The sequence below is a fragment of the Antedon mediterranea genome, chromosome 4, assembly GCF_964355755.1.
Source record: "Antedon mediterranea chromosome 4, ecAntMedi1.1, whole genome shotgun sequence".
Lineage (NCBI taxonomy): Eukaryota > Metazoa > Echinodermata > Crinoidea > Comatulida > Antedonidae > Antedon > Antedon mediterranea.
In genome coordinates, this window is record NC_092673.1 from 22713871 (window position 1) to 22858049 (window position 144179).

The following is a 144179-nucleotide window of genomic DNA, read 5'->3' on the forward strand; positions in this document are numbered from 1 at the left end:
TAAACAAAATATCACAATATAGAACGTATTATAAGGAAACTTATAGGAATATGGAAATATTGTTACCTAATCGAATATGAAATTCCTAGCTTGATAGTACACGCTTGTACGGTCGAATGAAGTGTATACATAACCTAGAAAGAATACCTACCCTACCAACCCCTTGTTTCAAAATCTCCGCTACTGTGAACACCCAACCGTGTAAAAACTAACATTATACACAGGCTCTCGGTTTCGCATGCCCATGAGAACAAAGTTGAAATGTCATTGTTTTACATAAGAGAATAAAAAGATGAAACATCCTAATAGTAATAATAATGAAGTTTCTAATCTGATAATGGATTAAGGAATAGTTGAAATTCAACTCAGTTATTTCGTTAGTGTACTGTAGGCCTATAGTTCTGCAATGTAAGTCACTGTTTTTTACATAAAATATGTATGTTGCGTTGGATTTTTAGTTAAGATAACACACGGACTCAAACGGTTCGTCGACGTCGTTGGGTATGTCAATTTTAAATGTGTATTCAATATTAATCGAATGTCTACTTTTGAACGACAAACTATTGGAGCCCTTTTATGTTGTTATTTTTATTTGAAGCAAAGAAAAAATAAAAAAAGGCCTAAATCACAGCCGATTCTTGGTATTGTTTCTATATGTATCTCAGTTACCTATTCCTTAACCTAGGCCTCAAGCTGAGTGCTGAGAGTCGATCTGTCTTATCTCAATTCACCAGGGTATTTCTGCAGGATAGTTTGTCCTATAATCACTAGATTTTCATTATAATATCAATAATTTATAATAGCACATTCATTTGGGGTCAAATATCTTCACGGAGGAAAGACAATCCTTCATTATTATCTCCTTTATAATATAACACTACCATGATCTAACAATGGCGATAATGTTGAAGAAGATCTCGAAAAAGCTTTTAAAATATATACACGTCACAGATAATCTATTCACCACATAAAGGCTAATTTACACAGACGAGCGTTAACGGTAAGCGGGAAACAAAAATATAGAATCTATGTTATGTCTTGATGACACAAAACGCGAAACGGATAGGCGGTTGAGTGGAAACTCGCTCAGGATAGACAGTGTGTAGTGTGGGACAAGTACGCGGTTTTCCGCTTATTGTTACCGTAACGCTCGTCTGTGTATATTGGTGTTTAAAGCGAAAACTCGGACGGATTTTTAATTTCTTCTTGTTCATAAATCAAAAACACATCAACACATGGTATTTCTGTCAACATTTAGCCTGGCGCTTCTAAATTAAGTTGTGTAATTTCCATGTAGACAGTGTTATGATTCAAAGTCTGATTTAATTCTAATATATTCGGTAATGTGTTAAACTAAGGCGATATATTAGATTAACATTGCTGCTAGGATTTTATACAACACATTGCGTTGCTAATAATATTAACCCAATTAGCCAATCATCTGTAACGAACGAATTACGTTTGATTTAGCCTGTATTCGAGAAATATGGAATTGATAATATTGCTATCTATAATGATAGTATTATTTATATGGGTTGGTTACATCGTCAAAGACAATGGAATCGGTGCGTCAACATGCAAACAATTTTATGAAAATTGGTTTCAAAGTTGGTAGGCCTAATATTATGGAGCCAGAATGTTATTCACATTCCCTTATTAAAGTAATGTAAAACTGTTGTTGGTTTCTACTGAATCGGTTGTGGGCTAAATGGTGCTACATTATGCGTATGATGGTAGGTCTACTATAGGATGGTAGACTACAGCATTAAACGTTGTACCTAGGCCCTATTTATATTGTAATCGTAAACAAATATGAATTATTAATGAGTTGAAATAGTGACTTGCTAAATAGAACAGACAGACTTTCAACGAATTAAAATATTTTCACGTTCAACGAATACAAAACATTTGTTTTTTTAACACATACTGTAATGATTTATTCATTTAATTTACTTCAATCTTGAATCAATGTCGGATGCTTCATTCAAAAATATAAAATTGTTTTCATAAAATGTCAATATAAACAAATTATTGAATTGAATTATAGAAATAGATAATTCTTCAAATTCTCCAACTGTGTCAAAATTATGTTTATAATTTTATTCTTTATTTGATTTAATAAAAATATAACCAATACGTTTTAAATATATTTTATGTATTACAATTACTTATACAAATATCAAATCTACAATATATTTATTTACTAAATTGTTAACGGTTAGACCTAGAAATAAATGTAAACACATAAGAGATACACTACACATTTTGGAATCGAATCATTAGTGAGTATACGTATAGCCTAATTAGTAACAAAATACAAACATGTATACTGCAGGTATGACACATGTATGACCACGCCCCTTGTGATGGCTTTATCTAACTTAACCGTCCAATAACGAGTTAATTCGTTGGTACAATCATTTTAATTGGCTGCCGCGTTAGCAACCACCTGTCAAAAGATTTACACTGAGCATGCGTACATTGCGATCGATGACGAAGCTGAAAGAAAAAGTCGCGCTTCACATCTGCTTTCGAAAACGAGGGCGGGGAGAGATACACAGTGCAGGCAAACGGTAACTTAGCTTTTTGAAAGCATTCAAGCTCGTGTTCTTTTGAAAATCAAACTTATACTCATTTGCATAATCTCATCTTGATGTATATAAACGATAAATCTAAGAGTTGGCCTACACAATCTCTTCGGAGTTTACTAGAACAGCTAGAACCTAATTTTTGAAACAATTGTGTTATTATCATTATCATTTCGTGTTTCGAGTATCTTACTGTGCAGAAATGCCTAGATCATTCCTTGTAAAGAAAGTGCCTAGCAAAAAGATTGTTTACGCCGGTAACAGAGATGTAGAAATACAGAGCCGTATTGGAAGTGCATTTACACCAGTCGCTCCAAGAGTAAAAGGTACGTTCAATATAAACAAAATATATTTATTTTAATGTTGTTATATTAATTTTCTCATGTAAAATTTTATTTAAAAAAAATAATGTTTAATATTCTATTTGATCATTCTGTTTTATTTTTAATTTAATTGTTTACGTATAGGGGTTTAAGTACGAGGGACATTTAAACTAAATTAACTATTAAACATGTAATATAATTCAAACAGTTTAATAACATATTGTAATAGAACACCTTACTTAAATACTTAAATAAATAGGTTTTTAAATAAATTATAATCAAACGAATTACTGGAACCTATACTTTTGAAATAATATGCTATATATTTGGTGTATTTTACTTTGTCCTACGAATATTCAGTTATTTACATGACACAAAAAATAGATAAAAATTAAACTAGATATTAATTTGTGCAAACAATCAGCTCAGAGTGTAAATAACTTCATTGGATTATGTTTAAGCATGGAGAAATAAGTTCCTAACTTATTTCTCCATGGTTTAAGCATAGAGATATTACATTGAATATTTACATGATTGCTAAGCCTACAATGTCGCGTGCCTGTGCACGATAAGAATCTGTTGATTGTACAGTATATCTTAGGCCTGGCCTGGAAATAAAACAAACAACAAACTTATCAGTCATATATACATATAAAGAAATATCTATGCAGCTGTTAAAATCTAGGAAACTGATTTTCGCCGATTCGTTATCTGTCTGAATACCGGCAGCTGTCGATACAAAAAAAATTAAACAATATTGTTCAAATTTAGCAAAGAGTATGTTTAACATGCAGAGTTAGGTCTATGCATGTATTATTACAAGTATATTTCATGTATAATCTTAATATCCTTTTACTAAAACAAAAATGTTTCATAAATAAAATATGAAGGGAAAAATAGGAAGATAGGCATATTATGTATGAACAATATAATATAGGACTAATGCTATTTATTTTTCCTGTGGTACTGATTGAACTATACGGTAATAAGCTAAACAAAATAATTTCATTTAGAAGCGGGCCTGGGAAATTAAAAGACGATCGAACGTGTTTAAAATTGTTAGTATTTATTCAGATTACATAATATTACAATATTGAATTAACCGCTATTTTCAAATTGTCTTTCATTTTATTCTACCGTGATTATTATATAAGTCTGGTTTAGTGCGCTGGTTTTGTTTGGGTGTGAAAACCTGAACATAAATGCGTGATTTACGTAGTGTTAGCACCTACACCTATTCAATACAATTCAATGACACGATGGGTATGACCAGGTCTGACTGATCAAAAGACGACCTGATCACCTATTGTTTTATGTCCGGTTTTGAAACAATTTTACGTATCTCTACAAATTAACACACATCTTCAGACAATGTGCTATGATTGTTGCACAAGCTTTGAAATGCCTTTTCGCATTAAATAACTCTAAGGAAATAATTATAGGTTGCGAGGAATAGTATAGTTAGTGTTTAGAAAAAGACGGGGAGGTGTTAACGCTATTGACAAAGGCTGGGAAAGAGTCGATATCCCGCTCAATATGTTGTCTGTCTACTGGTTAAAATCACAGCATATTAAAATCATTGCAGGGCATATTCAACTCGTTATTTTCCCATCGATATTCCATATTTATAGTTTAATATCTGGAAATTCGTTGTAAATATTTACATGCTTCTATTTCCAATAATAAGCTTTTAATATATATCGCAATATGTTAATATAAAACACAAGTCGTCGTCGTTAAAATTCGTTAATATAGTTTTCATGAAATGACTATACAGCTATATTTAGATAATTTAAACGAAATTTTGCAGATAAAGACTTCATAGAGGCCCATCCAAGCGTGATACAGGTGGCCTATTGAGCCATTATACCCGCCTGTTACATTCGATCTTACTGCCGCGATAAAGTCGCGTGTCGTCCCATCTCGTCGTTTAGTACGCTTGATCGTGTACTCATCTGGGCGGAAATTGTTTTTCTTTGATTTACAAAAAAAAAATTGTTTAAACAAATCATACATGATTCTTATAATTATTTAAATAATTATTTTTATTTTACAGATGTACCACGTAATTATGAACCATGGGAACGAGGAACATTTAGACCATTTGAGGAGCCAGCAGTTCCGTCGAAACAACTGAGTCCAACACTAGCCATATCTACTAAACTAGCACAACTTTCGGCAAAGACGTCAGAGCGACAAACGTCGCCATCCTCGGGTCAGAGATGGCCAAGTGAGATTACAGCATACAACATCCCCTCTCCACCCGCAAACGGTACGTCTAATATTCATTGTCAAATAAATTAACCGATGTAAATACTTCGTTGTTAAATTGAATTAAAAATTTATTGACTGTAAGAATACATCAAAACAATGAAAAGATGAAGTTATGAATAAATTATAACCCTTTCAATAAGCACAACTGTTCAAATTCTCACGCTTGTAACACGCATGCGTTAGTTCAATATTATTCGATATGAATACATTACGGTTTATGTTTGCATGCTAATTTTGTGTCGACATTTAAAACAAAATAAAGTTTATTGTGATGATTTGAAACGATAAAAAGCATTCAGTATATTTTATAAATTGTATTTATTCTTTTATTTTAAAGGTGTTATAAGTCGTGAAATGTCGGAGCTCTTAAAGGATGGCACTTTAAGTTATACTGATGTATACCGCGCACGATTTGCTCAACTTGAGGAGATTATAAATTCAGTTTCTCCTGATGAACTAAATTGGTACCGCCATTCTTCACTAAGCATTCCGTCCCCGTACGCTACGGCCATGTTACCCAGAGATATCGATCTTACAGTTCCACCGCAGCGACGGTACTCTGCCGATTTAGACGAAGTTAGTTCACTTTCACACAGGGCTGCTCAAGGTACCTTCAGGTGTTTGGACTGTACCAAAGTTTTCAGCACGCCGCACGGTCTTGAAGTACATGTACGACGTTCGCATAGCGGCAAGCGACCGTATGCTTGCGAGATTTGCAATAAGACATTTGGACATGCCGTCAGCTTAAACCAGCATAAAGCGGTTCATAGTCAAGATAGGACATTCCAATGTAAAGAATGTGGAAAGAGTTTTAAGAGATCATCAACCTTATCAACACATATGCTAATACATTCGGATACCAGACCATATCCATGTGAATATTGCGGAAAGCGATTCCACCAGAAATCAGATATGAAGAAACACACGTATATACATACAGGTAGGCTTAACTTCAAACTTTTAACCTAACGAATAATTTCATACTATGCATAGCTCTAAATATAATAATATTAATGAATTTGAATAATGAGCGATAGTTAAAATGGAACGAATATACCGTGTTTATCAATTATATAATGCAGTGTAAAACTACCATCTTCAAATTTAATCGTTAGAACTACAGAGCAAATTATTATATATCGCGATGCCTATTGGGTAGAGATGTAATTTTCCTTTGTGTAAAATGATTAATTTTACTGGTATTGCATTCTGTTTAAACAAGTTTATAGATCAAAATAAGTGTTTTAATACAGATACAAAACATATAAAAATAATAAAATCTTCATTTTTCCATTGCAAAGACTCGAAAATGATTAATATTACTGGTATAATATTTGGTTTAAACAATTTTATAGATCAAAATGTTTTGTGCAAATGCGGTTAACGTTTTAATAAAACTGTAAAATTAGTTGATCTAATAACACATAGGCATAAATACAATATATAAAATATTCACTGGGCACGTGCATTCAATATTTTTTTGCTTTACTGACTTAATAAGTTTGCTAATTTCTATGAAATATTAGCACATTCCGAGTTTTTAATTCGTGTAATTTGTAACACAAGTCAATTTTAAGATTCTAAAATAACTATTTGCCATCTGTGTGTTGTGCGGGCGTCGGGCGCAACAACGCTATCATTTGCAATTTAATTAATAAGCGCTTTCAACGATTACAACCAGTATTGCCCAATTATTTTTCATTGTATTTAAATTTGTCCACAAGCAATCTGTTAAATTAGAATTATTCAGTATATGTAAACGTTAGTTGTGATTTAATAAATATAATCGGCTTAAACTTCCAATCCGATTACTATATCGAAGTTCAATTGACAGATTGAAAACGAATTTTAATAAGCATGCGCAATGACAGTAATTACTGTGATTGTAACGCCAAGCTGAACTCTGAATAATTTCACCTAATTGGCATTTTTTAACCGATAAAATGTTTTCAAAACATTGTTCGTTGATAAATGACATCGTACGCAAATATTACATGCATTTTAAATTATATGTACAAAACGTGCGACGTTGATGGTTGATTAATAATTTTATTTAATTATATTTTACAGGAGAGAAGCCACATACATGTCTTGTGTGCGGAAAAGCATTCAGCCAGTCATCCAACTTGATCACGCATAGTCGCAAACATACAGGTTACAAGCCGTTTGGCTGCAAAATCTGCGGTAGAGCTTTCCAACGAAAAGTAGACCTCAGACGACATTTTGAGACCCAGCACCCCGATCAGGAACGACCCGTCATAACATCTAGGCCTCCAGCTATCACAACTATTAACGTCCCAGTTATAAACACAGCAGAAATGATCAAAGCATAAGAAAATTTTAACGAATTTTAAACAGAGATACATTCCAATTAAATAACATTGTAATATTTAAGTATAAAATAAATTATATACGCATTTTGACTCTTCACGCGACTTCGAATTTGTTTTCATTCACTAAAAAAAAAAAAAACCTGAACAAACAGTGAATATATATTTTCTTATCTATGCAAAACTAAGAGTTAGGCCCATAAGAATATAAATTAATTTTAACATAGAATAGTCCACAATAAAAGAGTTGATAATTCAATTGTATTAGAGCAGGAGGCTGGTGGATTATTAATAGTACTTTTAAAAAAATTCGATTTTGATACCGAATCATTATTGTAAAATTGCAAATAAGTTTATTGTATATGTCTGAATATTGTATTATTTTTTGTTATAAATAAATTGTATTATACTTTGTGAATAAGATGCAGAAGATTAAAATAATAAAAATGTAAAGAATATTAATTTTGAATTATATACGATTTTATTTGCGGATTGTTTGAATTTGTATCCGAACATAGATAGTTGAGTATTTATGTCTTGAGGACTGATGAATGGTTGTGGAATGAGTTCATATGCCCGCGTCACCGACACAGGACACACAGACGAACTGAAAATCATTGAAACACTATTGATACATAATGTTCGATCGAAATTTTACTAATTTTTCGACTGGTCTGCGCCGACTGAAGCCGAGAAGGCCTATATTATAAAACCTACATAATTAAAGATTTGAAGTTGAGAAACATGACAGAGATGATGTTTGAAGACAATAGGCCTACAACAAAAATGATGATGACGTGTTTACGACCGATTTTTTTCCCGTACACGACACGGAGTGTCGGAGACGGTTCTAATGTAAACGTTTAAACACGTTTTCCAACGTATCGTGTCGTTATCGTGTCGTTATCGTATCTAGTGAAAATGGCGCTTAATACTTCCTACTGTGTTGACGATGATGGGGAGCGCAACATAAACAAAACTAAAGCTCTGTCTAAACTATCAAAACGTGACAAAAAATATATGGACATGATGATGTCATATCACTACCATATTTAAGCATATCACTACCATATTTGGGCACATCATACTTTTTTTGTCAAACTAGTTTTATAGTGCCGACAGAGTTTAGGGGATTCAAATTCTTCAATAGAAAATTAAGAAACAGTTAAAATTGAATAACAATACTCTTTTATAACAGCTACATTCTTATATAATCCAATAGAAACACCAAACAAAAAGCGAAGGACAAAACAGTAAACAATTATTATAGATAATAACATTTAACATCTTCATTCTTTATACCATTTTATAATACAAAATAGATGTTCATATTCTTCATTTTTTAGTATTCCACATAAGAAAATCAGACAACGAAATTATAAATATTTCGCTGTTTATGAATAAAAATCATTTCTTTCGATAGTAAATTGTAATCTTAACAGACCGATTATATCTACACGTTTTCAAAAATCATAAATCATATATAAAAATATGCACAAACGCTGTAGAAGAATTTGAATATTTTCAAAGGGAAATCAAATTGCAACATACTAACAAGAAATCTCATGCGTACTATTTATTTATTTTTTTATTTATTCAGGTTTTTATAGTAAAAAAAATGCAGCCCGAAGGCTGAAATTGTTGATTTACAAAAATATAGGCCTATATATGGAAACACAAATATTTAAAAAATACAAAATTATAAATGATGAGACTATACCTTTCTTCGTATGTTTAACAACAGTTTCATTTAAAATAATCTCAATTGAAGACGGTGATAATAAATTAATTTAATATTAATAGCATTCAAAACATTCTTTAATATTCTTATTTTTGTTTGCATTCTGTTTTTTATCGTTTTTTTTTAAGTAAATTTTAAAAAACATTAGCGTAACGGAGTATTTCGTAGGTGCCAATTTATTACATTTTCATGTACGGTAATTATGTATGTATAGACGGTATGAGTCAATACATTGAATATATATATAAAAAACTCTTTATAATGTATGATATCATGATTTGGAATATTTATTTAACAGTAACAATTTCCAAGGCGGGGAGGACCAAAAAAAAAAGAAGAAAACAAAACCAGATAAACGAATACATTAATAAAAGAAGAAATAGATAGGAAAAAAAAACCATGTTTGCCACAATTAGAGAGGAAAACAACACAGAGGCATAAACAGAACAGACGACCGCAATCTGGCCCGATAAGTATAACATGAAGATATAAATATTTAATTCTATAAATGACTTTTACAAAATAATGTCGTCGAAACAAATTCAAAGATTGTCATGTCTATCTGTAGCAAGAAATCACATTCTTGCTTTCATTTATTTAAAAAGGCAAGCGTCATAAATGATAAAGCAAAGTATATGACTAGCCGGCTGTATCATACATACATTACTACCTACTGACTCTTTTTCAGTATCGTAGGAAGATTCTGTGACATGTTCGTCACATTATTACAGCTGTTAAAAGGAAAGCATAACATAATAAAAGGAGACCTCTCAAACCTATGATCAAAGGTTTAATATCAATAGATAGATACACTTATATTTTGAAATTCATTTTTCTCCATGGTGTAGGCCTGTATTTAGAAATACGCCTTATACCATAGAATAACAATTTTTTTTCAAAAGAAAAAAAAAAGTAGTTTATCTTTATTTTTCCTCAATGCTTTACTAAACTAATTATAAATCAGTCGTTAAGAATCGGCAAAAAAAATCCAAACAAAATATTACAACAACAAAAAACGAGTTAAAAGGATTGTGATGCATAATATAAACATAAAATCGGCTATGTATTTAAAAATATGCTTCTTTCAATTAGTAAAAATATACTGGCTCAGAAACGACTTGGCCTAGCATTCAGGTCTGTCATTATCCGCCTAGTCTTTAACTATAACTAGTTTGAAGTTTGTACGCTGTAACGAGGTGTTAGCCATGTGTGAAATTCCGGTAAACTGTTCATATTTATCGGTCGTTCTAGATTAGATAGTCAGCGATAATTATTATGTCTCTACACTCAAAATGAAACATTTAAATCAGGTATTAACTTCGTAACGAAAAGGTGCCATACCGTCTCTATCAAATTGATCATGGCAACAAAATATGCTATTTCTTGAGTTACTCAAATCAGATATACAGTAGTTAGCGTGAAGACTGTTTTTAAAAGATAATAAATAAAAGTATTTAAATCATGACTTTTTCAATTATATAAAAAATGCTGTATACAAACAATGAAACTTGTATGAGACCTCACTCAAAAATATATTCATATTCCGATATTTTGCCGAAAATTGTAATATAGCAATACTATAATATCCGTTAAAAATCGTTATACTTTTCTTGATATTGATTGATCTAATTTAACGCAACGGAAATTGAAAAATAAAATTACAAAACAGTATTGCAAACAAAATATATATTGATTGCGACGCCAAGTGCAATTCCTCCTTAATTTCAATCAACGTTAACATTTATTTTCTTTCTTTCAATCAATTACAATAAAACAAATGAATAGGTATTTATTGGTATTTATTAGTAATGCTAAAGATAGGCATAGATTGGAAATTTCAGAATGATTTTCTCGGAAAGTTAGCTTTATCGGGTAGAACAAAGTATTGGGAAAAACTCGTCATATTTTGGATCACATTTTGAGGATTCATTTAAATTTCAATAATAATACCGGTACCCTAAACTAGAAACTTATTACTTGGATTACATTAAAAAGACATGCATGTTTGATTCTAGATACACACAACTTGTGTAAATATTATAAACAGGTTTTTGACATTTAATAATACTTTAAACATAATGAAACACCACATGTACAGAACAAATTCTAAACCGCCCGGTGATATACTGAAAATGTATTCATTAATTTGAAAAGATAAGATGAGGAAATCTGTGAGAATGAGAACAAGTCTTTACAACCGAGATTCGAACCCCAAAACTTTTGCTTATTTTTGTATATAAAATAAAAAATCTTTAAAAAATCATATAAAAGAAATTTACTTAATTTTAATAATTACTTGAAAAAAAATGTTGTTTACATTCATAATTATATTTTTAATTTAACTTTACTATCGACATATTTATGCCATGTAAAAGCCTTGAAAGCGCTATGATGTTTAATGAGGATATGTAACAACATTTTAACCAAGGTCAGACGTATTTAACGACCTTTCCATAATATAGACAAACAATTTCAATTTGATTGGTGGAGGGCAATCTGGGGGAATGATTTTGTATGAGGAAGGGGTGTACGAGGTAGTGTTTGGAAGTGGGATGGAGGGGTTGGTGGGGTTGGGTTGGTTAGGATGGGGTTATCGGTAGTAAATGGTAGATCAAATACTTATAGGTAACTGATGTCGTGTACACTGTGGCTCAGTAGAGTTGTTGTATATATAATATTGAATTATCATTTATTTTTTGAATTTTTTTTAATCCAACACATTGTGAGCATGTGACTACAAATCCATAGTTGTATATATATTTTTATGAGGATTAGAAAGTGGTTGTCTTTCTTTGAGAAACATCCTGATCAGAGACAGGACCTGAACCAGGAACAACATTTAAGTATGTTACCACTATACAGTGTCACTGCTTAACTACCACACCCCTACATTTGACAAATGGATTCACATTTAAAACAATAAAAAAAAAACCAATTGCGATATTTTCATGGGGAAACTTTAAACTAGCAGATTCTTGGTGCTATCATTTTCCAGTATCATATGCCAAATTCATACGCCTAACCAAACCTTGATTATACATACAGGCATCTTATGTGAAAGATATTATGACACTGTGTATTACAGAATTTGCTTATGATACTGGACAGATATTGGTTGATTATTATCTGGGTTGCAAAGGGAGAAAAAACATTGGGACTCTCTGTCTTTAAAGGAATTCCCTATGATTATCATTGTCCTCTTATAAGTTTAAAGGATCTTTTTCCACACTTGAATACATCTGTACAAACTCGTCAAGCTTTTCATATTCAATATGAACCTTCTTCAACATGGCCGACAGAAAGTTAACGCCAGAAGAAGATCTCATTGCTGCTGATACAAATTCATTTTTATCAACCAACCTGTAAAAACAATCGAAAAAATCTCGTAAAAAATTTTATCAGATTTTGATCTTTGCAAATTGCAAAAAGAAAAAGACTATAACTATTTATTGAATGCAGTAATCAGCATAGCATGACTGTTTAGGAAAATAAAAACATGAAATATTTCTTTTAAAAAGCAGTAATGATAGTATCATGTGATTTTTTAGAAAGTGTATTCGCTTTACCTAGCCAATTGTTATAAATTGTTTGTTATTAAAAAAGTACATACACACTCATTTCAAGGTATTGTAACATATGCAAACAATTGTCATATAAGATTGTCATATAAAAAAAAATCAATCAATCAACTTAATTGTTTTATAAAAAAAGTACATTGAAAAATTGTTTTTCTTGACAGAACTAGAAAATAGTATCATTTAAAACAAAATAAAACATTCCATTTTACAGTTTAAAAATGGTATTATACAATTTACAAAAAGTGTCATGCATATTTTAATTTTTCTTTATATTATATGAACGGATCAACACTTGATAGCAGCCTTTTGTAACAATACACATAACCCTCAAGATAGCCAATGAGATGTTTCTCTAGCCACAGACTGAATATAAAAGTGCATTGTTGGTGCACAGATTCATTTGTCTGCGACTCTACAATCTTTAAAACATATTTAACATGTATAGTTCCCCAAAACATAAAAAATGAAGATTATAAAATAAAGAACCCACTTTCAAAAATACACAAACCAATAGTGGTGTTTATAGTCTATGAGAGCTGCTTACCTGGATAAACTGACAATAGCCAGTGCTCTCCAGAGGGAGGGTTTATATATGAAAAGTTAAAGTTCCTAGAATACTCCTGAATCATAATGGACTAGTCCACAACTACGCCCTGATGTGGAAATGTACTACTGTCATCATTAGGCACGAAATAGACGAAAAAACTTACAAATGTAAATTTAACCAAAAATGACAATTTTTGAATATTGCTAATAAATTACACCTTTCTTCATGTAAATAATTTGTTTCCTAATGCAATTTTTATTTTAAAGTAAATAAATATTACGCAATATTCAACCAAAGATATTTAACTATTATTTTATCAAGGGGACAATATATCTTCTAGTAACACAACACACAATTTTTTCAAATTTTATATGTATTTTGTATGCTAGCTCCAATGAACAACAACCGTGATCTTGGCCTTTGTGGATAAAATTAAGTTGAATTGAACATGAAAGTTGCTGTTATTCTTACTTTATTGAAAACATCAATTAAAGTAACATTAATGATTATTGTATATCCGTAACAAAATTTAAGTTTCAAATATGATACAGGCCACAATCCACTGGGAATATATAAAGATTGAAAACACATTAGATTGATGATCAAACGCAACAAAATAATTTTCAAAGAGAATGATGCTTATTAATGCTAGAGTACCTCCTCAATCATAAAAAGATTAATTAAGAATGTAAGACTGCATCTTGTTAATTAACTTAGGTTTCTTCATTAATGTCTCAGACCATATCCTTGTAATACTGCATTCTGAATAACCATTTCTTTGAATATAGAAGACAAAAAATCTATATGCTGCTAAATTTGTAAAAGCTGAATTGAATTTAGAGGAAAATAAACAAATTCCCTTATAAACATTTTCAATCCCAAAGAAGACAAATCAACATTTTTTTTCATCAAGCAAATTGCACCACTAATAATGTACAACTGTTGAAAATGATGGTATCTACGGAAGTAGTAACTGTATCAAATGACATAAAAACTGGTATAAAATGCATCATTTTGTGATTTATAAATCTCCAATAACTTTTTATGTTTTATATTTAGCATAATTTCATATTTCTCTCCCAAATATCCTACCAGCCTTCCTTAATCTATCAATCTCTAACATATGTCCACACTAAACAACTGACACCACACATTTAGACACACAAAGGACAAAGTCTATAAAAAATATTGTTATACAATTTAATACTATATAACAAATGATATAGCATAAAAGATATAGAAACGGTTTGGAGAATAGAAGAAAACAGACAGGACTGGAGAAAAGCAATCCGAGATATAAGCAAAGCAGGGAACGATGCGGGAAAGTCATCAGACTATCTGGCGGACCGGGAATAAAAAAAATAAAAAATAACAAATGATAAACAAACACAGTTTGGTCTTTTACAACACTATTTCATTCAACTTTACAGCTAATACTCTTGTAAACAGAAAATAGGCCTAAATCTGTTTGCTAAAAAAGTGATTATCTGAGAAAATGAGCACATTTGTACAGAATGGAACTATACAATTCTTAGATACATGATACATTCTATGCTCTCATCACATCTAGTTCCACATCTTTTCTGCTTAAGTGGTAAATTCTATTTTTACAGTACAGTATTTAAAGCTTGAAACATATAGCATATGGTACATGATACTTTGCAAAGTCACTGCATCACCTCTGTTAAGAAGATAAATTTATATTAGAGTATTTTAAAAGACACTGAATATAGGGCTATGGAACATTTTCAAAGCCTGAAAATCAATTATGGCTCCACATAGCTTTTGATAAGCTAAAAGTTTAGAGTATTTATAATATTGAATACATGGTACATTTTCAAGGCCTAACAATCAAATCGGGTTCCACTTCTTTTCTGCTAAGAAAGCAAATTCTATTTAACAGTATTTTAGGCTTGAACAAAACAAAATTGCCTAAGGTTTGTAGAATTATGATAAACCAATTGTACAGCGGCCAGTAATGAATTGCTTGTCAGTATGATTAATAGCTAAGGCGAAATCATAACCGCAACCTGTACGAAATCCTTCCCAAAGGAATCGAGAAAATTAAGTCTTCGAAATAACGAGTGCGAGACCGCAGTGTTCACCAGTGCGTGACCAATTTTGTAACGAAGTGAGATAAGAGAAGAAAAAGATTGTGTTTAGATTGATCAAATATAACCTCCTAGGACAAGCAAAGAATATTATTGTCATCCCACTCAAATAATGTTGTTTTAATCAGTTTTTGGAGTGTTTAGGAAATCTCGGTGGAAGTTTAAAACAATCCTAATTAAAATATACTTGAATGATATGACAAGATAATAAAAAAGCAAAAGGATCAGTATGATATGAAATTAAAGAGAATTTGATGATCAAAAACATACCTTTATTCTACTTAATTGAGATGTACTGAATATAATAAAATGAAAAGGAGTTTGTTTACATTTGTAAAAATATGGTTTGTTCTAGTACTAAGAATATTATATTAGTATTGAGAAAGAACAAAATGTGAAAACAAATTCAGTCCATTAGTAAACTATTACATTATTATAGTTATTTATTACAGAAAAATCTATTTTATTATTTTATTACAAGTTATGATTACAATAAAAAAAATATTTCTGAAAAATCAATATTAATAGTCTATATAATTAGTGTATACAAATTGTGTTTAAACTATTATGTGATGTAATATTAAACAAATTAAAATAAAAGTTTGTTTAAAAATTATTAATTTATTCATATAAATATCAAATAAAATCAAGTTAATTTAGTAATATTATATTTAGTGTGTTTGAAACTTATGATTTAATATTAAAATAAACTAAAATTAACAAAAGTTTATTTTAAAAATTACTCTTATAATAATTTATTAATCATATTTTTTAAGTCTCAAATCAAAAATGGCATGCTCTGAAAAATCCCAACCAAATCAAATAGGATTAAACAAGATTCAGGTTGATTAATAAATTCATAACGCGACTAAAGAACAGCAATTTGCGAGAAGACAATATCATAAATTGGCTATTGAATGCTATTAAGCATTTATCAGCATACAATATTCAGTGTGTATTTTACGAGCACCATGGCATCCCAAAGTATTTTTCATTTCTTCACAGTTTCAACTTGTGAAAACGGCGAGCTAAATTGACTTGCATTGTTTTTAACGATAGCTTGTTCTGACACCATTTCTGTGATCTTCTTTTTATAGGACATGCTAATTGTCTTCATTAGGTGGTCGTTCTCGTCGGGGTTTAATTTGAATTCTTCTCGGCGATGACTTTATATGAGAATCTAGGTGTCTAGTTGATATGAGATGTGTCAAATATGATTCTGATACGTGTAAATTATTCAGAGGAATTAAATCCGGATCAGAATGACAAACATTGAAAATTAGCGCCAATAAAAAAATGTTTCTAAGCATTCACAGTGTATGTGTTAATACAGGGTGTTTTTTGGAAACTTAGGAATTTATAAACAAGATACAGACAAACAAATAGAACCTAGATTATTTAATAAAAATTCCAATGAGTTTGTTTTTGCTGTGTTGGTTTTCGCAGCAAAGAAGAGGTAATTTCTATGTTATATATTCTAACTACGTCAGCCTAAACATACTGAAGGCTAGCAAAACCAGGAAAGTCAACACTAACATATCCTTATGTATCGGAGGCAGAGACCAGCATACCTAAAGAAGATCTCGCTGGAATAACGGCACACAGAAGTTAATTGTGGCACTGTGGCTTGGTAGTTGACATGCTTGCTCACCAATCCTAGGTTCAAATCCTGTCCCAACTTTCTCATATGAAAACAACAATAACATGAAAATGACAATTAGTGATTATCAGAATAGGGATAACAACAATAACATGAAAATGACAATAGTGATTATCAGAATAGGGATAACAACAATAACATAAAAATGACAATAGTGATTATCAGAATAGGGAAAACAACAATAACATGAAAATGACAATAGTGATTATCAGAATAGGGATAACAACAATAACATGAAAATGACAATAGTGATTATCAGAATAGGGATAACAACAATAACATGAAAATGACAATAGTGATTATCAGAATAGGGATAACAACAACATTTAATTAGGAAGTGATTAGTAAAACTGTAATGATTATCAGCATTATTATGACAATGATGATGATATTTATATAAATGATAATCATTTTTGTTGTTGCAGATTGTAACGGCGTTTATATTTTTTGTAATTATGTACTCAAAAAAGCTTTGATAATTTGTGCACATTTTATGAACTCTGCAACATCCTTTTGTATCCTCAATTAATAGGGATAACAATGCATCACAATGCATATACCATATCTGGATATAATATAATCACAATGCCTGATGTTGATTTCTAAAAACCCTTTCCAATTATAAACAGGGATACTATGGATTTAATCATAATACCTAATCTTATATAGACAATGAGAATAATCACCAACAAAATAAATTAATTAAAAACCTAATTTCTAATGACTTAATGCTGATTTTTCTTTACATTCTAAACCTCTTTTTGGAAAATCATACAAAATAATATTGCAAAATGTGTGCATAAATCATAAATGAAAAATAATAACTAAATGAATAAATAAGGTAAATATCTATTGTTTAAATAATATAATTTGTTTAGGAATTCAATGAAGACCTGGTTACTTTTGGACCTACAGTATATCTATATATACATTATACCTAATTCCAAGATAGGCAAACACAAGTTTGGGAAAAAAACTCATTGATGAAATAATGATAATAAAATGGTTTACAAATTAAATTTTGAATTTTACAAATATTCTTGACATCATTATTAACATTATTGAGTATTACAGAGTATATTCACTGTTTGAACTGTCATTTGTACAAAGTCTTGATTAAGATGTCAAAATAAAAATATTTAATGATATTTCTGTAAGTGATCTAAAATCTCTTTTATCTAACACCTCTAGTGAGGAACCCTTCGAGGTAATTTTGCAAACGGTTTCAGATATTTTTTATAAAAACTTGCTTAGTTTACGATTTCATTATCACTTAAATATGTGTCACATGCATAAGATGGTATTTCCGCGCCGTTGACTACACGACTCCCTGTTCAACCACGCACGTTAAATGAAGTGAGATTACGATTTGATGAGAAGAAGAGCTTTCCAATCTGGCTGACGATGTATATTCAACATTGAGAATCGTGGATCAACGGTGCGAAGCGGAACGCCGGGATGTGATTGATAGTGAACGGAATATGCAAGGCTTGATGATGCGTGATTTTATGTGGTTACTTTGGTTCATCAGTAATGGATTTGATAACAAGTTAATTGACAGTATCACTTCTCTTATATTCTTCAGAATCATTGGCGGTCTCATCAGAGAAACAGACAAATGGTATTTACATTAAAAGCCAAACTGAACTCAAGCTAGCTTAATATTCCCCCCAACATTTTATAAATCGAGGTCAACTAAAATAAGAGTTTTACGAATCACATCGTTATTTTACTGTAATGAATAGCATAGTGTTTTATTACCAAATAAGTGTTATAAATGGTTGACCATCGAATACTTCAGCTCCTAGGGGGCGCTTTTTAAATTGCATTCTTGATATGAGATACAGTACCTAAAATAGGCTAACACTTATTTTGTATATTAATAATTAAATGTACTTTTAAAAAAAAAAAAATCTAACAGGTATACTTGCAAATACAGAACAGGTGCATATTTAATTTGATCATATTTTTTCCGATCGTTCATGCTTGAGTTACTATTAAGACTGGGCTTGTCATACTATATGTATTTACATAGGATTATAACTGGAAATCGGTAGAGATTACTTAAGATTTTATAACAGAATAAGGAGCATTTTGATGAATAAGACCTGCAACTGAAGGAATGATCAGGAAGAGATTAAAATCAACTTGGACTTGCACTCGGATGCAAACAAAATGACATAGGCAAACACAAGTGCTTTGATCAATCACAAGAGATGGACCATCCAAACTGTCGCTTGTGATTGGTCAAATCACCTGCATTGTGCCAATGTCAAGTTCAAGGTGGAACCAAGCTTACCCTATAACTGAAAAATAATAATTATTATTCTAAAAATCATTTTACTACTTGATAAGACTGTGAGCATACAACTGAAAATCATTATTTGTTCTTTTCCCGACTTACGTCTGCTAATAACAGATTAATCCAGTTAACTGTAATTTTACTAAGTGGCCAATGAAGCTGATAGGTAAATGAATTAAATCAAATACTTGTCTAGATATAAGTGTTATTAAGGTATCAACGATAAAGATAACATAATCAACGACAAGACTGCACACTAATTACATTAAGGCTGGTTGCAGTATAAGATACAAATTCAATATGCTTAATAATATATGTAGATATTGATATTCAAGTGGGAGGGAACTTGCACATAACATAGATTAATATTAGGCTAAGCTCATTACTTCATTGGCTGTTTTAAATACTGCAGACCCCCTCTACCCCAATCCCCTCTCCCATTATTCAAAATCAGAAATCTGTAACAACAATAAAAAAAATGATTAAGAGTTAACACTTTTTAAATTTCCTAATATTGTAACTGTTAAATTTATATATTTTATTGCATTATAATGGTTATTCACTGGATTAGTTTTGAGGGTATACTAAATTCATAATAAGAGTTTGATCAATTTCACTGTTACTGTTATGCAATCCGAATATAATCCCACCCTGGGACAATACTCAGTCATGGAATTATGAAGAAAAAAATGAGTGGGAGCAGGAATGCTAAGAGACCAAACCCAGTACCGTTTTTTATTGCGATCATGCGGGAAATTACTTCATGACGTTATATAATACTTTCTGCCTTTATAGAAGGTGCTTATACATCAGTAATGGTAATATTTCAAATTATTCATTTTATTGCAATACATTTAGATGATTTTGGTCTTTGACAAGTGGAAGAATCCTCACTACACAATCAAAATTTAATTTCATTCTGAACAGATTTGAACCAAAAATCACGTAACTAGATGGAATAACCACAAAACGACATCAAAGCTCATCATTTTTAATACATAAGCAATATGTTATGCAAATCTATTTTTTTCAAAGTTTGTTATGTAAATACAATCAAATCTGAAATTAAGTTTAGACCTGGATAGCAACTTAACATGCAATATTTAAAAAAACTAATGAAAGAAAATGGCAACCACTTTCAAAACAAAGGAAGACAATTGTGTTGCGTTCCACATGGATCGCTATACGGCTTAATTAAAAGCCAGTTAATAGCAAAACTATGGTAATTACAAAATCACTGAGTATAAACACGATTGAGAATCACTTGACTATTAGCATTATAAAGTCATTTGAGTGTGATTAATTTTAATAACTAAAGAATTATGAAGAAACAATCCCTGGAGTTCTACATCGATGACGCAGAGTGGGACAGAGTGCTTCCAAAGACATATTATTATACTAAATCAAACTGGATATTAATATTATTATGTTATAATTCAATGTACCGGTATCCATTTAATTAAGTATGTTGAATCAATAATATACATAAGAACAAAAATGACTACAAATTAAGGAAACTATTAAGAAAAATAATTAACTAGGCTAAGTGGAAGAGGTCGTCTTCAAATTGAAAAAAGTATTCAACTATTTTCTATCTAATTTTATTCATCATCTATTCCTTATTTATTATTAGTTTAAATATTTCATTCCATTATTTTTTACATCTATTCCATTCCATTTATATTTTATATATCTTTCAATATTTTATTTCTCAATTCCATTATTTTACCTCTATTCCACTATTTGATTCAATGATTGTATCTCTATTCCATTTTAGCCCCTTTATTATTTCCACCTCTATTCCACTATTCCTTCCGTTAATCATTTTGTTCAATATTTCACTGTACCTATTATGATTCTAATACTGTTTAGTCATGATAACATTCAAAAACAATAATACATGTTTATTTATTTTATTACCAAAATTGTTTGTTTGCTTTAAATCATAATACTAATATTGATTTATGATGACTTTTCTAGACTTCTAAAATGGAAATAATTTGAAAGCATGTTTAATGGATAAAATTCGTTTTCAATAACAACATTTTAAAACAATTAAAAATGTTTTCACCGATTATGCTGCAGTACTATAATAAAGTTATAATATGCTATTTGGTCTAGACATGTCAATTATTTAGATGGCATCATTAGTTTAGTAATATCATTATCTTTAGTAGCTTAAAATTATTTTTGTTTTTTTCAGCAAAATTTAGTTAACTCTAAAATTATTTAAATATGGTTTGTTAGTTAAATCATTATGATATATCATTTTGTTTCAATTTTTAAGTGGTTTGGTCTTGACTCTAAAATGCCATTACAATTGTTCATATTTCAATAGAAGGCAGTGTGTTAACTAGTAATATATGTTTCCACTAAAACAGCCTAATCTTCATTTAATTAACCCTAGCTGATTATATCTTTGTAAGGTGGTAGTTAGCAGTAAGTCCCTTGTTGGCCTACTCTATGAGTTTGTTTTTTACGACACTATATTTGATTGAATGAAGAATTAAAATTAAACTAAAGGCTGAGGATTACCACTCTCTAATTAGTCCTACCCTATTATCCTTTTTTTTGTAAAGTGATGTGAAGAGTAGATGAATAAAAGTGATGTGAAGAGTAGATGAATAAAGAGAGAAGTATCACAATAAACTGAACAAGGTATCAACTCTTATTATCATGTTGGCTGCACAAGATTACTAATTATTACCGCTTTTCATTCAAAATGAGAAGGTAGGCAATTAATGAGGTGATCTCATTGGCTAGTTCAGTATAATATAACCCCCATTTTAATACTCCCAAATTTAACCGCCTTTTTTCATTGATTGGAGAGATTCCTTTCTCTAACTTAGCTTTTAATCACCATCTTCTAAGTCGACTCTAACTATGTTTTTTCCCAGGATTTGTAGGTTGTTTTGGTTGGTGAGGCAGAAATCAATAGTAAGTGTATATCTAAGAAGATTAAAAAGACACTTAAAGCGATTGTTTTAGAATCCATGGCAAAAGGAGTATGGAAGCATAAACAGTGTACTACCTACCTATTGTATGTCTATGCTTAGAGGGCAAAAGAAGCTTAACTTTTAGGATAAGTCTTGTAAACAACTTTATATTCTAAAATTGTGATCATTAAAATAATAATAAATACATACTATTTAATAAAGTATCATGAAATTTAAATTAATAAAAAAAAACCGAGAAACTCAATTCTGATCATTAATAGTAACACTTGTTATTTTCTCTAAACGGAAGAGTAAATTTTACTCTTCCCTGGTCTCGGTAAGTTTATTGAGAGCCAAGTAAAACTATTAACAGAGTTGGAATAAATCAACTACGGGATGGCATAAATCATCCAAACTTTCGTGGGAAATAACCATTTGTGAGGAGGCATCATTTAAAATCAAAATCCTGCAAATTTTGGACCTTAAACTTCTTGTTTAACCGACAACTGTTGGAATTTCAGCTTAGTTAAACAAAGCTATTCTTTCTGAGTAAAATGTAATTGTTAACACTAATTGTACAACTGGTTGCAGGTTGACTTTAAAGAGGAAGATACATTCAAAAAATGTTTTTTTTTTCCCTTCCACATTTACTAGTGTGACTGGAATAAGTCTAGTATGAATAAGGCTTTTAAAGGTCAGGTACAGGCATGAATTTTAAATATAATATTTGGTTAATTGTACATTAATGAAATATTTTTAACAGAAATCGAGATGAAAAAACATGAATTTCCCTTAATATGGTCAAATACAAAATTTGGCAAAATTCTTCCATAAAAACCAGGAAGACTTTTTTTCAGTAGTTAGGTAGTTAACTTAATGTAATAACATGTCTGGTGATTCCCTAGACGGTGAAAAAAGATGGTGGATATACGGTGGATAATTTTTGCTATAGCATGAAAATAAAAATCTGAAGTTGAATAAAAATATCAGAAATGTAATATTCAAGTTATATTACCTATATTTGGTCATCTGATAACATTTTGTATCAAACCATTTATTTTTCATAGCTTTTTAAAATGCCTCTCTATTTACAAAATTTGTGTACAAAAGAATAGAGATTTTACTGTGTAATTTGAACTATCCCCCACTGATATGAAAGTGCTTTAATATTTTCAACAAGCTCGTGTAACACCAATAAAATCCCAAAAATTATGAAACATAGGGGAAAATATAGATCGAAAATTATTGGAATGTATGATCAATAGAAATTTTTTGCCCGCACCTGGCCTTTAACTCAATACAAACTTGGAATATCTTGGTACATAATTTTCTTGTTTCTCTAGTATGTTATTATTATTTTAACGATCACAATTCTAGAATATAAAGTTGTTTACAAGACTTATATGTATTCTAGAAGTTAGTTCTTTTGGCCTCTAAGCATAGGCTTACAATAGGTAGGTAATCACAGGGATACAATATTTTAAAAGCAACATATATAAAAAAAATACTATAAACATTACTTTATACTGGTTCCAATAATTAGTTAAAATATGCCAAAAAACTGGCTAAAAAATATATATAATAAAAAATAATAATAGGAACAAATTCGGGACCCAACCAAGTTTCATTCAATATGGATGCCCCTGAAGTGGGTCATAATGTTACAATAATATTTCTTCTCATTCATTTTATTAGGGCTCATCCCCTGAATGAAGTGTCCCAAGGAGTGCTACTGTAAAACAAGTTTCACTTGGACCAGCTAATTAAAATCAATCAGTACGAAAGCATTTTAAGATTTAAAGATCTTTTTAATTAAAAAATCTTACACAGACTAAGGTGCCTCTATGAGACCGCAATGATTAGCAAGTATATTCAGTATTCTTTTGACTGTGAGTCTAATTAGACAAAGCTGATAAAGAGGACAGTTTAATCCCTAATTAAAGGGAGAGGTACATGTTAATCTTTGTTGTTTAAAGTAGAACATAGCCAATTTTTACATATAAAGAAGCTGTTCTAAAGTCATGTAATGTCTGGCCCCAAAATATTAATAAAAATAGAACATCTTGAGGAATTAGGGATAAAGTGCATTGAAAATAAAAGGCTTTTTAATATTTGCAAGTTTTGTTTTTTAAATAATTTTATTAATTTCATCCAAAAAGAAAGTTTGAAGAATAGGATATATATTGTTTGTGTAGGGCAAGTGCATTGAAAATATAGGACATCTAATTATTTGTCCATATAATAATTAATTGTATACACATCTAACAATAAGCTTAAAGATATATTGTCACCCAGAAAAAAACATTTGTTTTATTAATGTTTTTGTTGAATATGCCATTTTAATGTCACATAATAGTTATGCACAATTGGATCCAAAAAAAATTATTTACCTGAAAAAACTGTAATTTAAAGGAACAAATAGTTAAATTGACTGGCAGTAAATGTTTTTTGTTGTTAAATTTCACGGTTTATTTTGTCTTTTTCTATGGAAATGATTAACTTTATTAAAACTACAAAAGCGCCTATTTAACTATTTTTTTTTATATTAATCTTCATTGTTCATGTTAAGTCATCTACATCTACAAGTCTGACGCTATAAAAAAAGGTGCATTGAAAATAATATTTATTTTTTACATTTCATACACATCCAAATCATCAATTACAGGATGGATAAACTATATTGTGCTTATAAACTAATTTTCATTTAAGATTAGAAAACTAAAAAACATTCACTCAAAAACTATGTAAATAGAAGGCCTAAAGGTGATGTTAGGTTGACACAAAACTAAAGCCAATTGGTTAGACAACATAGAGCAACTGAATGCAACTGATCCCAACTGACCAGTATCCGCTCAAAATATACCTTCGCCATAGCAATTAAATCGCTTCTTCACGCTTCAGTAACCACAAATGCTAATGAATATCTCTTTTAAAAACTCCATACGGCCTGTCAGTTTTAGCTGAATAAAAATAAACCGAATAGTAAAAAGACAACATTAATCAAAAATTGTTCTTGATTGGTTCTTTCTACTAATTAAAATCATTAATCAGTTTCTTCACATATCAATTACATTGCCATTGGTATGAATCTTTTATTTATGAGTACTTAACAAAGTTTTAAGCATCATAATCTACAGAGAATTGGCCTATGTAAATTGAGAACGCAAGGAATATTTGAAAAATTTAAGATATATCATAATTAGTGATGATGTATCAAAGGTCGCATCAGCTTTCTTCTAAAACAAGGCCAACAGCCATTAAGTCGCGTGCTACAATGCATAGTGATACCGGACCGACAGACAGACCGACAGACCGACAGACCGACAGAGAGACCGACCGACCGACATAGTGAACTATACTGACCGAAATTACTGAACATGTTTAAAAATGTTGAAATGTTTAAAAACATTTATTTTTTTAAATTTACACGTGCGTAGCCTTTCACTTTCGACGTGCTCATATAACGTAATTTCGAGTTGAAAAGTAAGTCAAGAAAACAGAAATCGGGCAAAAAGAGTGCGCAATAACATTTAACGCGCAGTGCGCGCGCAAAAATATGCGCACTCATGGCAATTTTGTAAACGCTTAAAATTGCCTGAAATGTACTCTTATTTCATCGAAAATAAATTTTGAAAATGTTAAGCGCGCGTACGCATGCGTTACATGCGCTACGCACGTAATTGTATTGCCATATGATGATTTATGCCCTGAAATTTATGAGTACCAAATTTTATTTAATTGTGATTCATGGTTGTGAAGATATGATTACAAACGTGATTTCGTTAAATCGTGCGTAGACCGCGTACTTTTTTATTGCGCACCGTGAAAACATAACCACATTGATTCCTGGCCATAAGGAATATACTGTGAAAAATTGACCTAGCTAGATTAAACTGCATGATATCAAGATAAGGTCAGAAAGCGATAAAACGCATAGTGATACCGGACCGACAGACAGACAGACCGACAGACAGACAGACCGACCGACCGACATAGTGAACTATAGAGTCGCTTCCACGCGACTAAAAAAACAGTCAAAAAGGAAAGATCTCAAGACAACACAAAATATTTTAACAACTGAAATTAGAATTATAACCAAAAATATGAATTTTACAAAATCCATTTGTATCAACTTAAATGTCATGATATATGTGTATGTTCTTATATTTTGTTATAATTTAACATAGTCAAATGCTTTTACTTGGCCAATTAAACTATTAAAAAAAAAAATTGTAGATCTCATCAAATAGCATTATTAATTTGTCCATATTTAGTTCTACACAAAGCAAAAAGTAGAGAAAAATAACAAGTATTATTGATTGTACTGTATTCATCCTGAAAGTTGTGTGAATCAACTTACATTGTATTTTAATCTAAACTAATTTGTTTTTAACATTTGTACCTTCTTCTTTTTGTGGAAATATCTAATAAACACATAAGGGGCAAACAGTTTAAAATACCAACCCACAATTTTATCACTTAAATAACAACCTACTAATTGGTTATATTTTCACTCTAAGTCTAATCCTATATTGCCGTTTGAAAAGTTGTTTTCGATAGATAAAACGTGTTTAGTAAAACTTAGTGTGCAAATTATTTCACATTATTGTATTCTTTAAACCATTCCTGGTGAGCTCATTCTGTGGTATTTGTGTACCTGGAACGGCTTAACCAACAGGGGGAGAAAAACATAAACTTTGTGGATACAACTACCACAGCATGGAAACAATAAAAGAATGGGAACATGTAGGGAGTTTAGTTTGGTGTGATATATAACATTCAACACATAAATAAATACCCTAATTATGGAAAGCTGAAGATGTTGTTGAAGAGAATTAAAGTTTTTATGAAACTGTTTAGCACCCTTCCAAATTAGTTTACTTTTTTAAACCATTCCTGGTGAGTTCATTCTGTGGTATTTGTGTACCTGGAACGGCTTAACCAACATGGGGAGAAAAACATAAACTTTGTGGATACAACTACCACAGCATGAGAAAAGAATAAGAATGCAGAACATGTAGGGAGTTTAGTTTGGTGTGATATATAACATTCAAATCATAAATAAATACCCTGTATAATAAGCTGAAGATGTTGTTGAAGAGAATTAAAGTTTTTATGAAACTGTTTAGCACCCTTCCAAATTAGTTTACTTTTTTAAACCATTCCTGGTGAGTTCATTCTGTGGTATTTGTGTACCTGGAACGGCTTAACCAACATGGGGAGAAAAACATAAACTTTGTGGATACAACTACCACAGCATGGGAACAATAAAAGAATGGGAACATGTAGGGAGTTTAGTTTGGTGTGATATATAACATTCAACACATAAATAAATACCCTAATTATGGAAAGCTGAAGATGTTGTTGAAGAGAATTAAAGTTTTTATGAAACTGTTTAGCACCCTTCCAAATTAGTTTACTTTTTTAAACCATTCCTGGTGAGTTCATTCTGTGGTATTTGTGTACCTGGAACGGCTTAACCAACATGGGGAGAAAAACATAAACTTTGTGGATACAACTACCACAGCATGTGAACAATACAAGAATGGGAACATGTAGGGAGTTTAGTTTGGTGTGATATATAACATTCAACACATAAATAAATATCCTAATTATGGAAAGCTGAAGATGTTGTTGAAGAGAATTAAAGTTTTTATGAAACTGTTTAGCACCCTTCCAAATTAGTTTACTTTTTTAAACCATTCCTGGTGAGTTCATTCTGTGGTAATTGTGTACCTGGAACGGCTTAACCAATAGGGGGAGAAAAACATAAACTTTGTGGATACAACTACCACAGCATGTGAACAATACAAGAATGGGAACATGTAGGGAGTTTAGTTTGGTGTGATATATAACATTCAACACATAAATAAATACCCTAATTATGGTAAGCTGAAGATGTTGTTGAAAAGAATTAAAGTTTTTATTAAACTGTTTAGCATTCTTCCAAATTACTTTACTTCTTTAAACCATTCCTGGTGAGTTCATTCTGTGGTATTTGTGTACCTGGAATGGCTTAACCAACAACATAAACTTTGTGGATACAACTATCACAGCATGAGAAAAGAATAAGAATGCAGAACATGTAGGGAGTTTAGTTTGGTGTGAAAACATAAAATGCTCTAAAACAAACATTGAATACCCTTGTTTGAGAAGAAAAACAGGTAATGCATAATAGAAGTTCTGCAAAACAGCTTAAAAAACAGGGAAGAAAAAGTTAACACAAGAACCACACAGCAGGGAAAAAAATAACATATTTGTGTACGAAAAAAATAAAAGGCTACAAACATCAGAAAGATCTTATTGGGATAGAAAGAAAATATGTATTGTATGTATGTACTGCATTATGGGTTGTCTGTGGTTCAGAAGAAAAAAGAACAATTTTAAAATCAAAAAATTTCCTAACTTTGCAGAAGTGAAAGGATGACTGAAAGAACATTTTGAAGAACCAAGATAAAAAATATTTAGAAATCTATATATTAGGTATATTTTAGTCTCATCATTATATGTATATTTTATTAATTTTTTTTAATTTATAATTATTTATTTATTTTTTAAATTTTATTTGATTTTCTTATCCTTTTTATATTCTCTTAATTAACATCTATATTTATACTATACTATTCTATACCAATCTCTATAAAATAGTATAATAAAGCAGTTTTAAAAATCAGAGTTTACAAAAATAAATCTGTAGTTTTATTTTGTAAAGTAAACTTTTGCAAAGTGTTTGTATATTAATTTAATGTCATTTTTGTAAATAGTATGAATTAATGAATTGAATATATGTATAATAATATTTACAAGCTGGTTATTACATATTTTTAATTATCAGAACATCAATAATGTTGATTAATGTAATTTTTTTAAATAAATTTCTAACTATTTTGTGCTTTTTTGCATACTGTAAAGTAAATTTATATATTTATTGTCAGTTTTTAAAAAATATAAAGAAATGGTTTTGCAGATTATCCCCTAATGAAATAAAATTATTCATCTTCTGTATTATTATTATATTATTATTATTATTACATATGTTGGTAAAACAAATAAGAAATGTTGACTTTTGATTCAAGGACATGTTGATATCTGTTGTTGAAAAAAGGAGGGAAAATATCTACAAAATGCTACTTATGTATAATTAGTAGAACTCAAAACTTGCCAATCGGATAAACTTTTGAAAAGAAATTTGAAACAAACAAGTCATGTTTTTGCTACTCCATAACTTGTTATCAAAAAAAGTTACACACTAAGTAGAAAATCTCCTTTATTCTATGCTAAGTCTACAGTTCTTTCAGAAAAACAAGTTACAAGAAACCTTTCTTAAAGCAAAACATGTAGAGACATGATTGGACTTAAGATTAACAACAAAAGATGGCCCAAGACCTAATCAATAGAAGCCCACACTGTTACACAACAAACTATCGAAAGCAGATAGGTAAAATCTCAGTTGTATCCACGTTGTATTCGATCGATTAAAGGAGTAACGATTTCTGCTGGCTAATACTCTGCCTATTTCCATTCAGTGGTCTCTGAACAATAGAATCTATTCACTTTGAATGGGATTTTACCTTTATAATATGTGGCTAAATTCCATCATAGCCCATTGTTCTGTAACATATTGTGATAATCAAGGGGTCGGGGATCAGAAAATGGTTAAAATCCATTGTTTACTACCATGGTGGAGATTAAATGTACCTCATGGCCGGGAGCAATGCATATAACATAAAATCAACTAGTAGTTACCTATTCAGAAAAGTCAAAGAAACAATAGGCTTAGAGGGCACTCAGAATATTCTTGTACAGACCCTTATTCTTAGGCTTAGCAGATTGTGTTCTAGTTGTAAAACAACTTGGATTATAAAAGCCTAGTAATAAACATAGGTAGGTGTCTAATTGGTGTATTATACAACATCTTAAAATACCAAATAGAAACACTCTATTCAAGGTGGATATACTATGTTAAGATTATTAACAAGAAGCATCAACAACCTAAACAATTAACAACAGGGTCTTGATCCTAATGTAACTGCCCACTAAATATGGACTTTAATAATGAAAGGATAGTTACAACAATCAACAGTCAGCCTATTTAACAACAGTACAACAAATAAGCTCAATTAAAAGCAGGAAAACTAAAGAATACCAATACTAAACACAGGATTTAAATTTTACCTTTAGAATAGATACTATATTCTATCTAATCTTAATCTTAGAAAAGAATAAAATGTAGGCCTACCAGATTAAATTAATTATTTATAGGTATTGATCTCAAAATTGATTTTGGATTTTGTTAAATCCTGAGTAGAGAAATAAATCCTGCCACTATTCAAATTCGACAAGTTGTCAATAATTTTTTGTTTTTGTTGGCTGATTTGTTAGAATTGAAAATCAAGCAAGAGGATTTAACATTTACAAAATTCAACTTGGATTAGCAGAGAGAGAAAAAAATAAATGGTTTTACTTAATATCTTGACCTGATATTGATTATTGGAGATGGATAAGCTACTCAGCTTAGATGAAAAAGTCAAACAAAAAGCAAACAGAGATCAGAGAAAAGGATGCAAAAACACAAAAGATAGTAGAAAAATAAAAAGATTATGAGTTGTGGACAAAGATACTGTAACTTACAAAACAAAATCTGTTGGGGAAAACAGATTTTAACAACTGATAATCTAATATTTGATATACTGTACAGTATATCCTTTTTATCTTTCTTTTACTGGTGTTTATCATTGTGCACATGTATTGAAAGAAATGATGATGCCAGTTTGTTCATACTTGATGAGGGAAGGGAAGGGAATGGGGAAGAGAAGGGAATGGAGAAGAGAAGGGAATGGGAAGGGTGTGTACTACAGGATACTGATAGGAGAAGTTGAATGAATGTTGTATTGGTTTCCATAAGCTAGACATGAAATAAACTATATATCTTGAAAAGCCTTTTTTGTTAATTGTCTCGTTTAAATATGCTGAAATTCATACCAGCTAAAGTGCAAATGTCAGCTTCAATTTTTTATATCTAATTTTTATCTGTGTTTAGGAAACTTTCTATGAATTTGTATCTTTTGTAATCTCATGAATATTCATTAGTCATAGTGAGTATGAGCTGCTAATGGGTAAGTGAAAACTATACATATTTGTATAGGATCTAATTGAAATTGCCAATTTATGCAGGTGCGAAGTGGTCTCCTAGGAATGCAGCTATCTGGTGGCCCATGATGCTCCCGAGTATGCTTGTCACTCCGAGCCCATTTCGTACTCTATATCGTGCGTTTTTAATTACCTGTTCTGCGTATACATGACCCACAAAGCAAAGTCGTTTTAACAGATCGTTGTTCGTAAGATGGTTAAAATAAGATAATTGATAGAGAATAGCTATAAGAAACTCAGTAGTGTTAAAGAATCTATAACATATAAGTCTGGATGGTTTGACAGGGCGTCCCAGAGACGAGACATTGATATTACGTTCCGTAAATTTACATTGTTTGTTGATTCTTTGTTTGATTAAAATATAGCATTACAATAAGAAACCATTAATTTATTAGTTTATAAACTAATAAATTATTGGTTTCTTATTGTAATGAAACATCATTTGAATCATAGTAATTTAAACTATTATTTAGGGTATACATTTTCATTGGGATACCTGATACCAGAGTTCAAATCCAAGTTTTTGGTCTTTAACATGATTTTTTGTTATTGTACAAACAATATATTACATAATTTTGTATAGAATACTTTTAATTATTTTTATGTCCTACGGTCTTGAAGTACTGAACCATTGCTTACATGGTTAAAGTTTTATTATTATACTGTTATTTCTTGAATTTATAAAAATTGTGTTTTTTCCAACACATGGTTCAGTTCGGTAACAAAATATTCTGGATCTTAGATTATCAATTGTCTCAGTTTTATCGTCAATACTAATTGGTTTTAGAGACACAGCCAAAAACAGAATCATAAAATCAACTATTGAGGGCGATGTGACTAGGTGACAGAATACAGTATCCCCAAATGGGTTTCAAACAAAGGTCAAAGGTAATTTTTTTAGATGAATACAAAAACAGTTTTCGAAAATTGTATTTGAAACTCTCACAAATCTGTATGACATAAACGAAATGAAATATATTTATGATGAAGGAATAAAAAAAAACCCAGCTTGTACAATAATCAATAATGAATGATAACTTATCCAGTATAGTTATGACTGAATTGGTTATGGGGAAATAATATAGAATCATGATCGCTCAACCATAAAGCTTCATAGCTTAAATGCGCAATCAAGTACCGATCAATATTCAAACGCAAATTTTGCCAACAGAATTTTATCAGATTTTGTATAATCAATACAGTCGTTGCCTATAAATATTTGATATTTTCAAACTCACAGGTGTTATGAGAGCTAACAATTCTCAAGCATCTTTCAGTAGCAAACAATCGAAATAAGTAAATCTGTCCTGAAACTAAATCATACGTTTGTTGGGTTTGTGACTACTCATTAACAAAGCAATGAAATACGTCGCAAATCTTAGGTAAACATTTTATGATAAATTCCGGAGTCCAAAGCCAGATGGCATGCTGGTACACGGTTCCCACTCTAGGATAAGATAGGATTGGTAATGAGTCAATTTGGTGTCTACACGCAATCTAATGGTTTATAAAATAAACATGTTCTACTTAACTTTAACTAGCCACCGTCGGACAATTAAAAGAACTGAACGGTATTTGTGTGAATCAATGCGCAGTAAAAGCCGGCTTAGATATCAATATGCCTCATCAATTATTTATCTTTTTGTAAGTTAAGAAATTAAGAGAAATATACTTGTGATTTTCGTTTCATAAGAATTTTAGAACCATTTTGCGGAACATAATATAATGTGTGTATTCTAATACGGTAATTCCCTAATGAAGCAATTTATATTAAACAAAAATATATATTATACTATTAAATCTCATTATTTTTCTAAACCTTTATCAATATTAACTAAAATAAAATTATAACCAATAAAATAATACAAATTTAAGGGTATGCTATATTAACATATTTTGTGTTTGAGAGCAACAATTAAAATTTTATATTTTTATTTATTCACACTTGTTTCTGTTTTAAATTTCTCTTGTAAACGTGAAAAATTAACTTTGATCAATCAACTCAAATTTACAGATATTTCAATGATTCTATATTACATTCCTGAATCATTTGAAAAGCTGTAATTCATTTAATTAATTAATAGTCAAAATTGGTAATTTGATTATCATACCTGTAATGTTTAATGGATATCGGATTAAATTAAAATCCTATTAAAAAATAACCTTATTATTTGTAATGGTATAAAAATAAAAAAAATGTATTACAAAAAGAAGGATTACAACTCTATACAAACCTTTTTTCAATAATTCTAAAGCTGAAAACTGTATCATATTTATGGACATAGTTGTAATAAAATGTAAAAAATATTGGATAAAATAAGAATTATATATTCAAAGAGTTACAAAAATAAATTATTTGCAAAATATCATTATTATTCATAACATGTCTGGCTATTATAGTTTGTTTTATATTGTTACAAATAAAGGTATAAAAGCAATAACGATATGTCAAACACAAAACATCTTGTTTATGCATTAAATGACAAAGTCAACGCCATCCAATGCATACATTTAGTAAAGTAAAAGTCATGTTTTATGACTGATATAAAAAAAAACGCTGATAAAAATTAGCAATTTATTGTAGACACTTGAGTCAAACGAAAGCAAATAAGAACATAAGATCACCCTTCACTTATGAATATTCGATTAGTCTCGAAGCTAGGTACGAGAACTTAACAGCCGGATCTCGGCACTGATTGGCTAATAACCAGACTCTGTTATTACATTTGCATCATATTTTTCGCTCCCATAGGGTTTAAATTATTAAATTCTAATACGATTCTATAGCGCATCAAGGCACAGGAGCATAACAGTTGATCAATTCACTCAGATTTGATACCCTTAAATTAGATGACAAAAATGAAATGACACCAAGAACAGTTTATAATGAATTATGCTCGTCGAGGGAATCGAAGAAACCTGATTTTGATACAACGACCAATCTCGATTGATGATAGTCACGGGAGAGTATTACGAGATGGCTACATGCGGAGAAGAAGAACCATCAAATCTACAAATTGAAGAGCAATTAATTACGGATGAACTACCAAGTTTTTATAGCAATTCGTTCAATGAAATTACAAACATTGGTTCAATTTTTCTATTACTCTTGCTAATGATATCAATTAATAACACCTTGTTAACAGCTTTTTTATATTGCGTTACAGAATTGTGAATCGCAAGATTAAGATGTTAAAAAAATGCTGTTTTAAACTACAGTTGAATTTACATTTACATTACACGTCTTTACAGTAATATTGCAATTTATTTCATTTATGCTCAATGAATACATTACATTATCAATATTATAGATGATTTTTATTTTTATTTATGACATGATGGTACAACTGTGCCTAGTCCCAATAAAGATGTATTGTTTCACAAAAACATGAAAAATGAAGATTAATAAAATCACTTTGAATAGGCCATTTTGTAGCTTTAACAAACTTAATAATTTCCATAGAAAAAAAAAATGTTTACTTATAAAATGACAAAATAAACATTAATTCAACCAAAACCCATTGGCTGGCAGCCAATTTGACTATTTTTTGCTCTAAATTACAGTTTTTTTAGGTAAATACATTTTTTGTCAATCCAATTTTGGTCAAAGTGGATTTACTATTAGGTGACATTAAATGGCATATTAAAAAAAAATGTTTAAGAATTATTTTTCCAGAGGGACAATACATCTTTATGAGATATGTTTTTTTTTTCATGACAATAAATGGGAGTATGAATACATAACAAATAAAAAAAACATATCCATGACACATCAGATGGTATCTAGTCCTCATTGTCATAACTAGAGATATGTAAATTTATGTAGAAAATGAGAGTAGAATATATCTTAAATATTGAAAACAAATTTATTTACTAATTCAATTTTATCTATTGTTTAACAATTATAAATGATTAAACATTTGTTTTGACAAAAGATCAAAACCTATCTTTCCATACCAAACATGTTACTACACTCGGTCCACCACCACCACCACCACAAAATCTAAACCAACAATCCTTCCACCAAAACCCATCTCACAAACACCACCACCATACCAAAACCTCCTTCCACCGCAACAACCAAATAAATCAACTTATATCTTAAATTAAATTATTTATCATTTTTCATTCAACAAAATAAATGTAATCTTGAATCTTATTAAACAGTGTTTTATTATGGTTACACAAGAGTACGGAATCAACAAGCAATTAAACGACTCAAGTGTACTAATCTACTTGACATAATGATGGTCTTACTCGAATACACTCAAGTACACACTTCAAAAACTCACGACAACCACAAAAAAAAAAGGAAATGAAACGTGTGCGGGTATTGAAAAGCCAGTACTGAACTGTAACTACGAAAATTGAAGTCAAAAGCAGAGAGGATAAACATCTTTGAGTTTGTCACTCCAGATTGTTAAGCCTCTAGATTCAATCAAACTTCATACAATCAGATAAAATCAAACAGGCAAAGAGACGAGTCTTAATTGGCTGAATTCTTTTACTTGGAGAATTTTGCTTCTGGCGTATTAATCAGTAGATTAATTGCGTAAGAATAATGATACGTGCTCGTAATAAGCCATAACAACTCCAAAAATATGATTCATATCATATTTCATCTTAATTTGAGATCTAGTCTTTGCCTAGATAATCACATTGACAAAAGTGTCACCATGATTGCTTACCTTATTCTACCTAATAAATTAATATGCTAATGATTTTTTTTGTACAAAGAATGTCACAGTTTTAATGCAAATAAATTAATCACATAGAATAACTAATGGATGTAATTTAAAATAAAAAAACTTTGGTCTATAAATATCGAAAATCTTAAACTATATTAAATTTACTGATATAAATTTTGCGGTACACCACGTATATTATTATTTATGAAAAGAATTGTTGAGTTTCTCGACGTTTTGAACAATATGCTTTGATCGTCCTCATGAGTGAGAACTTAAAATTGATTATTAAATTTGATATACAGTATATATAATTATTATTAATTTGGATTTTTTTTGTATAGATGTAAAAAAAGTTTCAATTCAAGCTTTTCTATCATTTTGCATATTTTATAAGCATTTAGTGTTTCTGTCTCTGTTCTCAAACTTTGTTTTTTTGGGGGGGATTTTTAAGACAATAGAATTAAATAAATTGATTTTAAATTACAGCAAAAATATAATACAACAGTTTAGGCTTAAATTTAAGAATACATTTTTCAGAAGAAAATTAAGACAAATACAATATAAAAAGGCGAGTTTTCAGAATGCTTTAAAATTAGAAATGAAAGTTTCCTGACAGATATAAGTAGGCAAAGAATTCAAATGAAGAAAAGAACAATTATTTAAATGAAATGAAAAAATAGATGATTTAATCAAATCATATCTCAACAAAACTGAAGCACAACTAAAAAGACAGACGAGTACACTATTGCCCTATATGCCAGAAGAAATGTATTTATTTATTAATTCAGGCAAAAGATACATTGTACAAAATATAAACCAATCAACAAATTAAACAAAGATGATGCAAGGAGAAAATAAAACTTATAGTCATAGTAAAAGCAGCCTAAGCCACTGTCACCAAATTGGTATGTATTAGCCACTCGAAAAAACACTAGCAAGCAGACATCATACTCTATCTAAGAATAAAGAGGGAGAATGGAGGGATAGCATAGAAAGAGAGAGAGAGAAGGATATAGCTGTGAGCATTATAAATATAAGTTTTTAATCTTGTGGAAAGTAATCATTTTAAATACTGCCCTCTCTCTAACATAATAATGATAACTTATCCACTGTACACACTACAGGAAAAGTTGTACACAATTTCAGTTCCCTAAGATTTTATTGTCGTATAAAAATGTTTAAAAACCTTGAAAAAAATCTTTGAACAATAACAAATGGCTATTATGTGCTAAATTTCAAAGAATTGTCCATAAAATATCAAGATAATTATACCATGCACATTCAAAAGCATCTTGCATCACACATTGGCCTGTTGCTGGTACAGCACATTTTAATCAAAGATTTCTGGGGAAAAGTTAAAATTTTTAGTTAGCAAAAGAGATTGTTTACACCTGGTTACAATTTGTAAAATGTTATTATTTTATAAGTGATATTGTGTATTAGAAATTAAGTTAATTAATTATAAACATTTGTTGACTCTGGTTGCAAAATAGGGTATTTGGGACGTTCAGTTTTTTTTAAATAATAATTTGAGACCATAGTAAAGTTTGGTTCACACTTGGACGCAACACAAGAAAAAAAGGCCATTCAGTAAATAACCGATGCAATGAATAAACATTTACCATTGTACAAGGTTTCAATTATACCTAAATTATACCTAAAATTAAGCTAGTGTCCTGGTAAATCTGTAGTCAAATAAGAAAAGCATGATGTGGCTTTTCAACATTAATATGAAAAAAGGAAGAGTAGTCATAATACTAAATAAAAAGTACATTATGCTTTTTTTTCATTTCATCCAAATTAAACTGAAAGCTATTAAAGAATAATAAAAAGAATTTTAAGTTCATTGCTAATAATGATCTTATTTTTAAAACTACAATGTCTGCATTTCATTTATTATATAATGCAATATTACAACAGGATTATAACAAAGAATTGAAATTGCTAAACACAATCTGAAAAAGAAAACCTTACAGAAAAAGTAATCTAATCTAAATGAAATAACGATGTACAGTAGTAATATGGTTGTACGATTATTGTATAAAAAAGGTCTAAAAACCTTACAGAAAAAGTAATCTAATCTACATGAAGTGAAGATGTACAGAAGTAATATGGTTGTACGATTATTGTATAAAAAAGGTCTAAAAACCTCACAGAAAAAGTAATCTAATCTAAATGAAGTGAAGATTTACAGAAGTAATTTGGTTGTACGATTATTGTATAAACAAGCACGAATGTGCGATACTCGGGGTACAGCAAAAGAAGCTGTAATGACGGGATGTGACGTCACATACACATCAATAACCTCGCTACCAAATACGGCTATACGGTACCATCTTCGAGACGTCATATGGCTGCATCCGGTTTGAAATTAAAAAATCCGGCTCTATAGCTTTGAGGACATGTCCCTGTAGTATATTCATGCTAAATCCCAGCTCAATACTACAACGAATAAGGGAGGAGTAGTACTTTATAAATCGCACTTTTTACTCAATCGTGTCGGATGGAGGAGAAGATGAGAGGGTCCTAGACTCGGGTACCCCGAGTAAAAAGGTCTAATACTGAAAGGGCCATGATTGGAAACTGCTAATTTCAAATAATTATTACTAATTATTACAGCGATTGCAGAACAAGGCGGCGCGGCTGGTCTTTGCATGTGGACGGGATCAGCCCTCGGATGGTTTATTGAAAGATCATTGGCTTCATATAAAAAAAAGAATTTTGTACAAAGTTATTGTTTTTGTTTATTTAAATGTATTTATTCTGTTGATGACACTGAAAAATGACAACAGTAACATTCAATGAACATGCTTATTAAATCATAAATAAACTTAACCTTGGGACCAGCCTTCTTTGTTGAGACGCACAACATTTGGCCAACATCTGCATGTAAAAAGACTTTATATCTTACAGTATAATCCCCATTTCTTAAGACTTACAAATCCTAAAACATGCAAGGATGTTGTTATTACTTAAATACGATCATTTGATAACTTTATGGACATTATAAAATGTATTGCGTATATTAAGCGGGCCAATGAAAGTTTAACAATTCTTTAATAAAAAGTTAGATTACATAGAATTTTCTCTGATGAATTAAATTATTTTCCATAAAATAAATGATAAAGAACATGCCATACATTAGGACCAGGCAATATTTTAAGCCGTTAAAATATTTTAAAAATTAGTGTTGTGCCACCCCTTTAACACGCCAGCAAAAATGCGGATTTATGTAACCCGAGTCGTACCAGGGACATGCACAGAAATGCGAAAATGTAGGCCGGTGTACAGCGTAAAAAGTTACCCGGGTCGCTGAACCACCCGGGTAAGTGATGATTTCAGGTTCGAATCTCTGTTCGGGCAGTTTTCTCACTTTGACAAATTGATAGGTTGACTTCGTATAAACATGACATGCATTGTTTTTCTTTGTATCAGATTTCTCTTACACATTTTTAATTGATGTATAATTAACCAAATATTATATCTAAAATTCATGCCTGTAGTGAACTGGAATTATAGAACCATACACCAGGGAGGTTTTATACCTCCCTAAATACAGTAGTTTTCTCTGTTAAAAAAAAAAAGGATGTATAATCTGAACAGAAGACATAAAATATGAAGCTAGATTCAAATTCACAATTGCTTGCGAATTGTTGTAGAGTAATTAATTGGATTGTGCGATTGTCAGTTTTTAGACACTAAAGTGAGATATTGTATTTATTGCTTGCCGATCAAATACCTTCACTAAATTAGCAATCAACCCAAGATATAAAATATAGTAATGACTTTTATCTTGCTCAAAACCAATCAATTGAAGTGGACGAAGAATTGACTAGGATTTTTTTTTAAGATTAAAAAGTAGATTGTAGGTTTTGTCTAATTAGCCATCCGGGAGATGTAATAATTCTAACAATAAAAAATAGTCATTAAGAAGATAGCTTTGAATAGTGTTAAGTTCCCTCATATTGCTCTTTGAAAATCAAATCTATCATATTAAAGAGACTTTGCTTCGAGGCTATGTTAATAATGGTGTTTGTTACCCAAACCAGCCTCAATTAATCAAGCAAAAAACATTGCAAATTACTTCAATCCAAAACCAATGTTTATACTGATGGAAATGTATATGATAAAAGAGAACAATAGACAGAATAATAAAAAGGATTTACAATACACTATTCATGTTTATCACATCTTAAAGTACAGGCTCGTCATTTGATTGGTTGTGTTCCATGCATTATTTTCCCCCATTTTAATGATTGGAAATACTATTGTATGTTGAATAGTGAGGAGTAGTGAGGTATTTTTCCTGAATGCTCGTAAAATAAAAACGGTACTGGGTATGATGCCGAAAGGGAAGAGAAGGCAGGTTTTGAAGAAAACAGGGCACAGCATGTTTACAAACTCAACCAACCTCAAAATATGCATCCTCCATATGCATATGTGGTATATGTAGAAATAAATGCCCTGTTCAAATCATCCACTGTCACCTCCGCCAAGGAGGAATATGTAATCGATCGCGTGTGTTTGTTTGTTAGCAGAATTACTCAAAAAGTAATTACAAGATCTTTACCAAAATGAATATACCGATAGATATGTGGTCAAGGACCATTCCATTTGGGACCATGGTCCCAATCCTGGACCACTTTTTAATATACTTTTCAGACCTGCTAGTGTTAAAAGATAGAACAGAAGTTTTCAAAAGCTGGCGAGCAGTCTTAATTTAAAGTAACAAGTAAACTGAAATTGCATTTTCTCGAGAACTACTTGTCCAAAAAACTTCATTTTTGTACAAGAGGAAAGAGTTGTAATTTGAGATTTGTAATTTTAAAACATAATTGATTTTCGCGTTGCTGTTCTATTGTTAGTCAACTGAAGCTATAATTGAAAGACTTGTTATTACATAACCATTACACCAAACTCGCATACACATGCTTGTAGTGAAATTAGCCTAAATCATAAACAGCATTAAGACGCACACAAATATATATACATATATTTTCCCAGAGAAATCTTATGTAGGAGAATTTTTTAGTAGGCGGAGGTATGCACTCTCGGAGTGGCTTTCTTGTTAAGTCTCAAGTTATATAAAACCTGTTATCAGAGCTAAAAACACTTTTAACCAATGGAATGCTTTCTTACAGTGGCTAAAGAAACATTTCTCTTTAAAACAAGTTTTCTGTAAATTTATAGATATAAATTCCCATTTTTCTCCTAAATGATGATTACTGCCTCTCCGCAGAAAAGTCTGCCGACATTTCCGCTTGGGCTGCTCCGTATATCTCTTTTACCAGTTTCTTCCAATCGGATCTTTCATTGGCTAGTTGTTTAAGTTGTTTGATGTCTTTCTTGGTTTTCAATTGTCCGGGATACTTGATGTTTGTGTTCTGCTTACATAAAGGGTGAGTAGGCCGTTGCTGAGGGTTATTGGTAGGGTGGTTCTCGGTCTTCCTCAAAATTTCATATTGGTAGTATTGCTGAAATAATAGCTTATTGCTTTGTTAGCTGGTGTACATGGGTCTTGTCTGAGTATATGACCCAATAGTCTCCATCTTGCGTCGACTATTTCTAACGAAATTGGTCCTTCTGTTTAAATTTATGTTCAATATCCTGTCTGAGAACCTGATACCTATAATTTTGCGAAGTTGCTGTCTGTGAAATGTGTCAACTTTATGTGCTTCTTCTTTTGCGAGTCCCTGTGTTTAAGAGTTGAAGAGTAATATACTTTTAACTAGTGGGTTGTACAGCTTGATGCATATTTTTAATTTGATTTTATCTTTTCGAAGCCACATCGAGTTTTGTTTGGTCATTGCTACACACGCTAGTTGTTTTCTTCTTATTATGTCTTGTCTGTCCTCAAGGAGCGATTTTGTGTTTCTCCATTGTTCTTGTATGTCCTCTTTTTCTCGTCTTACGATAGTGTGTTCTGTTATTTATTTATTTACATTTAAGTTGAAAGTTGATAGATGGCGTTCTAATTCGTTTATGTTATGCTTGCTGTTTAGACTCAAAAAATCTACATCATCAGCATATGATATCTCTTGAGGTATTTCTGTTTTTTTTTTATAATTTTTTTTTTTTGGTTATTTTTTCCCCTAAAGTTTTTTTAAATTAAATTTTATTATCTTTAATCAAAATTAACTCTGTACAAATTGAGCCTGTGACAATTGTACAAATTGTGACTGACACAATCGTCATTTGTAAAAATGAAGCTAATTGTGAGTATCTTATTTGATTGCTACTCCTATCTAACCTTCAGAATAATTAGCATCAGTTATTTTTAATCAAATACGGTAATATTGGATGTATCTTTCTAAGATTAAAGGATACAGAATATCGAATGAAATTTAAATTACAGGCATTCTAAAATATTGCTTAAATAACTGCTTTTTGATCAATAAAACTTGATCTTGAAATTGTTGGTATAGTGAAAAAAAGTATAGTTTGTGTCAATGTTTCTGCTGCAAGGATGATCACTTTGACTAAAAAGCGGCACAGTATTACACCGGTTTTGAAAGAGCTTCACTGGCTGCCAGTGTGTAAGAGAATAACGTTTAAAATCTCGCTGATCACTTACAAAGCGTTACATGGGCTTGCCCCTGATTATATTCGCGAGCTCATTTCTGAATACATCCCGTCGCGCTCTTTAAGGTGATCAATTTCTTCTAACATTACCAAAATCATCCACTGCTTATGGTAGAAGGTCTTTTGCAGCAATAGCACCTTCATTATGGAACAAACTTCCACTCTTTGTGAGACTTGCTCCTTCAGTCAGTATTTTTAAATCACGACTGAAAGCCCATCTGTTCTCATCCGGTATTAATTAAATTATTCATTCATTCATTTATTCCTTCCCCGAAACCTTGACTCAGAAATACCGGGATGGTGTCCGGCGGGGGATAGTTTAACCCTAGCTTAAGTTGTGCATGCTTCATTTACTCTCTATTCTTAATTCTGGCCCCGAAACCTTGACTCAGAAATACCGGGATGGTGTCCGGCGGGGGATAGTTTTACCTTAGTTAAGCATAGTGAAGCTTTGTTACATTTTTTTTTTTCACATTATTGATTGTCTCCATCCCCGAAACCTCGACTAAGAAATACCAGAATGGTGTCCGGCGGGGGATAGTTTATTACCATTAGTTAAGGTCCTATGTAAAGCACCTAGAGGGGTCAGTGATCCATTAGGCGCTATATAAATACTGTTTATTATTATTATTATTAATACAATAGACCAACCACAGCATTGCACTGTCATGATTAATGTAAATGAGTTGGAATGACCTGTGTCTCACCGCATGGGCTGAATTGCGCACAAGTGTGTTCGATGTACTAAACAATATTTAATACAAATAATAAAAAAACATTTTTAAATGATAAAATGGACAAATTTTAATGGGGATATATTTCAATTGTTAGTGTTTTCCTCCAAATTGGGGACCTTGAAGGTAAATGCATATCGGCTATACTGTAGATTAAGTCTTCCCCTATCATATCACTCTTTATTCTCTATTCCATTAGTTAATGTAAGAACCAATTCATTTACATTCTTCTTTAGTGTCTTCAATTTTTCAAAGACTAAAAACATTAGGCTTCAATCAAATCGAGACCTCTTTTAAAAATGCATTAAAATGCAATATAGAAAGTCTATAATGATCTATAGAATAGTTATTGGGTTTTGCTGTATATTATTACTAATTATACAAAAATGCATTTTCATTCAGTGGTCCTGAAAAGTGCTTTTGATATAAATACGATTGGTTTAGGTTAATACACTGTATTGTCAAAGTTAAAAAAATATTTGATAGAGCCTGGTTTCCATTAAAATTGCTACAGCGTTTCCATTAAAATCGCTACACGCGCAGATGTCGCCGACACAACCGGGAAGGCTCCACGATTCATCGCAGTCAAATCGGCAAAGTTCAACCATGTTCAACTTTGCCGATTGTGTCGGCGATGAATCGTATACGCGTACTAAAGCGCTCGCATACTAGATCTCCAATAAATTCTAGCGTTTCCATAGAATCGCCATACTCTGTCGTGTAGCGATTTTATGGAAACCAGGCTTAGGCAATATTCAAGATTGTATGAAAAATTAAACACAATATTTAGTTTCTTTGTTTATTATGTTACAATAATTATAAATAACTTATAATAATGATTGGTTTAGGTTAATACACGGTATTGTCAAAGTTAAGAAAATAATGGATAAGCAAATATTTAAGATTGTATGAAAAATTACATAATATTTAACATATGATGTTTAGTCTCTTTGTTTATTGTATTCTTTTTTACAATGTTACAATCATTAAATAACTTGATAGTGAAAAAGTGCTAAAAATGTGTAGCAAAAAAGAAATAAAACTCCATGACAAGAACTTATTGGAAATTGTAATCCAGAATAGGAAAAGTTTTGGGAAAAGTTAAAATGATAAACTATTCACTTTACATAATTTAGTATAAATTCAGAATGTTGTTAATTGAACAATCAAAGTGCAAATTGTACTAGAGTGAGTGTGTGTTTAATTTTTGTATGATTTGAATTTTGGTATTTATGGCCTGTTTTTTTTATACTATTCTTTTCAAATATAGTAGAAATTAGGTATGTATGAAATATGAAATGTTTGAAGATTAGAATAATTTGTTATGAACCTTTATTTAATTTATAAGGAGATGGATATCTATGTTGTTTTTGTTTGCTTTTAATTTTAATTTGATTTTGTTTTTCATTTGTAATGTAATATTTGATGAAATAAAAAAAAAGAAAAAAAGAAAAGAAATAGGTACCCCTTCCCCACCCCACGTTTTTGTGGAGTATTTTTTATCATAATTTTACTGAATTTGCGATGTAGGCAAAGTATAAATGAAATTACTATAAGATCGTTCATACGTGTCAGGATTCTGTATATATACCTCCGGAGTATAATTCCAACACATACAATGCGTTGCCCCAAGCCGTTCAACCCACAACTAACTAGCTAATGTAGTCATCATTAATACCAATACCCCCACCACTTTCCAAAATTAACGCATTGTGAACAGTAAAAACTGTTTGTAAATTGCATTGTTACATCAATTGAAGTGGAAAATTAAATACAGTGGTTTAAGTGCAAGATATTTAATGACTTTGCCAATCATTTTATACCTCTCTATAAAATCTATCTATGCATAAATGCAATAATGCAGATAGATATTTACAAGTGTATTTGTGTTTTATTGCGATTGAATTGTTTTGTTAACAAAACGAAGCCCCCATCAAGGTCAAATTACCATTAGGGAGGGAGTTGGTTGGAAGCATAAAGTTTTCTTTTTTACTATCAACAGAATTAATCATAAAAGCGCATGTTCTATAATTATAAATTAGCTTGATTAACAAAAGAAACTTTGTACCAGGATGATGTTATAAAAATATGAAGCTGTCTTTTAAAAGCATTTTACTTGTTTTAGTGATAGTAACATCATATAACTTAAAAAATAACAAAATTAGAAAGGATAGATAATGTCATCATAAACTCTATCAAAAATAAATAATGACCTCTGATAAAGTGAATAATTCCATTAAAAAAGGTAGCTATTCATTAGGGATGTAATGTGATTATGAGAAGTCTTATTTATAAGGCCTTTCAACCACAGCCAAATATCAGAATCTACTAGGAACTATAAATAAAATGCAATAAAAAAAAAGGCTAACCGATTTTAAAAATTATGATGTAAACATGTTTACATACAGAAAAACAGATAGGAAATGAGAGAATTTTGATTCTGAAATTTGAAAAAAAAAATAAGAACATCTGAAACTGCGAAGAAAATATACTGGTTCTGTATTAATGGTGAGCCTTCATTTTAAACCTGACCTTGACCTACATTAAAAATTAGTGATTTTTGTGTTACAATCAAATGGATATTATTGTTATTCCGGGAGATACAACAACAAAATATACAAAATTTGATTAAAAAAAGAAACTTGGGTGGTAGAGAAATGTGGTTAAGATCTATACTGCTCGTAAAATAAAATAAATATGGCTCATTTAAAAAGATTAGAGAAATTCTTAACTTCCAATACGGAGTGAACAATATAAACTTATATAATATAAACATATATAATATAAACATACCAGCCATTTTAAAACACTTTAGGCAGTATCTTTATATGCTGAAAATTGCAACAAAAAAAGCAATGTGTATAGGATTAGTGTCAAGAAGGCAGGTATTAGTTTTAATCTTTTCTAGAAAAGCTAAAAATGGGTAATATTACATCTACTCCTTGTTTAGGCACCGATGAGGAGGCGGGTGAAAGAGGAGCTACCACTTTTTAGAAAAATGTCTGGGTATATTCAATCCAAAAGTCCCAATAATGCAAAATTTATTGTTGTAAGATATAAGAAGAAACTCTAGAGGGATTGAGTGAATTGCTGACACAAAGTTTTATCAAAATCAAACAGAAGAGGGGGCTATTACTATTATAGTGTCAGAGCCATATATAGAGAGAGTTTCGACATTGAATGGATTAGAAGCCATGTTTGTGTCCAACTATTCCTATGTAGCGTATGGAGTTGAGTCTTTTGTTTTGAAAATGTAAAACGTTCAAAAGGCTTATCGAATTTAATATCAAAACAATCAATTTGTGTAAAGGTTTTTGTTAAAATAATAAAAAAATTATAAAGTTACTGCGAACATGATTTAAACAACAAAAATAGCAATTTCGGAACGGCTCTAGTTGTGCGCGTTTAGTTTGTACAGCGATTCTCTATAGTAATGCATTGTTTTTACATTTTGTTGTTTAAAATCATGTTCGCAGTAACTTTATGATTTCGTTATTATCTTAACAAAAACCTTTAAACTAATTGATTGTTTTGATATTAAATTCGATATTTAAAGCCTTGTGAATGTTACACATTTTTTTAGTAAATGACTCGACTCCATACGCTATATAAGCATAGTTGGACACAAAGATGGCCGGTGTGCACACCATGTGACTTGTGAACGCAATGTCGAAACTCTCTCTATATATGGCTCTGTATAGTGTCAGAGCCATACATATATATATGGCTCTGTATAGCGTTTAAGACCAATATAATTCAATTTAATTTAGTAATATAATTTATTATTCAGGAAAATAATAAATTCGCCTTCAAATATTAAATATTTAGTGCATTATATCAGTTTACAGTTTCTTTATGCACTGTAAATTTATATTATTTTTACAGGCATAGAAAACCTCTAAATCGCCCAGCAAGTCTCAAAATTTACCCTAGCAAATTTTTCATAAAAAATGCTAGTTGAAATTTTTAAACTAGTTAATTTATTTGCTTGTTGTATTTTTCTGCCAATTTTTCTTCATCGTTTTGTAGAAATCAACTTGCCAAATTGCTCACTTGCTAGTTGGTTTAACAGTAAAGGTTTGCTAGTGGGAAAAAAAATCGAGCTCAACCCAGTGAATAATATAATACAATTATCTTTTAAAATGTTGTTAATGAAGGAAGTGAGTCATGAAAGTATACTTTAGACTGTAAAAAAATTTGTAAAAATCAGTTTTGTAAGATAAAATAAATTGCTATTTGGGAAAGGAAATATTTATGAGTTTTGCATCAATCTATTCTTTCTTAATTAAGAAAATAAAGATTAGGTTGTCTACAAATCCACACAGTGTTTGTTTGTAATATTTATTGCTATCCACAATACGATACATTGTTGGGACAACTTAAATTTGTTAGTGCGAGGAATTTGTTTGTGGAAAACAATACTCCATCATTTTATGAATATTTGAGGATTTCGACTTACCGATTTCTTACAAGAATAATGAAAAGCGAAAACAGAATGTTAATTTGTATATATAAATATTTGTTGATGGATTCAAACATGTACTACAAATGGAGAGAGGCATTATATACCAATAGATAAAGGTTTTGGTCCTCTCTCCTTCATCTTTTTTTTTTGTGTAATGTATTATTATACCATATGGACAATTGTCTGAAATAAAAGTTGAATTGAATTGAATTGAATTATGATTTGAAATTACTAAAATCATACAGAACCTAAATAATTAAACTGTTATGGAAGATCAGAGGATAACCCTTTAAGCTGGGATGCTTGTTTCAGAAAGGGTCCTCAACAATTATAAAATGAACATCAAAACATTTGATTAACAACATTAACAAAAACATTTTTAAAAATGCAGTGCCGTGCCAACCATGAACTCTGGGGATAATGGACCATTGCACTGGAGCAACCTACTAATCACCAAAAAGATATGCACTGGATTCTTTAAAGTGCACACAGGCCAGACGTGTAAAATGGACTTCCAATTTGAATTTTTCTCCGAGAACAATGGTCAGAGACTTGAACCTATGGCAAATGTATGGCTATGGTCTGTGCCCCAAGCCACTCAACTAAACTTAAAGAGAAATGCTGTAGTTATACACAGAATAATCAAACAAGCAACATAAAACATAAAACCCAATTTCACACACCACTTTGACAATATTAACCTAACTACAGTATATGAAAATCAACTCTATTAGGATTAGCTACAGCATTCAGATTTTATATGATGATAAAAACATCTCAAAATAATATCATTTAAATCCAATTCATATTTAGTTAAAATCATGAAAGTGAAATTTTAGATCAATGTTTGCAGTTTGACACAAAGTAATCAAAGTTGGATTGTATTGAGTAAAATAAATTTTGTAGAGATGATTAAAATCAAATGAACAGAGATTAAATCGCAATCAGATTTTGACTTGCTGATCGATTCTGCTAATCTCTTGTTTTGTTCAGGCGTCAGATGAGTTTTATTGTCAATTGAGGAATATGTATTAAATAGAAAAACCATGTGGGATTTATGTACTGAGATTATACAACTACAAATCTTGATTGTTTTTACAGTCAGAGATTATTCCAACAACAAAGTTCAAACTTGTCATTGTTAATATACCTTTTATTACAGTAATTATTGCATTATAACTAGCCTAAAAAACAATTGTACATACCCACAAAAAACAAAATTATAGTTGGCTTTTTTTTAATATTAACAAAAATATTTAAGTAAAAATAAAATACTGGGTATCCCATGCCCATGATTCCATTTTATGCTGAAATTCCTCTTATTATTTGAAATTTCATAATGTTATAAAAAGATTTAAAAATGCAGAAATTAAGTACAAAATGCTATTAAACAGTATTTTTTAGATCTGCTTTTAGAAAGCACACTTAAAAAGTTTTGTAAGCTTTTTAAATAAATATGCTGGTATAATTAATGGATTTTGAACATAAAAATCTTTTCTTTAAGGATGCGTTTTATTCTAGTAAATAGATAGAAGTGAATGGATCAAAAGATACTTACATATGTTGTTCTTTGTTGAAGAACAATAGAGAAGTATGAAAACAATATTGAGTACAAGTTGTATTTGGTAGCAATCGTTTATAAAACTTACAACAGTACAGTCAACTCTCCTGTTACCGGAAAATATTGGGCTGGCCTTCCCTAGTTTTCAAGCTATTCTCGTGAATGTGTTTTTAATGGTAAAAAAGAATTTAGGACAAACAAGGTGACAGAGAAGTGATACCAACAAGGCTTGGAATCATTAAAAACACATTTTTGCGCACGCGATTTTTAAAAAGCAAAAAAAATAAAATTTATTTATGTATACATCACATTCTACTCACAATCCTTTGTACATTCTCCGACTTTGAGTCCATTCTGACTTAAAATAACGGTATACGAGCACGTTAAAAATGACAAAATGCACACATTAATTGCACAAAAGTACTAAAAATGGTAATGGCCTTTTTAAAATGAATATAACTTTTCAGAATGGAAGGTGACCCCCAATTTTTTTAACTTAATATGGAAGCCAATAAGTTGTAGATATAAATGTATATACTGTACACATTAAACGTACAAAATGATATGACATCATCAAATGGCCACTTGAATTTAAAAAATTAGGAATTTTTTTTCATTTTGTGTAGGTTACACATTCAATAGAGCGCAACTCCGCTATTTGAGCCCAATTTTCGCACAAATTTCAGTATGTGCTTGCTTAATTATTTATCTTTCTCATGAGTTGTCAGCGTTTTCATTTTGACGACGTTATCACGTGTAAAAACTTGAATGTGAGTCGTGTAATTTCACCTACACCATACAGTTTAATATCTTACAGCTCATCAGAATTAAAGGTGACCTTGAAAATTTTAACTTATTAAGAAAGCTGATGAAATGAATGAAAATTAAGCCGATCGGATGTTGTGATGGTATTATATGGCCAGTTGAAGTTAAAAAGTAGTTTTTAAATTTCTTTAGTCCAAGTTATACAAATTTCAAAGAGCGCGCATTGCGCTTCTACGTGTTCAATTCTCTTCCAATTCTTATATTTATTTGCTAAACTCATTATCTTTCGAAATGATTATCTTTAGAGTTTATTTTGATAATCCATCATACCAAAAAATCAGAACATGATGTGTATCCCGTAATTTCACCAATGCTACACTGTATATAGATATACAGTATACACTGTATATATTGTATATGGCATATAGGCACAACTCAACACTATAAGCATATAATAGGATGGAATATATCATTATTTTCCGATCGTATGATACCGTACGTGCATGTTTAAAAAAAAATATTTCCAGTAATTACTTAATTAATGTCAATAAAATGATAAAAATGATCACCTATAATTCGTCAAAGTGACTAATTAAATTCTAGTTTTAACTTTTGTTTTTACTTTAGTTGTTTTAATTTAGAGTTTTTGTTTGCACCACAGTTTTTTATTGCCATCAACCAAAGATTAAAGTGAATAAAACGAGAAAGTACAAAATATGAACAACTGATAATAATAATTAACGATAATTTTAAACGATTATTAATATTAAAAAATTATTTTTATTTTGTTGTTTCAAGTAGTTTGATGTTTTATTGATTTTTGTAAGGTGATCTAATATATTTTTAGAAACAGAACCAAAAGATATTATATAATATTAATTATATTAAGAAAACTTGTACTAGCACAATTCCTTCCTTTGAGTGAATCACAGAAAAAGAGTAAGGTTTAAGACAAAAGAAAAGTGTTTGCGTAGAGAATTAAAGTGACGCAAATTTGACTATTATGCTTTTTTTTTTCATTTTCCTCTTTTTATTCAGACCCCATAATGGAAACTTTTTTTAGGATTAATTGGGTTGTCCTGAATTAATCATCAAATGTTTCTCCTTTGTTTTTGTCTATTTTTATGTATGATATATATGATGTATGAATTAATTTTTTTTTTAAACCTAAAAAACCCCTATCTATGTTATTTCTGAATATAATCAAATTCTACTAATTTTAGATGGCACATACATTTAAACCCTTAACAAAGCCTTTTGTATTGCATCTGTTAATGTAAAGTTCCTTACATTTCAGCTTTCAGAATATTGCTGGTATAGTTGTCATCTTTTAAAGTTATGTAAGAAAATTGCCGATAAATTTTTATTATCACTGTAAATACTGTACACATGTATCAAATAAGAAATATAATTTAACTATTTTTTTCAATAAAATACATGTATAATATTGTAAATACACATTCATATTTTATTGATTCCCTTACTTTATCTCTTCCTTTTATTCATCACCTATTGAGTATATATAAGTCATTATTTCAATATATTATATTTAATAAAATATAACATTATTGATTTTTTTTTTATTTTACTGTATTTTTAATAAGAAACTTAATTTGTGAGAAAACATGGTATTGTATGCATTCACATTGCAAACTATTTTTACAGTAAGTTAAAATGGACCTGACACATATGTCATTTGAATATATCCAAATTAACACAAGCACATACAAATAAAACAAAATTATTGTTTTTTTAGAAAAAAGATTTGTTAAGATACATTTGCAAATTAGCAGAAAATACTTCCACCTAAGTTACACTATTCTACGGCCGTCGAAGCATCTATATTCATAACACAAGACTGGAGTGTAGCAGGCCAACTAATAACTGCCCAATATAGTCAGGTGGCTTAACAACAAATTTTGAGGAAATCATTACACGGTGGACAAAAGCGCCAAATTTGGTATGGAGCTTTGTTGGGACCTACCAATTGATTTTGACCTAGGAGCCACTCTGAAAAAAATACAGGAACGGAAAAATATGGATAGGCAATGTGATCCAAAAAAGAAACAAAATATAGTAATAAGAATGTCTTGAAAGTAATTTTTATTGCAATATTAATTAACATCTAGATGATAAGACCACATATGATGTACACAATGATTATAATTGTGTAGTGAATATAAAATGTACAGTATTTCAGCAGAAGCTAAGTCAAACGTCTACCAACTTTGTAAAAATTGATCCATATAGTGTATAAACATAGATACCAAATTTAGTTGAATAAGAAAGACACTTACTAATGGACAACGTGATAACGCATACTGTGGAGTATCAAAACTGTAGAAAGGAACTCCAGCGTTTGTTCAAAAAGATGAGAATGCTTCAGACATGAAGCAGTGCAAAGGGGCAAAAAAACTTGGCTTATCTGCTCTGTAGTAAACAATGTAGAAATCGAAAACGACAACACCTTAGTCTACAAAAGAATTAACAATGTACTCACATTTTAAGCAAGACAACGGCTAACAGTGTCCAACCGATTGGCTTAAATGACATGTTTTTGCTACCAAGATGAAATGTATGGACCAGAGCATTCAAATCAGAAGAAAACTCACGTATTGAAAGACGCAAAGGTCCAAGGAATTCTGAAAAACTGAAAAGAACAAATGAAGACTTGCGTATTAGATTCAGTCTTTCGTGAAGTAAAGAAATAAAATTTAATAGGAGATTGAAATAAGTTGCTTTCATCAAAATTCAAAAGTTGTTGTTCTGTTTGGTATGCAGATTTATAACAGTGTATTTATGCAATGTATCCTGTTTCATTGGTTGATTTTGCCACTCAATAACATATGTAAAAGTGACTACTGTTGCAGCAAATATGGTGGTGATATGCCCAAATATGGCAGTGATATGACATTATCATGTCAATATATGGGCACTCACATATAAAGTTTGATAGTGTAGACAGAGCTTTAATCTGAACCAGGTAGGCTTGATGCAAAGCAGAGCAGATTAGTAACAAATAACCAAATATGCTAGTTATCTTTTTTTGTGCCAAGAATGCAATCGGGGCAAACATTGCTTAACCTCAGTGATCTGACAAAAAGTATATATTGAAACTACTTACACTTTATTCAATCGATCCAAAATAATCTTTCGTCGAATGGCCATTTGAGATTGAGAATCAACGTAAGGCATTGCAATGGTCTTTTCATCAGATACATTCTACATTAAAATAATATGGATATGAAGTTTAAAGTATAATATAAAAAAAACACTTAAAAAACATAATTGATCATTGAGTTATAGCATTAGAATATTGTATCTGAAGACAATGACAATATTAACATACTGCACAAGATCCTTTATTTAACTGCAATCTTTCTGGTGTACTGAATCTGTAAACTAAATCTTTTTTTCAAGCAAAATATTTGTGAATAATTCATGAATGCCACAGCGGTAACTGTAGTTTGTGTAGGAAAACCATGTTATCAATGGAAAGTTAATGAATTACTGTACCTCTTTGATATCCTTTTTGTTTTTTCTTTTAACCTGAGTTTGTGTCTTTCCATAGTAAAGGCTCTCCACCTGAATCCTATAAGCTTCTTCTTCCATTGCCCGCATCTTCCGCTCGGAAAGAGATCCCACGGTTTTGTCACCACCTTCTTCCTCCGACTTGTTCTCATTATCCATTGCTGTTACAGGCTTGTTTAGAGATTCTTCACATATGATTGGCTTACTATCTGCAGCAGCGTTTGCTGACAAGTTGCCAGAATTATTTGCATCTTGATCGTCGTGGCAATTTTTGCTAAGGTATTCAATTGTTCCTTTTGTCCTCCATTGCCACAAAGAGTCAGTTACTAGTTTTAAAATATCTAAAGTTAATTTAGGCTTCCTTTTAATATCTAAATCTTTCTTATGTTTTGTAGAGCTTCGTTCAATATTTTTTATTTTAGGTGTTTTAGATTCCACTGCTGCAACCTCTATTATAGGTTCATCATCAACGTCTTCAGCGACCAGTGGCTCTAAATCTTTGTTTTCATCTTGAAAAAATTTGATTGACATTATATCATCTGTCAGTTGATCGACAGCTTTGTCACTTGATTTGCTCTCATTCTCATCAGATAAATTATCATAGTTTGGTGAAACTTGCTTCTTAAGTATCACTTCATCTCCAGAACCACTTTGCTTCAGCATGCTCGTCATTACTGAATCATTTGGTTTCAGCAACCGTATAGGAACTGGTCTGTAGACAGAAAAATGTATCTTGTTTTAATCTGAAATAGGTGACCAATAACTTTTCTGTATACAGACAGTTATCAAATAAATTTCTTTAAAAAAATGGTGGATTTATTATTTTCAATAAAAAAAAATATTCAGGTAGAAAGATTGTACATGTGTGTTTTCCTGTAAGTATAATGTACTGTATTTGCTTCCTATTGACTACAAATGCTTTACTTTAGATAAAATATTGAAATTGTCCTAAATACATGGATCATTTCCTAATGGGCTTTAGTCTATGACTGATATTATACATATTTATATAAGTTGTAAAGCTTTGTCTTCACTATCAAACTAGCTTGACAAAAAAATGTGCCCAAATATGGTAGCGATATGCCCAAATATGGTCGTGATATGACATCATCATGTCCATATATGGGCACATAACATTTTTTTGTCACAACAAAGTTTGATAGCGTAGACATAGCTTTAGTCTGAACCAGGTTATGTAGGCTCGATGCAAAGCAGAGCAGAATAGAAATAGTCAAAGATACTAGTTATAACTTTTAATGCACTACATACATGCTTACAAGAGTACCTCAATCTGAATTTTACATGAAAACAAAGGGTGCATAGAAGGCATTAATTACATATTTATATGTGCAAATTACAAATGAAAAAAGCTAAGCATACTTACTCATCTTTGTCTCTCATCCATAATGGAACAGTAGATATCTGAGAGGCATAATATTGTGATGCCTTGTAACAGTCATTGCTGCAAAAACACTAAAGTTGAACTGAGCTATTATAGCATACATCACTACTGTTTAAAAGCTGCAGCTTCCACGACATGCATTATTTTTTCATTCTCATGTTTAAAACTTCTCTAAGTTTATGCTTTTGTCATAAACATATTTGCGATGTTTAACATAATACACCTCACTTGGTTTTTTTTTATTTATAAACTTTGATTTTTTTTATATTTTATTTTATTTCATCAAAACCAACAGCACCGAAAGTTGCCACTTAGAGGTTACAACATACACTGTACTAAGTTTTTTGTATTCGTTTACAATGTACCATTTTCTAAGCTAGTACGCCAGTAGTTATAATTCATGACAGAATCTAATTCAAACCGGTTCAACTTTGCTTATTTGACTGTAGCGAATCATGGTGCCTTTGCGATTGAGTTTAGTGATGCCTACACGACGTAGCAATTATAATGAAACCATTGTATTTAAGTCATTTGATGCTTGAGACCTATTTTGTGCAATACTAATAAAGAGGTGGTTTATATTTTCAACTAAGAATAGTGTAAATATAAAACAATTCATTCAAATTGTACATACTATTGCATATTTACAATAAAAATTGAAAATTCAACGGCAAATTAGTGAAAAATTGATAATGTTGTGGCTGAATTAATAGCTATTTACTTTACTAAACAAACTGTAATGAGTTAAATGCACAATGTATATGGGCATAAGCTACACTTGAGTAACATTTACAAAAGTTATTTACAATTTATATTAAAGAACAAAATTTGGTACAAAAAAAGTGTCCTACAATTGTTTTCAAGTCCTACCTTTCTGTCCGTGATGTCATATACTTTGTTAGTTTTCATTGATATGTGATACTGTTTCTTGGGTGTTTGTCCAAGTACATTGTCACACATTGGGTAGCCACACTGCTTGGTTATGGCACGCTCTTCAACAACATCTTTATAGTGATCAGGCAGAATGAATTTAGCCTGGAAAATAAATTTTGTAGAACTTAATTTTAAAAAGTATGTTTCCTTGTATAACTAATAATCTGTGTGTTTGACTTGACGCAAGGCATAAAAATAGGGGTCGATTCAAAAGCATGCTTGGAAAAACTTGACATACAGTAGTGGTGTACTGTATCATGAAAGAGTCCCCGATTGCCATGAATTTGCTTGTTGTGTTTTTACACGTTTATGGTCAGGGAAAACCAAGAAGCAGTGATTTGTTGCTTTGAAAATATTTTCTTTTTTATTTTCTTAAATATTTTTTATTTATTTAATTTCGACCGAATCATAATACTGAAAAATTATTTTAATAATTTTTTTAAGTTTAGAAATATTTCCGTAGTAAAAGTATTTATCCCTATTTCCATTCACCGTAATTGGGCCGAAGTTCCATTTTTTAAATATTTTTTTTATTTATTCAATCGAAACCAACAGCGATAATTACCGCCACTAACAGGTTTGATAGAAACAAAGCCAGGACCTGTTTAAAGCACCTTGATTGGTCCTAACATTGATCAAGGGCTTCTCTCGTCCAGTGCCCACCTTGACCAGAAGTCTGAGGCAGATACTAGATACAGGGGCTGCCATAAGAGTCAGCAGTGCTGATTTCAAATGCCTAACGGGACCCAGCTCCATATACAGCATCCGTTATTCCCAGATGGTCTCCCATCCAAGCTCTAACCAGGCCCAACGTCGCTTAACTTCGGTGATCTCACGAGAACCGGTGTTTCAACGTGGTAAAGCCGTATTCATGGGAACCACCACCACTTAGCTTGTACCTGATGGATTTGTGTTTTATTCATTTTTTCTATTCATTTGTATAGTATAGTAATGTATGTACAGTTTCTTAAGCTCTGTCTGCACTATCAAACTAGTTCGACGAAGAAAGTGTAATGTGCCCAAATATGGTAGTGATATGACATCATTATGTCCATATATGGGCACATCACATTTTTTTTTGTCACATAAAGTTTGATAGTGTATACAGAGCTTAATATTAATGGTGTTCAACAGCTTGATACCATGATTCTTTAACAACAAAACAATATAATCAAACTTGTTCTTTCACAAAAAGATTGATAGTGTAGACAGAGCTTTATTGTGATTCCTTCATTGAAAAATGAATAAATAACCTAATAAACACTTACACAATTGATTAAAAACTCTTCTTCAATCTGACATTCTAAAAGCCTCTCAACAATCGTATGGGATTTTTCTTCAAGTTCTAATTTTTGTTCGAGTTCTTCCCTTATAGCTTTTCTTCTGTAAAGAAAAAAAAGAAAAAGAAAAAGAAAAAAAAAATTAAAAAATTAAAAAAAAAAAAAAAAAAAAAAAAAGAAAAGAAATTATATTACACAAATATTGCCTGCTTAGAGGTTAAATATAACATTTTATATTCCCAAGGGAATTATACTTTCGCAAAGGACTATTTCAAAACAGTCAGGATTTTCCTGGATTTAGTATGTCAAATGATCGGGAAACTCTCTAGTAAAGTGATGGCATTTCAACCAATCATGTTCACCTAGGGGAAATACTAGGGACTTTACAAAACACGACGGTTAGGGAAGAACGACAAATATCCTTTGTTTGCTATAGTGTAAAATTGTATACAGCCAACATAGCTGTTTTATTAGTTGCGAACCCTTCGCAAAGATGACGACCGGCAGTATCTCTCTCCCTCCCATGTCTGATTGATTGAAATATATATTTAATTATTATTTAATACACCGGGGTAACCCCCTACTCGTCTCGAAAGATGTACTAGGTTCTTTTAAAGTGCACACGAGCAAGTTGTGTACACTGGACCTACGGTTTATAGTCCTTATCCGAGAAGACTCGTTCTACCACCAGAACCATGGAGTGAGTGAGCCTCGAACCCCTGCCGATGTTATGGCTACGTGATTACGGTTCAACTGTCTTAACCGCTCGGCCACTCACCCACGGCGCGGGCCCTTCTAAATTGCTTGGCTCTGGTGACAGCATAGGCCTAGCCTTCCTAGCTATGGACTCTTATTCACGCCGCTTTTAACACAGCCATTTTAACCCAATAAAAATGTTATTTTATTAAACAATTAAATTAGAAGTTCAAGTTTTATTTAGAGTTTTGAAAAGTCCCCGTTTGAACTGTATATTTAAGGTTATACTGTATATACATTATTTCTAGTTGTTCTCCGTAAACGGGAAAATCGCAACTTTATCAGTCTCAAAAAGTTAAAGACGACGGAGTTTCAAGCTAAGCTCCGCCAACTTTGTTAAAGCTCATGCATATATTATTCATGAGCACCGTCCTATGGCTTCCCGTCGTGTTTCGTAAAGTCCCTAATATTAAGGGGACAGTTTTTTGGGACCCTCAGCTGTCCTCTTAGGGATTCTATTGTATGCAAATGTTTGAGCATTATATTTTCACGCTGCTGCTCTAGCCAGCTACGTCCCATGAGGACTAGTCATTCATAAGCTAAAGCAAGCAGCAGTTATAGTATCTAAGGCTGACAGTTTTGACTATAATTTATAGATCCCAGCTGCTGGACCCAAAAAACGTCTGGGAAAAGGGAGTCTATGAGGGTTCACGGTTGAACGATTTTGGATTCTCGCCCTTTGATTGGTTGACGCGAATCAACAGACTGGGAAGAATTTTTGTGAAGTCACGTTGTCTCTAGAGGGTATTCAGTTGCATGCCAACAGGTTGAGGTCACACACACACAGCACATTAAAGTTCAAAATTGACCATTTTTAAATGGGCATGTGAATCTTAATTAAAGAACTATCTTTGATTTGTACGTATTTTTGCGATTAAAGGACATCTTTTTAATAATTAATCATGAATATATCTGAAGAAATAACAATGATTAATTTTAAAATGTGGAGAAACGTTTTTTGTAAGAAATATTTCTTGTTTAGTTTATTATTTTTGTATCTAATATCATAAACAAAATGTAGAATATGAAATAGCCTAGAAAAAAAATGAGAGCATAACCCATAAAATGTTATGAGATTCAAGTCACAATGAAATATACAATCAAAAAGTGTAAATCAACATATGAAAGACTTCAAATTTAAGCAATAAATCAAAAACAGATAATAAACCTAAAAACACTGCCATACCAACTTATATAACCAACGACGAACTAGTTAAAATTTAACTGATCAATCTATACAAAACAAAAAGGCGGCAAAGTACATGCAGTACAATGTATAACATCGTAATAAAACAACCCATATTGATAAATATATAAAAGTATTGTTTCTGCAGACTTATACAAGATGGTATGCACATTAAAAATGTTATAAAATATGTTTTTTAGTTAATATACACTATTAAAATATATTTCTTATTTTTACTTCCCATTACCTGTAAAAGCGGAAACAAATCCATATGATATACAACAACAATAAAATTATAGCATGATTCCATTGTAACATATAAGTACATTCAACTGATTTATAGCCAAATTCCAGACATTTTGGTATGCTACTATTAAAACTTGTTCTTAAAAATAATATACAGTATTAATTATATATTTTTACTCAGGGTAACTTATTTTAATTTTTTTATTTCATTTCCAAACCAAGTGAACTCATGGTTTACCACTTACAGGAGGGAACACAGACAAACACATACACATACAATAAGAACTATTAAACTAAACTACTAACAATGTTACGAAACTTACGGAGATCATTACTAAAAATATCTAACTCTATATATAATAGGATTCAAACATTTGCCGTCTATAGTGACATGTATGTATTTATGAAAGTTGGCTGTGTTTGGACAAAATAGTAATAGTATATAATATAATATTTGCTGACAAATTTCATAATTTGAAATAAATCATATTTTGTATAGTTTATTTAAATACAGTATCTATAGTAGGCCTACTATTTATCTTCATTCCATATGTTCGTAATTTGGACATATTTTCATAGTGGCATTGTTTTAAATGAATTTATTTTATTTTATTTATTCGACTTCTCACTAACTCAGTTAGTGAGGGATCTGGACCAACAGGTGGTAAACATCTCTAAAACGGTCCAGTCCCAATTTGCACAGTGGCTGTGTTTGTGTAGACTAGTACACCGGGGTAACCCCCTACTCGTCTCGAAAGATGTACTAGGTTTTTTAAAGTGCGCATGAGCTATGTGTACACTGGACCTACGGTTTATAGTCCTTATCCGAGAAGACTCGTTCTACCACCAGAACCATGGAGCGAGTGAGCCTCGAACCCTTGCCGATGTTACGGCTACGTAATTACGGTTCCACTGTCTTAACCGCTCGGCCACTCACTCACTCATTATTTAATTTAACAGCTATTACAATGTGAATGTGACTGCACTGGTTTGTTTGTTACCTTTTCTCTTCTTCTTTTTCTATAGCTTCTATAGTTGAGCGTGACGGTCCTGCCATGTCTTTCCTTTTATCTAGATAAAAATAGTATGTTTGCAAATATAAAATACATATTTTTTTTAATGGATGCAAAGTAATCGATGTTCAAATTTAAACCTGAAACTTTTATAATTATAAATATTATTCAGCTTGTACAGTATGTCACGCATTCATGGATTACATTGTTTACTGTACGTCTCAATCTGTCACATTATTTTAAAAGCAAAATATTATTCTATTTATCAACATGATAACCAACATAACTAAACCTAACCCTTTAAATTAAACAAAAGCTGTGCAAGGCCTACGGGTATAATATGTCATCAAATTCAAGATTAAATTGTATTTGCCAATTTAAAATGGAAATAATATGAGTACATTTTCAAACATTTAAAATTTTAAAATGTATATTAATAAAATTATTACTTCTTTTTACTTATTCCCACCATCACTATGCAAACCTGCCAGTCAAAATGTAGCTGCTGTATTTCTGACAAAAATGTACATGTGTAAACTTGTTTAAAAACACTACATTTTTTCGATATGCAATAATTTTTTTTTTTAAATGTTTTGTTTTTGTGGTGAGATAGACTAGAGTCGGTCGTAAGAATAGAAAATGGACCGTATTACATATTTTTATGTTTTTAAAGTTAGGTATACAAAACAACAATTGCAGGGGATAGTTTCTTCAACTGACCAATCAGGATGCTCGTTCTAAATACTCATACATTAAATTCTTCCAACTTCTTTTTTCACAGTAGAAAAAATGGGTGTGTAGAAAACGACGACCTCGAATTGGACGACCCCAACGACCCGGGCGACCTCGAATTGGACGACCTAGAATTGGACGACCCATAACACGAAACCGACGACCCCTATAGCCTAGCCTAGCCTAGGCCTAAGTGTGGTATAACATCCCGAAGCCGAACATAGCCAAAGATCTTTAAACCATACCTTATATAATACTCGCAAGCAAACAATTGATTGAAAAAATACAGAAATATCGTCATTTGATACTGAATGTGTCAACACGAACAAACGAACAGATATGGAACGCCAAGAGTGCATCATTAAAACTGCATTCGACTCGATTAAATACATCTCGTCTTCTTATAACGAACAATATAGGCCTACCAAGCAGCGTGTTGTGAACATGTGCATGAGGAGGGCCATAAGAAAGCTTTACATTTCACACATGCATTGTATGCGGTCAAACCTTACCCGCTGCTGAAAAGGGGGCCGTTTTGACCTGGTTTGCCATGTTTATGATATTTCGTGTGCTAATCGAGTCGAATGCAGTTTTAATGATGCACTCTTGGCGTTCCATATCTGTTCGTTTGTTCGTGTTGACGCATTCAGTATCAAATGGCGATATTTCTGTATTTTTTCAATCAATTGATTGCTTGCGAGTATTAAGGTATGGTTTAAAGATCTTTGGCTATGTTCGGCTTCGGGATGTTATACCACACTTAGGCCTAGGCTATTACCCCTAATAATTAGGGGTCGTCGGTTTCGTGTTATGGGTCGTCCAATTCTAGGTCGTCCAATTCGAGGTCGCCCGGGTCGTTGGGGTCGTCCAATTCGAGGTCGTCGCTTTCTACACACCCTAGAAAAAATCTGTATACTAAGTGTAATATATTAATATATGTATACCCAGCAAGCAAATACTGTACTAGTGGTACTAATAATTATTTCTGGTACAATCCTATCTGCTTTTATTAATTATTTTACGCATGCAGTGTTGTGTATTTGGTTTGCTACAAAACAAATATATAGTTGATCTGGTCCTAATATTTAATAAGACTCTTGGCGGACAGGCAGGCATTATTAGGACCAAGCCAAAACTGTATAAGGCCTAGAGTTCTCTAAGAGGCTAGGCTTAGGTACTAGGCCCTACTAGAGGATAGGCCAGCCCTCTACTAGGCGCTGCATCATATTATAGCCTTATAAGTTATAGGCTAGTAGGAGGCCTCTTCTAGCTAGGCCTAGCTAGGCCTAGGCCTAGCCTAGTAGAAGGCCTAACAAATTATAATTTTTATCGACACGACTAATAATACTATTCTAGTACTATAGCCAAACATATGTATGGTTGATCATCCTGTATGTAATTAAAAATGAGGTATTATTATTGATAATAAATGATAAGTTTATAAGGAATACCTAGCTAGGCCTAGCTAGAAGTATCGAAGCACAGCTTGCTAGCGCCACACATCATGCATGTGGAGGTATATTCAGAGCGTCATTCTGACGACTGGAGCATTCTCTACTGCTCTACGGAGCGCCATTTATGCCTTTATTAACTTCAATAATAGAAATAGTACTACAGTACGGTAACTGCTCAAGTGGACCCAATTTAGCACCAGGGTAGCACAGTGATATAAAATAGAAATAAAAGTCACTACTTTTAATATCGTTTCGTATATACCCATATCACAAACTGACAAACAGAAACATCTTGGCATTCACATTGATTCAAATTTATATTTTTCTTTTCATGTAAATAAACTCCGTTCCAAATGGGCTTGTCCATCTCCATCTTATCGCATGCTCGGTCATTTCATTAATAAACACACATCTATACTCCTCTATAACACTATAATCCTCCCACACATTGACTATTGATGTAGTGTTTGGGGAATCAGATCGAATATTGACCGAATACAGACCATTCAAAATAGAGCACTTCGCATTATCCTTAAAGCTCATCCTCTCACACCACGAACTAACATTTACAACACCTTAAATCTTCATACAGTCCAAGATCGCATGCATCTACAACTGGGCTGCCTTGCCTACAGGTCTGCAAATGGTCTTGCTCCGGAATACCTTGCCCTGCGTCTTGCCAGAATTCCAAATCATCGATGTACCCAAAGTGTCAGTGAGAGGAAATTTGTCGTCCCTTTCCCTAAAACAGAAACTTTTAAGAACAGCTTCATCTATAGAGCACCAACATACCTGAATTTGCTACCCACCAAACTAAGAAATGCGGTAACAATAAATAATTTTAAGTCTGCTCTAAAAAAATATTTAATCCCAAAAGAAAAAACTCAACTTTTTGTATAGTATTGAGACTATATTTTTGTATTTAAGTACATAATATATATTTTATATTTTTTTAACATAGTTCATCCGTTTTTTCATATATGTTTTTGACTGTCTGCATATGTTGCTTAGGGTCACCCTCACAAAATAAGGTTTAATAAAAAAATAAAATAGAAATAAAGTCACTAAATTTTAATATCTTTTCGTATGTTAATACAATGTGCTCAAGTGGACCCAATTTGGCCCCAGTGGAGCACAGTAATATAAAATAGAAATAAAGTCACTACATTTTAATATATTTTCGTATAAAACACTGTGCTCAAGTGGACACAATTTGGTACCAGGGGAACAGTGATATAAAATAGAAATAATGTCACTCAAGTTTCAATCTTTTCGTATGTTAATACACTCTGCTCAAGTGGACCCAATTTGGCACCAGTGGATTTTTTTTAAATGGGAAATAATGAATATTGTTTTTATTTTGAAAGAGAGATATTTTGAGGATTGTAAATGTCAAGTTGAACTTTTTTTAAATCAGAAACAAAGTTGCATGGCATTATTTTCCATTAAATAGACTGCCATAAAACCTCTAAAAGAAGCCCATGTGCTCCTTCATTTTCAATACTCTTGGGTGGGCTTCTTTTCCACATGGAGTTCTTTTCGAGATTACTTTTGCAAACTAAACGAGGGGAACTGCTAGCTTCCCGCCTGGAAAATATTTTATTTACATGATTTGAAAAATCTTCTAATGTAAATAACAACATCAAAATTTAACAGTGTGGCATGTTGACCGCGAATGACTAACATACCATCTTTACCATAATACACCTGCACAGACTCATTTGCATAACAACGTACGCACATACCAAACTGTTTAAAATAGAGCTACAAGGTACCCGAAAATGACATCTATTATGTTTTCAAACAACATGCATAAGAACCTTCAGTGCCCCACCATGCTTGGGGCTGAGCAAAGACAATTTTGGAAAAAAGAGAGCTGTATACAGTAGGTTCCCGCCCGAAAAATGGCGTTACATAATTTGAATGAAACAAACTATATAAAACTCACCAGGACAATATATGAGCTTGTCCCCGGAAAGTGCACCTATTCATTGAAATATAAAATTAAATATTAAGTCTCTACTAGCCCATCCATGGTTGAGGCAGAGCAATAAAAATAGAGCCCAGAAATGCACTTACTTATACTTATTACTATACATAGTCACCTATGATAATTATGATAATGTTAAAATTTCAACTATCCAGATGCGACTTCAACATTTTAGGTGGGGTTTTCTACTTTAAAAACTCGACTTCGATGGCCTAGCTCTGCGGCGGAATTAGTCTAAGCTTTGAAATTGGTCTGGAAATCGGCATCTTTGCAAATGTTCTATATTTGATCTTATTTCACTCTCCATTAACCTCATACAAAAACCATAGGAGACTATCTCTTTAAAACATGTTTATTCTGGGACGGTGCGGCCATACACACCAACTACTATGAAGAATCGGACATTTCGCTACCAATGTTGCAACATTGATTAACAAAATCAAAATTTAACAGTGGGGCGCGTTGACCGCGAATGACTAACAATACCATCTTTCCCACTACACCTGCACAAACTCTTTTGTATAACAACGAACGGCATACCAAACTATGATGAGAGATACATTCTCTTCTCAACACGTAACTCGTAACGAAATAATTAATTCCTTTTTTACATTAAAATTGAGGCCGCTAAACATAAAAGTTACGAGATCAAATACATGTAGCGAAAGCCAAAAAAAGAGTAAAAATTGTGCTCTTCTTGCCTCAGCACTAAGGCCCTGCTTTAGTTTGTGGTGTAACGTGTAATGCTCAGTTTTGAGTGGTATCAGCTGGAGTTCGAACCTCTACGGATATTTTTTTTATGAATATTGGTTTTTTTTTAAAGAGAGATATTTGGAGGGTTGAAAATGTCAGGCCTGGACAAGTGGACCTTAAATCATAAACAAAAGTGTATGGCATTCATTTTTCCATTAAATAGACAACATAACACCCCGAATGTTCCTCATTTGTTAGTAAACTTTTATTCACAACATAATATCAGTAGGCCTACAATACAATATCTTGCATGAAACGGATATTTAAAAATACACTATAATGTGTAACGGTAGAATTATAATTATAATGTAAAAGATTAACAAAATAAAAATTCAACACTGTTGTGTGTTGATCGCGAATGACTAACAATACCATCTTTCCCACAGCACATGTGAACACTCATTTGCATAACAAACGCACGGCATACCAAACTACGATGAGATAAAATTAATTCTCTTCTAAACACGTAACGAAGAGAATTAATTCTATCTTTTTACATTAAAATAAATTGAGGGCGCTAAACATCAAATTTAAACCATCAAAGAAGTTGACGAGAGCCACAAAAAAAAAGATGGTAAATGTGCTCTCCCTGCCTCAGCACTAAGGCCCTGCCACAGCCTTTTGGGATCGTTTCCACCACATCACCAGATGCATTGATGTTGTCGCCTCATGATGTGTGGTGGAAAGGGGACGTATGATCTGTGAACCCCAAACACAGTGGCTCACATAGCCTTAACTCTATTCCACCGACCAGCGTGGGAATCGAACCCACGACATACGTGTGTTAACACGACGCTCAGACGACTGAGCTAACTGATCATTTTGGTTTTAGCAAGGTTAATAGAATATTTATGACGTAATGATGAATTACGTAATACAGTACACGTATAAATAGACTATTATCAGCTGTTCAGTCATGTTCCAGTTTGTGATGCAACGGGTAATGTTCAGTTTTGAGTGCTATCAGTTGGGGTTCGAACCTAGACGGATATTTTTTTTATGAATATTGGTTTTTTAATTTTTTATTTTGTATGGCATTCACTTTTCCATTAAATAGACACCATAAAACCCCAAAAATAGCCCATGTGTTCCTCTTTTTTTAGTACTCTTGGGTACGATGGGCTTCTTTTAAAAAACGGGTAAGCTTCTTTTCCGCATGGGGTTCTTTTCAAGATTACTTTTGCAAAATAAAGGAGGGGAGCTTCTAGGTTCCCGCCCGGAAAATTGTATCTTTACATGATTTGAATTTCTAATAAAGATTAGCAAAATCAAAATTTAACTTTTAAATTTAATTTTGTGGCGTGTTCACCGCGAATGACTAACAATGCCATCTTCCCCATTACACCTGCACAAACTCATTTGCATAACAACGCACGGCATACCAAACTGTTTAAAACAACTACAAGGTTCCCAGAAATGACACCTATAGTATTTTGAAACATGATATATAAGAGTCTTCACTCCCCACCGTGATTGGGGCTGAGCAAAGACAATTTAAAAAAAATATTTATTGAAATATGAAATTAAATATTAAGTCTCCAGTTAAGCTCACCATGGTTGGGGCAGAGATAAGAATGAAAGCTTATTCTCCGGAAATTATGAAACGAAATATATAAGTCTTCAGGACCAGCCATACAATGGTGACTGTTTCCCAAGTGTGAGACATGCAATGCACGCGGCCGTGAAGGTAACAAAATTATGAAATACAAACAGAGCTAGCACACAAAAGCCTACTTACTAATTTTAATATTTCTATAATTTAGAAAACAATTACAATTATCACCTTTGATAATTATAATGTTAAATTTCAACTATCCAGATGCGAATTTTAGGTTGGGTTTTAAAAAACTTGACTTTATATGCTTCAATTTCGAAGATCTGCTTAAAACATATTTATTTATTTATTCTACCATAAACTTTTATTCACAACATAATATCAGTAGGCCTACAATACAATATCTTGCATGAAACGGATATTTAAAAATACACTATAATGTGTAACGGTAGAATTATAATTATAATGTAAAAGATTAACAAAATAAAAATTCAACACTGTTGTGTGTTGATCGCGAATGACTAACAATACCATCTTTCCCACAGCACATGTGAACACTCATTTGCATAACAAACGCACGGCATACCAAACTACGATGAGATAAAATTAATTCTCTTCTGAACACGTAACGAAGAGAATTAATTCTATCTTTTTACATTAAAATAAATTGAGGGCGCTAAACATCAAATTTAAACCATCAAAGAAGTTGGCGGGAGCCAAAAAAAAAAAGATGGTAAATGTGCTCTCCCTGCCTCAGCACTAAGGCCCTGCCACAGCCTTTTGGGGTCGTTTCCACCACATCACCAGATGCATTGATGTTGTCGCCTCATGATGTGTGGTGGAAAGGGGGACGTATGATCTGTGAACCCCAAACACAGTGGCTCGCATAGCCTTAACTCTATTCCACCGACCAGCGTGGGAATCGAACCCACGACATACGTGTGTTAACACGACGCTCAGACGACTGAGCTAACTGATCATTTTGGTTTTAGCAAGGTTAATAGAATATTTATGACGTAATGATGAATTACGTAATACACGTATAAATAGACTATTATCAGCTGTTCAGTCATGTTCCAGTTTGTGGTGCAACGGGTAATGCTCAGTTTTGAGTGCTATCAGTTGGGGTTCGAACCTCGACGGATATTTTTTTTATGAATATTGTTTTTTTTTGTTTTTTTTTTATTTTGTATGGCATTCACTTTTCCATTAAATAGACACCATAAAACCCCAAAAATAGCCCATGTGTTCCTCATTTTTTAGTACTCTTGGGTACGATGGGCTTCTTTTAAAAAACGGGTAAGCTTCTTTTCCGCATGGGATTCTTTTCAAGATTACTTTTGCAAAATAAAGGAGGGGCCGGAGCTTCTAGGTTCCCGCCCGGAAAATTGTATCTTTACATGATTTGAATTTCTAATAAAGATTAGCAAAATCAAAATTTAACTTTTAAATTTAATTTTGTTGCGTATTCACCGCGAATGACTAACAATGCCATCTTCCCCATTACACCTGCACAAACTCATTTGCATAACAACGCACGGCATACCAAACTGTTTTAAACAACTACAAGGTCCCCAGAAATGACACCTATAGTATTTTGAAACATGATATATAAGAGTCTTCACTCCCCACCGTGATTGGGGCTGAGCAAAGACAATTTAAAAAAAATATTTATTGAAATATGAAATTAAATATTATGTCTCCAGTTAAGCTCACCATGGATGGGGCAGAGATAAGAATGAAAGCTTATTCCCCGGAAATTATGAAACGAAATATATAAGTCTTCAGGACCAGCCATACAATGGTGACTATTTCCCAAGTGTGAGACATGCAATGCACGCGGCCGTAAATTATGAAATACAAACAGAGCTAGCACACAAAAGCATACTTACTAATTTTAATATTTCTATAATTTAGAAAACAATTACAATTATCACCTTTGATAATCATAGGCCTAATGTTAAATTTCAACTATCCAGATGCGAATTTTAGGTTGGGTTTTAAAAAACTTGACTTCACATGCTTCAATTTCGAAGATCTGCTTAAAATATATTTATTTATTTATTCTACCATAAACTTTTATTCACAACATAATATCAGTAGGCCTACAATACAATATCTTGCATGAAACGGATATTTAAAAATACACTATAATGTGTAACGGTAGAATTATAATTATAATGTAAAAGATTAACAAAATAAAAATTCAATAGTGTTGTGTGTTGATCGCGAATGACTAACAATACCATCTTTCCCACAGCACTAGTGAACACTCATTTGCATAACAAACGCACGGCATACCAAACTACGATGAGATAAAATTAATTCTCTTCTGAACACGTAACGAAGAGAATTAATTCTATCTTTTTACATTAAAATAAATTGAGGGCGCTAAACATCAAATTTAAACCATCAAAGAAGTTGGCGAGAGCCAAAAAAAAAAGATGGTAAATGTGCTCTCCCTGCCTCAGCACTAAGGCCCTGCCACAGCCTTTTGGGGTCGTTTCCACCACATAACCAGATGCATTGATGTTGTCGCCTCATGATGTGTGGTGGAAAGGGGGACGTATGATTTGTGAACCCCAAACACAGTGGCTCGCATAGCCTTAACTCTATTCCACCGACCAGCGTGGGAATCGAACCCACGACATACGTGTGTTAACACGACGCTCAGACGACTGAGCTAACTGATCATTTTGGTTTTAGCAAGGTTAATAGAATATTTATCACGTAATGATGAATTACGTAATACACGTATAAATAGACTATTATCAGCTGTTCAGTCATGTTCCAGTTTGTGGTGCAACGGGTAATGCTCAGTTTTGAGTGCTATCAGTTGGGGTTCGAACCTCGACGGATATTTTTTTTATGAATATTGTTTTTTTTTGTTTTTTTTTTTATTTTGTATGGCATTCACTTTTCCATTAAATAGACACCATAAAACCCCAAAAATAGCCCATGTGTTCCTCATTTTTTAGTACTCTTGGGTACGATGGGCTTCTTTTAAAAAACGGGTAAGCTTCTTTTCCGCATGGGATTCTTTTCAAGATTACTTTTGCAAAATAAAGGAGGGGCCGGAGCTTCTAGGTTCCCGCCCGGAAAATTGTATCTTTACATGATTTGAATTTCTAATAAAGATTAGCAAAATCAAAATTTAACTTTTAAATTTAATTTTGTGGCGTGTTCACCGCGAATGACTAACAATGCCATCTTCCCCATTACACCTGCACAAACTCATTTGCATAACAACGCACGGCATACCAAACTGTTTTAAACAACTACAAGGTCCCCAGAAATGACACCTATAGTATTTTGAAACATGATATATAAGAGTCTTCACTCCCCACCGTGATTGGGGCTGAGCAAAGACAATTTAAAAAAAATATTTATTGAAATATGAAATTAAATATTATGTCTCCAGTTAAGCTCACCATGGATGGGGCAGAGATAAGAATGAAAGCTTATTCCCCGGAAATTATAAAACGAAATATATAAGTCTTCAGGACCAGCCATACAATGGTGACTATTTCCCAAGTGTGAGACATGCAATGCACGCGGCTGTAAATTATGAAATACAAACAGAGCTAGCACACAAAAGCATACTTACTAATTTTAATATTTCTATAATTTAGAAAACAATTACAATTATCACCTTTGATAATCATAGGCCTAATGTTAAATTTCAACTATCCAGATGCGAATTTTAGGTTGGGTTTTAAAAAACTTGACTTCACATGCTTCAATTTCGAAGATCTGCTTAAAATATATTTATTTATTTATTCTACCATAAACTTTTATTCACAACATAATATCAGTAGGCCTACAATACAATATCTTGCATGAAACGGATATTTAAAAATACACTATAATGTGTAACGGTAGAATTATAATTATAATGTAAAAGATTAACAAAATAAAAATTCAACAGTGTTGTGTGTTGATCGCGAATGACTAACAATACCATCTTTCCCACAGCACATGTGCACACACATTTGCATAACAAACGCACGGCATACCAAACTACGATGAGATAAAATTAATTCTCTTCTAAACACGTAACGAAGAGAATTAATTCCCTTTTTTGTACATTAGAATAAATTGAGGGCGCTAAACATAAAATTTAAACCATCAAAGAAGTTGAGAGCCAAAAAAAAAGATGGTAAATGTGCTCTTCCTGCCTCAGCACTAAGGCCCTGCCACAGCCTTTTGGGGTCGTTTCCACCACATCACCAGATGCATTGATGTTGTCGCCTCATGATGTGTGGTGGAAAGGGGGACGTATGATCTGTGAACCCCAAACATAGCCTTAACTCTATTCCACCGACCAGCGTGGGAATCGAACCCACGACATACGTGTGTTAACACGACGCTCAGACGACTGAGCTAACTGATCATTTTGGTTTTAGCAAGGTTAATACAATATTTATTACGTAATGATCAATTACGTAATACACGTATAAATAGACTATTATCAGCTTTTCAGTCGTGTACTTGGTGGCGTAACGGGTAATGCTCAGTTTTGAGTGCTATCGGCTGGGGTTCGAACCTCGACGGATATTTCTTTTTAATATTGTTTTTTTTTTAAATAGAGATATGTGACACTGTATTGTCGAACATGTATGATACCATACCGGTAAGTATTCAAATATGCTTAATACGAAAAGATATTAAAATTCAGTGACTTATTTCTATTTTATATCACCGTGCTCCATTGGCTCCAAGTTGGGTCCACTTAAGCACAGTGTATTAACATACGAAAAGATATTAAAATTCCGTGAATTATTTCTATTTTATATCACTGTGCTCGCCTGGTGCCAAATTGGGTACACTTGAGTACATTGTATTAAAATACGAAAAGATATTACAATTCAGTGACTTATTTCTATTTTATATCACTGTGCTCCACTGACGCCAAATTGGGTCCACTTGAGCACAGTGTATTAAAATACAAAAAGATATTAACATTCAGTGAATTATTTCTATTTTATATCAATGTGCTTCCCTGGTATCAAATTGGGTCCACTTGAGCACAGTGTATTAAAATACGAAAAGATATTAAAATTCAGTGACTTATTTCTATTTTATATCACTGTGCTCCCCTGGCTCCAAATAGGGTTCAATTGAGCAAAGTGTATTAAAATACGAAAAGATATTAAAATTCAGTGACTTGTTTCTATTTTATATCACTATGCTCCCCTGGCTCCAAATTGGGTCCACATGAGCACAATGTAATAACATACGAAACGATATTAAAATTAGTGACTTTATTTCTATTTTATATCACTGTGCTCCACTGGCTCCAAATTGTGTCCACTTGAGCACAGTGTATTAGCATACGAAAAGATATTAACATTCAATGACTTGTTTCTATTTATATCACTGTGCTCCACTGGCTCCAAATTGGGTCCACTTGAGCACAGTGTATTAACATACGGTGCTAAATTTGGTCCACTGAACCAGTTACCGTAGTACTATTTCTATTTCGGAACTAAATAAAGGCATAAATGGCGCTCCATAGAAGTAGAGAATGCTCGATCGTCGAAATGATGCTCTGAATATACCTCGCATGTGTGTGTGTGTGTTTTTGTTTACGTTTTGTAACACGTGCTCCAGTAGTAGTATAGCGCCGCTAATCTTTGGTGGCGCTATATCCGAGTCTTTTCCCGTTGTTAACGTACGTATCGGTGGTAGGCCTAGCCTAGCTAGCCTCTAGACCTAGGCCTACTGTACAGGTTTTCAAGTTTAATTACATTTTCTAGTAGCTAGCTAGGATACCCTATATATATATATATAGTAAGTAGTAGTAGGCCTAGCTAGTAGGCCTAGCCAGGCTAGGTAGGCTAGCCAAATGTCAATGACGGAATGTAGGCCTGCCCTTGGGCCTACTAGCTAGGGATGCTAGTCAAGTCGCCCCATCGCAAAGTCGCCCCATACAAAGTCGCCCCTTACACAGTCGCCCCATCGCAAAGTCGCCCCAAAACAAAGTCGCCCCGACACAGTCGCCCTATCGCAAAGTCGCCCCATCGCAAAGTCGCCCCAACGCAAAGTCGCCCCATCGCAAAGTCGCCCCATCACAAAGTCGCCCTATCGCAAAGTCGCCCCAAAACGTTAAAAAATAGTTTACAAGTGCGTAAAATGTTGCAATGATACACAAAATAACACAGAACGTGTAGGCATAAAAGGGGAAGCCCCGCCATGTAGTCTCAGGTCACACGATCGGCACGCACCCCCATATCAGAGAGGAAGCCCCCGACTAATCACTCGGTCGCACTCCGCGGTCGCACACTCTAACGTGCTAGCTTACCAGAGGGAAACCCCCGTAATTACTCCGCCGTTGCCGTTGTCGCACTCTACAACGCACCATCTGAAGATGGGGAAACCCCGCCAGAGTTTTACGATGATATCATCAGTCGCGTTCGAAATCGGTCGCGATAAAATGATGTTATACGATCTAGATTATTTTTACTTTGGTCGATGAATATTTATTATTATTATTAGGCCTATATTAATAATTGATTTTTGTTTTTATTTTACAGGTCAGTAGGTCTATGATGAGAAAGATGTGTGGCTTAAAAAATGACAATTTGTAAACATAGTTTAAGATATAGTATTATCCAGCATAATGTCATTTAACAGTACATAATTATTTAAATGTGAAATATTTTATAGGAAACGTAGGCTACGTCTGTGTCTTTTATTTTATATGCAACAAATTACGTAAAACAATTCATTTATAAACATTCAGTTTACTATTATATACATAGTATTACAGTGAACATTGATTGTAAGACTCCTGGAAAGGCAATCCCATCATTATATCCCATTATAAAATTGCATCATATCACCACTATATGTCGTAAATGATAACGTGCGTGTGTGTATTTGTCGTACGTCCGTGTACGTATTATTCCGTGCCTCTTCACTGTCTTGTTTAATTTAAAATTAAATAAACACCTGATATGAGGATATTTATTAGGCATTATAATTAGAATGTTCTATAACCAAAAGGATTGAAAAAAATTTCTTCAGTAAAATGATCATTGTGCTGTTGAATAAAAGGCGACTCGCCATCTGAAACATTCTCTGAATCCAATCGGAGCTGCGCCTTCTGGTATCTGTTTCCTCACAGCTGCTACGTCTTTCTGCTGACCGTCGGGGATTCCCCTTTTTAAAAAACACGCACACGATACTGTACGATGGTTTTTCCATGGTCAAAATGTCGCGTTTTAATTTTACTAATACTTGCATGTAAAACAATCATATTCATTTTGAAAAGTCATTATAAAATTAAGACACATAACTTGTCAATAAATGCAAAATGATCAATAAGTAGCCTATAACACTCGTCTTACAACACTGTTATTGTTTTAACTACTGTAAATCTATACGAAGGCCTACTACACATTTATACATTTATTATAGGCTATTATCCTAAAAAATGAGCTGGTATCGCGTAGGTTGAAGAAATTGTAATTGTGGCTCTGGTAACTAATTTTAAAATCATATTAAATTAACATTTTCGAAACTATAAATCAGGGATAATCTTTTTAAAACTTTCAAACAAGGGACTATTTTTTTAATGATTTTTAAAAAGCACATCACTCCATTAAAATCTGTAAAATACAAATTAAAACACATATTATGTATATAATAGGATAAACATTAATGTATACGACATTCAAAGTAACAACGCAATCGATGTCAAACGCAACCGATATGATTAAAACCGTGGGCGACTTTGCGATTGGGCGACTTTGCGTTGGGGCGACTTTGCGATGGGGCGAATTTGCGATGGGGCGACTTTGAAATGGGGCGACTGTGCCGGGGCGACTTTGTTTTGGGGCGACTTTGCGATGGGGCGACTTTGTATTGGGCGACTTTGTATGGGGCGACTTTGCGATGGGGCGACTTGACTGGATCCCCTAGCTAGAGGGCTAACCTGTGCCCTGCCTACTAGGCCCTATCTATATACTAGGCTGGCCGGTCCTAGCTTGCTTGGAAGCTGGGCTTTCTAGCCTATACTATGGCTTATATCTACTACCCAGCCAGTCCATATAGTAGTAGTCCATCTGAGATACTACCCACCCAGTCCATAAATTATAAAAAGGACATAAAAACATGTCATTTTGTAATTAAATTAAATAAAATAATTAATAAATTAAATAAACGTGTGATGAATAGAAAAGGCCTAGCTAGGCCTACATACAAACAAATAGAAATTGTTTCGTCTAATAAAAAATTGTAAATTTTGGACCAATATCTTCTAAAATAGTCGCCGAGTCGAAATTTCCCATCCCATCAGGATTTCTTAGGTGAAGTTTTCATAAATTCTCCCAAATATTATAAAAATCACTGCATCTAATCTCTTCATTATTGAGCTATGTGGTTTAGATTAAATTACAAATAATAGCAACTTCTTTATTTAACATTAGATGAACATATCTTGCCAAGCCAGTTAAATCATGCAGTACACAAAAGAAGTAGCACTTCTGGAGGCTGCCTTCCAACTTGCTGAGAAACAATATTCTGGTGCCAACCTAGCAAATACATGTTTAGGTGACATCAGTCAGGATAATGAAGACCAACCCTTGGCGCAAGTAGCGGATACTCTCATCACTGGTATATCTGAAATTATTGGAGGCTTAGAATGTCCCCTAAGTGATGAAGAACAAAAACATACCAGTTTTGTTGTGCATTCTGTATTATTTAACAGCTTTTATAAACAGATTTTATCATTGAAAGGCAATGAACAGAAGAAAGCATCATCGAGGAATCAAAACAATGCAACATACTGTATCCTGGATGTGTTCCCTAGAATTGGATCAATGCTTTACTATATTTTGTTGGTCAGGTTCAACTGGGGTAACCTATTTGGACAGGTAATTTATTTCAGTTAAAAATAACCTGGATTTTATTCCGAAACAAAACCTGGATTTCATTAATAAAAACATGTATCTTTTGCATTGACTACAAAAAATTGAGATCCCTGAGAATTTCCAAATGAATAGTGACAAAAAAATTCTGATACTGATGGAGTAAACGGAGTGCTGCATGTGTTGATAGTGTATGGGGGGGGGGGGGGGGCAATGTTTTTACATTGTATACTTATATACTTAAATTAATCTTAAACACCAAGTCTTCTTTCAACAGTTTCTGTCCTTCCAGTACTGTACATTTTGTCAAAGCGTTTGTCCGGGATTTTCTAATTCATTATTATGGAAAAAGCAATACCCACATCTTTGTAAAATTTGATTTATTTTGTTTATCTTTGTAGATGGTGAGTGTACTTCGCCCAGAGACATCCACTCTTATTCTACATGAGATTCTCAGCCAATGTATTAAGGAACCTCAACCACAAATGGAACGGTTTTTAGCAGACATTGTCAGCGGTATTCTACCTGATTCTCTATCTAAGTCACATCCAGATGTTTTATCCAATCAAAGATCTGCTGTGAGTTTTCACCAGTTGAAATGGAAAAACTTGCTTTTATTCTATAACATGGTTTTCGATCGTTTGAGTAAAGGATATAGTGAGTCTGAAAATTGTAATAGTATTTGTAAACTAACCTCATCGTGTCTTTTATGCTTGTTCGATTTTCTGAGCAGTCATCTAAGACGAGAAATCACAATGATTGAAGATGTGAAGTTTCAAATGGAAGATCGGCTTTATGACATCACAAACACTATGCAAATTTCCACCGACATCCCAATACAGTTTTATCAAAAACTTCAACAGATGTTTCTAGATGAATCAGTTAACAAACCCATCTTTGATAAACTAAGGAATTCTTCTCATTGCATACTGAATGATAATCTTCAAAGCTTTTTAGATGATTTCTTATGTAGTTTTAATAGATGCATAGCTGCGTGCAAACTTGTTGACACTTTGCAAAAATCAAATATTGAAAACCAGGAAAAGGGAAAACTTGGAAAGACGTGCTACTACTTATGGAAATGTTTGAAACCGTTTATTGGAGCACAGGAAAGTAATCTAACAAGTCTTTATTTGCTTGAGAATGAGTTTGATAAATTTTGCCAAACGGAAAAGACAGGTGAAGCTGCAGATGAAAAGTTGGAACCAATACAGACGATCGAAGATGATTTAAAAGAAGCAATTTGGAGGGTGGATAACAGACTAATTGGTTATCAAGGTAAAGCAAAGTAGAACCCATATTATAGGGATACCAACAACGTATCCCTATAATAGGGGTGTCACCTGAATTTAAAACATATATTTCCTCCTGTTCGTTTTATAATTGAAAGTGTCCCTCAATGTGGGTGTCACCTGAATTTAAAACATATATTTCCTCCTGTTCGTTTTATAATTGAAAGTGTCCCTTAATGTGGGTGTCACCTGAATTTAAAACATATATTTCCTCCTGTTCGTTTTATAATTGAAAGTGTCCCTCAATGTGGGTGTCACCTGAATTTAAAACATATATTTCCTCCTGTTCGTTTTATAATTGAAAGTGTCCCTCAATGTGGGTGTCACCTGAATTTAAAACATATATTTCCTCCTGTTCGTTTTATAATTGAAAGTGTCCCTCAATGTGGGTGTCACCTGAATTTAAAACATATATTTCCTCCTGTTCGTTTTATAATTGAAAGTGTCCCTCAATGTGGGTGTCCCTGAGTAGGGGTTGTTAAAACATATATATCCTTCTGTTCATTTTATAATTGAAAGTGTCCCTCAATGTGGGTGTCCCTGAGTAGGGGTTGTTAAAACATATATATCCTTCTGTTCGTAAATTGAAAGTGTCCCTCAATGTGGGTGTCCCTGAGTAGGGGTTGTTAAAACATATATATCCTTCTGTTCATTTTATAATTGAAAGTGTCCCTCAATGTGGGTGTCCCTGAGTAGGGGTTGTTAAAACATATATATCCTTCTGTTCGTTTTATAATTGAAAGTGTCCCTCAATGTGGGTGTCCCTGAGTAGGGGTTGTTAAAACATATATATCCTTCTGTTCATTTTATAATTGAAAGTGTCCCTCAATGTGGGTGTCCCTGAGTAGGGGTTGTTAAAACATATATATCCTTCTGTTCATTTTATAATTGAAAGTGTCCCTCAATGTGGGTGTCCCTGAGTAGGGGTTGTTAAAACATATATATCCTTCTGTTCGTTTTATAATTGAAAGTGTCCCTCAATGTGGGTGTCCCTGAGTAGGGGTTGTTAAAACATATATATCCTTCTGTTCATTTTATAATTGAAAGTGTCCCTCAATGTGGGTGTCCCTGAGTAGGGGTTGTTAAAACATATTATATCCTTCTGTTTGTTTTATAATTGAAAGTGTCCCTCAATGTGGGTGTCCCTGAGTAGGGGTTGTTAAAACATATATATCCTTCTGTTCGTAAATTGAAAGTGTCCCTCAATGTGGGTGTCCCTGAGTAGGGGTTGTTAAAACATATATATCCTTCTGTTTGTTTTATAATTGAAAGTGTCCCTCAATGTGGGTGTCCCTGAGTAGGGGTTGTTAAAACATATATATCCTTCTGTTTGTTTTATAATTGAAAGTGTCCCTCAATGTGGGTGTCCCTGAGTAGGGGTTGTTAAAACATATTATATCCTTCTGTTTGTTTTATAATTGAAAGTGTCCCTCAATGTGGGTGTCCCTGAGTAGGGGTTGTTAAAACATATATATCCTTCTGTTCATTTTATAATTGAAAGTGTCCCTCAATGTGGGTGTCCCTGAGTAGGGGTTGTTAAAACATATTATATCCTTCTGTTTGTTTTATAATTGAAAGTGTCCCTCAATGTGGGTGTCCCTGAGTAGGGGTTGTTAAAACATATTATATCCTTCTGTTTGTTTTATAATTGAAAGTGTCCCTCAATGTGGGTGTCCCTGAGTAGGGGTTGTTAAAACATATATATCCTTCTGTTTGTTTTATAATTGAAAGTGTCCCTCAATGTGGGTGTCCCTGAGTAGGGGTTGTTAAAACATATATATCCTTCTGTTTGTTTTATAATTGAAAGTGTCCCTCAATGTGGGTGTCCCTGAGTAGGGGTTGTTAAAACATATATATCCTTCTGTTTGTTTTATAAATTGAAAGTGTCCCTCAATGTGGGTGTCCCTGAGTAGGGGTTGTTAAAACATATATATCCTTCTGTTTGTTTTATAATTGAAAGTGTCCCTCAATGTGGGTGTCCCTGAGTAGGGGTTGTTAAAACATATATATCCTTCTGTTCGTTTTATAATTGAAAGTGTCCCTCAATGTGGGTGTCCCTGAGTAGGGGTTGTTAAAACATATATATCCTTCTGTTCTTTTTATAATTGAAAGTGTCCCTCAATGTGGGTGTCCCTGAGTAGGGGTTGTTAAAACATATATATCCTTTTTGTTTTACTCTAAAAGTGTCCTCTCAACATAGGGAGTAGAGGTTGGCCGTATTATTAAAATATATATTTCCTCTTTTTTTTTCTTTTGTCCCCTCAATACTGTATTGGTGCTCTTAAGTAGGGGTGTTAGTTTTAGTGTAACCGGATATGAATTGTGAAATTTTGTTATAATAAATTATTGAGCTACAATTTGATTTTACATTTCAGAAAATTTGTTTTGGTTATTGAACTGTTCTGTGAATTCTAATGAGATATGGATATCCTGCCTGGAAAGAAATGTTGTGAATATCTCTAGTTTAAAGTAAGTTATAAGGTAAATAATGTAGGTAACATTAATGCAGTTAGCCATCATCTACATCCTTCCTCCTGAATAATAATATGTCATTCTTATATAGCGCTTCATGCATATAACCTCCATAGTGCTTCACATTATTTCCGTTGGATATTTTTTTTATCAAACATGAATGGAAACATACTTCCATAATTCAGCCTTAGCGCGCCTTACCATGTTCCCACCTGTATACTACCTGAGTGGAGAGAGGCAAACAAATATAAAGAGTCTGGCCTAAGGACACAAGCAATGCGACAAATAAACTCACGGTCAGTAGTCCAACATCCAATATACTGTGCGACATGTCCCTTCTGTACGTGAATGACTTTAATATAAATTGTTGATTAATATTCAATTTCAATAATGCTGAAATCCCTATTAAGCCGTAACTGGTGTAGCCTTGTCACATGTGTGAAACTGTGAAAAGCTCTTGATTGTTATTGTGATTTCATGTAATATAATTGTATACAATGTTTTTTTTCCCTTTTGACAGACTTCTAAAGTGTCTTGTAGACTGTACAATTCGGCATCAATTAGAATGTGACATCAAGACAAAATATGATCTTGTGAAAAGACTTTTAAAGGTAATGAATTTTGGTATCATTTCCAAAGATCTTTGTTTCGACCTGACTTCCCATATCACAAGGAATGCACCAGTAATTAGTTCCTAAGACATATTTTTTTATCCAACTTTATTTCAAGGGGGTAGCTGTAGTTACAGTAGTACAGCTGACTTATCTAGGTTGTGAACCAGTGATCCTTATATACACCTTGCTTACTTGCCTAAACATAATACAATTCATTGTTGCATGGTTTAACACAAACAATGTATGGTTACATTTTAAAATAAATTAATCTATTGTTTTTGTACTATAGGTATTACTGAAATCGTACAAACTTGTCAGCACTGGTATACAAAACAGAGTAAGAGATTACTTCACAGATCAGCAGCATCAGCTTTTAGACTTTTACCTATATGAGGAATATGATTCAGCAGGCCTACAACAACAAATAGTTGCTGCCTTCAACAAACTTGTGAATTCAAGAAACCATGATAATATACAGGAGGTATATCTAGAATTGGTAACACTTATATCTGTATATCACCTGTGATAATATATTTACGGTAGGCTTAAATTATGAACATAAAGGAAACAAAGTAGATCTCTGAGACATTCTCAAATTTACTTTGTTCCCTTTGGGAATTACACTGCAAACCTATTGGTACGTCAGGGAAACTCAATACGTAAGAAAACAACAACTCCTGCTAATTGTATATAAAGCCTTTTATAAGCTTTGTGTATTTATTCAATCTGTAAGTAAACAGAAATAACCCATACAAAATGTATTCAGAACAATAATAACAATTTTAACGTACGCCCTCAACTCTAGCGAATCTTGCAACAAACAAACTATAAACGCCCTCAGCGTCAATCAAACAATTAACTTACATAATTGTCGCTCCATAATACATGCGACGCCGCATGTCTAATCGTCAACGCACAACAAAGCGTTAATCACAGAATGAGCCTACTCGCGCTGTAGCTTATGAAGTATGATCGAGGCTAGCCTACTAGCTTGGCTTAATAAAATCACACTTAAGACTCTACTAACTAACATAATTAGACTCACTTCTTTGGCAGGATATTTAACTTCCCTTATTCATATACATTTACTGCATTTTATAGCTAAAATTACTATACATTATGGCTGTCTATCACCCTTCTAGTGACGACCTTTTGCCTATCGTATGACTTGCTGCAACTAACTTAAATCATCTTTTAATTATACAAATGTTTCTTCCTTTCTCCGCATGCATGGTACAGTACAAGCGATCGTTCTATAACGATCCACCTATCTTTATAGTGTATATTCACCATGCAAACATTTGTACAATAATTAAACAAAGTGATTGTTAATTTTATTCTAGTATTTTACACAGGTATTTTAAACATCATAGTCACATGTTGGTGGTGTCCTATTATATTTGTGCTACTCTAAATAATTTGAGGAATTTTGATGAACCCTCCACCATAAAGCTCTGTTTACACTATCAAACTAGTTTGATGTGCCCAAATATGGTAGTGATATGCCCAAATATGGTAGTGATATGCCCAAATATGGTAGTGATATCATCATATCCATATATGGGCACATCACATTTGTTGTCGCATAAAGTTTGCTAGTGTAGACCGAACTTAATAGTAATGGTATTCAACATCTTGATACCATGATTTTTTAATCAAACTTGTTCTTTTGCATTTCAGTTACTGCAGTACATCAGTCCTGTAGCTTTTCAGTCGCCAAGGCAAACCATACAAAAGTCTGTAATGGAGTCTGTTAGTAATTCTGGCATCATTCCATTGATTTCAAAGGTGAAGAATGAACATATTTCTACCTGTTTTACCCTTACACCACCTTCACATCGCTTAGCAAAATTTGCACACACCTTATTAGGTCAACACCTCCATTATGTATCCTGTGTGCCCGAGTACAACAACTTGAAAGCTCTGTCTACACTATCAAACTAGTTTGACAAAAAAGTGTGATGAGCATAAATATGGTGTGTGATATAGCAAAAAATATGATGGTGATATGACATCATCATGTCCGTATATGGGCACATCACATTTGTTTAAGTTTGATAATGTAGACAGAGCCTTAAACTAGAATAAGTAAACAAACTGGGGCATTGTAATAAGTGAAGATGCTTTATGGTTATAGCCCATTAAGTTAGTCAATGCTAGTCAGGGGGTGGGGGGGGGGGTTCGGCGGTGTAGTTATAAAGTTTGCAATCCTGCTTAATGTATTTTTTTATTTAAAATTACTCAGTGAATCTTTTGTTATTTTAAGTGTTATGTGTGTTTTTTTCAGATATTTCAAAATATGACATCAATGTGCTTTTTTAAGGATAATAATAGCACCACAACTTTACTGTGCATAACGCTCAAAGATAAAGCAGTCAGAATTTCGTCAGCAAAACAGCAGAATAATTTTATAGACTTGATTAAGTCATTGTTAGAGGTTTGTACACTATATCACGTTCTGTGATGACCAATTAATTTATTAGTCTGGTGTCTATTACATATTTTTTTTATAGAATGGGCTATTAGCATGGTTAACCCTACATGTTTTTTTCCTATATTTGGGCTCCCATGTCCGTCTAGAGGATGACCAATAAACTATGTTGACTGTGTTGCAAGGAACACCAACCAACTGATTCATGACTTACGAAGATATATGATAACAAACGCTTGTGCAGTTGCATCATATTTGGGATGTTTCTCCAATTTCAGACATTTTTTTGAATATTCTTTACATAGATGTTGTATCACTTTAAAAATTTCAAAATATTTTACATTTGTCTGTATTTTCAGCCTTTTACACCATCACTGTATCCAGAAAGCCTTTACCTGAAACCAACAGTGTTGTCAAGTGAAGAACTTCTGGAAGTGTGCATCTATCCTAATTTGCATCAACAAAGTAGAGATGAAAATGCAGATCATTCCATTCTTGGTGAAGGGGTCCACTGCCAAAATATTAACTTACTTCTATGTCTTGAGCTCCTGAAAGTTACGCTGGCTGCGCCGATCAGTGGAGGAAAATTTGCCGAAAAAGTTGATAGTGAGCATAGATATCCCATGATGGTTTGTTTAGCTTCGTTTGTTAATGAATGTATCATATTATGGGATGGCAATGAAGGATGTGTTAGAGAAGATGTGAAAGAAATAAGCAAGAGTTTGCTGGAAGTACTATGCAAAACTCAACAGTCTACAGGTAGTTTCTAATTTTTATTTTGTCTTTTCAAATAAATAACATTTTTACCCAACAGGGGAAAATTAAAACATAGACTGGATCATTATTATTGTGTGTCTTCTGCGCCACTAAACCACAATCTGTCTAGCTCTACTGTGAAGTACATTAAGCTCTGTCTACACTATCAAACTCTATGTGATAACAAATATGATGTGCCCATATATGGACATTATGATGTCATATCACTTCCATATTTAAGCATATCACTATCATATTTTTTGTCAAACTAGTTGGATAGTGTAGACAGAGCTTTAGACTATGTGAAATAGATTCATACATTTTCAAAATTTGGTTCATTAATATTTACCTTTGTTGGTTCCGAGACTGATGGTGAAAATCTGGTAATAAATTCATTCTTGTCTTAGTGGTTGCTTGTGTAATGTTAACTGTAGGTCTAACTTTGAATTAATGCAACGTGTTATGCGCATGCGATTAAAATATGGTGATGAAACAAAATAATGCACTAAAATTTGCTGATAGGAACTGTATAAGGTATTTTCGCTGGCCTTGTAATATACCTCTGTTAGAATTTGGTATTTAATATAAAGTATAATTATAGTTAAGTATTGTCATAGTAAAGTAATTATAGTCATTGTATTTCATAAAATATGCAACTATGGAAATCTGTTTTTAGTATTCGTACACTAAAGCAATAATTTAGGATATTCTAAAACTGTTTTGTTGAAAATAACATTGGTCTTGTCACATAATTTTTATACCACAACTTTAATAAAATATTCAAATTGTTTATTTTGTAGAAAGTGATATCAAAGGTCTTCAATGGTTGATGTTCAAAGCAAAATCCTTTCATTGGTCGGTTGAATTATATCTTAGCTTCCTGTTCGCTGACTACCAAAACAAGGAGGTATATATTATTTGCATGGCTAATACTTAGAATAGTGAAAGTGAAAGTGATGGTCATATTGAAACCTTTTTATTTATTCATTACTTATTTATACTGGGTGACCTCTTCAGTCAAAGGGCCCAGTTATGATCAGTGGCTGTGTGTGTACTAATACACCAGGGTAACCCCTACTCGGTTCGAAAGATGCACTAGCTTCTTAAAAGTGCACATGAGCTAGATGTGTACATCTACGAGAAGACCTTAACCGCTCGGCCACTCACTCATGTCCCTTGCTAGTTTGTAATAACCTAATCAACCCTAAACAATAGACTAAAAAAGAATTATGTCAACCAGATTTTCAGTATCGTAAAGTTTATCAGTAGCAGTAGTCTGTGATACTACTGAACCCCTCGTAAGCAGACTGTCAAGATGGTGTTCACTTATGAGAGGTTTGGTTGAAAAAAGACAAAACAATTTAAAAAAAAAATCTGTTTAGAAGGAGCTTATTTAACCCATTTTCACCTTTTGCATGTGGTATTTTAAATTAATAATTGTCCCCAACTGATGAATTCTATACTTAATTTGATATTTGCAACTACACATAACTTGTGTTCAGTTCAATCCAAATCACTGCTGCTTTTGTATTTCATATCTGTATATGTGTAATAAGATCATAGGAATTATGATTGGAAATTATTTTTGTAATCATAAAGTGCAATTAATTCAGAATAAAAATGTATTTTATATAATTTCATATATTTATTGAATAAAATATGCCAGTGATAATAGACTCCCATGTTCACATTTGTCAACAGCAGGTAGCTGCTCAAGTTTCCATATCAAATTTCTCCAACATGGAATGGAAAACCACACACTTAAAACCAGGTAATATAAGAACTAGAATAATTTACCTAACACAAAAGAAATTAGAGCAAATTAACATATTCCCCCTTTTCTAACTGATATCTTTTTTTATTTCATTACGCATCCAACAGCAAGTAACTCGCCAATTATTACAGGATGGATAAAATAATTTATTTATCGTGCTTATAAACTTATAGCTTATAAAATCTCATTTGAGGCTTAGGGAGTGGAGTTGAAAAAGTTGTGAGTGGGACTAGGTCAGGATTGACCCAGAACCCTGGGAGGGCAAGCATGTTAACCATCAAGCTACAGCTCCACTACAACCACCAAGCTGCAGCTCCACTACAACCACCAAGCTGCAGCTCCACTACCAGCTACCAAGCTACAGTACATACAATACTACTACTACAGTTTATCACTGTGTTATATTAATTGTCCATTCTTCTGAAGCCTCCACCAGAATTTGAAAGTTTGTTACAGTTAGCTTTTACAGGCTGTCGCATGTTTGGTGTTACTGCAGTAACAAATGATATCGCTATGTTCATAAAGCTCTGTCTACACATCAAACTAGTTTGACAAAAAAGTCTGCCCAAATATGGTAGTGATATGACATCATCATGTCCATACACTATATGGGCACATCACATTGTTTTGTCACATAAAGTTTGATAGTGTAGACTGAGCTTTGAAAATGTTTATATGGACATAAGTACAGTCTGGATTCTTACCTGTTAAGCTACATTTAAAGACAGTATAAGATAAACAGTGACTACGGCAACATTTAAAGTTAAGTATGAAAATTAATATTTGTGTAATGTTCTTTTAATCACATTAGAATCTCATGAAAAGACTCTTCTGACCTTCTTTCAATGTTGTCAAGTATCACCAGCTATTGCAGAGATTCATATGCAGGTATGACATTTATTATTTTAGATTCAATATATATCAAAAGGCAAATTACTGACAAAAAATGGGAATCATTAGTTGGATCTCTATGGAGATACCAAGTGAAATAAACAAAAAGCTAAATCAAAACGATATAAGTAAAACAGCCAGAAAAATTAGCAGACCTTTCGGGCAACCTTCATACTTTGCAGATATGGTGATATTTATTACATGGATTTGCGCAGAATATCATTTTTTTGGCCTAATAATTATTATTCCTTTAAATACTTACCCTTTTCAATTGCCAGCTGGTCAGATCCATCTTATAAATCTTGATACCAGGTGTGATCATATCAAATTTGCACCTGGCATAACATTCACAGGTGTGTAAGAAGAAAACTGATGAGATTGTCTTATAATAAAGTTGATAATTTTTTAATGTCTCATCAATGTTTCTTCCATTAAAATCATACACATTTATTAATGATTTATATTTGTATACAGTGAAAGTCCCCAATACTGGCCACCCTTTGGGACCAACCACAATATTTGTTTTTCCCGTAAAGTTCTGTTATGCAACACAAGTTTTTCTCCTTGTAGGCCTATAAGAACGGATTTGGGCCTAACTTTTGAAATTTCATAAATGTTTAAAAAAATAAAATGACTGGCTTTGCAATGCAGTAGGGCAATGATATATAAGATGTACAGTATTATCATTGATGGAAAACAATTAGTTTAAATATACCGTCCCTTGCATCGTCATTGTGTAGCTTGGCCTACGAGTGGTCAATGGTGTTGATCTATAAATGAGTTTGCATCATTAATCACCCTTTGCAAAGAAAAATATCCACTGACATTACCCGATCCATTTAGTAATTTTTGCATGATTGGAAATTGATTCGGTCTACCCAACTAGGTTAGCCAATTGTAAGATGCTTGGTAGACGACCAAGGTCAGTGATTCTGGACTGCAATGAACTATGGAATCAACTAAAGGTGTGCTTATGTCGACACTCAACTGAAAGAAACTAGTTGCGCAAGAGCACATATGTCAACACAGTTGAGTTGATGAGTTTCGTGTCACCATAAGCACACCTTAAGTCGACTGCAAAATCCATAGTTATAAATTAAACTGCATACTATATACTATACTACAATTATTTCACAATATTAAATTGCATTTATTTTTATGGAAATACAGATTGAAGATTTTACATAAATATTTATCAAATTATTCATAGTGTATAAAAAGTATAAATTATAAAATCCATTAACAAATATTTACAGTTATACATTCAGCCTTTCTTTTTTAAATACTATTTTATAATTGTTTTCTTGGTCCTCTATTCCATTTGTTCTGTTTCTCGCATTGAGTAGCCTGTAGATTGTCCTTCAGACGTATCTTTCCTGTATTTATTTATCCATATTCTTGTCCTGAAAAATATAAAGCAACAATCACACTGGACTTTATTTGATCAAACTAACGGCTATGATCAGAGTAGTAATGCCAACTATAGAAGACACTATGTATCGGTACTCGTTTTCCATAAGTCTAAACAGGCATATGCAATCACATTTGTATTTAAAGGACAACTTGACCGAGGACCACATTTTAACAAAGTATTAGGGATGTACATATGATTTCAGAACCATCGTGAGATTAAGGATATTGCCGCATGTGCTCGCCTTACAGCGGTCGCCGTAAATTGCATCGCAACATTTACGTCATGAGTTTTCTGGCAAAGTCTGGCAAATTGCGAACATTTCTAGTTAACACACTTTCTAAGTAAATCGTAAAAAATATAAATTTTGATTTTTTTTTTTTATTGCTCCTTTTGCTTATCTGGACTCAAAAGTAGATTTTGCGATGCACCTGTGACGTCACAGAAATTGACAGGGACGGCTGTACGTCGAGCGCGTGCGCCGATATCCTTAATCTTGCGATCGTTCTGAAATCATATGTACATCCCTAAAACGTTGTAAAAAATAAGGTCCTCGGTCAAGTTGTCCTTTAAAGGTTGGCTTAAACTAGATTATTCCCTAGTAAATTTCCTTTGGTAAAACTGGTGTAGCTCGGGTAAATTGACTGAGAAGAAATTACAAAGACACCAGCTGTTTGTTTAGGAGGAACCAATAAAATCCAGTACCTAGACCATTGGATTATAGAAATATTTGGACAACTAACATAATTGCTCTATGTATTCGATAAATGTGATGGTATTGTAAACAAGGTTATACCAAGCATTGGTTTGAAAATAATAATGTTTAGCAGTGCATTGTCATTTCACTTGGAGACTGTAGATAATTCTTATACTGTAAGGAAAAATAAACCTAAAGAAACGTATAAAATAACAAAAACAAACAAAAATAACAATTAAAATGAAACTAATAAATTGATTTAATTTAAGGAAACTACTGTTTTCAAATGATGTTATAATGAATATTAACATCTCTCATTTCATGTAATTATATCAAACACTTCTATCTGTTTTTCTTTTATTTATTGTTATTGTTTAAAGAAAAAAGATCATTTTATTGTCTTTCTTTATTGTCCAGTGTTGTTTAAATAATACATTTTGAGAAATTATGGCTATATTTAGAGCAATTGTAGATTTTAAAGTTAATAAATGGAAATGTTTTTGTTTGCTATCTAGTGGGGAAATTTAAAGATTAGATCCAGGGTGAACACAACAAATTGCTTTTTCCTCCTAAATTTTACAACATGGACATTTTTATCTCAAATGATAAAAGGAGAGTTGAAAATTAGAGAATACACCGATAGAGATATCCAGAGAGGTTGATTAGTTTGGGTGCGTGTATATGGAAAATGAAAAGAAAATCCTCTAAAGATAATCAAGATTATGTAGACAGTCGCTACAACAACAATGTGTATAATTGTACCCACAACAAAAATAATCTCAGTCAATTAGTGTTTTGTTTGCTGGCTAGGATTGGTGGCCTAAATTTTGCCACATTAGTAAAAAGTTCAAAGACTTTAATAGGTAGATTTTTCTGAGAATGTGTGTTCATATAGTTCATATCCTGTTATTATAACAAGCTATTGTAATAACAAGCTATTGTAATAGTTTGTTGTTATGATTTTTTTTTTTTTATTACATTTCTCCATTCAATGTAAATAACAATAGTTTGACATAATATTATACAAATAATGAACGGGTGCTTTATATCGAGCTGGGGTCCCGTTAGACATTTGAAATCAGCATTACTGACTCTTATGCTAGCCTCTGCATCTAGTATCTGCCTTTCTTCTGGTGAAGGTGGGCACTGGACGAGAGAAGCCCTTGATCAATGCTAGGACCAATCAAGGTGCTGTTGGTTTTACGATTGAAATAAATAAATAAAATAAATAAATAAAGTGTAGTGGTACAAATATAATGGCATGAGGTGAATGAGGAAAGTACTTTTGAACGACCTTTCAATAGTGCTATGACCCACAATTGTCCAATCAAATGACAAGAATTTATTTAGGTGTTATATGGTATAAATCTGTAAATGCACACATGTACACAAAGTATATTATACATATAAAACAGTAAATGAAAAAAGGGTATAAAATTAAATACACAAACAATTTCTACATAATTTGTACATAAGATTTCAAGGTGCCGCCATGCTTTTCATTTTACCCACAGACCTTTAGATCCGCTTCAATCATGTATGACATGCCACTATTTGACCATCTCATTATCCTCCAATCAATAGATGTGTAATAATATTAAGACAAAATTAATTAAATTACCTGTGACGATATTTGTAGACACTTAAGCATAGTATCACTAAACAGATGACAACTACAACAGACGCTATAATACCATAGAAACTGTCAGATTTTGAGAACAAAGTTTCTGAGGGTTGAATATTAAAAGTTAAGGTTATTCCTGAGTAATGTTTGTCATTGCCTACAGCATCTTTTATACGATTCAATGTTTTAATTTTTAATTTAATGTACGTTGTCTTGGAAATAAACTAATTTATTATAGCAAGTCATGCCAAGGAATAGGATCAGGGCCTTCAATTACTATAGATTGCTAAAAAAGTAAAAACATATTTTGTGTGTAGTAAAATCATCATTATAAATGGATAAGCTTTCATTACACTGATTAATATAACATTGAGTGTATATGATTATCTCCATTATCTAAATGAGATTTTGGTTGTATGGCTTTAAGAGATTTGTTTCACTGTTAAAAACAACTTGAAACAATTTCAGCGTACTTGTCCTCTTAAAGAAGGTGAGGTTTTGAAATGAAACAGTTAGTATATTGTATTATGTATTGAAGTGTTATGTTATGATCACCATATTGACCAGGATATGCAATAACACTACAATGTAAACATTATCCAAAACAACATCTATTTATTTAATCCTTCTATCTATAGTTGATAAAGAGCTACATATATAACTGCACCTTTATTAAAATTGAAATCAACAAGATAGAAGGCACAATAATACCACGCCCATTACAATCAATTCTTTATTGACTCTCACCGCACGTTACAGTTGTCATATAACACATAGAAAACAAATAACAAATAGTACAGAACGAGAACAAAATATAAATGTTTACGCAAAAAAATGAAAAATATATATATTACAACAGTTTAGTCCCTCTTTATCTACTCGAAATTAATGCTCGCTCCTAGAAAATTGCGCATGGGAAATTGGGACACCCGCAATCTAAAATAGACGGACTAAGTGTGAATTGCCATCATCCAGCGCTTCCCGTCCTGGTGCATAAAGTCCCTATTGCAAATCATTGTTTACAAAAGGCCTAGTGATCGAAAAAGCTTTTTCCATTCACTGTCTGTCAGCAGGAAAGACATTCAATTCATACCAGCATTTTTTCCCATGTATCTAGCTATAGTAGAAAGACAATTATATACATTTGAAAATTTGTATTGAGGAGCTATATATCAATAAACATTTTACATACCTACTTCACCCTTGACTCTTGATGGTATATCGGGTAAGACTGGCAACCTAGGTGGAACTCGGCACGTACAATCATTTGTACTCGTATCAAAACACCAGGCCTTCTCTGCCATTATTCTTCAGCTATGACTGTTCATATTTGTTATTATAAATTTCCTTTTATTGCTTTTGGTTTCTATGAACTCACATGACTTATTAATATTCAATATCGTTAATCAGTTTAACATTTTTAAATAGACTTTGCAGATGGTGAAATCCATGTCTTTCAATGTTAATAAAAATATAACTAACAAAATTGTTTGGACATATTTAAATTTCATGGTACAATATTTATAACATTTATTTTTTTATTGTAAAATAGAAATTTTATAAATCGTTACCAACGTACAGTAATTACCTCCGGCTATAGTTTATGTTTTTCCCTTGTATGTTTGCCTACTTGTGGTTTGTTGAAGAACAGTCTAAAACCACTATTAACCTAGGCATGAACTAGGCCTGGGACTCAAACATTAGAAGGTAAATGCCGACCCACCATATTTACTAGATATTAAGTCTCCGAGCGGTTAAGACAGTGGAACTGTAATTACGAAGCCATAACATTGGCAAGTGTTCAAGGCTCACTAGCTCCATCACCAGTATGTACTGTAAAACATCTGTTTTCGAGTCATTATTGATTTTGATATTTAAAATGCAATATTGTTCATATTCATAAAATATTTAAAAAAAATTGTTATTAAACTTCAGAAAACTGAATGGTAATGTGACAGCAATGACTTATTTTTGGTGATACAAGCATACTATAGATCATGATGTTATACAACACATTATACAGTTTGTAATTTGATATTGAAATAATTTGTAAGCTAATCTCTTTCCAACGGCTCTCTAATGGCTTTGGCAGAAAGTTTTACCATTTTTGTAAAAAATTATATTTTTTTACATTTTTAAAGAGTGGAATTGAAATTGAGTCTTCTACAGAATTTATAAATTGCATGCTTTTATATAATGAATTTGGTATAACACACCTACAAACAATATATTAATATAATAGTGAATCATTTGTATCATTTTTCATCATCATCATCATTATTTATTTTCATCATATTGAAATTATGACACAGCAAAAATAAAACAAGAGTCAGAAGATTATTGTTTTAATATTTTATTAAAAAATTATACTTTTACATGTGAAATTTTAATGCAATGACAGATTTGTAATGGCTAAGATTTGAAGCTAGAACATTTAGAGAATTAGAGAATTTATGTTTGTTTGCATTACTGGTATCAATATTGTATATAGTATTATTATTATTTGTTAAAAACTGCATGGTTGGAATATGAAATAAATTAATTTTAATGGATTATGTATACCATACATAACTGAGCATAAATAACCCCTCACCCATTTCTTGAGTGAGTGAGTGGCCGAGCGGTTAAGACAGTGGAACCGTAATTACGTAGCCATAACATCGGCAGGGGTTCGAGGCTCACTCACTCCATGGTTCTGGTGGTAGAACGAGTCTTCTTGGATAAGGACTATAAACCGTAGGTCCAGTGTACACATCTAGCTCGTGTGCACTTTAAAGAACCTAGTACATCTTTCGAGACGAGTAGGGGGTTACCCCGGTGTATTAGTACATCACAGCCACTGATCACCAACTGGGCCCTCTGGGAGACCAGTCTTTGACTGAAGAAGTTACCCAGTATAAATATAAATTTCAATCAACCCCCCACACACCATTTTTGCCAAATATCATACCCAGACTCAGAGTACAATACAATCATGTAATTACAAAATACTTAAGCACCATTTTTGTAATAATAAAAATAAAAGAAAGCACTTCTCTATTACACTTGCCCCTTATGAAAGCATTTGTTAAAATTAATAAAAATAAATTATATTAAAAATCACTTAAAAATAAATAATAAAATGAAATAAGCAAATATATTTATTGTACATTTTAAAGTTATTTGATGCATTGAACCAGTGTTTGTTAATTATGTATGATTTCCTAATGTTTGTTCCTAAATATGATTTTCCTATTATATAGTGTTATATTATCCTTAAAAACAGGTAAATTGTCAGCACTGTAATTTCTTAACTATCTATTCTTAAAATTATATAAAAATAATATTAATTAAAGTACTGAAAATTTGAATTCTTAATTAAAATTTTAAAAAGTGTTCTGTTTTAAACAATCATTCAGCAGCATATACTCCTACAATTAGAGGCTTGAACAATGACCACATTGCAATTTATTGGCTGTGATTGTGTTGCATACACTCAAAAATCAAAAACAAAATGTTGTTATCGATAGAATGTGCTAGCATTCCTGACGTATTCAATCTTTACTGCCGTTTGATAAGGAAATTCATTCCTTAAATGGGGAAAATATTTCATGATACTGTGATGTAAAGATTAATCATACTATTCAAAACAAAGCAGAGCCATGTGGAAGAGCAGCTAAAAGAGATGCACATTAAACGTTGGTATTTGATTGAATTATTCACCAGCCTACCGCTTCACACAAAATTGTTTTCAAACATCTGACCGTGCAATAGACTAAATAACCAACGGCATGTGATACAAATTTAACTAAATAATAAAAATGTATAGACTATAGCTTTAATTTTAATAACTATTAAATGAGTATATAACACTCATTTCAAATTTTTTGGGATGAATTCTGCATACAAAATCAAAATCCAGGTGGTTTTTTTTTCACAGACAATCTCAATTGTTTCAATAATTTCTGTATTTCCGTTGATTAATTTATGTTAATTTAGTTTTGTTATATGTACAGTGTATAATAACCTAATAACCTTTTTTCTAATGTAAACAGAGTGATTATAATAGACATAGTTTGTTTACAAAAGCAGCATACTACTACTCTAAACTTGAAATGCTTTGTCTCACGCTACTACCGCACGCTTATCCAACTACACTGACTTGCTTATTGCATCATTTTTACATCTACTGAAATTGCATGTATATAACTTCTTATTAAGAAATTACAAATTGAATTTTATAATATTTAAAGGAGAAATATTGAAGATGTCAATCAAGACAAATTTTTTATTAAATTCATCAATAATTTTAGAATGTCAACATTTTATTTTTTGTAATTGATTAGAAAATGTTTAACTATTAATAATAATAGACAGGTATATTAACAATATAAAAAAATATTGCCCCAAATTAAAAAAGATCACACTTCTTCAGTTCTTCTATAGACCACATACAGTAGATATCAATTTTGCATAATGAATGCCATATGAGATGCGTTCTTTTATCATCAGACAGTCTTTGATAATCAATTTTTCTATCCATCAGTAAGTCTTGCTCTCATGGGCATTACTTTTACAGGTATTAGTTCCTTCTGGTCATTAGGAATAGATTATAGTATCTAGATTCAGCCTAGGCCCCAAGATCTCCAACCTAATTTCTCCAGTCTATTGGCTTTTAGTACAGTAGGCTTATTCACAGAGATTGGATACGTCAAATTCCCAAACCTTTCTTCTTTTCTGCTCCTTGTTATCACTCCTCTGGGTACCATTTCCTAAGTGGATTGCTGATACATGGTCAGGTACCACTCCCTTTCATGATACTGTACGTTACCACTCCCTGTATCGCTATTACTGTACATCCTTAAGTATGATTCCAGGCTATATGGCTGTAGGTTTTGGTTCCTTCTGCTTATTTGTCCTTCAAGAAATGCAATAATTAACATTTTTAAATTGTTTTTATTCATGTAATTGTTGACAAATTTGAGTTACAATTAATAACTACTGTAGACATCCTAGTAAAAATACCAGCCCCACATGCCAGATATGATTTTAAAATGTAATTTAACCTGCTCAGTAATATTCCAGTCATTTTTATTGCGTATAACCTCCCATCCCACAACAACCTAAGTAGTATATTTCCAACCATCGCGTATTTAATCAAAAGCTGTCCAAATACAATTGCGGTCATTTTGATACCCCATGGGTATGAATGCGTGCAATAACAAAACTTGTATAACAAACAAGCAGTGGGGAAAAGTGGGAATATTGGATCAAAGATGGCGGTTGAAGTTAAAATGTCATATACACCCAGTACAGTACAATTGTCTATGTGTGCAGTAGGAAAAATGTAAATAACAATAACATTAACAAACTGAAAGTGAAAGTGTTTATAGTTAAAATGTGAAAAGGAAATTATTGGTAGAATAATTGTATAAATATTACAATGTAACCTTTGTTTTATTTTAGTTGTAAAACCAGATTTGCATAGTGTGAAGAGAAAAATACATCAAAGAGAGGCCTGTTTTTTTTGTTTTTTTAAATGTTCAGAGTTGTTACTGCGCATATGTAATTGCCCTGGTATTAAACTGACCAATCATAATAGTATCAAATCAAATATTGCCAATTATACTTTCCCCAAAGATTTCTCAAGGTTCGTGTATGCGTGTATGAAAACGTGTAATAAATCGGGAGATCAAACTATGTTACATGTAACAATTTATGCAGATGTGAAAAGGGTATTATTTCTTTTACCATGGAAGAATTAGGATTCCTCCATGCTTTTCCCTGCACACCTAAAAGAAAACTGCGATAATATAAATAACTTACTTTTTCCTTTTATGTCGATATATAATGTAGACTAGCCCAGCTATAGCAGCCATCATTAGAATTGTTGTAACAACTCCAACTATTGTCATTGCTATAAAAAGAGAAGATTATAATATAAAATTAGTATTAAATTGTTTATTTCATGACCAGTTTTGGGTAAGTGAAAATAGTTGCTGTCCTACGTGCATTGCACGTTAACATGCACATTCCAATGGTCTGATACTTGATAGTAATGTACTTTAATAAGGCCCCGTTTCTGCTGCCAAAAATATACCGTATATATACGGTATATTTTATATACGGTATATTTTTTGGCAGCAGAAATGGGTCTCATAAAAATATACCGTATATATTTGCAGTATATATACTGCATAAATATCCCCATCGTTTGTGGATATTATACGGTATATTCCAAAATATACCGTATATTTCGTTCCCCGTTTCTGCTGCACTCAAAATATACCGTAAATGTGACCCGATTCATGACACGAGGTCAAAAACTAATAGAGCGCGACGCGTTTGTTTTGGTTTTTCTGCTGCACTGAAAGTTGAAACACACGTGTAAAAGCAAGCAACAGATCAAAATGTCACTGTGGACCGAACAAATCACTATTTTTGCAATTCAATTGTGGGGGGAAGCGAAAGTTGGGGGGAGACTGCATGGCAACAGAAGAGATACCGAGATTTTAATTACAATAAATCGAATGTTCTTACACAACAACGTGATGTAAAATCATGGTAAAATACTGTATAATAGAAAATGGAAATTAAAACGGCAATATAGGATAATATAGCATAATATAAACTCAATTTGAATAACAGAGTTGATTTATAGTGACATTTCTAGATTGTGCTTGTATGTGCGGTGTAAATTCGTTGCCACTTCTGCTCATTAGATTTAAAATAGAAAGCAATGCTACGACGTTTTGAGAAACCATCATTGTTTTGTTTTTGTCAGCATGTACCGGTAGGTAAAAACCTCACTACACGAGGTCAATCCATACTTCCGTCTCACGAAATGCATTTTGGGTAATGAAAGTCAACTTTTTTACAACCCACCCACGGAGTATGTGCAGCGGAAATGGTGCACGAATTTCATATACGGTATATATACGGTATATTTATACGGTATATTTTGGGTTGGCAGCAGAAACGGGCCCTAAAAGTAAAACCTCCAGTTTGAATCTCTATCCTAGATTATCTTTACCGCGCTACACACAGGATGACACAAAAACTTTAGATTTCAATTAGATGTGCAAGCATAGATACTTTAAATAATTTATACAGCTATAATTAAAAACAAAAAGGTTAAACACACAATTGTAATTTTACTATTCAAATGCTCTTCTATAAATAAAAAAATATGATTAGTAAACTATTAAGCTCTTGCATATATTTCCATATACTGTATTATATAATGAATATTTAAATTTAACACATGTTAGTTTCACATCCACTATTTGAAATTGTTTGATGTCAGGGGCTACATTAGCTATTGTGACGGACCAAGCATAAGAATTTTAGTCTAAAAATATAGTCACTGTTACATACAAATATGATCACAAAAACGGAAAATTGATTAGAAATTGAACGATTTTTTAAAACTGTTTATGACCATATAATAATTTTTTTTAAATGTAATTGCTACACTAGTCGTTAGCTCCAAAAATGTGACAAAGGAGACAATGTGAAGGACGTAGCAATTGTTTTTATTTGACGTTGTGTTTCTTTTCACATCAGACTCATCGTTTACCATATAAGGTAGTAGAATCAGATCTATAACTTTTCTCACATATGACGTTATTTTTATTTCCTTGTTTAAAGTACTATAGCCTTTTTAATTCTGAGTATCAAGTTATCATAGATCTCTGTACATTGATTCGTAATTATATTCTTAATCACGCCTTTCATTGGACTTCATAATAAAATGAGTAATATTGCTATAATAGCTTCTTTTGTAAATAATTAAAAATTATGGCAAATCTGCTCATTGACATTTATTTATAGCTCTACATATGGCTAAATTAGCCAATAAAAATGGTGTTAATAACTTTCTCTGATCATCTAATGATTAAAATTATACTATTATAATATAAGGTCAGAATGCGTCATTAGCCGTTCTTTGCTCTTTTGGTATATGCGTAGGCCTTCCTTCATTCAATATCTTCCATCTGCGTGATTAAGACATTCCCAATGAAACTACTTAAAAGATGTGATATTTATCAATAACATTAATCCGTCAGTTGGTTGTAAAATGCTTTCTCATCTTCAGACTTTGATCTTATACAGTCATCAAAATGAATGTAAATATAATCTTAAAACATTGTTACTATAAACATATGAGTAACCATGACAGCTCTGACATCACTATATCAAACACATGAATAATTGACAAAGTTCAATGTACTCATTTATTTACACATTATTATTACCTATGATTTATCCTTCTTTTGTCTCTAGCTATAATTAATTTACATGCTCATATCTTAGTATGGCTTTCTGTCACTAAAGAGAATAAGTGTGATTGCTAGCTAAGGGCCTTTCTTTTTATCCACATCCCTTTACTTTCACTCAAATCATTATGTTAATATTTATTTATCTATACTCTTTTTGTTGTGGTGAAATTAAATATTGAATTGAATTGAATCTCCAGTAATCTCTCAGTATCTCCATCTCCCCCAGCCCCCTCAGTGTAGGTGAGCCATAGGGTTCCAGGACGATTCGGCCCTGAGACGGCTCACTTTAAACCAAATTCATATTACTTTTTTAAAGGTCTTCAACAATCCGTATTTTATTGATATTGACAATGTTGATATTATAATATATATAATAATTACTAAAAAAACGTAATTTTATATTCAATTTATTACTTCGAAAACCTTGTTTATTTCGTGCATTCGCCAAGCGGCCAACAGAGGGCGTAACTTATTTACATCGTTCGCGTGACTAAAAAATGATCATTTTCGACAATGTTTTTAAAATGTTTTCTTTATTGCATCTTTTTTCATAGTAGTACTACCCTATCGTCTCTCTGAAAATAAAGTTTGGGGAAAAAAGCTTATTTTATGCTTAAATTTAAGTGTGCCGAATCGTCTCAGGGCCGAATCGTCCCGGGCCGAATAGTCCAGGGCCGAATAGTCCAGGGCCGAATCGTCCCAGGGCCGAATCGTCCCGGGCCGAATCGTCTCAGGGCCGAATCATACCGTTACCGAGCCATAGTACTAAATTACCACTTGTTTGTTTAAAGGGAAAGTGCTCCCTTAATAGTGTCTAGCCAAGTAACGATGTTCCAAAACAGGGTTTTACTGTATGTTAATTAAAATAGGTATGGTTGTTTCTATATATAGTTCATTTTTGTTTCTAGAATCTGATTCTTACTGTTTTTGATTGATTATTATGTAATTTAAACAAAAGATTTTAAAAATAAATGTGTATACTACTATACATTCCATTTATTACCATAAATTATTATGTTTTAATGATCGATAGTGATTTCTTAAAACTCACACTTCTACACAGTGACATACTTTATCTAATTACACTATTAATATTGGTTTACTCGTTTTTTCTTCTAAAAAGTGGAACACATTAGCGATTGTAATTGCCACGTTTCAGTCTCATATTTTGTAATTTATTTCTGCTACTGGCAGATGTAAAATATACATTGCTAAGAGTTAAAAGTTAGAAAGTGTAAAATGGAATGTTGCAAAATGGTAAACTAATATAAAGTAGGTTTAATTATTTTAACTACTACAAAGTAGCTTTGCGTCAGTAGCTCAGGTGAGTCAGATGGTTTTCCTTTTTCTCACATATAATTGTACTCGGAATGCTCAATACATAAAAAAGTTTCATACACAGCATTCATATTATTGCAGTACCCTCTGCCTCTCAGGACTTAAACCTAACAGTAGCCATCAGTTCAAGCTTGGTGGTCTAGAAGTATTAACAGTGGGCTAGAAGTCAATATTAGCAAGTGAGTGACTGAGCGGTTTCTAGATAGTGGAACCATAATTACATAGTCATAACAAGGGTTCGAGGCTCCATGGTTCTGATAGTAGAATGAATCTTCTCGGATAAGGACTATAAACCGTAGGTCCAGTTTATACATCTAGCTCATGTGAACTTTAAAGAACCTAGTACATCCTTCGAGATGAGTGTAGGGGGTTACCCCGGTGTACTAGTACATCACAGCCACTGATCATAACTGAGCCTCTGGGAGACCAGTCTTTGACTGAAGAGGTTGCCCAGTATAAATAAAATATTTCAATAGGAGAGTTTCATGATACCTGGCTTGTAGAAATTATTTTTGGTTAGAAGAATTGAATACTTTTATACTTCGGAAGCTTAACCCAACCTTCCATGGTTCAATATAGGCCTACCAGCTGCATATGATTCATTGTGTTTTTGTTATTGTTTACTAACAAACATGATTTTTTTAACACAAGAATTTTTCTTATGAATGTATGTATCTGTGAAATAATTTATTTTGTTCAATCCCAGAGCCGTTAATTTGTCAATTTAAAATTTAAATAAATTTTCATTCAAATTCATTCGTTATCTTTCATTTCTATCTTCTGTCAATTTACATACATGATAGATAATTTCTAGGATTGGTCTTTACATCGTACATCATAGTCAAAACAAATTATATCCCGAGGTAGTATCCGTATACGAGTAACATTCAGTCAACCTGTCAACAAGCTTGTTAGAAACTTGAAATTAGGCAAATGCACTGCATTGCCCCTAATTACAGTAATAAGCTTAGGAAAAATATGAATAATTTAAAATGATGTACACCTAAAGCAAGCCTTTGAGTCAAATAATTTGTGATATATTATTTATTTTGCATTTAAAACTTGTAATATTTAATTCATAACAAGGACAATTAGTGATAAAAAAAAATACTGGGTAATAAAAACTGAGGCAGGATTTACGTAAATATATAATAAAATGAGGCTCTGTTCACATAGATTTATAATTTAGTATAGTTTATAGTATACCAACTCAAAGTCACTGGGGTGTCATAGAGGGTATGGCAAGGATTACAAATGGGCTGAAATAGTCTAGTCTTTCTTGCACCTACAAAATCCAGCATCTGACTCCACAGTCGGCTACTAGAACAAAAGTAACTGGGAAACATTTATAAACTCAAAAATATAGCAACTCTTATGTCATCCAAGTGATCCTACATTTTTTATATTTTATTTTTTATATTTTATTTGTTTTTAACTGTTCTGTATATATCTTTTAAATTATGCCTACTGTGTATTTATATTATAATTTTTATTTACTTTTAAACTTATAACTGAACCATTTTGGAGAGCAGTACTGCGTTACTGAAAATGCAATCCAGTCATATCATATCATATCATATCATTTATTTCGCCAATATACAGAACAGTACAAAAAAAAAACAATACAAAAGTAAGTCAATGAGGCCGGATAACCTAAAAGTTATAAATAAAAATAACCGTCGAGAGGCTCTCCACATCGAAATACTTACATAAAATGAATAATACATGGAAAAGTCAAGTCAAAAGAATGAATAAATAAATACTAATCTGTCAACATTGAAAATGTAATTACTGTATGTACAGTTGTATACTACAGTCGTACCCTTCCTCTATTAAACTACACTATCAAACTTTATGTGATAAAAAATGTGCCCATATATGGACATGATGATGTCATATCACTACCATATTTAAACATAGTGTAGACAGAGCTTAAGAAACACTCTTGAGTCTTAATATCCCCTAATAGTTGTTCTACTGAATTTTTATACAAAGGTGGAGGTCCACCTGGTCTACTGTACCCTGAATTTTCACCTTTCACACAATGCATAAAAATATTTCTGGAATTGAAAGTGTTTAATGCACAACCATTAACTTTCCTTCCTAAAGTGCTTAAATTAAAGTTTACTAGTCACTGATAATGGTAGTTTATGTTCATTGGTCAGTGTAAAAATCACAAATTAATGTCCATCAATCTGGTCTCTATCCGAATCTATTTCATAGTTCAGACAAAAATACAAACATAAATCTGCATGAGTCTGATTTGTATGTAACCATACTGACAATAGTTTATAGAGCAAAATTCTTACTATTATCATCATCCTGAAGTGTTGCCACGTCTCCCGTATCATTGTATACCTCTGGAACATCGATACCACCTCCTCTTGTTGAAACCCTCGGCATGTCGGGTAATTTCGGAAGGCTTAGTGTTGGGAAATTCGTACATTGGCTTACAGTTGTGAGAGTATCAAAGCACATTGCCTGTTTCGACATTTTGAATCTGAAAAAACAACAAAGTGAAACAAAGTCTGTTATATTATTGCTATTCCATGTAGGCTGCCAATTTCCTGTATTTGCTTTTGAACTTTACTGTGTTTTAGTTTTAAACGTCACTGAGTTTTAGTTCATGTGAACAAAAATAAAAATAGACATTTTACTAGATGATAAAATGTATTACAATCTCACACAAAGTTTTGTATTAAAATGTTTTTGTTGAATAGGCCTATGCCATTTTAATGTCACATAATGTACCTGAAAAAAAAGTGTTATTTAAAGCAAAAAAAATAGTCAAATTGACTGGAAGTAAATGGGTTTTTGGTTGAATTTAACTGTTTATTTTGTGTTTTTATAAAAAAAAAATTTTCTCCAGAAGTAATTAACTATATAAGAATTATTATGTATTTTTTTGTGATCTTAATTTTTCATGTTTTTTGCGGGCAATACGTCCTTAAATTTCATGTTTTTGTATATTATTATTTTGTTTATTTTTTACTCCGGAAGACTTTCTTAAGTACACTATACCCTACTCTCTGTGAATAGTATACCAAGTTCTTTTATTGTGCACAGGAACAATGTATGCACATGGAACCAACAGCTTTACGTCCCATCTGGAAGATAAGAGTAAAAGTATTTTCCTCTCTAAGAATACAAGCCATACTGTATGGCTCTCACATTCTAGTTTGATTTACCATTATTCCACAACACTCAATGAAGAGTCCATACAGCACCCAGTTTCCTAGAGTATCTTCAAGTTCTCTGGGCCCAATATTGATTAACTTTTGTGATTTGACAAGAACCAGTTTTTTAACGTTATATGACTAAATATCAAACCTTATCCCCAAACCCTAGTATTGTGCATAGACCAGACCTCGTACATAAGCATTAAAATGACTATTATCTTTGTCAGCACAGAGAATGAGCTACATACATCATGTTGCATTATCAATGTGAACAACAACCTGCCAATATTCATATAGTACTTTGTAAATGCATTGTTTAATGCTAATAATTCTTTAATATGCTGTAGGATACATCATTTTTATATTTTAATCAAAAAGCAATTGGTACACTTTAGAGTGATGGATTTCTTCCTTTTAGCCAATTGACAGCGTCAAGGATAGTCAAAGTGAGCTTAAAGCTAGTAGGACAAAAAAAATTGTTGGAAATCAGAATGTTACTTTGTAAATATGTTTTGAATCATAGTTAAAAGCACCATAGAAATTTCTTTAGCAGCCTATTTTATTGTAACAAACACAGGTAAAATCTAGTGATATCAATTAAAATAGAATCGATTTGACTACCAGTTTAAAATGTACCTGTTGAACCAAGCAGGATTTTTACAAGGGGGTTTGTTTTTGTACAAACATATAAATCTCTTAAGCAACGAAATAGCTAAATTGCCTCAACACACGCCGCGGAAAAATGGGGAAAATTTCGTGTGGCTAATTTAGGCCTATTAAACACAATCACTGCTGATCTCCATGAATAGGAAAAAAGAGGGTAAAGGGAAAAGATGCTCAAACCCCTACAGGCGTGTGTTTACATGAAATTGTTAATACATATGCGAATAACTCATCCAACATATTCCACTGCATATTATGTAGTATTTATTGTTCTTTGTTCCTGTTATATAAATACTGATTTCCAATAGGAAACAATCGTTTGACTATTTTTGATTTGACTATTTATTTTTCATTTAACATGAATATCTTTTTTTTTTTCAATGACCAGACAATTTTTTTTTTTAGATAAGACTCCTCACGATGATTTATAGAACAAAAAGTTTGTGAAATTTCTAATTTTAGTATCCTCAATTGTTATATTACATTACCCCTTCATTAAAAACAATACATGTGTCATGTCAAATCAAACTTTTTAACAATTTTATACATACATTATTTTAGGCCAAATAAATAATGTATATAAAAAGGCAGCACAGACTTTTTTTGAATATTTGTTTCTGTTTTTTTAAGGTATATTGTTTTTAAAACAAAATCAAATTTGCATGATCACAGTTGTTGTTATAAACGGAAACTGTACTTTTAAATTATATTTCTCATGTTGGTACATTACAAATGATAATAATTAATATCCCCTCAAAAAACAAAAACCAATCCTGAATGTAAAACTTTTTTTTTTTTTGGCCATATCAAGTTTTGTCTTGTGTTATCTTGATTTACATACTGTAGTGTTCTTATCTTAATATGTCCTTTGTGAAACCGAAATCAATCAGTGTAATTTAAGATTATCTGAAAAAATAATACTGAGACTTGTTCTTGTTAATGTGGCATAAAAGAAAGTGAATATGTTTCTGGGTTTTTGAAGTATAATTTCAAAAAGGTAATAATAACATTTGTGGTTTGTGAATAAGCAATAGATAAATTGCATGGTTCTGTCATCACACATGCTGAAAAAGGTCACATTTTCATAGTCATTGTTATTCTTTAATGTAGAGTTTAATAATGAATCCTGTGGTAGTATGGTTCAAATCCTGATATATTCTTTTTCTCGCAGCAAAGGCAATGCCCACAGTATCCGAAAGTAGTAATAAATATACAGTCACTCCCAAACCGGACTCTATGAAAACCACAAACACTTTTAAACCAGGATACCTTTACAGACCAAAAAGTCATAACATTTATATAATAATAAATATATGCTGGAAAGCAAGACTAAAAAAAATGTTTTACCAGTCCAAAGTGTCCGGTTGTGAAAATTTTGACTAATCATAAAGTTTACCTACCGTTAATATTCAACTGAGGCTGGTTAACTAAGTTGGTCTCTTTCTGATGTGTTTGAAGTGCTGGTAACTAAATCCAAGTATATATTAGTCACAGTCGTAACGGTTTATAGCATTTTCTTCCTGATCACAACATAAAGTTTTATCTTTAACAAATGACGTCTTCGAGCTGTAAAAGTACATTATTGAAAAGTGCTATAACAATCTCGTAAAGATATGTTTACTGGTTGACTAATGAAACAGATTGGCACAATCATAGAATGACCAATGCTGTCCATAATCATAGAATGACCAATGCTGTCCAAATCATAGAATGACCAATGCTGTCCACAATAATAGAATGACCAATGCTGTCCATAATCATAGAATGACCAATGCTGTCCAAATCATAGAATGACCAATGCTGTCCACAATAATAGAATGACCAATGCTGTCCACAATCATAGAATGACCAATGCTGTCCACAATCATAGAATGACCAATGCTGTCCACAATCATAGAATGACCAATGCTGTCCACAATTATAGAATGACCAATGATGTCCACAATCATAGAATGACCAATGCTGTCCACAATCATAGAATGACCAATGCTGTCCACAATAATAGAATGACCAATACTGTCCACAATCATAGAATGACCAATGCTATCAACAATCATAGAATGACCAATGCTGTCCACAATCATAGAATGACCAATGCTATCCACAATAATAGAATGACCAATGCTATCCACAATCATAGAATGACCAATGCTATCCACAATCATAGAATGACCAATACTGTCCACAATCATAGAATGACCAATGCTATCCACAATCATATAGAATGACCAATGCTGTCCACAATAATAGAATGACCAATGCTATCCACAATCATAGAATGACCAATGCTGTCCACAATAATAGAATGACCAATGCTGTCCACAATAATAGAATGACCAATGCTGTCCACAATCATAGAATGACCAATGCTGTCCAAATCATAGAATGACCAATGCTATCCACAATCATAGAATGACCAATGCTGTCCACAATAATAGAATGACCAATGCTGTCCACAATCATAGAATGACCAATGCTGTCCACAATCATAGAATGACCAATGCTGTCCACAATCATAGAATGGCCAATGCTGCTGTCCACAATCATAGAATGACCAATGCTATCCAATTTTTTTTTTTTATTTTTTTTTTTATCATGTATATAAATATATTGTATAATCCGGGTTGTAAAATGAAAACAAACAAATGAAAATGTGTTAACTATTTTAAAACGGGATAGATGATCCTGTCAAGTGTATAGCAAAATATAAGAAAATTCATGAAAAAAGGAGTAATACAGAATTCATATATGTAAAAATGTTACTTATGAACTGTAACTACATTTACAAGTTAAATAATACGATTTTATGTAATATGAGATAATATGAATGTGAATAAAAGTGGTGTTTGCGCCACAAAAGAGGAAAAAAAACTATTTGATTGTCTTTCAAAAGAAATAATTTCATTTCCCTATCAAATAAAGTTATTTTATCTACAAAATTTCCACATTCTTTACTAAGGAAACATTTCATATATACTTCTACATATTTTTGTAATGTGTATACAAATTGGTTCTTACATGTATTGATGGATGTTGTCCAAACCAACGTGGTATTGCCCATCACACAATTTCTAACCTAGTGTCCTCTTTACAACATAGTTTCCACAATTTCTAACAACCACACAGTGATTTCCTGCTGCTTTTTTTAAACTGTAACTCTTTATGTAATAAATCTCCCATCCTCTTTTAAAATAATATGTTAATTCAATTATTTAATGTTACTTACCGTCTCAGCCCTCACCTCCCTCTCTTCCCAGACAGAAATATCACTCGTAGCTGTATATAACAGGTGTGTTAAAGTCACATATTTTTCTTCTACTGATGGTAACTATAGGATACTGTATCAAATAAAAACAAGTAGGCCTTACATACCAAGTTTACTTTCTCATGTGGAATTAGTCGAAGGCTAAAGCTAGAATAAGGATAAGTTTTAATTCCAGCGTTTCCTGACTATAGTTAATTCCTTGTCCACATTGGTTGATTGTTGTAAATAAAATATTTAGCTTTCATATCCTGTATTGTATTGTATGTAGTGAACTATGAAAGTGCATTCTTTCTGCTGGTTACGGCAGTTGTACACCAAGATATTTGAAATTGGCATTTAAAAAAAAAGTCTTGTACATTAGTAAACAAATTATTTTAAGGTCACCAAAGCCAAATGAGTTGTGATAAAAATATTTATTTTGAAATTATTTACACTGTAAAATCAGGGAGGTATTTTACCTCCCTGCTAAAATCATATTCAAGAAATGTGTATTTCTACCATGCTTATGCCATTCCAATACATTCATAATACTGTACTTCCAAAATATGAAATTAGGTCAAACTTTAACTCAGAGGACTAAAATCAACTGTACTCTTTTTAATTTAAGGTCTAGATTTAATAAATTTTGATTTAAACAAATTTAAATAATATAAAAGGTTTTTCAAAAATTGATTATAATTTTAGTGTTGGCGGTATTGTTTTTCCTAATTTGTAGATCATAATTATAGTCTGATAAAAAGAATTTACCAGGGAGGCTAGCTCAAAGAGCTTAGACACTTATTTCCATTTGAGTCCTTTTGTAGTCTAAAATAATTGAAGTATAGTGGTAAATAAACTAATTTTGATCCCAAATATTATTTTGTAATTTTCTTTTGGATGATCCAAGTCGAGAATAATAAACTTGCATTAAAATTAATTAAAATCTCTCATTGGTTTAATCACTGTTTTGATATATTCTCAACTTTGATTATCAAAAGAAAATTATACAATCAAAATTTTACAAATATTGCTTAAAATAATATAAAGTAATGAATAAGCATATTGTTATTGATAATATTGTTATGATTGCTATTGAGGATTTGTGTTAAGGAGGTTATATTTAATCCAAGGCCAAGCGTGGTTATCCATAAATTTTAATGCAAATACTATGCCCTTGGTATTTCACAAAAAATAAATAATGTTCCTTTATTGTTTTTATACATTAATTGGAATTTTGCATTAAGCCAGTTCTCGCACAACTCAAACATTTTTGCATTGGAAATATGTTCTATCCCTTTATTATCTTCAACTGCAAGGGCAAAATGCTTTGATTTTTATTTCCCGAGCAAAATTGGATAAGTATCAGCGAAGTTTAAGTGTAATAAATCTGTAACTTTAGGGATTTTCGGTGACCTTCGGAACGTTGTGAGCACGCAAATGTAAATGCTTGTAAAGATCCATGTATGTATGTATTTACTATGTCATCATTCCACCACTCCTGATAATATTAGAGTATCTATAATTTTGTAGTGGAGTGGACATTTGTTTGGCATAATGTTATTTGCCATAAATATAAACAGATTCAGTTTAAATTTACGATCAAAGTTTATTCACTAACACTTGAAAGGTGAATAATTTCTGTTCTTTCATTACCTGTAAATGTCTTTTAGAATTTGAGAAGACAGAACATAAAAACATTTATGATAATATGTTCCACTTCAAGCTAATTTATCGAATTCTCTGTTGCACAATTAAATTTATGTTTTATGGTTCCCAAATTGATCTATTTGATGTACAATGTCATTTGCTGTTAAATCTAAAATTCATTGTTGGCCATTAAGAAAATTCCTGACTCTTTCTTCATCGTTTTGTATGTAATTACGTTTATATACTTTGAAGAAAAATGTAAAGTATTTACAAAATTGTATTTCTGTCTAAACTATGTAATTTTATGAATTAGAAAATGTGAAATTTATTTTTACTTGCATTTGTATATTTGTGAATAAAGCTATATTTAATTAATTTTTAAATATTTTTGAATTGTTTAAAACGTATATATTCTAGTTATTTCAAATTAAATTACTAATGTAATTACTAAATATGTTTTCCTATCAGTATAAATCTTAGTGGTCTTGGTAAATCTGAAGCCAAAAGACACACATACTAGCTCGTAATCGAAAGTTTAAATGGTTCAATAAACATAGGCCTATTAACATAAAACTCTTTGTTACAAAGAAAATCCAATTACGACTAAACAATATGCAACATTTTTAGACAAGTTTTGCAAGCCTGAGATGTGATGCAAAGAAAAAAAAAATTAGTGTAATTATATCAACTTTATTTAACCAATTATTAAAGCAATTTAGCAGTACATGATTTTATGTCGCTTTTTAGATGAAATTCTTTCTCTGATCTTGAAAGTCTGTGTGAACCTTTGTTACAAAATAGGTCATAGCATAAATAGTTCACCCATTTGTTTAGCTGATGTGATGACGTATATTCGCCTTGTAATTAGTAAGTGAAATGAGTTATGAAGCATGTGCAAGATATGCTTGTCTGCTCTTTAGTACATTTACGCATCATAAATTAATTTGAACATACAATTGTTTTTTTAATTACTGTATGAATTTACAGTAAATACTGTCTTTAACCTAGTTGTTGGTTTAGTGAGGAAAGACTGGGTAAGGTGTATGTGAATGAGTGGATCAACTAAATATTATGCATGCCCCTTAGGTAACACCTGACATCTGGTAGTGGGAAAGGCCTATTGCACAATAATCGCGTTTGTTTTCAATTTAGTAATGAAAGACATCACTTCCTGGAGGGGATTTTCTTTTTTTTTGGCATTGGTTTGGCACTACAGTAACCCTTTAAATATCTCAAACAATGCATAGTGTAGGGACTCACAATCCTCCAATCAATAAACCACAGCCAAGTTGGATTCAATTATTTTGTTTCACAGAATGGAAGACAGCACTGTTATGATATTCATAATTTTAACAAGGGGCTGTAGCCAACAGTACGGTTGGTAACGTTTCAACCTGACCACTTTTTCACAGAGGCCTTTGACAACCCAGTGGCTTGAACAGGGATTGTTCTTTTTTCTTGCAAAAATGGGACCACTTTATTTCTCGTGGATACATCACTGTAACAGTGTTGCACTTTACACTGTACATTTATCGAATCAAATAAGACTCCTTAATAATCAACCTTTAGATAAATAATGCACCGTACACAAATTCCAACTAGCGTGTCTGATAAACCGCATTTCGCTACTAATGTTCTACCTTCCAAGAGCCTGAAATAAAGTAAACGTTTGCCGCATCGTTTACGAGACATTTCAGACACTTGTATAGATACACTAAAGGTCAAAGTACTTTTTTAAAGGTGACTGAACGTACTTTAGTATAATTTTCTATGATTATTAAAATAATTATGTTATTCCAAACTACTGTAATTGGGTCATAATTGTGATATAGCTAAAGCAAGTTATATACACAGTAATAAAGCATTTGCATAATTATGTTGTAACAATTGGTTCTGTTTATGTGCGGTTTTATGACTTATTATGAGTTATTATGTTCGTTGAGAGGATAGAGAATTATTGATGTTTTGATACCATAAAACTAAAAGATACGTTTACTACAATGCATAGACTCCTTTAAAATCTTCAATTGATTGTGTATGTGCATAGAGGAATTGTTTGGTGAATATTTATAGTTTCTGGCTGTGCTCATGAAATGTGATTGTATTATAACTCAACCTAGTCAAATCCCAGTAATATTTCTTTTGCAACCTTGTATGCTTGGTTCCCACTAGGACTTAACGCAGGAACGTGATTGCAATGCAAGTAATTTGACCAATCCCAAGCAATTGATTATTCAAACTTGTCAGTTGTCGTTGGTCAACTTGCTTTTATGTTGTGCTGTCCATGCTAATGAGAACCATGCTTTAGGGGAAAGCTCTAATGCCTGATTATGTAGTTAAGCATAATAAAATAAAATCAAAATTGTGTAAGGGTTCTGGTCTGGCATACTGAAAAATATGTGTGAAGATAGTCACTCGATAGTTGTGACATTTATATACACAGTATTAATTTATAGATGCTAAAGCCCAGTGTCCTGTGTAAAAGGACAAGACAGTATATAAGAATACAACATTTTCCTTGCATTACACTGGCTCTTTAATTCTTTGAATTCTTTAAATGATAAACCAGTCATTTTTTTTTCTGTTCAATTTTGTCTTATAGTGTGTACGTTAACTAATAAGAAAATTTATTATTTTCTTTGAGAGGCAATTACTTGTGTAATTTTGTAGAATTATTATAAATTGTATGCACTTATATTATAATAATTATCCAATTATAAGCTTTAGATTAAATCCAATAATATCTATTATGTACAGTCGACCTTTGGGCTATTGTCAATTATTATATTTAACATAATTGTTTAAGCCTTTGTATTTGAATATTGAGCCCATGTGTATTTTCAAATGTATTATTTTGGTCATGTATAATTACGATGAATTTCCACTAATTATTGTTTTGCATAGATATCGGGCAAAGGTATTTATGTTCGGAATTGCTGTATTGCATTATATTGTATTAATCTATGTATTCTTTCTACTGTAATTTACCTTCGAGAAGACTATGCCTATAACACATACAATACTGCTACAATGGTGAACTCCAAATTTAAACAGTTAAATAAACAATTATTTTTAAAGTAAAATAAGCAGAATTGACAGATATTTTTCTTTGCCAGTTATAACTTTTCAAGTCAAGTCAAGTCAAGTCAAGTATCATTTATTATCATTTGTTTTAGGAAAAACATAGAAATTCTGTTTGCTCTGTTGGCGGAGCACAATATCCAACGGACACAACACGAACTCAAAAACAAAAACATTACAAAAAAAAGTCTACATCCCTTTTTCCATGATCATAGTAAATACATTTTTCACATGATGACCTTTTCTAAATATTCAGTTATATCAGTTTGTTGGCCAAGTGCCTAATAGACAATAATCAAAATTGGGATACACATTAGTGTAGGGTTCTATAGACTCGCAAAATATGTGTGAAGATAGTCACTTGATAGTTGTGACTTTTGTGCATTATATACACATCATATATATATATATATAAATGTTCACATGATGACCTTTTCTAAATATTCATTTATACCAGTTTGTTGGCCAAGTGCCTAATAGACAATAATCAAAATGGCCCACCTCTCTTGCAAATAAGTTGTGAAAAAAATGTTAATTTGCCTACTGTATTTATCAACGTTTATTATAAAATTATTTATTAATTTACCTTTGTACACTGTTTTTCCTGGAGATGGTATGTTGGACTTCCGCTCAGAGTGTGAAGAATGTTTACAACTTCGACCTAGCAATGTGAAAATTAAAATCAGCCAGTCCGGTTCACTCAATTGATTTACATGGCTTAGTAAATTGAGACAGTCATTATTAATATTAAGAAAGTCGGGACAACAGATTTAAATGTTGATGGACGATTTCATGACTGCACTTCAGATCATAAGAATTTCTCATTCAATGCTATACAGCTGCAGGTGTAGTTAAACATTAATTTGCTCTTACTGTAGAATAAATCCCTTCACTCAATATTTCCCAATGTGTTCTTGCAGAAAATGTTTCACCAGTGGAAATGCTTTTTTAGCTTTGTCTGGAGTTTAAACTTGATTCCTGTAAATAGAATTAAAGGATAAATAGCCAATTAAAAGATAAATAGCCAATTAAAGTACTTCCTTTAGAAATTCTTTGTCTTTAATTTGAACTATTAAGATAGAATTGGGTTTGTGCTGAAATATTCACTCTCCTGGTAATGTATGTCTTCAGCTATCTTCCTAAACTTTAGCTTGGTCTTAAAGCAATGACTTTTTAACTGCACAATACTGGTTATATTTTATTGACACAATATTTTCATGGTCGCCAGAATCAATATTTTTCTTTATAGTATGCACCTATTAAAAAAATTCTTAACTTGAAATCAAACTTGACTAGATGCTGACAATGGTTGTTGATATTATGTGGAGAGTATTAAGCATTGTCTTCGTCCAGAATAAGCCATTGATTCACTTTGGTCAACAAAATTTAAGATAAACAGTCCTAGTATGTTTTCCTCAAGTTAGTAACTGATCTCTAAATTCATTTATCTCACTGAGTTTTCTTAGTATTGCAAAATAATTCATGCCCTGGTTTAAACGTACAAACTTTTCATCACATATACTGTAGTAAATCTATTTTTATAACAAACGATGTTAACTTGCATTTAAATAGACCAGTATCCTCAGAGCTCAACTGCAAAATAATCCTCATATCTTTGTGCAGAAACTTGACTTAGATACAGAGACATAATATTTTATAGCAGTTGTAGGTTGTGTGCATATTACATATGATAGACATGCTTCAGTTCCGAGGCTGTAGTAATTAATGATTGGCTGGCTATGATGTTGGTATTTATGAATGGATGAGCGAGTAAGTGTAAGGTAATGACGCCTCAATTGATCCATGTCTTCAAAACGTTTCTCGAATAAATTTGTGTCCATGTTGATTAATTTTAGTTTCTTCACATTTTTAACGTAGATGTGTATTGAGAATGTTAATAAGGTGATCAATTTTATTGCTTTTTTTCTTTTTACATATTCTGTGGGATACTGTATACTACTAGACCTACAATATTTCATATCAATGTTTGCTCATTATTTGAGCTATTTTTTATATATTAACTTATATAATAATTAATATGAAAATTGATTTTTTATTTTTTGTAATAATGAAGTCGCATATATATTGATAAAATCATAAAATTCTTAATATGCATTTTATATCTTATAATCATACAAATTTAAACCGAGATAAAAACTTGAAACCACCAAATGACAAGTCTGAAATAACTCTTATTGTTAAAACACATTGATTTAATATTATTAGGATATTAATGCCAAATTCTTTTGTCACATCCAGTGTTAAGTTAAAGACCTCTTTCCTACGTTTTTTGATCTAATTTAAGATCACAAACTATATTTAATGTAAAAATAATACAATATGATCCTATTGCGACAACATTTTTTGTCTTTAAACGGTTAAAATGTGAAAAATAAGTTGATTCTAATAATTATAGCGGCCCGCTATAAATCCCAAAATGCATTGCGTGCGGATTGATATTTTTGTTTTTCTTCTGTAATTCGCCCACTTTTGATCGATAGTGAGGCCAAAACAAATAGAAGACTCCTAACTTTTCAGCGAAAATACCAGGTTTTCCCCAATTTGTATCAACGGAGTCTGGCAAAAATAGAAAGACAATTAATGCAGAAACTATACAACATCAGGCTAGGTATATTAGCTAGCGTACGTAAAGACTGTCCACGAGAGGTCATTCGCCGCAAGCTATTTAGATAGTGCATTGTTTCTCACTTTTTATCATAATTTACCATAAAACGTACATTTAAGACAAGGAATGACCTGGTTTAATGTTTTTAAAGTAATATATATGTATTATTTTTACAAAACGTCACAAATTGTAGGGAAGGTGTCTTTAAGCTCTGACTACACTATCAAAGTTTACGTGACAAAAAAATGTGCCCATATACTGTATGGACATGATAATGTCATATGACTTATCAGATTGGGGCATATTACTACCATATTTACTAATAATAAATTTGAAAAACTCCAAAATGCACAACACACTGTATATCATCATCATTCTTACCTGATTATTAGTGAGGGAAGCACTCACCTTCTGCTAACACCTAGGTCCGCCCCTGATTTGCTTCTCTCTATAATGTGTATTGACAGTAGACCTAATATCCTAATTTTATGAAGCAACATGTATTTAACTATTAAAGCTCTGCCTGTTCAACAACTGTCTGGTATTCAGTGTTATAATGCACAACCAGACACTTTTTTCTATTTAGATATTCATGCTTAAACGCCAAATTCTATAATACATAATTGCTAGACTCAATGATAATCATAATTATATGAAACTAATATACATTTACCTGTCTATACATTGCATTCAAGCATATACTGTATTCCCAAGCTAGGATCTACCAAGAGATGTAACTATACATTTCAAAGTGTCAAATAATTTGTATTCATTTCTACAAGGGATAAAAATGCGAAAAAAGAAATCACAAAGATGTAAAACAAATTAAAAAGAATTTTATTTTAATCGAAAAGTAGGCATGGTCTACACCTTGCTAAAAAAAGTTTTAGTTTGAGTTAGAATTGAGTGTACCTTAAAAGCCCCAATGGTCCAATGGGGATTTCTATTTTAAGCAGGAGCCAAGTTTGATTTCAATTTAACAACTTTTTTCTCTGTAGCTTTTTATTTTGATACCATGCAAGCAGAGACAAAAAGGACAAAACAACACCATCATTTGTATATGGTATCAGAGATTCTAAATCTACAAAAGGATATTTACATCCCTTAAGAATTAATTAACATCTTCTGACACAATGTAAAATATATGAAATGAATAAAAAAGAACTAAAAAAATACATATAGCAACATACATAGTTATAACTAATGCAGAAATGGTTATTCACATTTTTTGTATTTCAGTTTTATATTATCATCCTTACCATTTTACTATAATGATGATGAATTTACCTGTCCTGTGTACAGTGATATTTTGAGTGCTCCTTACAAACAAGACGAGAAATTTGTTCAGGATAATTTAGTATCACAGAGGTTAATTATAGCAGGGAGTTGTAAACAGTGTACATGTCTTTCAAATGACTTGTCAAGATGGTCTAGTGGTAAGGACACACCTGTGTGTGAGAGGATGCAGGCTTAAATCAGTTCTTCCGTAAAGAATAATCAAAAATGAAATTTAGATCATAGTTAAAATTGTATTGTCTAATAAGTGCTAATCTCAACTGATAAGGTATTCTTATTATTTATGATCCTTGTATTAAAAAATATTGATTTTTATCATTTTCAATGAAAAATTGACAGTGTGTTTTTTAATATTCATACCTACTGCATACAGTACTGAGTACAATATTAAATTCAAGTTTACCTATCCAATATGTTTTTAGTTCTTCATTGCATTGTTTACCTGTATTCAACCAGTTGTTCCTGATTTTAGGCAGTCATGCTTAAATGTCAAATTCTATAAATAGGATATAATAATTGCTAGACACTCTCTAATCACAAACAAAAAATTCAAATATAATTGTATTGTCGGGCACTTTTCATATTATACATATTTATTTTTAAATGCCAAATTCTAATCTATAGAATATTTTGTAAAATTCTGTACTTGTTTTCATATTTTAAGTGTTTATTTTTAAATGTCAAAATCTATATATAATTAGTTATTGCTACAGTATTACATTCATAATCGAAAAAATTATTTCAAATTTACATACTTTGTAGCATTTGAGAGTTACGTTGTACTTGTTTACCTGTTAAAAACCAGACACATGTTCCTGTTTAAAGTGGTCATGTTCGACACCTTTGCCGTGAAAGCTTTAGTTTTAATCTTTCATCTGTGCCGTGCGGTCATTAAGAGAACGTGTTGATGGATACGCAGGAACTAATAAATGAGACACCTGCATAAACACAACAATTAATATCTAAAGTGCTCTCGTTGCTTTTTACCGTTTTAAAATGCAATGGTAATGTGCAGAATATCGATGTAGTTTAAAACTTATTATATCTGTTGTTGTTATGATAAGGACTTTTATAGAGCTGCTATGTTGCAGTATTTTGAGAATGTTGATACAACTGTTTTAGTGCGGGCACTTGTTTATCTGTTTAAGGGGGGAAAAAAAAAATATTTTTTAAACTTATGGAACATATAGTGTTACAGTCATGATAGTATTAAAGTAGAGGCTATTCAGGAAATATTTTTAACACCCCTTTTTAGAACTCCAAAGAGAGGTTTTACTGTGCTATGTGAATACAACAAACAGACATATGTACTGTATAGACAGCTCCACTAATTATGCAGCTGGTAATCAGCGTGATTGGGCCTACCCATGTACACCTAAAGTGTAGAGTGTGTCTAATGCGACAAGCATTGGTCTGAAACTCCCGATCTTGCGATCATAAGTCCACTGGACACACTGTGCCACACTGCCTTTGATTGGATAAATATGATCTAATAGTAGAGGACTATATGCTTGTAGCGTTGCATTTTGAATTCCATCTTGTAAGCATCTGCTTGACAGTGTAGTTTGCCAGTACTGACTGACGATAGTAGTTGTTATATATTTTCTGGACATACAGTTAATTACGTCAATAGTGTGTACAATATGGTTCAGTTAATTAACACTGATTAACAATACATACCATGATTTATGTTTGTTGTTAGAATTCAGTGTATGTGGCTGACATTTGAAATTTGGAACAATGACGTCCGTAAACAAAATTGTTATTAACCTATTTTTAGATATTTTATTTAAATTTTATGATTATTATTATTGGTTATGATATTATTTTATCATTTTTGATATGCAAATTTTAATTCCCTTTATCATCAGATTATATGCTTATAATGTGAATATTGTATGCCATACTGAATACAGGCACTATGTGTTACCATGGAGAATTCTCCATGATGTTACACATTCATTTTACGGAATTTTTTTAATATGCCAAATACAATACAGTAAAACTTTATCATCTCATAGCAACTCAGTTGGCTTTATTAAGTAGACATTCAAGAGATATAAATAAGAAATAAATGATGATAATATGATGAAAAACCAAACATTGAGTATATCCCCAATAATTGGAAAGATTTTTCCACTTGAACAAGCATTTAATTGACAAACTTAGTGTGAAATTTTATTTGTCCAACTTATCTAGACCTACATATGGAACATAAACAGCTGGTACAGGCCCAGTGCCGGCAAATCAAATCAAATGTCAATGTTTTGTTTTACCAATGCTCCATGCGCCTAGCCACGTGAAAACGAAACATTAACGTTCAATTTGATTTGCCGCCACCGTGCCAGAACAGGTGTAAAAGAGCCTTTAGGTTTGTTGTAAATAGGATATTTCTATTAACTTTTTAAACTCTTAATAATTTAAAATACTGTTTAAAATAATGTAGTTTTTTACTATCTATCTTGCAGGACATTTTTCACAACTATTCCGCCAAAGACGATCTACTGGCAGCCGTAGTACAAGCTCTAGTTCAAGTCTTACTTCAGTGTACGCAGCCCGAGTGGATTAATATCACAACAGCGCTGAGGAATTTACTCCTGAAGCAAATAATCCACATCCCATTGAGCACGGAGTTCATCTGTCAACTACCGTTATTGGATTTGAAAGGTTTGCGATGTTTGTTTTTAACAACAAAAAATAGAAATAAACATATTGACCCCTTTGGGAATTTCTGACAAAAATAGAATTAAACAACATATTGGAAAAATGCAAACAGCTGACAATTTGAGATCACTTTCACATATTTTGTGTTTGTTGTTATCCTTATAATGTTATTATTGCTATTCAAATCATTGCTATTATATACATTACTATAATATATGTTATAAAATATTAATCATATTAAATAATATGATGGTTCTATATATCGGACAAATTACTGAAAAATTGACAATGATGTCATTCTATGTGTATAAATTATAATCTATTGTTTTGCCATTTGATGTGTTAACAAATAAAAAGATTGCTTCTATGTTTTTTATTTAAAATGTTTATTTAACATTTTTAAACATCTGTTTTAAAAGTAAGGTAACAAAACAAAACTTGTTATTACAGAATATTCTGTTGATCTTGGAGTTAGTTCGTTGTTCTTGATGGTGTTTGAATTACTTGGAAGCAAGTCTTACTCTTGGACTCGAAGCAATGGTATATGGACCCATACAGTCAAATGCTATTTAGCCATAATGAAGGTATGTATTATTATGTAATTGGCCTACAATCCCTACATATGCAAATATTATGTAGAGGACAGCATACCAGTCTGCAGATACCTTGAAATGTATACATTTTGAGGTCCAACTCTAAAGTTGCCAAACAGGTGCGAAGACTCTTTAAGTCTGTTCTCCTGTCAACGTAACTGTCGCGAGTTACAGTTTGGGAAAAATAGGTACGACAATTCTTTAACTTTTACAACGTGACTATGTTTTTCACCTTTTTTGTACACATTTAAGGTCTGATATTTCAAAAAAAGTCAAAATAAATTATAATATAAAAAAAATGTAATGTTTGTCTTTAGTGTAAGCATAGATTAAGATATCAGCGAAAACATATCCTAGACTGGGTTGAAGCATCAAAACCCATAACTTTTTTTAAGGTAACCCTCACTCTCCTAAAAGATGGAGCCTCGATGTGTACACCGAACCTCACAAAAATCCTTATCCAAGACATGTTTTACCACCTTGAACCTGTGCTGATTTTAGATGTTTTTTGGGGTAGTAAAGTAAAATCCTCATAAGACTGATTTCTTCTGTAATGATGCACTTGGAATGTTCATTATTTAATGATGTTTCTATTAATAAAAAAACTGTTTATGTGCATGATGTTATATAAGTATTTGTTATTAATAAACACTTTTGTTTTTTAGGATTTGTTAAGCAAAATCCCAACTGACACCTCATTGGACCAAGCTTTAAGTAGAGGATTTCTGATTGGTCAGGTTTTATGTCACAGCCTAAAGATTATGAGTTTCATTCCTCCAACCAATCAAAGTCAGTTATTCGTTCTGACCCTTGAACTTGTGTCCATGCTTGAAAAGTCAACAGAGGGTGCTGTTCAAGAAATGTTAGTGGTTACAAAACAGTATTGGATATTTGACAACCTTGTTTTATGTATGGAGGACAGTGAAGAAAAAACTACATTGCAACAAAAAATAAAAACTCTGAAAGCCATGTAATGCAGCATTGTGATTTAGTTTACAACTACCAGATATACTGGGACTTCAGCTTGGTTCCTACTAGCAACGCAACGCAAGGACGTAATGCAATATAAGCATTTATTATACGTTACCATTATAAGTATACAATTTAATCAAATACTATGTAAACTATTTATTGATTTATTCCACATTTATTTAGTCATCAATTACAGTACATCTGAAAACCCTTTTACATAAGAACAAGTAAATAGAACTTAAATAAACAAAGGTGTTGTTAATCAGCATATAGTGATAAAAAGTATTTTTTGACCTGTTTTTTTTTTTTTTTTTTTTTTAATGTCACTTATTAAAAAGAGGCTGAATAATGACAACAATGAGTCCACATTTGAATCAATATTCATGATTAAATTTTAAAGGTTCTAATTTTCTGCTCCAGAGAAACATGCATTATTTCTGTTCTTCATTACAACCCCAACATTTTTGTGAACTCTAAGTTTCAATCAATAAATCATAGTTTAATGTTAGGTTTGATGAAAGTTATATATTAAATCAGGAATATTTTAACTCTTACCTATTTAAAATGGTTTATAAAAAAGTGATACTTAATATGTTTGCCTAAAGGTATATTTAGTGTTGTATAGTAATGTGCGACCTACCTACTAAAAGTGATATTAAATGTTATAATGAATATATAGTGTTGGGTTATACTTTTGTTAGCATAGGGTAAGCCTATGTTTACTTTACTTACTGATACTTAGGTCTACTTAAAAATGATGAGATAACTAGGGTATGCTTGTACATCATTGAATATGACGATAATTTGAGGATTGGTAGGATCATTACAAAGACTGTCAAATCCATCTGGTGGTGCAATCATGCCCTGTTATAATGCCATAATCTTTTTCTGTGTTCAACTTATGACGTGCACGTGGCGTTTGTCGTGCGGATAACTTACTCGTCAAAGTGACAAGTTCAAATCTAGTTATATTTTTTAATTTGCAACAAAATGGTAAATGAACTATTGTAATTGCTTATTCTTTAAAACAAGAAGAAAACAACATCTGTGGGGGATAGAAGAGATGGATTGTGTATTTTGTATATTGTACGAGACATTATCGGCCCAATTGTTATTGATGCAACTGGAATAAAATCCTGACCTTGATTAATTGGACCCAAGAACCACTTAAATTCACTTTGTTTGTACTTTTTGCATTAAATTCAACCAAAAATCCATTGGCTGGCAGTCAATTTGACTCAAATTGGATAAATATTATGTTACATTAAAGTGGCATATTAAAAAAAAATTTTTGTAAGAATTATTTTTTCAGCAGGATAATACATCTTTAAAGATGTATTGTCCCTTTGCCTAATTCCAAAAAAATAAAAAATAAAATATTTCAAAAAAAGTGGGTCATTTTGAAGTATCATAATAGTTATTAACTTTCACCAAAAAAAAATCATTTAACTGAAATACAGACGTTTTTTTTGTTTAAAAAATAACTTTGACTTCCAGTCAAAGTTTTTGATCAAAACATACCTTATAATGCAACGCGCTTGTTTGGCTACTCTGTATGCATAATCATAAAACTTCCTTGCAATCTGTGTGAAAACACCTTCTCAACCATGACGAGTTGTAAACAATCTTAATTAGCATATGCATAATGCATACTCGTGGTTTGAAATCTTTGTTTACTTTCGCTCGCGATGATTTTCCAGACGACATGTAATCAAATTAATTTACCTGTTAATTACGTAAACTTCTTGTTTTTGGCTCGAATTTTCGACTTAAAGTGAATAACTTTAATATTACTTTGATATGGCCAATTTAAATTTAGAATATTTTGACCTTCATCTTTAATTAAGACTGCTAAAATTACTCTAGACATTGATTTAAGTTCTGATTTACCCTCAAAACATGTCACGGTATCATACATATTTTTTACAGTATAGGCAAATAATCTTTGTTTCTATTGTACCTACGGTTCCTGCTTCAGATTTTCCAATTCTATTTGAAAGGTATTCAATATCCTGGCATTTCTTTTTGCTCTGCAGTGGAAACGAACTAAGACGACAAGCAAAATTGGGCATATGACTGCGAGGCTATAAACGAGAAACTTATCAATATTCATTCGATTCATTCTGTTTGACACCTTCTGATTTGTTGTTTGTACCAAACGAGGCGTAGATGTAAAAATCTTCTCCTCTGGTGGTGCCACAACAGTGGCTGTCTTCTGAAAGTATTCATTTACGACATAAAGTGGTTCACTTTCAGCATATCTTGGAGGAACTTCATCTTGTACTTTTATTTGACATACGTATCTAGAGCCATTTGTACTGGTAGTTGCAGTTGCTGTTTCTTTAATCCAAACGTGTGTGTAATTTGATTCAATGGGCCAATTAACATGTGAAAAATTAAATTGTGTTGTGGCATCCCACTTTAACTCTGGTTCAGGGTTTGTCTTCTCACACACACAAGTTACAACAAGAACTTCACTCAATGTGTAAGTTGACTTCATAAATTGGACAATGGGATATTCTTGTGATGGTATTTCACGCACAGTCAGCTTCCCAATTCTGGAAGTAAGCATGATATTGCCATTGTATTTAAAAAAACAACGGTAATCTCCAACATCTTCTCTCTTCAATGGATCGATCCTCAAAACATGTCTTGCATCTTCATATGTATTGTGAAATGTATATCGTGTCAGGTCAAAGCCATTACTTGGTTGACTGATGATGTAAGAACCTTTGGTCCAGATGACATCGTAGTTGCGTTTCATGTCATCTTGGATATCTGCAAAGATGCAGGTGACACATGCTTGTCTTCCTTCTACTGCTGATTGGTCCATTGGTTCATACGCAAACTTCACCGCGAAACCTTTTTGGCACAATAGTAGAATGATAAGCAATACACTGTATTTATGTAAAGCTTTGTACATTGTCGCAACTAGAGTAATCATGGTAAGCAGTAAGTCTGAAAAGTAAGTATCTGAAAATATAAGACAATGTATTAACAGTTGATTTGGTTCTCCAATGTCAACTAATTATATAATGCAAAGCCAGACAAATTTAGCACAGACCGGGTTATCACCTTTATAATGCACACAGAAAATGTCACAATGTATGATGGAAATTTAAATTGTGGCAGATGGCAATAAATTATTAATTATTTAAAATACACAAACATTTACTTTTATTTCATTGAAATTGTTTTTGTTGATTTAACTTTTTCACTGCGCAGCCTTAGTCCCAGCTATGTGCGTATATGCATTTAAGAAATTTGTAAAAAAATACTAAATGACATAATTTTGTAATTATTTTAAAAGGTTGGTCTATGGTTGGAAGTAAAAAAAAAAGCTAATTTGCATATTAATGACATCATTACAACTATTTTGGATTTCCTGTTTTTTTTATCAATTCATGATAAAAATTAGTTTTTCTATAATTTTTATGGAATATGGTTTTCCCACTGGATATTGATGAAGATATGTGTAACGAATAAAAATATCAAACAAAGGTGAATTATTTTTATTGTTTTATAAAAAAATTTGGCATAAAATTGTTGGTCAAAATCGTATAAAAACGAAATTTTTCTAAAAAATCACTGTTACAGAAAAACTAACAACTAATTCCAAATTCTTTTTGCAGAATGAACATGATATTGCCCTTTGGGTGGGTAAAAATTGGTAATTGGAGGATGTTTTTGTGCCATTATAGCTAAATAATAAGGTTATAATAATAACATGTGATAGAGGGCGCAAGTTAAAATAGAAATTTCAAGACGATATTAACAACTATAGAGGCCGCATATTGTGCTAAAAATTAGTTTTAATGAATTATATCTTAATATCTTCAAGTTTATCAAAAAACTATAGAGGGAGCTATATATTATAGGCAAATACAAATAAACAATAATTTTTCTCATACCCAGTAATACCGAATATACGCAGTTCAACGACATTTGTTTATACCCGGTACTACCAGGTACATGCAGTGAAAGAGTTAAACTAAAAAAAAAGATAGTTTAATATAATAATACTTGGTTTTTTTAACAGGGGTGAACTGTTCAATTTTGGTTCAACAAAATGTATTTATATCTTGTCTGTATCATCAATGGATCATACCTTGTTCACTGGCTTGTGTAGTGGTCTCTGTATCATCTTGCTTATCTGTGAAGATGTAATATTTTTTGTAATATTAGTAAAATAATTTCATATAAGTATGTATAATAATAGTTCATTCTTATATAGCGCATATACTGTAAGGAAGCTCTCAATGCGCTGAACATTATTACCCAGTCATTTTTTGGATCAAACACGTATGGAAACATACTCCCATAATGCAGCAAGTAATCAGCGCAAAGTTGTGTCTTGATATAACCAGGTTCCCATTTATACCATCGGGTGCTGTATGGAGCTGGAGTCCCATCAGGCATTTGAAATCAGCACTGCTGACTCTTATGGCAGCCTCAGATGTATTGGCTCTTGCCGTTCCTTTGGTCAAGGTGAAAACCGACTTAATCTACATCATTACCATAATTAATATAACATACCTAGATTTGGTCTAGATGTCTCAACATTACCTATAAAAAATAAAATTTTTAAATCATTATTTCAATAAAAAAAGAAACCAGATTTATATAATATATATGTATAGAAAAACTTGACCAGTGATATTATACTGGAAATTAAATAATAAATTTAAAAACAATTAAGATGCGGCAATCTGTGAGAATGAACCACTCAACAGATATTCGAAATAAGAATCTTCTGCTTGATATGTGGACATCCTACTACCATTAGGCTACTGGACATTTTATGGTATGTTTCAAATCTGATTGGATAGTGAGTCTTTTATTGATACACCTCATCTTGCAGTATATCAATTCACAAAATGGGATCTTCAAAAAGATACTTTTATATATGTGTATACAGTGTATTCCAACATATGACAAATGTTAGGGACAATATCGCTGAGCTATGGATGTTTCTGGAGTCGCCAAGTCAAGAACAACTCCGTACCCTCCGATGGGAAATGATGATGATTCGATCCTTATCTCCCAAGGACAAGTACCAGTGGCCTCAAGCTCCAAAGCCTGACTTTCGCAACTCGACTGTTCATGAATCAACCGGCTATGCACCATTTTACCTCATGTTTGGAAGGGTGCCACGGTTACCAGTAGACATGGTTTTCCGAACTTTCTCGCACACTGATCAATCTCCAGACTACAATGCCTTTCAAAGTCGCTTGAAGATGCCATTAAGACAGTTGAGGTGACTGCACGGAAAAACCAACGACGACAAGCCAGATTGTATGACAGGAAGATGAGAGGTACCGACATTGAAATAGGTGATCACGTCTTAAAAGCCAACAAAGGTGCAGGGAAACGAAAGGTCGTTGATAGGTGGGATTCAGATACCCATGTAGTTTTAGAAAAATGGCCGGAAACTCATACATTCTGATTAAAAAGTAACACATCTGGAAAGGTTTGTGTTGTTCACCGGAACTTCATTTTAAAAGTTAATTTCCTTCCAGTGAGTGACGAAAATGTAGCAATTGAGACGTTGTCTTCTACACCTTCTGACCATGGTGATGTCATGACAGATATAACAGATCATGATGCATCATCAACGAACTGAACAACCAGCTATTTGGAAAGATGTGGACCTTATGTCCCTGAAACTGCAGTACCGGAATCTGTAGAAGAGGGCGCTGTCACACTGATCGGACGTGCATGATAAATCTGTTAAACATGCCTTTTTAAATCGGCTTAAATTTTCACATTTAGTAACCATCCAAGAAATTTAGTATATGTTTATTATTAACTATTGTGAACTAATTCTTCTGTAAATAATACCAGGAGGTATCTAACTAACTTCTTAGGCTAGGCCTATGTTTGTTTGTGTCTGCGTCATCAGCGGATGGCGGTAACAGTTAGGAGGCGCTGGGGTCCGGGACGACCGAAACACAACTGGTGTCGGCCTAGGTACATTGACAGATCCCGGGCCGACGACTCATGGCGCAACCCCATACTTCTGTTTGGGTTCTAGTTGTCAATAGATATTAATCAAGTGTATGTTCCTATAAGTATCCGTGAATAAGTGCATTTTGTAGGATAGTAGATAATAAATAAATCATTTTGCTTGACAAATCCAAAAGAAATTACTCACATTCTTTAGCTTTCGCCATCTTGACTGATGGCTTGATCACAAGTGATCCGGTCCACTACTACTTCCTGGAAATCTGTTGTTATTGTTTCTAGGTGACGTCATACTTTTTCGTAGCAGTGATGTGTATACGTGATCGAGATGTACAGCCCCTTCGTCGCGGTTGATTGATTTTTTTTATACGTTAGGTAGGAGGCGCTGGGGTCCGGGACGACCGAAACACAACTGGTGTCGGCCTAGGTACATTGACAGATCCTGGGCCGACGACTCATGGCGCAACCCATACTTCTGTTTGGGTTCTAGTTGTCAATAGATATTAATCAAGTGTATGTTCCTATAAGTATCCGTGAATAAGTGCATTTTGTAGGATTGTAGATAATAAATAAATCATTTTGCTTGACAAATCCAAAAGAAATTACTCACATTCTTTAGCTTTCGCCATCTTGACTGATGGCTTGATCACAAGTGATCCGGTCCACTACTACTTCCTGGAAATCTGTTATTGTTTCTAGGTGACGTCATACTTTTTCGTAGCAGTGATGTGTATACGTGATCGAGATGTACAGCCCCTTCGTCGCGGTTGATTGATTTTTTTTATACGTTAGGTAGGAGGCGCTGGGGTCCGGGACGACCGAAACACAACTGGTGTCGGCCTAGGTACATTGACAGATCCTGGGCCGACGACTCATGGCGCAACCCATACTTCTGTTTGGGTTCTAGTTGTTAATAGATATTAATCAAGTGTATGTTCCTATAAGTATCCGTGAATAAGTGCATTTTGTAGGATTGTAGATAATAAATAAATCATTTTGCTTGACAAATCCAAAAGAAATTACTCACATTCTTTAGCTTTCGCCATCTTGACTGATGGCTTGATCACAAGTGATCCGGTCCACTACTACTTCCTGGAAATCTGTTGTTATTGTTTCTAGGTGACGTCATACTTTTTCGTAGCAGTGATGTGTATACGTGATCGAGATGTACAGCCCCTTCGTCGCGGTTGATTGATTTTTTTTTTTTTTCTAGGCCCTAGTAGTAAAACCTAGGCTAGAGAGAGTATTTGATTTGATCTTCAACCTAAAAGGCTTGGGCTAGGCCTACGACTTGTTTCACATAACTGAGATAGTTACAGTCAGTCTACCTACATAGATGAGACGGTGTATCTGGCTCACCATAGTGCACTATTATAATTTGACAATATTTACTAATGGCTCTGGGGAACCCCTGCACTAACATCCCATGTGGGTTGTTTAGATGTTTGATTGTTTACCTCCGCCAAGGAGGTATATGTAAGCGATCGCATGTGTTTGTTTGTCTGTTTGTTTGTTTGTTAGCAGGATTACTTAAAAAGTAATTACAAGTTCTTTACCAAAATGAATCTACATATATGTGGTCAAGGACCATTCCATTAAATTTTGGGACCATTTGGGACTTGAAGTAAAGTATAGTTTTCAGACCTGCTAGTGTTAAAAGATAGAACAGAAATTTCAAAAGCCGGTGAGCAGTCTTAAAGTAAAACAAGTGAATCATTGGATTTCAAAATTGTTTCTATAGCAAATAATAGAGACTAGAAATGGGTTTGAATGAAATATACATTAAATATACATTAAACCTTTTAGTATAAACTAGAATTTAATTCGTCACTTTGACGAATTATAGGTGATCATTTTTATCATTTTACTGAAATAAATTTATTTTTTGACATGCACGTACGTACAAACGATCAGAAAATGTTGATGTATGCCATCCTATTATACGCTTATAGTGCTGAGTTGTGCCTATTATATGCCATATACAATATTTACAGTATATAATGTAATAAAGAGCACCCATAAAATGTGTAAACGCATCACCCACAAATGTAATAAAGAGCGCCCACAAAATGTGCAAACGCATCACCCACAAATGTGAAAAAAACGAGTGCTGCCATGAAGCATAATTAAATCATGATAAGCAGTTATTTTATAATTTGTTGTGTAAAAATATATCTTTAAACTACTCATACCATTTTTCCCAGCATAGCTTCTGTTGAAACCTCCTTTATTAATCTTGTTAATGGTTCCTTCATCAGTGCCATGGTACAAGACTCGTTCATATTGTGTACCTGGCATGGTCTTCGCAAATGTTTCCTGTTTGGCAGTGTAATGGTTCCATAACTCGATGTTTTGAATGCGACTGATCTATAAAAAGTATATTATTATAATGTACACATTCTATGGACAGTTTGATATGTTTGTAAATTCAGGTGACGTCGTTTTAGTAAAATGTTGATACATAGGCATATGTTGGCTAACATCAACAGCCCATCAAAAGTCCAGCGTATAAGTAAAATGTCGGTACTGTACACGTATGTTATACATCCATGATGTATGTTGGCTGTTCATCGAAGTGTGTAGACAAAACAATTAAACTAGTTAAAAATGTGTATCAAGACCTTACAAACCTTGACTATAGCCTGTATTTGATACTGTCCATCTAATGAAGCAGTAAACTTATCCACAACATCGTGATATTCACTACTACCTGATAGAACATCTTTAACTTCGAGTTGTTGACTTTTATTCCTATTTGACCAAGTGGTAGGGACACTTAATCCAACTAATAAATAAAAAATTGTTGTTATAGATCAAAATTAATTACTGTACTAGCAATTTTTGACAATTTAGAGACTATCCCTATTATGTTTTAGACTACCACCACAGCCATGACTCATGTTTTCCTCAATTCTGATATACAGTACTAAACTCAATACATTTGAGAACCGTTGTGACCTGTAAATCCCACCCCATATTCTTAAGACTACTACAGAGTAGTAACTGGCTTTGCCTGCAAATTTCAGTTTATTTCTGAGAATCTGCCTGCAGCTTCTAAAAAATGTTTACTATACGCATAGAGTAATAATGTTGTTATATTATACTTTGAAGCATAAAACAAAATATATACCGGTACGTCTCCAGAACCAGCCATACCATGGATATAGAAAAAAAATTGAAAAAAAAGAGAGCTCTATGTTCCCAGACAATGCACTAACTGTATATTGTACATCAAAATATGAAACGAAATGTATAAGTATCCATGACCAGCTCTATAATTGGGGACGATTGAGCTAAGACAATTTTGAAAACTAGAGCTGCAGGTCTTCAAAAACTACACTTATGACTTTAAAAAATTCAGGCCTAAAGGCCTAAAAAAGTGCCCCTTTTTACCTTTATTTGGAGGGGAATGCGTCCGCAAGCGTAGACCATTTTCCCTCGGGGAAAATCAGTTTATTTCCCAGATGTGAATCTGGAATTTTGATGTATGATGAGCAGTTCATGACATACAGGACATTGGAAATGTAATAACTTAGCTATAATAAGATGTTGGAAAAATGTTTGTTTAGTGATGTAGGCGAGCCTACAGTGAAACGTCTATTTTAGGTACCCCACGGTACAGGGTTAATCGTAAATAAAAAAAAACAATAGATCGCGAACATAATTCGTACCCTTTTGCTGTACAGCGTACTTCAATACACAGTTCACAACGTAACGCTTCGGTAAAGTTCGCCTGGAAACTAACAGTACACATTCTGGTCCCTGGATAGAACATAATATCACGCGTAAACCACAATGGGCCAAGCCCAATGTTAAACAATTCGTACAAAGGGACACCGCCAGACAAGTGCGTACCTATTGTTTATTAGATCGCCGGCAATAATGCATGCAAAAAAGTGTAATAGCTCTCCGTCCGACGTACTAAAAAAATGGAACGAAGTGAACACGAATGATTTTTACTGTATATTATATTCCCCGACGAAAAAGGGGGGGGGGCGCGCTAGGTTCCCCGACAAGGGGGCTACTCCGTTTGTTGGATAATCTCTCTTATGACATTATATCCAATGATTGGATGTAGGAAACAATGTGGGAAATGTTGATTGATTTCCTGTTGAAAGTGCTAACCATTCTAGGTACGGAATGTCTGTTCCATTACATGCTGAAAGCTTAATTAAGATCCGACTCCAACAGCTCACGTAAAATCCTGTAATATATCAGAAAATCTGTTCATCCACCATACCTGTGATCCTGTGTCAAATAATTTGATGACACACGTCATGTTACCAATAAGTTTGACAATGTGTTTTTGGATAAGATGACTGACTGGATGACTAGTGGATTCAAAGAATCTTCTACTCCTATTTTCTTTAGGGGACCTCTCCGTGTCTATGGTCTCTTGCGTTGCACTGGATTGACCGTTGTTCGTTTCTTTGTCTCCTACAGCCTCTAGCAAAGTGGTTGGATCTACCGCACTTAAAACAGTGTTTACATTCTGCTCCTTTCCCATTCTGTTTTCACATCCTCTTTCTCGAGTCTTCCTTTCAGTTCTCGGTTGTACCATGTCCGTGTCTTCATCCCTTTTATCCTGCTGTCCATCTGCTACTATGGAAGCAGTGCTGATGTACGTTTTTCCTTTCTGGGATCTAATTCTCTCTTCTAAATTATCCACCAGTGCCAAGGCAATTTTCAGTGTTTGAATGAAGGTGTTTTGCACAAATTCCGCATCATTATTTATTGTTGATTTGTCTTCTTGAGATGGAAAAGTTACTCGTTGGCGAAGGCTCTTTGCCCGCATCACAAAATCTTGTGTTGCTTCAGATTTTCAAAGTGATACTGCTGCAAGTTCTTGATACAAATCCATAGCATCTCTTTCTTTGTAAGGGGTCTCAAAATCCTTCGTAATTGTGGTAATTTGACATCAATTCTCCCTTTCAGGTAGATTCTTAGTGGTAGCTCCGGGCTTAGCGCCTACGAGAAAATCACCAAGATCTCTCTTGAAGTATAACCTTTTTGAACTGAATCCTCTATTTGAATGACGAGACTATAGCTTCCCTGTATGGCCAGGTGCCCCAATCTGTTTACTCAGCTTCAGATCTCGTCTACCCCATGAAAATTAAAGCACCCACAAGCCCTTATTCTCTGGCGTTGGTATCTCACCCCCTGCAGACGTCACCTGATTTACTGCAACTTGGATTACTTCCTTCGGTGCCACAAATTCACCAACTATTAGTTCCAAAATGCTAATATTTTATCTTCCATTGCATCTACCTCATCACCATCCAAGATTATATTATTTATTAATTGCCTTTAACCCTATACATTTTGTTTTGTCTGTCATCAATTCCTTTAGCTTTAGATATTTTGCCACTTCGTTTACTTGTTTTGACATCAGCGTGTACAGTGCACTGTGTAACCCTCTCTATCTAGAATTTTATAACTTCTTCTTTCTCATTCACTTTCTATTTTGGTCCTGGTAGGATCACCAGATTTGACATATGTTTCCAGGACATTTCAAGATAGTCATGAATGAGTAAGAATCTGTGGAATAAAGTACGTAACACATGTAGTTGGTTTTGCATCAGACTATTTAATCAAACTGTACTAAATCTCACTCTCATATAGTGTAATACATTCACAATATATAACAATAGTTATTATAAAAACCAAAAATAAATCTACTTTGTGTGTATCAAAGAATAGACACAATTCATCACTGTAAACATTTACTTCATGTCATAGAATGAATGGCATAATCATTTTCAGCGTTCATATTTTGCGTTTGCGCGGACAACCCAAACAGCAACGCTTAATCTATGTTCGGACCCATGGTGTTATAGTGTACAACGTTAATAGCAAGGTCACTTACAAACCGCAGAAAAAAAAAAGGTACATAGCGTACGAATATCAACGGAAGAGCGTCATTCAGGTTGTTCTAGTGCATATTCATGTGCTCTTATCCTCATGTTTCATCATTATTTCTACTGTGTAGGCCTAGACCGTGAAAAATAAGTGCCGTAAATAAATTTTTTCAATAAAGTACAGCCAAATTTCTGTTTCTGTTGTTTTAATTTTGTATTAAACAATTTCCCCCAGGCTCTTGCAATGCGAAAGCAGGCCTCAAGATGGAGATATCATTCAGTAGGCATGATTCTATTCTATATACAGTATAGTACTTTGTATAGGAAGTTATGTTAACCACATGGAGGAAAAAAATTATTGTGATTAGTCAGTTAAAATAACCCTAACTTGCTAGTAAAAAAGACACAGCTTCCCTTGTTTTTGTAATTTGTTATTGGTTGCCTGTTGTATGTAGGATCAGTTAGTGGGGTTTCAGCATTTAACCTGTCCAGTTTAGCCTGCCTTGTATAATATTATGAAGTGACTTGATGTCTCACGCTAGTTTTTAGCTTGAATGAATGCATGAATGGCTCTAGGAGGAGATGGGATCAAAGTCCCTGTGTTTAAATACAAGGTGCATTTTTAATTTCATGTAATGGCAATTTAAACAAATAATTGTTAACAAGTTGATACATGTAGTTTGTAGCCTAGTATTTGAATGTAGTCTAATATAGGCCTTAGTCTGGCATTTTTTGTTGTTGAAACCCATCTTACACATTGATGATACAGGATTTCAGCCTAGGTTAAACCTTCTTTCGCGTCATAACAGGAAATGTTCTAATTAACTTTTTTCAATTAAAACGCTACAAGCGTCGTACGACGTATTATACGCTAATTTTTTTTAGCATCTTCGTTAAAACGCTATATAACGTCATGGGTCTGAACAGAGCCTAACTAACGCTTTTGTTAGAAACTGAAGTGTCCCTAATTTGAGCGAACATCTGGTTTGCAGGAGTAAATTTGATTGGTTGGAGGTTAAAATCATTGTCTTTTCTTAGTTTGGATTTGTACACCGCATTCGATACGAAATCATAACTCTAAGTCTGAACATGCCCTAACCCAAGTAATATCGGAAAAAAATACAAACATATTTAAACTTAATTGTTAAAAAGTAAAATAACTATTATACAGTACCATTAACTTCCTGGCGATGAATTCTACTGGTTGTATTCTGTTTTAAATCAGTTTCTATCATCTTCTTGAAGTTCACTTCATACTTATGATCATTATCTGCAGTATATTCTACTCGTTTCTCTTTCTTTTTGTAGGCTCTTTCCAATAAAACTGTAATACTATCATCAAAGTCTACCATTTCACCATTTTCATTTTTGTAAAGCCATTTAACTTCTTTTAAAATTAAAGCCTTCTCTTTGTCTTCTTTTTCAGCTTTGTATATATTTTCTGTCAAATCAGTGATATCATTGATAGCAGCCATTACGTTAACAGTCCTGCCACGTATTTTAACAATGTTTGAACTGATACTTGTAGTGTCAATTTCCACCTGAAATAAAATAAGTTTGATAGCATGTTACATCAGACTACCAGTTACTAACTTTCTGGTATTTTTCCTGAATGTCAATCCCAATCCCCTCCCCTCCGTCCCTTCCTATTAATAAGTGCACATTTTTTGTATTGCTTTTTGGTAATAAATAATCAAGAAACGGCTCATTGACAGTTATGTACAAAACTTATATTCTAGCTTTTGTATACATACCTCATGTTTGCAAGCTATCTCAAATAACTTAACTTCGTATTGTTCGATGAATCGACTGAAAACTTCTTTTTTTAAGGTCTAGATAAAATAAACAAGTAAAATAGAACAATTACTTCTTAATATTCTTCAGGTTTATCCTTTAAACATAACAGAGATTTGCCTTCGTATCTATTAGTAGTATAAAAAATTAGGAAAACCATATAATCTTCATTCTGTTTATTCAATATATATTGACGACGTGATATAATTTAAATACACAATACTAGAAATTAATGTAGGATGTTATTCAGTTCTCGTATTTGTTTTTTGTTTTTTGTTAAAAGATTAATTGTTTGTGTTTCCAGAAATAACCTTTTTATATATTTTTTTTTGTGGAATAATTCTAGGACATTAGCAAAGTAATATTGTTAAAACTATATATTTAATTCATAAGTTAGCTGAAATTATAAAAATATAAATTGGAACTAGAATTTACTTTGACGAAATAGGTGATCATATTTATAATTCTACTGACAATTAATTTTAAAGAAACATGCACGTACGTTAAAATACGATCGTAAAAAGTTGATCCTACGACATGATACACTTATAGTGCTGAGTTGTACCTATTTGTCATAGACTATGTACAGTACTGTATATCCATATACAGTGTAGCATAGTTGAAATTACGGGAACCACATCATGTTCTAATTTTTGGGTATGATGACGTTATCAAAATAAACTTAAAGATGACAATTTTGAAAGATAATGAATTGAGCAAAAAAATATAAGATTTGGAAGAAAATTTGGCATGTAGAAGCGCACTGCATGCTTTTTGAAATTTGTATAAATTTGACAAAAGAGATAAAAAAAATTACTTTTTACCTTCAACCCATATCATAACGTTACAACATCCGTTATTTTTTTTATTTTTAATTCTGAAAAGCTGTGAGATATTCAAATATACACTGAAGTTGAAATTCACGACCTACATTATTCAAGATGTTTGGCGTGTGATGTCATCAAAATGAAAATGAGAAAATCATGAGAAAGATAATTAAATGAGCAAGCTCACAACATTTTGTACGTCAAGTGTACACGAATACATATCTACAACTCAATGGCTTCCAGAATAATTAAAAAAATTGGGGATCACCTTGCATTCTGAAGAGTTATTTTCATATTCAAAAGGCTCTATTTTTTTAATCATTTTCAGCACATTTGTGAAATTAATGAGCACATTTTGTCAGTTTTACGTGCTCATATAGCGTTATTTTGAGTCGCAATAGACTCAAATTCGGTGAATGTACTAAGGATTGTGAGTAGAATATGATTTGTACAATAAAATATATTTTTTACTCTTTCTAAGAATCACATGAGCAAAAATGTGTTTTTGCACAGTAATTATTTTAAACACACAAATGACCTAATCATGCTCTAAATTGATCAAAACTTAATTTTGAGCTTTTTAAATTTGTAATGCGCAATTTCATGCCGATGACCTTAGAACGCTCAAGTTTTTATTTGCTAATATTTTTACCCTTGACCTGAAGTTTACATATAGTGATTTTATTTTATTTCACAAAATGGCATATAAATTACATCACGGATGAGTGATCACGATGAAAATGATGAATAATGAAAATTAGGATTAAGTTAAATTGTTTTTTGATTATTGACATTTAACATTTTGAGATAATTGTTACACAAAATAGTGCACAGAAAGAATAATAATAACTAAGACATTGAAACTCGTCAAAGTGACAAGTTAGTTATCCGCACGACAAATGCCACGTGCACGTCATACGTTGGAATATATTGCACATAGAAAAAGATTATGGCATTATGACCTGAACTGAAGAATATGATATTACATACAGTGTAGAATAGGTGAAATTACGGGACAAAGTTATGAAATGTTATGTTTACCCATTTTAGAGATACGTTCTGCACAAAAAGTAAGGGAGAAAGACAGAAGAATAATATAAAAGAGAAACAGGACGATTACAAGGAGTTATCCGCTCAATGCGGATAACTAATAATACAGAAAAAAATATGATGAAACAGGACAATTACAAGGAGTTATCTGCTACTATAGCGGATAACTAATAATACAGAAAGAAAAATGATGATCCCATACAATAACAAGGAGTTATCCGCCAAGTGCGGATAACTAATAATAAAAATTTCATACAATAACAATAATTATATTGTGATCATTTTATTCTAAATGATCACCTAAAAATATTATGGAAACTAACTGTTTGTGTTATTTCTTCGGCTATTATTGATTGTAATTTGCCTTTGGCTCCTTTTATCCGTTCCTCATCCAATGATATAATGTTTAAGGTGAGTTTTTGACTTATATCAGACCTTTTATCATTTGAGTTGTCAGCTGTACTTTTTTTTGACCAGGTTGACTTAAACAAATCTATTATAATGTGAAAAAAAGCATCTTATTTGGTAAATAAATATATTCTACTTCTAGAGGGTCACATTGCAATTATTAAGGACAAAATTACCGTTTGTGAAATGGATTGAAATAATAATAATAACCTATTGGTTGCAACACTGTTTTCTGTAGACTTAAGGCATGCTTTGGATGTTGTCTTAAACCACAGTCAGACCTATTGCAATATATATTTTAGAATTATGTTTTATTTTCAAAGGTAGAGGTGTTGTGTAAATTGTTCATGAGTGTGTCCATTTAATTTGTAAATGTGTAAGTTACAATAATTACCAATGCCTTTCTGGAAAAACGTTTTCTCTTTGAGAGTTTTACCCTCCATTTCTTGCATAACTGATATAAATTCTTCGGTCATACGTTTATCAAACACAATTATTGAGATGTTTCGTAAGTGAGTTGGTGTTTCTTTAATGGAAAATTCATAAATGCATTCTAAAATAAATGTAGCTGCTTCTCTAGGCTCTTTGCCAATGTTTCCTAGAATGCAAAAAGTTATTGTTATAACAGACGCAAACATTAGCATGGTGGGTCGCACATAATTATAGCCCACCCGAACTTTCACACACACATTTATAACATACACATTTTATGGGCTTGAGAACCTTGTTGAACCCACAAATGTGAAAATGCCCACAATGTGAAAACAACCACAAATGTGAAAACAACCACAAATGTGAAAACAACCACAAATGTGAAAACGCATCACCCACAAATGTGAAAACAACCACAAATGTGTAAACGCATCACCCACTAATGTGAAAACAACCACAAATGTGAAACCATCACCCACAAATGTAATAAAGAGCACCCACAAATGTGAAAATGCATCACCCACAAATGTGGAAAAAACTACAAATGTGTAAACGCATCCACTAATGTGAAAACACATCACCCACAAATGTAATAAAGAGCGCCAACAAATGTGAAAACAACCACAAATGTGAAAACGCATCAACCACAAATGTGAAAACAACTACAAATGTGTAAATGCATCCACCCACTATTGTGAAAAATTAGATGTTCGGTGTTTATTGCGTGCATGCACGATTCTACAAGATCAAGGTCCTATACCATTAATTTGTTGGCTTACTATGTACGTATAGTCAATGTTCAGTGTTTGTTGTGCGCGTGCACGACACTACAAGGTCAAGATCATTTGGTACTCATGTTAACTCGTTGGTCTACTATGTAGGCATGTACAGCAGGATGCAATTGGTATATGACCTTGTAGTATCGTGCGTAACAAACACCAACTAGAAACTATACGTACATAATAGTAAGACAACGAGTTTACATCCACACACTATAAGTAGCAATGATATAGTGTGACCTTGACCTTGAAGTAATGTGCACGCACGCAGCTAATTGCAAACATCGACTAACCCAACGCGCATCGTGCACCCACAGGTATTGAACCAACTCAATATAATGTATATAAATAGGCTTACATTAACATTAACTCGTAAAATATTAAGCATGTATCACAAGCTTGGGTCTAGCACTAAATTTGATATGATTGATTTTTTTTAACATTTGTGGCCGAACTCTTCTTTTCTTTTACATTTGTGGGCGTTATCACATTTGTGGGTGATGATCGTTGTTACATTTGTGGTTGTTGTCACATTTGTGGGTTCAAACCATATCCAATTCTAAAAGACCATAAACCAAATACATAAATGGGAATGCTATCTTTTTCAGTGTAAATTCAGTGTGAATTTTATCACTGCATCGTCCATCATAGGGCCTGTTTCTGCTGAAACTGCTCAAAATATGGTATAAAAATTCGGTATAAAATACGGTATTTTTTAGTACCACGTTTCTGCTAACAACACTTCTTGGGTGGTCGTGTTAAATTTCATCTTTATTACCCAAACTACCATTCTTGAACCGGAAGTTTGACCTAAGTATACTGAGCGTGTGCACTGTAACTCAGGAATTCCCACTCTCGGTGTCTACCGGTTGTTCACACTTGGTATGGTACACATGTGCTTGTGTTGTCCCAATAAACATGGTAGACGTAACGAAAAATGTAGTTTGGATTTTGATGAAAAGTGGCAATGAAGGAAGTTGCTTTGGCGACAAATCTACATTGTATTACTGTTTTATTTTGTTCAAAATTCCTTTATAAATAGTGCAGTCCCTTTTATTGCCCCTTAGTTTTCCTGAAAGTTTCGCTTCCCCCCACAAATTAATAGTAAAAACGGTAACTTCTTCGCTCCACATTTTCGCACGTGTGTTTGAAAGAACTGTCACAGCGACAAAAAATCAAAACACAACACGATGTTGACCTCATGTCACAGGTAAAAAAAAATACGGTGTTTTTTATTGGCAGCAGAAACGGTTACAGAAAATACGATATAAATTTGTAAATACCGTATTTTAACCACAAATTTTGTGGGGCAAATACGGTATTTTTTTTATGAGCGCAGTTTCTGCTGCCAAAAAAATACGGTATAAATACGGTATTCCAAAAATATCGTATTAAATATGGTATTTTCTTGGCAGCAGAAGGGCCATAGTTGATGGCTGTCGACTTACCTGTACCAATTGCTGGAAATGCTAATTTATCTTTTTTCCATTGATTAACTGTTGTCATAATTTTGACTAACATTGCTTTCAGCTTAGCATTGTCAACGTTCTTATTAGAAACCCATGGAATGGGAAGATGGCAAATTCCACCACACATCAATTTTCCAGGACCAGTCCACACCTCATCTGAGGGAGCTATAAACAAATTTCACAACAATATTTACATATATTACACAGCCTATGTAAATATGTGAACGTGATTGGTTGAAACTGCATTACATGACTACTGCTGCGAGGATTGTAAATCAGATATTTCCTCGAGTACAATGATATTGACTGAGAATTTTCGCATGATTATCGTCTCCCTGTCATTAAACATATAAAATCCAGTCAATTCTTGAGTACGATGATATTGACTGTGTAATTTTTGTGTGGCAACACTTGTGTTTGGCAATAAATAAACAAAAGTCATCTACTGAGACTTAAACTCGTGAAGATTAGTCCCATCATAACGAAACAACGTTTTACCCTCTGCGCCATGTAACTTGCTTGAAGAAATTAATCAACTAAACTATTTAAACTATGCATACATAGCGCCCTCGTTTGTTATTCGCCCTCTATAGATGTGATGAAAGACCATTTGTGATTGGTCAATACTTATGGTAGTAAACTGGTACACACGAACATCTGGTGATTCGGCTCGAAGAAGACGAATTATTATTTATCGGCCTACCTGATAATAATGTAGGCTTATTGATGGAAATTCTTCTGTTATTTAAACGACCTAGGCCTAAGTGAATACTTTATTATTAATTATTAATTATCTGTATATTATTCTTCACAAGGTAAGGTGAATGTAACACGTAACTATAGGCAGGCTTCTTACATAAAGTAGGCCTAGCTACCCGACCAAGTAAATATTCTACTTGTTGTTGGCTATAATATAACAGATATCGCCTTTAAATATCGGTAAAATATAAGGTTTGACATCCACTCGTGAATGGTATTATGCTCTCAAGAATTATATATTCCCTCAAGCAAAATATCATTCCATCGGGGATGTCAAATCTTTTATTTAACCTCTAAGCAGGCAATATCTGTATAATATCAATTGCCGCATATTATCCAAAACTATATTCTACCTCAATGTTTGGATAATTGATCCCGGTTTTTGTCTATAATGACAATGGTGTTTTCTGCTACAACCGCTAGCCAAATTTGGTGTAGTCACATAGCTATAAAACACATATGTTTATTTCCCTTTAGTGCTGAGAAGTTTATATTACGCTTCAAGATGTCGTTTGGCATGAAAATTTAATTCTTGCTGCCGTTAATTATTTGTTTTACTTTCTTTTATGCAATTTGCACAATATACATAACATATTTTGTATGATAAAATAACACAATAACTTGCATTTGATATTGTTTCGACATTCTGTTTGAATTGTTTCTCCTCCTGCCTTTAGTATTGCCCTCGCTACAGCTCCTATTGGAAAACGTTACTTTTATAAAACCAACATTTAATTTGTTAATTATATAGTCATTTTAATGAGTACAGTTTGATAATAGATAGTATGCACATGCAAAAATATTTCGCGGCATATGTGAAAGCTCTTTATATGCTTTTAAAATGCTAAGATGTAACAATAATAGGTCTATCTAGACTAAACATTTAAAATACATGTACTTTTATCTATAAGAATAATTTTCCAGGATACAATACAGCCCTAATAATACTAAATACAAAATAAAACAAACAATAATTTTTTTAATGCAGACACTATATACCAGTGGAAGAATACATAACTGATGTTTAGAAAAGACAATATATACTTTACCGTTACTCAAATCAAAGGCACTTGTAGTCAAATTGACAATAGCATATGCATCACTAGCCGTTATATCTCCATGTTCAATTTTAACTGTTATACATCCTATGTCCATCTCTGCCTGAAGTGTATCTATACTTCTTCTAAAGTGTTTATATGGTGATAACTTTGAAGGAGTAGAAATATTCTGGTAACCTGCATAAATAAACAATTTGGGCAACTGGCGTAAACATACAGTATTTTATTACAGGATTGTATCATACAAAGATTCCACTGCTTATGGTCATTACTATAAACCAGATCAATTTACCCTAAAAATTATCTACTGGAGCATATTGAAGCAACATGAGAAATAAATAAATAAATATAATAAAATAATAATTTGACAATAATACTGAATCAATTCAGAGGGCTTGTATGATAATAATAATAATAAACTAGAATTTAATTCGTCACTTTGACGAATTATAGGTGATCATTTTTATCATTTTATTGACATTCATATTTTTGAAACATGCACGTATGTTAACATACAATCGGAAAATGTTGATGTATGCCATCCTATTATACGCTTATAGTGCTGAGTTGTGCCTATTATATGCCATAATACAATATGTACAGTATATACTGTACTGTGTATATCTATATACAGTGTAGCATAGGTGAAATTACGGACACACATCATGTTCTAAGTTTTTGGCACTGATGACATTATCAAAAAAAACTTGTGGACAACAATATTGAAAAATAATGAATTTAGCAATAAAATATAACAATTGGAAGAAAATTTGGCACGTAGAAGGGCTGTGCGCGCTCTTTAAAAATTGTATAACTTTTACGAAAGAGATGAAAAAACTACTTTTTAACTTCAACTGGCCATATGATAACGTCACAACATCTGATAGGCTTAATTTTTGTATGAATTCATATCTACATTTCACCAGCTATCATACTAAATTATAAACATCGAGGTCAACTTTAATTCAGAAGAGCTGTAAGGTATTCAAATATACGTTGTAGGTAAAATTACGTAACCACCGTTATTTAAATTTTAAGACATGATAACGTTATCCAAAAGAAAATATTGGCAACTTATAAGTAACATAATTGGTTGAGGTAGAATGTGTTAAAAATTAAAAGAAAATCGATAACAGATAAGCGAGTTGCGCTCTGTTGAATATGGTGGTCTATGACAAAAGGGGAAAAACCCCTATTTTCAAAATTCATGTGGCCAAATGATGACGTCATACCATTTTGTACGTCTACTGTGTATATACATTTATTTATACAACTCATTGGCTTCCATAATAAGTTAAAAAAATTGGGGTCACCTTTCATTCTGAAAAGTTATATTCATTTTAAAAAGGCCCTACTTTTTACCATTTTTAGCACTTTTGTACATTTAATGTGCGCATTTTGTCATATTTAACGTGCTCGTATAGCGTTATTTTAAGTCGGAATGGACTCAAAGTTGGAGAATGTACTAAGGATTGTGAGTAGAATGTGATGTATACATCAAATTTTATTTTTTACGCTTTTTAAAACTCGCGTAGCCAAAAATATGTTTTTGCGCAGTAATTTTTTGAAACACGCAAATGGCCTATTTCATGCTCTAAATTGATCAAAACTTAATTTTGAGCTTTTTAAAATTTTAATGCGCGATTTCACGCGCATGACCTTGAAACACGCAATTTTTTATTTGCTAATACTTTTACCTTTGACCTGAAGTTTACGTGTAGTGAATTTCATTAATATGTGATAATGAATTATGGAGATATGATTGACAATGTGACAATCCTATGACATGATGCATATACACTTATAGCGCTTAGTTGTGCCTATTATGTGTCATATACAATATGTACAGTATATACTGTATATCTATATACAGTGTAGCATAGGTAAAATTATGGGACCCACATCATGTTCTAATTTTTTGGTATAATGGAATTATCAAAATAAATTTGAAGATGACAATTTCGAAAGATAATGAATTGAGCAAATAAATATAAGGATTGGAAGAGAATTTGACACGTATAAGCGCAATGCGTGCTCTTTGAAATTTGTATAACTTCGACTAAAGAAATTAAAAAACTACGTTTTAACTTCAACTGGCCATATGATAACATCACAACATCCGATAGGCTTAATTTTGATATGAATTCATATCTACATTTCATCAGCTTTCATAATAAATTATAATCTTCAAGGTCACCTTAAATTCTGAGGAGCTATAAGATATTCAAATGTATGGTGTAGCTGAAATTACACGACCTAGGTTATTCAAGTTTTTACGCGTGATGACGTCATCACAATAAAAATGTTGACAACTCACGAGAAAGATAATTAATTGAGCAAGCACATACTAAAATTTGTGCAAAAATCGGGCTCAAATAACGGAGATGGGCTCTATTGAATGTGATAACCCACACAAAAAAGATAAAAATTACTAATTTTTAAATTCAAATGGCCATTTGATGACGTCATACCATTTTGTACGTCTAATATGTATATATATTTATATCTACAACTTATTGGCTTCCATAATAAGTTAAAAAAATTGGGGGTCACCTGCCATTCTGAAGAGTTATATTCATTTTAAAAAGGCCTTATTTTTTACCATTTTTAGCACTTTTGTACAATTAATGTGCGCATTTTGTCATTTTTAACGTGCTCGTATAGCGTTATTTTAAGTCGGAATGGACTGAAAGTCGGAGAATGTACTAAGGATTGTGAGTAGAATATGATGTATACATCAAATTTTATTTTTTACCCTTTTTAAAAATCGCGTGCGCAAAAATGTGTTTTTACGCAGTAATTTTTTGAAACACGCAAATGGCCTATTTCATGCTCTAAATTGATAAAAACTAAATTTTGAGCTTTTTAAAATTTCAACGCGCTTTTTCACGCGCATGACCTTGAAACGCCCGAGTTTTTTTTTGCTAATATTTTTTACCTTGACCTCTAGTTTACGTGTAGTGATTTTCATTAATATGTGATAATGAATTATGGAGATATGATTGATAATGTGATTTCACAAAATGGCGTATACGTGACGTCACGGATGAGTGATCACGCTGAAAAGCTTATTATGGCTAAGTTAAAGTACTTGAAAGACAATGTGAAATTTTGGTAATCATTGACATTAAACTTTTTGAGATATTTGTTACACAAATTTGTACAGAGAGAAATAAATAACTAGACATGAAACTCGTCACTTTGACGAGTTAGTTATCCGCACGACAAACGCCACGTGCACGTCATACGTTGGAATATTGCACACAGAAAAAGATTATGGCATTATGACCTGAACTGAAGAATATCATATCTTGTTAGTGCTGAATTCTGTCTATTTTGTGTCATATAGTATATACATATAATGTATACATATTACATACAGTGTAGAATAGGTGAAATTACGGGACCCACCGTTTATTCCAATTTTTAACATGGCGACGGTATCAAAATGAAACACTAAGATAGCAATTTCGGAAGGACATTATCTCAGCAACCACATATTAACGTGTAGAAGAAATTTGAATACGTAAAATATAGATGCGCGCCCTTTTAAATGTGATGAACTATTACGCAAAATATGAAAATACGCCTTTTTGTATTCAACTGGCCATATGATGACGTCACAACATCCGATTGGCAAAATGTTTACATGAATTCGTATCTACAATTCAATAGCTTCCAGAAAACGTTTTAATCATGATTATCACGTTTTATTCTGACGAGCTATAACAGATTGAAATTTACTGTAAGGACGAAAATAAGTGACCCACGTTATTTACATTTCTAGACATGATGACGTCATAAATACTAAAATATTTTTAACTCATACGAAAGATAGTTGATTGACCTAGATAATATAAAAATCGGGGTAAAAATGGAAAACAGATAATTCGAGATGCGCTCTATTAAATGTCATGCGCTATGATGAAAGATACAAAAATCCTATATTTTATATTCGCGTGGGCATACGGTGACGTCACAATGTCCGGTTAGCCATATTAATGCATGATTCAAAATCTACATCTCATCAACTTTCAGAATATGCAATAAAAATAACTTTCACCGTTTAGTTTAGGAACTATAACTGTTTAAAAAAGGGCATAATTTTGACAAATTTTGACGACTTTTTGAACTTTTTCATCAAAAATGCACGTAAATTATCCAATTCGACGTGCCCGTATGACGTAATTTTAAGTCGAAATTGTTCAAAAGTTGG

The 144179-nt window shown here is 32.3% G+C and overlaps 5 protein-coding genes and 1 pseudogene across 10 annotated transcripts; 2 read left to right on the top strand and 4 right to left on the bottom strand.

Moving 5' to 3' along the window:
* The first annotated feature begins 2517 nt into the window (after positions 1–2517).
* On the top strand, positions 2518–7942 carry LOC140046944 (uncharacterized). The gene is made up of 4 exons (XM_072091712.1): positions 2518–2914; positions 4968–5183; positions 5523–6125; positions 7256–7942. The coding sequence occupies exons 1-4, from the start codon at positions 2791–2793 to the stop codon at positions 7516–7518; spliced, it is 1206 nt and encodes a 401-aa protein (XP_071947813.1). The 5' UTR covers positions 2518–2790; the 3' UTR covers positions 7519–7942.
* Positions 7943–10960: 3018 nt separating this feature from the next.
* LOC140046943 (putative RNA polymerase II subunit B1 CTD phosphatase rpap2) lies at positions 10961–62910 on the bottom strand. 2 transcript variants are annotated; one of them, XM_072091710.1, is made up of 9 exons: positions 62866–62910; positions 60671–60740; positions 57470–57584; positions 56139–56303; positions 55251–55339; positions 53852–54578; positions 53460–53557; positions 52836–52985; positions 10961–12616 (listed from the first exon to the last, which is right to left on the bottom strand). In XM_072091710.1, the coding sequence occupies exons 2-9, from the start codon at positions 60724–60726 to the stop codon at positions 12457–12459; spliced, it is 1560 nt and encodes a 519-aa protein (XP_071947811.1). In that variant the 5' UTR covers positions 60727–60740; positions 62866–62910; the 3' UTR covers positions 10961–12456. The 2 variants fall into 2 exon arrangements, with proteins under 2 accessions (XP_071947811.1, XP_071947812.1); XM_072091711.1 differs by lacking the exon at positions 62866–62910 and having other exon boundaries at positions 60671–60893.
* On the bottom strand, positions 56955–57072 carry LOC140048153 (5S ribosomal RNA; annotated as a pseudogene).
* A 9946-nt stretch (positions 62911–72856) lies between the features above and the next one.
* LOC140046946 (uncharacterized) lies at positions 72857–120203 on the top strand. Of its 2 annotated transcripts, none has more exons than XM_072091719.1 (15): positions 72857–72898; positions 75599–76045; positions 76441–77317; positions 79707–79800; positions 80324–80414; positions 80707–80898; positions 82098–82205; positions 82705–82854; positions 83208–83607; positions 84405–84511; positions 85309–85375; positions 86190–86266; positions 117805–118003; positions 118451–118584; positions 119259–120203. In XM_072091719.1, the coding sequence occupies exons 2-15, from the start codon at positions 75629–75631 to the stop codon at positions 119565–119567; spliced, it is 3222 nt and encodes a 1073-aa protein (XP_071947820.1). In that variant the 5' UTR covers positions 72857–72898; positions 75599–75628; the 3' UTR covers positions 119568–120203. The 2 variants fall into 2 exon arrangements, with proteins under 2 accessions (XP_071947820.1, XP_071947819.1); XM_072091718.1 differs by having other exon boundaries at positions 72858–72898; positions 85306–85375; positions 119259–120157.
* LOC140046947 (uncharacterized) lies at positions 86273–91341 on the bottom strand. Its single transcript, XM_072091720.1, has 3 exons — positions 91194–91341; positions 89999–90104; positions 86273–87672 (listed from the first exon to the last, which is right to left on the bottom strand). The coding sequence occupies exons 1-3, from the start codon at positions 91303–91305 to the stop codon at positions 87582–87584; spliced, it is 309 nt and encodes a 102-aa protein (XP_071947821.1). The 5' UTR covers positions 91306–91341; the 3' UTR covers positions 86273–87581.
* LOC140046945 (uncharacterized) lies at positions 92400–112357 on the bottom strand. 4 transcript variants are annotated; one of them, XM_072091713.1, is made up of 5 exons: positions 112001–112357; positions 104843–105008; positions 101910–102100; positions 95807–95897; positions 92400–94898 (listed from the first exon to the last, which is right to left on the bottom strand). In XM_072091713.1, the coding sequence occupies exons 3-5, from the start codon at positions 102091–102093 to the stop codon at positions 94859–94861; spliced, it is 315 nt and encodes a 104-aa protein (XP_071947814.1). In that variant the 5' UTR covers positions 102094–102100; positions 104843–105008; positions 112001–112357; the 3' UTR covers positions 92400–94858. The 4 variants fall into 4 exon arrangements, with proteins under 4 accessions (XP_071947814.1, XP_071947817.1, XP_071947815.1 ...); XM_072091716.1 differs by lacking the exon at positions 104843–105008 and adding an exon at positions 106669–106770; XM_072091714.1 differs by lacking the exon at positions 104843–105008 and adding an exon at positions 106669–106780.
* Positions 120204–144179: the final 23976 nt, after the last annotated feature.

Coding starts and splice junctions, on each gene's coding strand:
- LOC140046943 (XM_072091710.1), bottom strand. CDS start 60,726: ATGGCAGGACCGTCACGCTCAACTATAGAAGCTATAGAAAAAGAAGAA. Junction 57,585..60,670: donor GAAAAAGAAGAAGAGAAAAG/GTAACAAACAAA, acceptor TTTTCTTTACAG/AAGAAAAGCTATAAGGGAAG. Junction 12,617..52,835: donor GCCGTTGTCTTGCTTAAAAT/GTGAGTACATTG, acceptor TTGTTTTTACAG/GTTGGTTGATAAAAATGAAT.
- LOC140046947 (XM_072091720.1), bottom strand. CDS start 91,305: ATGGCAGAGAAGGCCTGGTGTTTTGATACGAGTACAAATGATTGTACG. Junction 90,105..91,193: donor AAGAGTCAAGGGTGAAGTAG/GTATGTAAAATG, acceptor TTCAACCCTCAG/AAACTTTGTTCTCAAAATCT. Junction 87,673..89,998: donor GTCTACAAATATCGTCACAG/GTAATTTAATTA, acceptor TATATTTTTCAG/GACAAGAATATGGATAAATA.
- LOC140046946 (XM_072091718.1), top strand. CDS start 75,629: ATGCAGTACACAAAAGAAGTAGCACTTCTGGAGGCTGCCTTCCAACTT. Junction 80,415..80,706: donor TTGTGAAAAGACTTTTAAAG/GTAATGAATTTT, acceptor TTTGTACTATAG/GTATTACTGAAATCGTACAA. Junction 82,206..82,704: donor TCATTCCATTGATTTCAAAG/GTGAAGAATGAA, acceptor TGTTTTTTTCAG/ATATTTCAAAATATGACATC.
- LOC140046944 (XM_072091712.1), top strand. CDS start 2,791: ATGCCTAGATCATTCCTTGTAAAGAAAGTGCCTAGCAAAAAGATTGTT. Junction 2,915..4,967: donor AGTCGCTCCAAGAGTAAAAG/GTACGTTCAATA, acceptor TTTATTTTACAG/ATGTACCACGTAATTATGAA. Junction 6,126..7,255: donor ACACACGTATATACATACAG/GTAGGCTTAACT, acceptor TATATTTTACAG/GAGAGAAGCCACATACATGT.
- LOC140046945 (XM_072091717.1), bottom strand. CDS start 102,093: ATGTCGAAACAGGCAATGTGCTTTGATACTCTCACAACTGTAAGCCAA. Junction 95,898..101,909: donor ACTTCAGGATGATGATAATA/GTAAGAATTTTG, acceptor CTCTTTTTATAG/CAATGACAATAGTTGGAGTT. Junction 94,899..95,806: donor TATCGACATAAAAGGAAAAA/GTAAGTTATTTA, acceptor CATTTCTTGAAG/GACAAATAAGCAGAAGGAAC.